The sequence below is a fragment of the Amblyraja radiata genome, chromosome 32, assembly GCF_010909765.2.
Source record: "Amblyraja radiata isolate CabotCenter1 chromosome 32, sAmbRad1.1.pri, whole genome shotgun sequence".
Taxonomy (NCBI): Eukaryota; Metazoa; Chordata; class Chondrichthyes; order Rajiformes; family Rajidae; genus Amblyraja; species Amblyraja radiata.
This window is the reverse complement of record NC_045987.1, coordinates 1,732,850-1,877,028: the sequence shown is the minus strand read 5'-3', so window position 1 is coordinate 1,877,028 and position 144,179 is coordinate 1,732,850. Positions and strand designations below refer to the sequence as shown.

General features: G+C 42.6%; 2 protein-coding genes across 4 annotated transcripts; both read right to left on the bottom strand.

The window, feature by feature from the left end:
- Positions 1–7,241: 7,241 nt before the first annotated feature.
- LOC116990800 (POU domain, class 5, transcription factor 3-like) lies at positions 7,242–23,056 on the bottom strand (the record flags this gene model as incomplete). 2 transcript variants are annotated; one of them, NM_001384180.1, is made up of 5 exons in its annotated part: positions 7,242–7,484; positions 8,913–9,077; positions 11,484–11,614; positions 19,238–19,349; positions 22,475–23,056. In NM_001384180.1, 5 exons carry the CDS (start codon positions 23,054–23,056, stop codon positions 7,251–7,253), a joined length of 1,224 nt encoding a protein of 407 aa, NP_001371109.1. In that variant the 3' UTR covers positions 7,242–7,250. The 2 variants fall into 2 exon arrangements, with proteins under 2 accessions (NP_001371109.1, XP_032904662.1); XM_033048771.1 differs by lacking the exon at positions 22,475–23,056 and having other exon boundaries at positions 19,238–19,361.
- Positions 23,057–32,747: 9,691 nt separating this feature from the next.
- npdc1 (neural proliferation, differentiation and control 1) lies at positions 32,748–132,945 on the bottom strand. Of its 2 annotated transcripts, XM_033049144.1 has the most exons (9): positions 132,703–132,945; positions 75,055–75,198; positions 48,199–48,303; positions 45,893–46,066; positions 42,300–42,366; positions 41,253–41,340; positions 40,498–40,577; positions 39,026–39,125; positions 32,748–37,790 (listed from the first exon to the last, which is right to left on the bottom strand). In XM_033049144.1, the coding sequence occupies exons 1-9, from the start codon at positions 132,797–132,799 to the stop codon at positions 37,719–37,721; spliced, it is 927 nt and encodes a 308-aa protein (XP_032905035.1). In that variant the 5' UTR covers positions 132,800–132,945; the 3' UTR covers positions 32,748–37,718. The 2 variants fall into 2 exon arrangements, with proteins under 2 accessions (XP_032905035.1, XP_032905036.1); XM_033049145.1 differs by lacking the exons at positions 75,055–75,198; positions 132,703–132,945 and adding an exon at positions 60,994–61,127 and having other exon boundaries at positions 33,781–37,790.
- Positions 132,946–144,179: the final 11,234 nt, after the last annotated feature.

Genomic DNA, 144,179 nt, shown 5'->3' with positions numbered 1-144,179 from the left:
CATTGAAGACAGACACAAAGTGCTGGAGTAACTCAGTGGGTCAGGCAGCATCTCTGGAGAGAAGGGATAGGTGACGTTTCAGGTCAGAACCTTCTTCAGATTGAGGAGGGGTTCTGGACCGAAACGTCACCTATTCCTTTTCTCCAGAGATGCTGCCTGTCTCACTGAGTTACTCCATCACTTTGTATTTAAAACAAGTTATGAATGTTGAGGTGTGGGTAGGTCATGTGATGCAGAATTAGACCATTCGGCCCATCAAGTCTACTCCACCATTCAATCATGGCTGATCTATCTCTCCCTCCTAACCCCATTTTCCTACCTTCTCCCCATAACCCCTGACACCCGCACTAATCAAGAATCTATCTATCAGTCTTAAAAATATCCACTGATTTGGTCTCCACAGCCTTCGGTGGCAAAGAATTCCACAGATTCACCACCCTCTGGCTAAAGAAATTCCCCCTCATCTCCTTCCTAAAGGAACGTCCTTCAATTCTGAGGCGATGACCTCTAGTCCTAGACTCTCCCACTAATGGAAATACAGTACCTGAAGAAGGGTCTCGACCCGAAAATGTCACCTATTCCTTCGCTCCATAGATGCTGCATCACCCGCTGAGTTTCCCCAGCTTTGTTGTCTACCAATGGAAATACACTATATCTCTAAACTGAAGAGGTTAGCTAAATAAGAGGACTTACATTACTGTTTACAAAAAATACAATTGACAATGAATGAACTGAACCAGAATCTCTTCTATGTGGATTTATGTGGAAGGATTATCCACTGACTCTTTAAAACTTAGACTGGGTTATTAAAGCCCTTCTTCAATTCAATTCAATTCAATTCAATTTATTGTCATTTGGACCCCTTGAGGTCCAAACGAAATGCCGTTTCTGCAGCCATACATTACAAACAAATAGCCATACATTACAAACAAATCAAGACTTGAATGCCACTGATATCTCTAATGTAGATGAAGCTCACGTCTACACTCTAGGTACATTGACCAAAGGTTACGCTGTTTTGGGTGTTGAGCGACCAAGACATTGGCTGTGACCTCTTGCTGATGCAAACACACCCTGAACAGAAAACACAAGGGTTTACTGCCCAGCAGGTTCATGACCTCAATGGCTTTTACTTCATGACTCCACCAAGATGATTACTGCATGCAGTTCCAACTCTGCACAAACCCTTTGTGTAGGAAGGAACTGCAAAAGCTGCCTTCACCACTGGCACATTGTTCTCTGTGGAGGCCAATTCACTGGATGTTTTGAAGAGAGAGTTAGATATACGTAGCTCTTGGGGCTAACGGACTCAAGGGATATGGGGAGAAAGCAGGAACGGGGTACTGATTGTGGATGATCAGCCATGATCATATTGAATGGCGGTGCTGGCTCGAAGGGCTGAATGGCCTACTCCTGCACCTATTTTCTATGTTTCTATGACAGCACCCATAGTCAGGATCGAACCTGGGTCTCTGGCACTGTAAGGCAGCAACTCTACCGCTGTGCCACCGTGCCACCCACATATATCCTATTCGCTACAATGAAACATACCATTGTGGAAAGACATTGGCAAAATAAAGTATCTGAACAGCTTAACAATAACCATAGCAAAAGGATTTGAGTATAGGAGCAGGGAGGTTCTACTGCAGTTGTACAGGGTCTTGGTGAGACCACACCTGGAGTATTGCGTACAGTTTTGGTCTCCAAATCTGAGGAAGGACATTATTGCCATAGAGGGAGTACAGAGAAGGTTCACCAGACTGATTCCTGGGATGTCAGGACTGTCTTATGAAGAAAGACTGGATAGACTTGGTTTATACTCTCTAGAATTTAGGAGATTGAGAGGGGATCTTATAGAAACTTACAAAATTCTTAAGGGGTTGGACAGGCTAGATGCAGGAAGATTGCTCCCGATGTTGGGGAAGTCCAGGACAAGGGGTCACAGCTTAAGGATAAGGGGGAAATCCTTTAAAACCGAGATGAGAAGAACTTTTTTCACACAGAGAGTGGTGAATCTCTGGAACTCTCTGCCACAGAGGGTAGTCGAGGCCAGTTCATTAGCTATATTTAAGAGGGAGTTAGATGTGGCCCTTGTGGCTAAGGGGATCAGAGGGTATGGAGAGAAGGCAGGTACGGGATACTGAGTTGGATGATCAGCCATGATCATATTGAATGGCGGTGCAGGCTCGAAGGGCCGAATGGCCTACTCCTGCACCTAATTTCTATGTTTCTATGTTTCTAACCCCCAGGATGTCCCACACACTCCGGACCTTCTTCATTCAATGTTCCATGTTTCTATGTTTCTATCTCTAAACGTCTATGAAGATGCCAGGCAACAGAGAGGTTACGTGGACTACATCAGTCATACGGAACTAACAGCAAAGTGTAGCACCTCCTTCCACTAAGACAATGTGATACACCCGCTTCTCCTTCTCACCCAACAAACGGCTAACGGAACCCTCTGGAGACTTTGTGCCCCACCCAAGGTTTCCGTGCGGTTCCCGGAGGTTTTTGTCAGTCTCCCTACCTGCTTCCACAACCTGCAACCTCCAGCAACCACCTGCAACCTCCGGGAACCGCACGGAAACCTTGGGTCTGAAGAAGGGGTTCGACCTGAAACGTTGCCTATTTCCTTCGCTCCATAGCTGCTGCTGCACCCGCTGAGTTTCTCCAGCATTTTTGTGTATAAACGGTTAACAATGACCTGTTTCCTTTATCATCATAACTTTTTTCTATATCTGGTATCTTTCATTCATTGCTCTTTATCTCTCCACATCATAGTCCATATCTCTCATTTCCCTCTCCCCTGACTCTCTGTCTGAAGAAAGGTCTCGACCCAAAACATCACCCATTCCTTCTCTCCAGAGATGCTGCCTGTCCCGCTGAGTTACTATGCCCCTGTCCCACTTAGGAAACCTGAACGGAAACCTCTGGAGACTTTGCGCCCCACCCAAGGTTTCCGTGCGGTTCCCGGAGGTTGCAGGTGGTTGCCGGAGGTTGCAGGTTGTGGAAGCAGGTAGGGAGACTGACAAAAACCTCCGGGAACCGCACGGAAACCTTGGGTGGGGCACAAAGTCTCCAGAGGTTTCCGTTCAGGTTTCCTAAGTGGGACAGAGGTCCAGCATTTTGTCTGTCTACACCAGAGCTTTAAACTGTGCAAGTGGCTCCACCCAGTGTGCAACCTGAGTAATTACAAAAGATACATGGACATCAAGCCTCCTCCATTTAACTGGTCAATCTGTGTAGGAAGGAACTGCAGATGCTGGTTTAAACAGAAGATAGACACAAAAAGCTGCAGTAACACAGCAGCCCAGGCAGCATCTCTGGAGAAGGAATGGGTGACGTTTCAGTTCGAGACCACCCAGGTTTGAAGAAGGGTCTCGACCTGAAACGTCACCCATCCTTTTTCTCCAGAGATGCTGCCTGTCCCACTGAGCTACTCCAGCATTCCGTGTCTACCTTGTATGTTTCATTGTTCCATTTTGGGACATATGACAATAAAACACTCATGACTCTTGAAGGCATCTAGAGTGCATTAATTGCAGCCCACAGCCACTACTTCCATTGATAGCGGCAGAGTTGCTGCCTCACAGGGCCAGAGACCCCGGTTCGATCCTGACTACGGGTGCTGTCTGTACGGAGTTTGTACGTTCTCCGCATAACCACGTGGGTTTACTCTGGGTGCTCCGGTTTCCTCCCACACTCCAAAGACCTACGGGTTTGTACATTAATTGACCTTGGTAAATTTGTAAACTGTTCCTAGTGTGTGTAGGATAGTGGTTGTGATCGCTGGTCGGCACGGACCTGGTGGGCCAAAGGGCATGTTTCCGTACTGTTTCTCTAAACTAAGGAATGTCTTTAATCAGAGGATGGTGAATCTGTGGAATTCTTTGCCACAGACGGCTGTGGAGGCCAAGACAATGGATATATTTAAGGCAGAGATAGATAGATTCTTGATTAGTACGGGTGTCGGGGTTTATGGGGAGAGGGCAGGAGAATGGGGTAAAGAGGGTGAGATAGATCAGCCGTGATTGAATGGTGGGGTAGACTCGATGGGCCAAATGGCCTAAATCCTAGAACTGAAGAACATGAACATTTGAAGTAACAAAAGGCAGAGGGTTTAAACAATTGAAACTTAGTGGATAAACGCTGCTTCCATTGCAGATATCATCTATATAAATACAATAGTATTCGCTTTATCATGTATCTGTACAATGTGAATGGCTCAATTCCAATAGAAACATAGAAAAATAGGTGCAGGAGTAGGCCATTCGGCCCTTCGAGTCAGCACCGCCATTCAATGTGATCATGGCTGATCATCCACAATCAGTACCCCGTTCCTGCCTTCTCCCCATATCCCTTGATTCCCTTAGCTCTAATCATCTTTCCGCTGACTGGCTATCATAAAACAAAAGCTTTTCACTGTACCTCGGTTCACGTGACAATAAACTAGACTAAACTAGTAGCAAACACACAAAATTGCTGGGGAAACTCAGCGGGTGCAGCAGCATCTATGGAGCGAAGGAAATAGGCGACGTTTCGGGCCGAAACGTTTACTTCCACATTTGAGGCTTTATCCACCATGTTTCCATTGTTAATATCAGCCAGAGGTCTGGCCCCACTGACTCCTGTACATCGGCGAGACCAAGCGCAGAAAACCTCCGCCCAGTCCGCCTAAACCTACCTGATCTCTGCCCTTGACTCATACTCGCAGCATGGTCGTCATGGCGTTGTAGCAGGCCGTGATGCTAGGCGTAGGTACTCGTGGCATCAAGTAGGTCGGGGCCTTTTTCTAGCATGGTGAAAAATGTCCACGAGTAAAAAAGGGCGTGAAGTAAGTCGTGAAAGTGGGACAGGCCCTTTACTCCCCCTTCCCATTCCCTCGCTGACCTTTCTGTCCTGGGCCTCCTCCACTGCCAGAGTGAAGCCCAGCGCAAATTGGAAGAACAGCACCTCACATTTCGCTTGGGCAGCTTACACCCCAGTGGTAAGAACATTGACCTTGCTAACTTCAGGTAGCCCGTGCCCTTCCTCTCTCTCCATCCCTCCCACCTTCACAGTTCTCCCACCAGTCTACATGTTATGTGTGTTTTGTTGTCACCTGCTTCTTGCTAACGGTGATCTGTTCAACATTTTCCTTGATCTGCATCCCCTTTGATGTCTCGTTTTCACACCTTACACTTCCTTATCTCTGTACCTCCCCCACCCCTGACTCTCAGTCTGAAGAAGGGTCTCGAAACGTCACCCATTCCTTCTCTCCAGAGATGTTGCCTGTCCCACTGAGTTACTCCAGCATTTTGTGTCTGTCTGCTATTAGACTGTTGGCCAGCAGAGGACGCACTTGAGTTGCTTCGGTGGCCGTGAATGACACATTGAACTCAAGAACAATTGAAATGATCCTTCAGACTGAAATTGGGTCCTAAATTGGGTGCATTTCCCTCCACGGATGCTGCCTGGCCCACTGCGTTCTTCCAGCCTTCAGTTTTAGGCTTTCGATAAAATAAAGAAACTGCAGAGACTGGTGCTGGAGTAACTCAGCAGGTCCCGCAGCATCTGGCAGAAGATTTACGAGGATGTTGCCAGGACTAGAGGGTGTGAGCTATAGGGAGAGGTTGAGCAGGCTGGGTCTCTATTCATTGGAGCACAGGAGGATGAGGAGCGATCTTATAGAGGTGAATAAAATCATGAGAGGAATAGATCGGGTAGATGCACAGAGTCTCTTGCCCAGAGTAGGGGAATCGAGGACCAGAGGATATGGGTTCAAGGTGAAAGGGAAAAGATTTCATGGGAATCTGAGGGGTAACTTGTTCACACAGAGGGTGGTGGGTGTATGGAACGGGCTGCCAGAGGAGGTAGTTCAGGCAGGGACTATCGCAACGTTTAAGAAGCAATTAGACAGGTACATGGATAGGACAGGTTTGGAGGGATATGGACTAAGCGCAGGCAGGTGGGACTAGTGTAGATGGGACATGTTGGCACGTTGGGATGAAGGGCCTATTTTCACACTGTATCACTACGATTCTACACTACAAACCTGCACATCTTTGGAGTGTGGGAGGAAACCGGAGCACCCGGAGAAAACCCACGGGGTCACAGGGAGAACGTACAAACTCCATACAGACAGCACCCGTAGTCAGGATCGAACCCGGGTCTCTGGCACTGTGAGGCAGCAACTCTACCACTGTGTCACCATGCTGCCCTATTTGTGGAATTCATTGCCACAAACATCTGTGGCAGCCAAGACAATGGGTGTTTTTAAAGCGGAGATTGACAGGTTCTTGACTAGAGAGGGCATCAGAGGTTATGGAGAGAAGGCAGGAGAATGAGGTTGAGAGGGAGAGGTAGATCAATCGTGATTGAATGGCGGAGCAGACTTGATGGGCCGAATGGCCTAATTCTGCTGCCATGTCTTATGGAACTGGTCCAAAGCCAACCCTGTAAGAGGGGTGTACTGTCAAGGCATCAGATGGACAACATTTCTTCAGCAACTCTGAACATTTCCAATGGATCTTGCCTCTACAGCCACACAGCTACTGTAGATTTTCTTTGGGAGATATTTTCATGGCCTGAGCGGCTGAACTTCATGAAGCAAAAAATATTACATGCAACATTAAAATATACAGATACATTTTCACAAACAATTTAGATGGAGAAACTGAAGGCAAAATATTCAATGCAAATATTTAGACAATTGCCATTAAATAATATTTTTATATAAAATGAAGCATGCTAACATCCAGAACGGAGACAGGGAGAGGAAAGATTGTACAACAAATTAAAAAAGTTGCCAGTATGGAACTTTAGCAGCAGATAAAACCTCCTCATTAACTTTTCTTGGACACAAGAGAGTTTAGGGACAACATTCAGGCAACAGAGATCAGCCATGATGGGATGGCAGACTAGACGATGGGCCGAATGGCCAAATTCTGCTCTTAGAAGGTGTGAACGTTCTACCACCAGGTAGCATTAGAGTCAATGTCCTTGTAAAGTTGATCCTCTAACTGTGCAGGAAGGAACTGCAGATGCTGGTTTAAGCCAAAGGTAGACACAAAGTGCTGGAGTAACTCAGCGGGACAGGCAGCATCTCTAGAAAAAGGAATGGGCGACGTTTCGGGTCGAGGCAACTTCTTCAGACTGAGGGTCTCCACGCTGAAGAAGGTTCTTGACCCAAATCGTCACCCATTCCTTCTCTCCAGGGATGCTGCCTGTCCCGCTGAGTTACTCCAGCACTTTGTGTCTATCTTGCTCCTCTAACTGCTGTGGTTCCCCATGGTCACGGCAGGGTGCAGAGGCTGAGGGAAGGGGGACATGTACATGTGTGGTGGCATCACGTACCCCTGGGGTACACAGGGGTCTGGCATGAGAGAGCCAGGAGACAGGCGGATTGGGCTCTCCTCGTTGATCTGCAGCTCATTCTCCTCCATACACGGGAGGGTCATCCTCTTCCCCTTCTGTCTTCGGTTGCAAAACCAAACTCTGATCACCTGCCGAAGAAAAATGGAGACACGTTTAGGTCTAATCAGGCCACTCATCATTGATTTGGCCGTAGATAGACAGGTAACAGCAGGACAGGCAGCATCTCTGGAGAGAAGGGCATATGGTTATAAGTGATAGGATGCAGAATTAGGCCATTCGGCCCATCAAGTCTACTCCGTCTTTCAACCGTGGCTGATCTATCTTTCCCTCCTAACCCCATTCACCTGCCTTTTCCCCATAACCCCTGACATGCATTGGATGATATTTCGGGTCAAGACCCTTCTTCAGACTGATGTCAGTGGGGGGGGGGGGGGGGGGGGGGGGGGGGGGGGGGGGAAGAGGCCGCTCAAAGAAACTCCACAATTATTGGTGCAGAACTTGTTGCAAGGACTGGCATAGTAAGTTGTTCTATATCTCTTCATATCACCGTCTACATCTCTGGTTTCCCTTTCCCCTGACTCTCAGTCTGATGAAGGGCCTCGACCCGAAACCTCACCCGTTCCTTCTCTCCAGAGATGCTGCCTGTTTTACGCTAAAGAGTTACTCCAGCTTTTTTTACTTTTATCCGTTTAAACCAGCACCTGCAGTTCCTTCGTACTCAAGAGGATAAACTCCCATTTCTTGAAGGGCCGAATGGCCTACTCCTGCACCTATTTTCTATGTTTCTGTTTCTTTTTAGGGACTTCCTTGATCCGTGAGGGTGCCACGGGTTATAGGGAGAAGGTGGAGAGGGAGAGATAGATCAGCCATGATTGAATAGCGAAGTAGACTTGATGGGCCGAATGGCCTAATTCTGCTCCTAGAACTTATGAACCTATTCGGTTCACATTGAAAAGCAACAAATAGATTTGTAGAGGTTCGCAATATAACTTTTTCTAAAATAAGCACCAAAGTATGTTTTCTGCTTCCAAATATCAAGATACGTTTCTGATCAGTTTTAGTACCAGCTCATAAGCTCATGTCATAGGACAGAATAAGGCCATTCGGCCCATCAAGTCTATTCCGCCATTCAATCATGGCAGATCTATCTCAACCCCATTCTCCTGCCTTCTCCCCATAACCCCTGACACCCGCACTAATCAAGAATCCATCAATCTCTTGCTTTAAAAAATACCCTTGATACGGGACGATCAGCCATGAACACAATGAATGGCGGTGCTGGCTCGAAGGGCTGAATGGCCTACTCCTGCACCTATTTTCTATGTTTCTATGTTTTAATAGTAGAAACATCCTCTTCACATCCACTCTATCCGGGCCTTTCACTATTCAGTAAGTTTCAATGAGGTCCCCCCCCCTCATCCTTTTAAACTCCAGCGAGTACAGGCCCAGTAGCATCAAACACTCATCATATATGAAGCCAATCATTGCTGGGATCGCTCTAGTGGTTCGCAACCTGACAAAGCCAACATTGGCAGTGTTAAAACAAAGCCATTCACCTCTTTGTCCAATCGGAGGTCTTCTGCGATCTGGGAGATTTCTTCACTGGTTGGCTTTGGGCTCTTCATGAAGTAGGTCTCCAGGTTATTCTTCACTCCATTCTCAATACTGGTTCTCCTCTTCCTCTTCCTGGACTGGTCGAGAACCTGCTCCACGTTACAGATCTAGGAGGGAGGGTGGGAGAGAGGAGGCTTCAGAACTCAAACACCAGTGGCTTCACAAGTCTAGTGTGTACCAAGAGTTAGCGATTTTTGTTTTAATCCTTCCCAACGCCAGGACTTTAGACTTTAAAGATACAATGCGCAGACAGGCTAATCAAGAATCTGTCAAATATATCCATTGACTTGGCCTCTACAGCCTTCTGTGGCAATGAGTTCCACAGATTCACCATCTTTGGCCCACCGAGTCTGCGCTGACCAGCGATCACCCGTACACTGGCACTATCCTACACACTAGGGACAATTTTCAATTTATTTTAACCGATGCCAATGAACCTACAGACTTGTACGTCTTTGGAGTGTGGGAGGAAACCGGAGCATCCGGAGAAAACCCACGCGGTCACGGGGAGAACGTACAAACTCCGGTTATCTCCCACACTCCAAAGACGTGCAGGTTTGTAGGTTAATTGACTTGGTATAAATGTAAATTGTCCCTAGTGTGTGTAGGATAGTGTTAATGTGCGGGGATTGCTGGTTGGCACGGACCCGGTGGGCCGAAGGGCCTGTTTTCGTGCTGTATCTCTAAACTAAATCACAATTTCCATTCAGTTTACATTTTATATTTGTTGTATTTAAGTTTCTGGAATTCCATGATGCTTTAGGGTTAGGGTTAGGGTTAAGGTTAGGGTTAGGGTCAGGGTTAGGGTGTCATTAGCCATCCTGGGAAGATTTGTAGTTTCATTATCATCTGTCGTCTGTTGGACCGGAGGAACGGATAATCCAGGAAGGCTCTGGATCCAAAGGTGGCGGAAAATCAGGTGCTCAAGATGTATACAATCATGAGAGGAGTAGATCGGGTTGATACACAGTCTCTTGCCCAGAGTGGGGGAATCAAAGCCCAGAGGTTTAAGGTGAAAGGGAAAAGATTTAATAGGAATCTGAGGGGTAACTTTTTCACTCAAAGAGTGGTGGGTTTATGGAACAAGCTGCCAGAGGATGTAGTTGAGGCTGTGACTGTCCCAACGTTTAAGAAACAGTTAGACAGGTCCATGGATAGGACAGGTTTGGATGGACCAAAGGCGGGAGGGTGGGACTAGAGTAGCTGGGACATGTTGACCGGTGTGGGCAAGTTGGGCCGAAGGGCCTGTTTTCATGCTCTATGACTGTCTCTGTGTCCATGTGTCTCTGTGTCCCTGTGTCCCTGTGTCTCTGTGTCTCTGTGTCCCTGTGTCTCTGTGACTCTGTGTCTCTGTGACTCTGTGTCTCTGTGACTCTGTGTCCCTGTGACTCTGTGTCTCTGTGTCTCTGTGTCCCTGTGACACTGTGTCTCTGTGTCTCTGTGTCCCTGTGACTCTGTGACTGTGTGTCCCTGTGACTCTGTGTCTCTGTGACTCTGTGTCCCTGTGACTCTGTGTCTCTGTGTCCCTGTGTCCCTGTGTCCCTGTGACTCTGTGTCTCTGTGACTCTGTGTCCCTGTGACTCTGTGTCTCTGTGTCCCTGTGTCTCTGTGACCCTGTGACTCTGTGTCTCTGTGTCCCTGTGTCTCTGTGACCCTGTGACTGTGTGTCTCTGTGTCTCTGTGACTCTGTGTCCCTGTGACTCTGTGTCCCTGTGTCTCTGTGTCTCTGTGTCCCTGTGTCTCTGTGTCTCTGTGACTCTGTGTCTCTGTGTCTCTGTGACTCTGTGTCTCTGTGACTCTGTGTCCCTGTGACTCTGTGACTCTGTGACTGTGTGTCCCTGTGACTCTGTGTCTCTGTGTCTCTGTGACTCTGTGTCTCTGTGACTCTGTGTCTCTGTAACTCTGTGTCCCTGTGACTGTGTGTCCCTGTGACTGTGTGACTCTGTGTCCCTGTGACTGTGTGTCCCTGTGACTGTGTGACTCTGTGTCTCTGTGTCTCTGTGACTCTGTGTCTCTGTGACTCTGTGTCCCTGTGTCCCTGTGACTGTGTGTCTGTGTCTCTGTGTCCCTGTGACTGTGTGTCCCTGTGACTGTGTGACTCTGTGTCCCTGTGACTCTGTGTCCCTGTGACTCTGTGACTCTGTGTCCCTGTGACTCTGTGTCCCTGTGACTCTGTGTCTCTGTGACTCTGTGACTCTGTGTCCCTGTGACTCTGTGTCCCTGTGACTCTGTGACTCTGTGTCCCTGTGACTCTGTGACTGTGTGTCTCTGTGTCTCTGTGACTGTGTGACTCTGTGTCTCTGTGACTCTGTGTCCCTGTGTCCCTGTGACTGTGTGACTCTGTGTCCCTGTGTCTCTGTGACTCTGTGACTCTGGGTCTCTGTGTCTCTGTGACTCTGTGACTCTGTGTCTCTGTGAGTCTGTGTCTCTGTGACTCTGTGACTCTGTGACTCTGTGTCTCTGTGACTGTGTCTCTGTGACTCTGTGACTCTATGAGCTGCTTCATTGAATACCTCATGAATGCCACCATCACTCTCAGCATCATTGAGCCAGCGCTGAAGAATGGGCTTCAGTTTGCACATGTTTTTGAAACTCAGCTGCAAGGCTTCGAACCGGCAGATGGTGGTCTGGCTGAACATCTTGCCTGGGACAGAGGAGGGAAGAGAATCTCAATCAGCAATGCACAAAACGAGACCATCCAATAACAAGCCCATCCACCCTCACCCCCTCACGAGTGAGGGCATCATCTATGATGGGAGAGGAGAGCCCCCCGTTCCATAAAGAATGAGGACATCTCGGATGTTCTAGTATGGAACACCTCATTTTGGGCGCAGATGCGGCGTAGACGGAGGAATTGGGAGTAGGGGACATCTCAATGAAATTCCTTTCATATTTGTCTTTCCTTAAATCCAACTTACCACGCTTTTGTGGATCCTGTGACCTTTCATTGAGCCTAAAACAGTACAAACAGGAGTAGCTCAGCGGGTCAGGCAGCATCTCTGGAGAAAAGGAATGGGTGACGTTTCAGGTCGAGACCCTTCTTCAGACATCTCGATCCAAAACGAGACCCATTCCTTTTCTCCAGAGATGCTGCCTGTCCCGCTGAGTTACTCCAGCACTTTATAGACAATAGGTGCAGGAGTAGGCCATTACGTCCTTCGAGCCAGCACCACCATTCAATGGTATCATGGCTGCTCATCCCCAATCAGTACCCCGTTCCTGCCTTCTCCGCATATCCCCTGACCGCTATTTTTAACCCTATCCAGCTCTCTCTTGAAAGCATCCAGAGAACTGGCCTCCACCACCCTCTGAGGCAGAGAATTCCACAGACTCACCACTCTCTGCGAGAAAAGGTGTTTCCTCGTCTCCATTCTAAATGGCTTACTCCTTATTCTTAAAGTGTGGCCCCTGGTTCTAGACTCCCCCAACATCGGGAACATGTTTCCTTTCCTGCCTCTAGCGTGTCCAAACCCTTAACAATCTTATATGTTTCAATAAGATTCCCTCTCATCCTTCTAAACTCCAGAGTGTACAAGCCCAGCTGCTTCATTCTCTAAACATATGACAGTCCCGCCATCCCGAGAATTAACCTTGTAAACCTACGCTGCACTCCCTCAATAGCAAGAATGTCCTTCCTCAAATTAGGTTTCGGCTCGAAACGTTGCCTATTTCCTTCGCTCCATTGATGCTGCTGCACCCGCTGAGTTTTTTCAGCATTTTTGTCTACCTTCGATTTTCCAGCATCTGCAGTTCCTTCTTCTACAATTTACCTTCTCCTTCAAAACGTTTGAACAATAATTCACCCACCGTCAAGTCAGCTCCTCCGAACAATGGCACATTAACAGTCTTTGTCCAGGGGTAACACACACACAGGGACCAGAGATTAGGAGCATGATAAGGAAATGTTGGTAGACAAAAATGCTGGATGTTGGACTTGATTTTCTTTTGTGAAAAACGCCTGACTACAATCTAGGATCTAACAAGTTAGAACCACATCTTTCACAAGGTGTTAGACCATTTACTATTCCTCCCTTGAGGTTATCGTTTCCGACACCTCGCCGCCCTCAATGGTAAATGTCCGTGTCATTTTGTCACCAACCGGCTCCAGTTTAGTTTAGAGATACAGCGCGGAAACAGGCCCTTCGGCCCACCGGGTCCGCGCCGACCAGCGATCCCCGCACACTAACACTATCCTACACACACCGGGGACAATTTTCAACTGAAGCCAATTAACCCACAAACCTGGAGTGTGGGAGGAAATCGGAGCACCTGGAGAAAACCCACGCAGGTCACGGGGAGAACGTACAAACTCCATACAGACAGCACACCAGGATGGAACCTGGGTCTCTAGTGCTGTGAGGCAGCAACTCTACCGCTGCGCCACTGTGCCACCCTATTTTAACTATATACATTCCCCTTGCATTCAACCTGCCAGAATACAGGTTTTACACCCCCCCCCCCCCCACCTTAAGCTACTCCACCTTAAACTCATCCACGTGTGGGTTTTTGTACAGCACTCTTCACTGGACTCGTGAGCCATGTCAGAACTCACCAGAATTGAGACTGCACAAGCCGCCACCGTCGATACCAACGGGCCACCACCATGTATATATATATATATGTATCACCAGCACAGATCCCCATGGAACTCCACTGGTCACAGGCCTCCAGCCTGAATATCTCCCGCCCTCCACAACCCTTCCGTGAATAAACCAGTTCTGAATCCGTACGACCACGTCGTTGTGAATCCCATCTATATCTTCACCTGCTGGATCAGCTTAACATGAGGGACCTTATCTAAAACCTCACTGAAACATGCATACAACATCCACTAATCAACCTTCATCAATCGCCTTCATAGAAATCTCCTCGAAAAACTCAAAATCAAGTTAGTGAGACACAACGCACCATGTACACACACAAAATGCTGGAGTAACTCAGTGGGACAGGACAGGCAGCATCTCTGGAGAGAAGAATGGGTGACGTTTCGGGGTTGAGGCCCTTCTTCAGACCAAAAACGTCACCCATTCCTTCTCTCCCGAGATGCTGCCTGTCCCGCTGGGTTACTCCAGCTTTTTGTGTCTATTTTCGGTTTAAACCAGCATCTGTTGCAGTTCCGTTCCTCCACATGTACAGAGCCATGCTGGATATCCCTAATTAGCCCAATCTCCGCAAGAGTCAAGAGCATTTTATTATTATGAATGGAACATTGAAATTCTTACTTTGGGCAGCACAACAGGTACAGCATGTAAACATATTGCTCTAGAAAACCAATAACTAAACAAGCATAAAAAGTTCAGCCAACATTCAATCATGGCTGATCTATCTCTCCCTCTCAACCCCATTCTCCTGCCTTCTCCCTGTAACCCCTGACACCGGCACTAATCAAGAATCTATCAATACGTTCTCCCCGTGACCGCGTGGGCTTTCTCCGGGTGCTCCGGTTTCCTCCCACCCTCCAAAGACGTGCAGGTTTGTAGGTTAATGGGCCCTCTGTAAGTTGCCCTCTAGTGTGTAGGGAGTGGATGAGAAAGTGGGAACGGGTGATCAATGGTCGGATCGGACTCGGTGGGCCGAATGGCCTTTCCCCCCGCAGTATCTCTAAACCAATACTAAAATCAATGGACCACCGAAGATAGACACAAAGTGCTGGAGTAACTCAGTGGGACAGGCAGCATCTCTGGTGAAAAGGAATGGGTGAGGCTTTGGGTCGAGATCCTTCTTCAAATCCGCAGGAAGGAACTGCAGATGCAGGTTTAAACCAAAGATAGACACGCTGGAAAAGCTGGAGTAACTCAGCGGGTCAGGCAGCAGCATCTGGCAGAATGAATGGTTTTGGCTTTGTTAATCTTACTGCCTGCACGAGGTCTTCAAGCTCCCCATTAACCCTGGAGACAAGAGGATCTATAATGGGAACAGTTGGTGTGAATGGCCATGTAATCACACCCTGCCTGCCTATGGTGCCGACATCCTAGATCCACCACTGTTTGTGGAGGAGGGGGTGATTAGCATGACAAGAGGCACACATTGGAGACTGAATGTGCGCATGCATCTTACCACATACTCAAAACCTGCCACCAAGTTTACTTCACCTACCACGCAGGTCAGCACGGAGTCGGTCTGAAGAAGGGTTTCGGCCCGAAACGTTACCTATCTCCTTCGCTCCATAGATGCTGCTGCTCCCGCTGAGTTTCTCCAGCATTTTTGTGTACCTACCAAGTTTACTCCAGCAACCAACGTACCTGCAGAAAACACCTCGACAAGAGCTGGGTATAAAGGTGTTTAAGAAGGAACTGCAGATGCTGGAAATTCGAAGGTAGACAAAAATGCTGGAGAAACTCAGCGGGTGCAGCAGCATCTATGGAGCGAAGGAAATAGGCAACGTTTCGGGCCGAAACCCTTTGGGTTTCGACCCGAAACGTTGCCTATTTCCTTTGGGTTTCGGCCCGAAACGTCACCTATTCCTTCGCTCCATAGATGCTGCCTCACCCGCTGAGTTTCTCCAGCACTTTTGTCTACCCTGGGTATAAAGGTGTTAAGCGGATTAAACAGGTTTTACAATAGGAAGGAGATTGGAGAGAGACTAGGCGGCACGCTGGCGCAGCGGGTAGAGCTGCTGCCTCACAGCGCCAGAGACCCGGGTTCGATCCCGACTACGGGTGCTGTCTGTACCGAATTTGTACTTTCTCCCCATGACCTGCGTGGGTTTTCTCCGGGTGCTCCGGTTTCCTCCCACACTCCAAAGACGTACAAGTTTGTAGATTAATTGGCTTGGTATAATTGTAAATTGTCTCTAATGTGTGTAGGATAGTTTTAGCTTAGTTTAGAGATACAGCACGGAATGTGTCAATGTACGGGGATGGCGGGTCAGTACGGAGTCAGTGGGCCGAAGGGCCAGTTTCCACACTGTATCTCTAACTAGACCAAACTAAACTAAACTCAAGCAGTCAGGCAGCATCTGTTGAGGGAAAAGCAACATCTGTTTCTGCACAGGTAGACAAAAGTGCTGGAGAAACTCAGCGGGTGCAGCAGCATCTATGGAGCAGAGGAAATAGGCAGCAATAGGCAAAACGTTGCCTATTTCCTTCGCTCCATAGATGCTGCTGCACCCGCTGAATTTCTCAAGCACTTTTGTCTACCATCTGTTTCTGCACCTCCTCCCTGACTTCCATCCAGGGACCCAAATAGCCATCGACATCAGACAGAGGAAACAATCCACTACAGATGATGCTTAAGTTTACTTTAGTGATACAACATGGAAACATGTCCTTCGGCCCACCGAGTCCCCACCAACCAGCAAACCCCACCAACTATCACTATTCTACACATACTAAGGGCAATTTTTTGTTTACAATATTACTGAAGTCATTTAACCTCCAAACCTGTATTGTTTTTGTGGTCTGTAGGGCGTGGTTCCACGCTGTATCTCAAAACTAAACTAGTTCACAAAGGGGTCAAAAATAGGGCCAGGGGCACAATGAAACGGTGGCGCAGCGGTAGAGTTGCTGCCTTACAGCACTGGCGGCTCTGAAGACCCAGGTTCGATTCCGACTACGGGCGCTGTCTGTAAGGAGTTTGTACGTTCTCCCCGTGACCTGCGTGGGTTTTCTCCGAGATCTTCAGTTTCCTCCCACTCTCCAAATACGTACAGGGTTTGGAGGTTAATTGGCTTGGTGTAAATGTAAAAATGTGTGTAGGATAGTGTTAGTGTGCGGGGATCGCTGGTCGGAGCGGACTCGTGGGCTGAAGAGCCTGTTTCCACGCTGCATCTCTGAACTAAACCTAAACTAAACTAAAAGCAAGTGTGTAGTTAGCAATGGAGTAAAACAAAGGGCCGCATCAGTGGGGGAGGATGTAGGGCAGATGTCTAAACAGTGGTGACAATAGACCAGGTCCTCATCGTGTAGTCAGTGAATGCCACAACTATCAATTAGACACACGTTAGCATGGCCTCACAACTCACTGCTCTGCCTGAACAGAAATGCCAATGACTTTCCCCTGCGCCATTCCTTCTCTCCAGAGATGCTGCCTGTCCCGTTGAGTTACTCTAGCATTTTGTGTAGACATTATACAATGTTTATGACAAGTGTCGCACCCCGGCCACTCCCTCTTCTCCCCTCTCCCATCGGGCAAAAGGTACAGAAGTGTGAAACCGTACACCTCAAGATTCAGGGACAGTTTCTTCCCAGCTGTTATCATCCTACCACAACCAGAGAGCGGTCCTGAACTACTATCTACCTCATTGATGACCCTCGGACTATCTTTGATTGGACTTTGTTGGTTCTACCTTGCACTAAACGTTATTCCCTTATCATGTATCTGTACACTGTGGACGGCTCGATTGTAATCATGTATTGTCTTTCCACTGACTGGTTAGCACGCAACAAAAGCTTTTCACTGTACCTCGGTACATGTGACAATAAACTAAAACTACTATGTTGCGGTGAATAGCAGAGCAGGTCAGTGGGGTGAGATGGTCTACATCAATGCAAGTGGAATATTTGTGTTCATACAATATCTGAAGGGAAAATAACCCAGGACATTTCATTTCTGGAAGTCTGAACAGTCAAAGTGGTCAACACAAAAATAAGGGTGTAAGGATTTAAGTGGGTTCTCAGGTGGGTACAAAGTGAAGGGGACTGCGTCGTTAAACCACATGGTGGTCATGTGAACAAGGGAGCAGGAGACAACAGGGCGAGTTGTTCTTCTGCAGTTGTATAGGGCTCTGGTGAGACCACATCTGGAGTATTGTGTACAGTTTTGGTCTCCTAATTTGAGGAAGGACATCCTTGTGATTGAGGCAGTGCAGCGTAGGTTCACGAGATTGATCCCTGGGATGGCGGGACTGTCATATGAGGAAAGATTGAAAAGACTAGGCTGGAGTTTAGAAGGATGAGGGGGGGGGCTCTTATAGAAATATATAAAATTATAAAAGGACTGGCCAAGCTAGATGCAGGAAAAATGTTCCCAATGTTGGGCAAGTCCAGAACCAGGGGCCACAGTTTTAGGATAAAGGGGAGGTCATTTAAGACTGAGGTGAGAAGAAACTTTTTCACCCAGAGAGTTGTGAATTGATGTAATTCCCTGCCACAGAGGGCAGTGGAGGCCAAGTCACTGGATGGATTTAAGAGAGTTAGATAGAGCTCTAGGGGCTAGTGGAGTCAAGGGATATGGGGAGAAGGCAGGCACGGGTTATTGATAGGGGACGATCAGCCATGATCACAATGAATGGCGGTGCTGGCTCGAAGGGCCGAAGGGCCTCCTCCTGCACCTATTTTCTATGTTTCTATGAGACTGAGTTATATATGGAGAGGGTCAGATGGTGAAGACAGCACTGGAATGGCAACTCGGAAGAATTGTCCAGGGTTGGGTCCAGCCAGCCAGTCCAAAGCACATTGAAATGAAAAAAACACAAGGAAAGGGAAGTGACTGCAAGATATGGAGTTAGATATCTTTGCAAAGATAGCGAAAGGCTGTTAGATTAGGACTGAGATGAGGAAAAACTGTTTCACCCAGAGAGTTGTGAATCTGTGGAATTCTCTGCCACAGAAGGCAGTGGAGGCCGATTCACTGGATGCCTTCAATAGAGAGTTAGATTTAGGGCTAACGGAATCAAGGGATATGGTTAGAAGGCAGGAATGGGGTACTGATTCTGATTAAATCAGCCATGATCATGTTGAATGGTGGTGCTGGCTCGAAGGGCCGAATGGCCTACTTCTGCACCTATTTTCTACGTTTCTATGTTTATATGAAAGCATGTAAAGAGTTCTAAAACAGACACATCTCATAAGACATGGGAGCAGAATTAAGCCGAGTCCTAGCCTGCTCAACCTCTCCCATAAACCTAACTCTCCACATTAACTCTAGTTTCAACCAATCAAGCTCCCAAATAAAATTTGGGGGGGTACAAGAATATACGGGACATTTCAAGATCAGCTTCGGACTTTGCTTAACTGCTGTTCCATGATACATTTTAATGGTGAAGTACACAGTTCACTCTTAGATAGACACAAAAAGCTGGACTAACTCAGCGGGACAGGCGGCATCTCTGGAGAAAAGGAATAGGTGATGTTTCAGGTCGAGACCCTTCTTCAGACTCACCCTTTTCCTTCTCTCCAGAGATGCTGCCTGTCCCGCTGAGTTACTCCAGCGTCTGCAGTTCCTTCCTACACAGTACACTCTTAAGTGGATTACAGAATTAAATGGCTTAAAGGTCGATTAAACGCAATCCTTTCAAAACAAAAGGGGAATCATTAAACTTTCCTACCATAGAGGTTCCCCAAAGCCAATCCCACGTCAGCCTGTGTGAAGCCAAGTGTGATCCTCTTGTGTTTCAGCTCTTTGGCAAATTGTTCCATTTTCTCCTTGGTCGGATATTCCTTAACGCGGGGAGAGAGAAAAGGGTGAAAAAATCAACAGGGCAAATGCTGGAAATCGGAAATAAATTCAGAAAAACGCTGAAAATATCAGGGTTTTGCGGCATTTCTGACAAAAACAACATTTCAAAATAAGAAGGAACTGCAGATGCTGGTTTACACCGAAGATAGACACAAAATGCTGGAGTAACTCAGCGGGACAAAGGCAGCATCTCTGGAGAGAAGGAACGGGTGATGTTTCTGATTGAGACCCCTCTTCAGAAATTAGTTTCACCACAATTTTTTCCCAAACCATTTATATATATATATATATATATTTTTTTTTTAAACTCTTTAAAAACAATTTGAAAGTTATCCTGCGCAAACATGGAACCAACATGACTTTGTTATCTAAAATAAAACATTACTGGTGTCTGGGAACACCAAAGAGCTCCAGAACAAATTAGTTTAAAACATGACATTAATTGGTTTAAAACATCAACAATAGCCAATGTCAGACATCTAACACCATCAAAATAATGATTACACTAATCTTTAACCAGAAATTGCAAAGTCTACATTCAATTGGATACATTAAGGTAGCCAATGCAGAAACCAATAGCCCTTTTTTTTACAGTGAAGTACTCACTGGAGTTTAGAATGATGAGGGGAGACCTCATTGAAACTTACCGAATAGTGAAAGACTTGGACAGAGTGAATGTGGAGAGGATGTTTCCACTAGTGGGAGAGTCTAGGACCAGAGGGCACAGCCTCAGAATTAAAGGTCGTTCTTTTAGGAAGGAAATGAGAAGGGATTTCTTTAGTCAGAGGGGGGTGAATCTGTGGAATTCATTGCAGCAGACGGCTGTGGAGGCCAAGTCAATGGATATTTTTAAGGCAGAGATAGATAGATTCCTGATTAGTATGGGTGTCAGGGGTTATGGGGAGAAGGCAGGAGAATGGGGTTAGGAGGGAGAGATAGATCAGCCATGATTAAATGGAGGAGTAAACTTGATGGGCCGAATGGCCCAATTCTGTTCCTATCACATATGACCTTACGAAATGCCGCATATATATTAGATACAGTCCCTTGTGCCCTGGTTCAGATTGAGGCCGACACCATTATCCTGGCCCTTCATCCCTCCAGTATCTAGAAGCCCATCATACCAGTTCTGAATACAACCAATGACCAAGTCTCCCCAACTCCCTGGGATAGATGATTCCAAAGATTCACCAGAGACTCATTCAAGTCTGAAACATAGAAACATAAAAACATAGAAAATAGGTGCAGGAGTAGGCCATTCAGCCCTTCGAGCCTGCACCGCCATTCGATTTGATCATGGCTGATCATCCAATTCAGTATCCCATCCCTGCCTTCTCTCCATACCCCCTGATCCCTTTAGCCACAAGGGCCACATCTAACTTCCTCTTAAATATAGCCAATGAACTGGCCTCAACTACCTTCTGTGGCAGAGAATTCCACAGATTCACCACTCTCTGTGTAAAAAATGATTTTCTCATCTCGGTCCTAAAAGACTTCCCTCTTATCCTTAAACTGTGACCCCTAGTTCTGGATTTCCCCAACATCGGGAATAATCTTCCTGCATCTAGCCTGTCCAACCCCTTAAGAATTTTGTAAGTTTCTGTAAGATCCCCCCTCAATCTTCTAAATTCTAGCGAGTACAAGCCGAGTCTATCCAGTCTTTCTTCATATGAAAGTCCTGCCATCCCAGGAATCAGTCTGGTGAACCTTCTCTGTACTCCCTCTATGGCAAGAATGTCTTTCATCAGATTAGGAGACCAAAACTGTACTCAATACTCCAGGTGTGGTCTCACCAAGACCCTGTACAACTGCAGTAGAACCTCCCTGCTCTTATACTCAAATCCTTTTGCTGAAGAAGAGTCTCGACCCAAAACGCACCTATTCCATCTCTCCAGTGATACTGCCTGACCTGCTGAGTTACTCCAGCATTTTGTGTCTATCTTCTCTTTCTAGAGAGTTGGGGGTGCATTATTGTCACGTGTCCCGAAACGGAACAATGAAATTCCTACTTGCAGCAGCACAACCAATACCTAAACATATGGAGTTTGCTCTTCATTTCATCTCCGGAACAGTACACAGGGAAATGCAGATGCTGGTGTACAACAAAAAATGACACAAAGTGCTGGAGTAACTAGGCAGGTCTGAATAGGAGTCCTGACCCAACAAGTCACCTCTGTATGTTCTCCAGAGATGTGGATTGGGTGTAGGGCCAAATGCAGGCAGGTGGGACTCTAGTGTAGATGGGACATGCTGGTCAGTGTGGGCATGTTGGGCTGAAGGGCCTGTTTCCACGCTGTATCACTCTAAACGAGGAATAGCAGATGCTGGTTAATATGCAAAAGGACACAAACCGCTAGAATACTAACTCAAAAATAGACACAAAAAGCTGGAGTAACTCAGCGGGACAGGCAGCATCTCTGGAGAGAAGGAATGGGTGACGTTTCAGACTCTGAACAAGGGTCTCGAACCAAAGCGTCACCTATTCCTTCTCTCCAGAGATGCTGCCTGTCCCGCTGAGTTACTCTAGCACGTCAGTCATAGAGTGATACAGCGTGAAAACAGGCCCTTTGGCCCAACATGCCCACACTGGCCAACATGTCCCATCTACACTAGTCCCACCTGCCCGCGTTTGGTCCCTCCAAACCTGTCCTATCCAGGTACCTGTCTAACTGTTTCTTAAGGTAGACAACAGTGCTGGAGAAACTCAGCGGGTGCAGCAGCATCTGTTGAGCGAAGGAAATAGGCAACGCTTCGGGCCGAAACCCTTCTTCAGACTTGCCTAACTGTTTCTTAATCCTTGGGATAGTCCCAGCCTCAACGACCTCCTCTGGCAGCTTGTTCCATACACCCACTCTGGTTTTCTGTGGAAAAAGATACCCCTCAGATTCCGATTAAATCTTTTCCTCTTCACCTTGAACCTATGTCCTCTGGTCTTCAATGCCCCTACTCTGGGCAAGAGACTCTGTGCATCTACCCGATCTATTCCCCTGATGATTTTCCACCCACCCACCAGCCTTGTGTACTCTACAAGGGAGGAGAAGGTCTGTACGACACGATACAGTATTGATCCCAGGAGGGATATTGATCAAGGCTATTGGCCACCTACCTCCTCGCTGTCGCTAGACTGTCCCTCCTCGCTGGTGTTGCCGGTGGAGCCGGCGATGGATTGCGTTGCCGGGTTGGAGTCGCTGAGCTGCGAGGGGCTGGGGAACATGTGTGGCGGCGAGGGGAAGCTGCTGTAGCCGGGGCACGGCTGTCCGGAGCCGCTGGCCGGAGAGCTGGAGCCGGGGACGGGCGGCCAGAAGCCGGGGCCGCACCAACGGTGGGGGTAGGAGGGGTGGGGAGGCGAGCTGAAGCCATCCTTCTCCACCTTGATGTGGGCCGAGTGGCCGGGGTGGGGGTGACCCTGCGGCCAGTGGGCAGCTGAGGGAGGCTCGGCCACGGGGGGCTGGTGCCAGTAGCCGGGGTGCGATAGTGCCGCCGAATCACACCCGCCGTACTCGCTCTTCCGTGGGCCCAGGGGGAACAGGTACTGGCCCCCGATGCTGCTGTACCCCGGCTTGTACATCTGGCTGCTCAGGTCCTGCACAACCCCGCTGGAGAAAGCAGGCAGCGCCGCGCTCTCTGGAGACTGGTTCACCCTATGTGTCACTGGGGGGCCCTGGCCTGGACTCACTGGCCCCGACATCCCAGCCTGGCCCTGATCTCACTCACTCAGTCTCCCACTCACTCTCACTCACTCCCTCTCACTCACTCACTCAGTCTCTCACTCACCCTCACCCTCACTCTCTCACTCACTCACTCAGTCTCCCTCTCACTCACTCAGTCTCCCACTCACTCTCACTCTCTCCCTCTCACTCTCACTCTCACTCTCTCCCACTCACTCTCACCCTCTCACTCACTCTCTCCCCCTCACTTTCTCACTCTCACTCTCACTCTCTCCCACTCACTCTCTCCCTCTCACTCAGTCTCCCACTCACTCTCACTCTCTCACTCTCTCCCACTCACTCTCTCCCCCACTCACTCACTCTATCACCCAAGCTCTCTCCCTATCTATCTCTCTCTCACTCTCCCTCGCTCCCCCTCACTCTCTCTCTCCCACTCAGTCACTCCCTCTCTCTTACCCACTCTCTCTCACTCTCCCTCTCTCCCACGCCCTCTCCCTCACTCTCTCGCTCACTCTCCCTCTCTCCCACTCACTCACTCTCTCCCTGTCTCTCTCTGTCTCTCCCTATCTCTCACACTCACTCACTCGCCCCAATAACACTAAGGTCCATGCTGAATGTAGTCAGGCCACCAGCAGCCACACGACCTGATCCAGGAGCGCTTTGGTTGAGCAAGCTGATTGGGTCGATGGATGAGATGGGACCCGTCTTATTGTTGCGTGGGGGGTGGGGGTGGGGGTGGGGGAGGGGGGAGGCCGAGGTGTAAATGAACTTGATGGCCACTGGCTTCATCTCGCCTTCTGATTCACTGCCTCCCCTCAACAACCGAGCGACAGCACTTTGTGTCTCTGGGCCATTGGGCTGCGGCAGGCAAACAGATTCAACAGCTGGCTGGAAGGACACAGAGTGCTGGAGTAACTCAGCGGGTCAGGCAGCATCTGTGGAGAACATGGAGAGGTGATGTTTCAAGTCGGGACCCTTCGTCAGACGAGTTACTCCAGCATTTTGTGTCTGGAGAAGGGTCCCGACCCGAAACGTCACCTATCCATGTTCTCCATAGATGCTGCCTGACCCGCTGAGTTTCTCCAGCACTTTTGTCTACCTTCGATTTTCCAGCATCTGCAGTTCCTTCTTGAACGAGTTACTCCAGCACTCTGTGTCTTTTTGTGCAACAACCAGCAACTGCAGTTCCTTCTTTCTATAATAAATCTGGACGCAAGAAACTACTGCAGATGTTGGTTTACAAAAAAAAAGACAGAGTGCTGGAGTAACTCAGCGGATCAGGCAGCATCTGTGGAGAACATGGATAGGTGACGTTTCACAGAGTGCTGGAGTAACTCAGCGGACCGGGCAGCATCTGTGGAGAACATGGAGAGGTGACGTTTCGGGTCGAGATCCTTCGGTCTTTTTAAAAATAAATGAGCCAAATTTGAAGGATTCGATTGTCCTCCTCTCCCCTCCGCCTCGGCATTGACAAGCGCCAAGAAGCTGGAGCTGCAGGGAGTTTAGGGGGGGAACTGCAGATGCTGGTTTACACTGAAGATACACACAAAGTGCTGGAGTAACTCAGCGGGACAGGCAGCATCTGTGGAGAGAAGGAATGGGTGACGCAGACTGGATGTACTGTAGTGACCTAACACATCCCCCATGTCACCTATCCAAGATCTTATAGGAATTAAACTTTTATCACCATCCAGTGTTGACATAGTCTGATCTGAACCACCTCGATGACTGAAGAAGGGTCTCGACCCGAAACATCACCCATTCCTTCTCTCCAGAGACGCTGCCAGTCACGCTGAGTTACTCCAGCATTTTGTGTCTATCTTCAGCTGGACAGGCAGCGTCTCTGGAGAGAAGGGATGGGAGAGGGACGCGCTGAGTTGTTCCAGCTTTCTGTGTCTATTCGGTTTGAACCTGCACCTGCAGTTCCTTCCTACTACACACACACACACACACACACACACACACACATATATATACACACACACACACACATATATATACACACACACATATATATATATACACACACACACACACATATATATATATATACACACACACACATATATATATACACACACACACACATATATATATATACACACACACATATATATATACACACACACACATATATATATATATATACACACACACACATATATATATACACACACGCACACACACACATATATATATACACGCACACGCACACACATATATACACACACACACACACACATATATACACACACACACACACACATATATATATATACACACACACACACACACGCGTACAGGGTCCACCTCGCCCACCCCTCCACGAGGGCCAAGGAGTTTTCTTTAGAAACGGCAAACAGATGATGATAGTATTGTGGCGGTTAATTTATGGGCCACATGTCAGCGCGAACAGTGGGACAGAAAGCTGCCGCGTCTGCCAACACAATGAATGAAAGTCGCCGCTGGACCATTGTCTGCGCGGCCGCTAATCCCCGTCACTGCAGCAGTGGAATGAAATGGAACACCCGGTGGTTCACTTCCGAAGAGAAGCCCCCCCACACCCACCTGCCCCACCCCCACCCCCACTCTCACCCCCCACTCCCACCCCCACCCCGCACCCCCACCTCCCCATCCCCACCCCCACTCTCACGCCCACTCTCACCCCCACCCACCCCCACTCCCACCCCCACCCCGCACCCCCACCTCACACCCACCCCCACTCTCACCCCCACCCCCCCTACTCCACCCCCACCCCGCACCCCCCCCATCCCCACCCCCACTCTCACCCCCACTCCCACCCCCACCCCGCACCCCCACCTCACACCCACCCCCACTCTCACCCCCACTCTCACCCCCACCCCCCCACTCCCACCCCCACCCACCCCCACATCCCCACCTCACACCCACCTTCCCACCCCACCCCCACCTCCCCATCCCCACCCCCACTTCCACCCCCACCCCCACTCTCACCCCCCACTCCCACACCCCACAAAACAAGTCGAAACAAAACTGCAAAACTAGGATAAGACCTGTTGCCTCAAAGTGTAGGAAGGAACTGCAGATGCCGGTTTAAACTGAAGATAGACACAAAATGCTGGAGTAACTCAGCGGGACAAGCAGCATCTATGGAGAGAAGGGATGGGTGACATTTCAGATCGAGTCTGAAGAAGGGTCTCGACCCAAAACCTCACCTCTTCCTTCTCTCCAGAGATGCTGCCTGTCCCGCTGAGTTACTCCAGCTTTTTTGTGTCCATCTTCAACTTGAACTTTGTCTTTTAGTGATGTATTTTAGTGATGAGGCTGCATTACTAGAGAAAATGCAGAATATTGGGTCACAGTGGTTAACCCTATAAACAACTGTACGTGTAGGAAGGAACTGCAGATGCTGGTTTAAACTGAAGATAGACACAAAATGCTGGAGTAACTCAGCGGGACAGGCAGCATCTATGGAGAGAAGGAATGGGTGACGTTTCTTCAGGAGAAAGGTCTCGACCGGAAAATGCCACCTGTTCCTTTTCTCCAGATATGCTGCCTGCGTTTTACGCACGCTTTGATAGGGAGAATACTGATGTGCCTTCCCGAGCCCCCATTCGCTGTGATGGTATTTTGGTCACAGTCACAGAGGCCGATGTCAGAAGATCCTTCAGGGGGGTGAACCCTCGAAAAGCACCTGGACCTGATGCTATACCCGGTCGTGTTTTAAAAACCTCTGCGGACCAACTGGCTGGAGTTTTTACGGACATTTTCAACCTCTCACTTCTGAGGTCTGAGGTCCCCACCTGCTTTAAAAGGGCATCAATAATACCGGTGCCCAAGAAGAGCAAGTTGACGTGCCTCAATGACTATCGACCAGTGGCACTAACGCCGGTGGTGATGAAGTGCTTTGAGAGGCTGATCATGGAGCAAATCAACTCGTACCTCGACAAAAACCTGGACCCACTGCAGTTCGCGTACCGCCACAACAGATTAACGGTGGATGCGATCTCGCTGGCTCTCCACTCCGCTCTGGACCACTTGGGCAACAAAAACTCATATGTCAGGCTGTTATTCATTGACCACAGCTCGGCATTTAATACAATCATCCCCTCCAAGCTGGTTACCAAACTCGCAGAACTGGGTCTCTGCGCATCCCTCTGCAATTGACTTCCTCATCCACAGACCACAGTCTGTTCGTATTGGTGGAAATGTGTCATCCTCGATAACAATCAGCACGGGAGCACCTCAAGGTTGCGTGCTCAGCCCCCTGCTGTACTCACTCTATACTCATGACTGTGTAGCCATAGTGCGAACTGCATCATCAAGTTCGCTGATGACACCACTGTTGTGGGACGTATCGTTGATGGGGACGAGTCAGAGTATAGATGTGAGATTGACCGACTGACCAAATGGTGCCAGCACAATAACCTGGCTCTCAACACCAGCAAAACCAAGGAGCTGATTGTGGACTTCGGAAGGGTAGGATGGGGACCCATATATACATAATACACATAAAACAAACAATAATAGCAATAGCAAAAAGACAAACCCAATGCCCCTAAGTCTATGTAGTTCAGAGCTAATGTGAAGTTTGTAGTGTTTCATACCCTGATGGCTATTACCATTGAACCAGAACCCAGATCTAGAAAGTTGCCAATTGCAAGTTAGTTATTGGTATTTTATCTCCTAGACATTAAACCATTTCTTTTGTCGATCGTCTCGTGTATACAGACAAAAATCCCCAAAATAAACGACTAGGTTTCCAAGCGGGCAGTTATCTCTCAACCAAGAACACTCAGTAAAACAGGTTATCTCATTACTATTTGTGGGTCAGGCTACATGGAGATGGGACGCTGTGATTGCCGACAGTATAGTGATGACCACACTCCCAAAGTATTTAGTTGTTTTGTGATCAGCTTTTTTGTCGTCTGTGGTAGTAACGGCTCGATTGTAATCACGTATTGTCTTTCCCATGGCTGGTTAGCACGCAACAAAAGCTTTTTACTGTACCTCGGTACACGTGACAATAAACTAAACTAAACTGAACTCAATATTACTTTAGACTTTAGTCTTTTAGTCTTTAGAGATACAGCGCGGAAACAGGCCCACCGAGGCCTTATCAACCAGCGCACTCCATACCTTGCACTAAACGTTATTCCCTTATCATGTATCTATACACTGTAAATGGCTCGATTGTAATCACGTATTGTCTTTCCCCTGGCTGTTTAGCACGCAACAAAAGCTTTTTACTGTACCTCGGTACACATGACAATAAACTAAACTACTCACCTCCATCCAGGGACCTAAACATCTCCCCCCCCCCTGTCTTGCATTCAGTGCTCCTGGTGTGGCCTCCTTTACGTTGGTGAGTCCAAGCGTAGGCGGCCAGTTTGCAGAGCGCCTGTTCTATGTCCATGACAGCCATCCTGAGCTCCCAGTTACAAATCGTTTCAATTCCCACCCCTATTCCCACTACGACCTGTCCACCCCCAGCCTTCTCCCCTCCTCTTCTCTCTCCCTTCCTCCTTTTCCCAAACCTCTCTCTCCTTCTCTCATTCCCTTACATATTTCTCCCTCCCACATTCCCCATCTCAAAAGGTTCACTGGTAGACATTTATGCAACAGCCCAGATAAACTATTATTGTAAATTTACAAATGCGGGCATCACCATGTTTCTAAAGCCCAACATCTCGCCCTCTCACATCTCTTTCTCACCTTCTCCGTCTCTCTCCATCGACTCCTTTAAGTCTAGACTTAAAACCTATTTCTACTCACAAGCGTTTCTTGAGGTCCACTGAGGGAGCGCTGTATGGATGTATTTATGTCTGTATTGTTAGATCTATGTACCACTGTATGTAGCACATTAGTATCTGCACTGATGTAAAGCACTTTGGTCAACGAGAGTTGTTTTTAAATGTGCTATAGAAATAAACTTGACTTGACTTGATTCTCAATGTCTGAGGAAAGGTCCCAACGTCACAGAACAACTCCTTGACCAGAAACTTATTTTTATGTCTAGAAAGGAACTGTAGATGCTGGTTTCAGATTAATTCATTGTCACGTGTACCGAGGGGCTGTGAAAAGCTTTTGTTGCGTGCTAACCAGTCAGCAGAAAGACAAAGCATGATTATAATCGAGCCCTTCACTGTGTACAGATACATGATAAAGGAACAACGTTTAGTGCAAGGTAAAGCCAGCAAAGTCTGAGCGAAGATAGTCCCGAGGATCCCCAGTGAGGTAGATAGTAGTTCAGGACTGCTCTCTGGTTGTGGTGGGATGATTCAGTTGCCTGATAACAGCTGGGATGAAACTGTCCCTGAATCTGGAGGTAGACAAAATGCTGGAGAAACTCAGCGGGTGAGGCAGCATCTACGGAGCGAAGGAAATAGGCAACGTTTCGGGTCGAGACCCTTCTTCAGATTCTGGAGATGTGTGTTTGCACACTTCTATGCCTTTTGCCTGATGGGAGAGGGGAGAAGAGGGAGAGGCCAGGGTGCGACTGGTCATTGATTATGCTGCTGGCCTTGCCGAGGCAGCGTGAGGTGTAAATTAAGTTTACTGAAGGTAGACACGAAGTGCTGGAGTAACTCAGCGGGTCAGGCAGCATCTCTGGAGAGAAAGGACCAGGTTCTGACCCGAAACATCGCCTATTCCTTTTCTCCAGAGATGCTACCTGCCTCGTTGAGTTGCTCCAGCACTTTGTGTCATTTTTATGTGGCTTGCTTAATGAATGTAAATTCCCTAACAAACAGGATCATCTCTGACAGCTTATTCTTCTAATGAGGGTATTATGTGGGACACCAGTGTTACTTGAAATATCCAGTGTGCATTCAGTACATATTCATTGGTGGCTGCAATTTAGCTCACTGCAATATGCAGGAAAACTGCCTGCAAATTCCACTCTTGTGAGACCTGTTCACACAACAATCTTCCCATCCAGCCATCAGGTGATTAAACAAGACAGCGGCCAAATAAACTCTGAATGACATCGATTAGGGGGCTTTGGTTTTGTCTTTTTGCACTACTTTTGCTTGTGTGTTTTTTATATGTATATATGTGTGTGTATATGTAACAAATTCACTATTCAACTCTTGACTTATACTTACAAACACGTGTGTGTGTGTGTGTGTGTGTGTGTGTGTGTGTGTGTGTGTGTGTGTGTGTGTGTGTGTACGTACGTATGTATATACTTACACACTGGTATTTTTTTCTCGTTTACAGAGTACTATGTTCACATAGAAGGATCCTGAAGAAGGGTCTCGACCCAAAATGTCACCTATTCCTTCGCTCCATAGATGCTGCCTCACCTGCTGAGTTTCTCCAGCACTTTTGTCTACCAGAGTATTAAATTGTCATTTGCACCAAAACCAGAATAGTGATTCAAACTCAATCCGAAGACAAGGGTGCCACAACTTGTCTCAGTTGTCAACACTTGGCGAGATTTTGTCCACAGGTTTCTGGAGGCATTTTCTGAGCTGGACACCTGACATGAGCCACAAGTACCCGTCAATAGACGAACCATTCATGCCTGTAAACGTGAATGTCCAGTCAAAAGTCAACACAGCGGGGAGGCTTCAGTTTAAGACCTGCCTCAACACAATGACTGAATCTGATGCCTTGTTATATCGGTTCCCTGTAGGGATCACATTCATCCTAAATTAAGAAGGTCCTGAGTGTGTGGGACATCCTGGGGGTTATTGTTAAGCTGTTCAGATACTTTATTTTGCCAATGTCATTCCACAATGGTATCTTTTATTCTAGCGAATAGGATATATGTGGGCGGCACAGTGGCTGCCTTACAGTGCCAGAGACCCAGGTTCGATCCTGACTGCGGGTCCTGTAATAGAAACATAGAAAATAGGTGCAGGAGTAGGCCATTCGGCCCATCGAGCCAGCACCTCCATTAAATATGATCATGGCTGATCATCCAAAATCAGTACCCCGTTCCTGCTTTCTCTCATATCCCTTGATTCCGTTAGCACTAGTGTGTCGCCACGTGTTCGCCAGGAGTAGTCTCCTCAGTCGCGCAAAGAGTCGTAACGTCTTTCTGGTTGCCGCTAAATTTTCAACATGTTGAAACATTTTCGGCGACAATGGGTTTGCCGCCAACGAGCGTAGCTTGACTTCTCCTGACGTAGGTGCTGTTGCAGTAGTCGCCAAGATGACAAGATGACTATGACAGTCGCCGGCAGTTGCCTAAATACTCACCAAGTGGGACAGGCCCATTACTCTAGCATTGTGTGTCTACCTTCTGTAATCTTCTATGTCTTGTCTACGTAATTCCTATCTAAATGCCACTGAGCAGTGATAGTGCCTGACTCCACCACATCTTCAGGCAGTGAATTTCAGGTAATAACTATTGTGTAAGAACACTTCCTTCAAGCTGACACATTCCCAGTCTTACAGAAACCTTCCCTCACCCGTGCCAGATTTTCCACACCATCTTCCCTCTGTGCTTGGTCATTGACACCATTCACACCTCCCCTGGACCCAGCCTTTGTGTTTAAACTTGTCCCATTACCACCCTCCTTTCGCCTTGCATCTCTGCACCTATTGTTATTAATCTCCTCACCCATCTCTTTTGTTTTCACTCTGACTCTTTACAAGACTCGTGTCGGAAGGAACTGCAAATGCTGGTTTAAACCGAACGCTGGAATAACTCGGCGGGACAGGCAGCATCTCTGGAGAGAAGGAATGGGTGGCGTTTCGGGTCGAGACCCTTCTTTAGACTGAAGTCTCGACCCTAAACGTCACTCATTCCTCTCCAGAGATGCCCAATCAGTTCCACTAAGTTACTTAAAAGATTTAACAGGGATCTGAGGGGTAAACCTTTCACACAAAGGGTGGTGGGTGTATGGAACAAGCTGCTCGAGGAGGTAGTTGAGGCTGGGACTATCCCCACGTTTAAGAAACAGTTAGACTGATACATGGATAGGACAGGTTTAGAGGGATATGGACCAAATGCAGGCAGGTGGGACTAGTGCAGCTGGGACATGTTGGCCGGTGTGGACAAGTTGGGCCGAAGGGCCTGTTTCCACACTGAATCACTATGATTACAGCATTCTGTGTCTATCTTCTTTACACAACCTGCTATTGGTTGTTGGAGGCAGGGAGAGGGCGTATTCAACGAACAGAGTGCATCAGAGCACACAGGGAGAGAGGGCTTGGGGAAGATTCATCTGAAAGTCTTGTAACTTTGTCAGTGCCAGAAATATGGTGACTCCTGCGTGCTGCCCAGGTGTGGCGTGCCTACAGGATATGATTATTCCGGGTTGCTTGCAAAAGGAAGCATTTCACCGTACCTAAGTGACCTGTGGCTATCAAACTGTACAACGCCTCCCCCTTCTGTCATGGGGTAGGCTGACTTACCCCCCTCCCCCCCGACGCAGGATCGGAGGCAACGGCTGCAAGGGGCCTTTGTGGCCGGCTGTAGCTGGGACTGTAAAATGGCACCTCCCACATATTGACTCAGTGGGCTGCTCTACCTTCTGTATCAACTGGGGTGATTGTGCTCATGTACGGAGAGAGTTTTGCTGCGCTGTATGCAAAAATATATTTCACAGTACCTGGTACACGTGCCGATGAAGAAACCATTGCACTTTGGTAATATCAGGCCTGGCGGTCCACCATTGTCTAATCAGACACCACAAATTAACAAGGTTAAAGACCCTGAGAGAAGAACAGATTATTTTTTAATAATCACCACACACAAAACAGGACTGAAAACAAAACAGCATTTCAACAAATCAATTTATTTTCACAGAAAAATACATTATACGATATGCAAGAACAGATATTGGAAAAGATGGTGACTAGTTTGGCAGAAACTGATTATACTGGAAAACAATAAATGTTGACATTTAGTGGAATAGCACGAGACACATCCAGAGCAGAACACTGGGATGCTGCAGCTCACCACAGCTCCAGCAGCCAAATGACAGAATGATTGAAGAAACCAAGAGGGTGAATACAGAACATCTGATCCAAAGCAAATGCCAGTCACCTGCTCTCTGGATGCACTTCATTCTGTGCAGTTTGCTGTAGAGTTCATAACTTAAATCATTCCTCACTTAACCACTACTAACCAAGCCTCCTCCACAAATGAAATATTAACATCGGCCAGCACAGTAAATTGCATATGCACTTTAAAATGAAAGCATATTTCTTCTCACGAGATAGATAGTGGGATGGAAACTTGTGACCGTAACAATTGAAACATCGGCGTTAAAATTAATCAAAGGAGCTGGCTAACAATTAACGTGTAGGAAGGAACTGCAGATGCTGGTTTACACCAAAGATAGACACAAAATGGCTCGATTGTAATCAAGTATTGTCTTTCCGCTGACTGGTTAGCACACAACAAAAGCTTTTCACTGTACCTCGGTACACGTGACAATAAACTAAACTCAAAAGCTGGAGTAACTCAGCGGGTCAGGCAGCATCTCTGGAGAAAAGGTCGACGTTTCGGGTCGAGACTGGAGACCACTTCTTCAGAAACTGAAGATTTGAAGAAGGGTCTTGATCCGAAAAGTCGCCTATTCCTTCTCTCCGGAGATGCTGCCTGGCCCACTGAGTTTCTCCAGCACTTTGTGTCTATCTTTGGCTTACAATTAACTCCCCTTCACATGGCAAGCAGTAATTTCCAGGTAGTTTTAATGTTTATCCAGTTGGTTACTGTTTCTGCAAGATGGTTGTTTGATTTAATTGTTTCTAACAGGTTACTAACAGATCCCTGTGCTGTACTATTCCATGTTCTAGGTTCTAACCCTCATTGGCAAGATTTGGGAAACTAAAGCTGCTGCTTTTTATTTTTGCACGTAGTGTTTCAAATACTAAAGTAAACCACCACATGAAGACATATAAGGTACTGATTTGTGCATTAGAGATTTCCTGGTCAAGAAATTCAACCAGTAGATTTTTACATGTTTTGGTTACATTCAAGTCTGTCAACACCATCTGAAAATTAAAGTGAAGTTTAATTAAATCTGCAACAGAAGGGGATTAGAACTCATTTAGTGTAGGGACTGCAGATGCTGGTTTAAATCAGAGATAGACACAAAAAGCTGGAGTAACTCAGCATCTCTGAAGAGAAGGAATAGGTGACTATTGTGAAGAAACATCCTTTTCTTCAGGGATACCGTCTGACCCGCTGAGTTACTTCAGCTTTTTGTGCCCATCTTCGGTTAGAACTAACTTTGTAGCCGTTTAAAAGGGTAGGCACCAGGACGATGGGCAGAACGATCTCCCCTTGTACTGTATGAATTCACACACAGTCGAGTGTGGGCATTAAAACTAAAATGTTAACCACTTTTCCATCTTAGATGCGGATTTAGTTTAGTTTAGTTTTAGAGATACAGCGCAGAATCACGAGCCCTGCATTTTTTTCAATTTTGCTAAAGATGGTTGCCCAGTAGTTGCCGGGCCTCAATCACCTGCTGACACCAGGGGGCGCAACAGGTGGAGCTGCTGCCTGACGGCGCCAGAGACCCAGGTTCAATCCTGACTTTGGGTGCTGGCTGTGTGGAGTTTGCACATAGTTCTCCCTGTGACCGCGTGGGTTTCCTCCGGGTGTTCCGGTTTCCTCCCACGACCCAAAGACGTGCAGGATTGTGGGGTTATTGATCTCTGAGGATTTACTGTAGTGCGCAGGGCGTGGGTTGAGAAGATGGGATAACATAGAATTAGCGTGAACGGGTGATCAATGGCCAGCGTGGACTCGGTGGGCTGAAGAGACAGTATCCATGCTGTATCTCTAAACCAGTTAAACAGGCAGTTCAGGAGGAAGCTGATTCTAATCTGATTTGAACCTCGGGTAACTTCTACATTATATTCTATATTTGTGTGTAGGATCAATCCGAATAAAGAATACTTTACAAACCATATCCCCAAATTAACTGTGTCATTTCACTTATCATTAAACCATCAAGTGTAAAGTGGAGCATGAGAATCATTTTTCTTCAATACAAAGGCTTTGAACAACTTCACCAGTTGGCCTGTAAACAAAATATCACCTAGTTTTAACTAGGTTTCAGTTTCAATAAATTTCCACATAAACAATTTCATTTCTATTAAAATTTGTTTCATTCAACTTACACGATGTAGATATTCCCTTCATTTTTTGTTGTGAAAATTACCCCCTACATTTACATTCAATTATATTACAATCACACAACGTATTCGTACAGAGGCATTTATATGGTTATCATACAAAGTTCGTATTTTCCCAGTTTGAGACAGAGAAGCCCCTGCCTTTGATGCTGCTCAACTGAGGTACAACATGTGCCCATTTCAGCCGCACTAGCTTTCCAGCTTGAACCTATCAGTAGGAGGAATGGTTAAGAGGGAACTGCCGATGCAGGAAAATCGAAGGTAGACAAAAATGCTGGAGAAACTCAGCGGGTGAGGCAGCATCTATGGAGCGAAGGAAATAGGCGACGAAACGTCTATACCTAGTAGGAAGAATGGGGTTTTTAAAAGGGGGGGAGGTCTCCATAGCCTCAACAAAATTAGCTTAAAAAACCAAATTATTGAGCAAACTGCTTGCTTGATGATAGTGTCAGAAGCCAGTCGAGGTTTTTTAATACTTATTTCCAGGACGCTAGCAAGACCGTATTTATTGCCCATTGCTGGTTGGTGGCTGATCTGGCTCTTTCATGAACACGTGGTTTTTTTAGGCTACATCCAAGGCTGACACAAAAAGCTGGAGCAACTCAGCGGGACAGGCAGCATCTCTGGAGAAAAGGAATAGGTGACGTTTCGGGTCGAGACCCTTCTTCAGACTGAGAGTCGGGGGGGAGAGAGAGTCTAAAGATATAGACAGGTCTTAGGACAAATGAATGGAAGATATGCAAAAAGCAACAAAAATCAAGGAAAGGTGGAGCCCACAATGGTCCATTGTTGGCTTGAGATAGGCGATAACGAGTTGTACAGGGTGGAACTCAACAGGACGACTGTAAAACTAGTATGATGACTAGGGTAGGATAGGGACGGTGAGAGAGGGGATGCAAGGGTGAAAGTTAGAGAAATCAAAGTTCATACCGCTGGGGTGCAAGGTGCCCAAGCAAAATATGAGGTGCTGTTCCTCCAATATACGTTTGGCCTCACTCAGACTATTGAACATCAACCATAGTGGACAGAGTGGGTAGACGTGACTGGCAGAGTTTTCAAAACAGCTTATCATTCTTTTCTCTGCTCTAACACCACAAGCTATCAGCTTGATCACATTTTAATGCCGCAAGTACGACCATAACCACTGTCAGATGGATCAATTTGTTTTTCACAAGTTGTCAAAGGGTGAAGAATGGAACTCCGTTGCTTTTCATTAAACCAAGGACTGATTGTGTAAGTATCAGCGTTTATGTTCACTGCCAGTAATTCAGCTCACAGGCAAACAATCAAAATTATTTCTCTTTGTGGTGAAGGAAATGTAGCACTTTAATAAACGCGGAGCGTTGGGTAAGAGAAAGATGCAAGGCTGGCAAACAATAGCGACATTGTAGTATACTTCCAGCAAGTCTACTTGGGAGGCAGTAAAGAATCGACCGTACACATAGTGCATGCAAGATGAGGAGGCAGGGCTATCTATTGTGTTGAATCCAAGTCTCCTGTTTCAGCACCCCTCACTAAATATGAATCAACTTGCACCCTCAAAACTTTTGAATAATACCTTCAGTTTTGATGTACGGCGGGAGAATTCAGGTGGAAAGATCTTCAAGGTGAATGTTAATTTGTGTGGGGCATTGATAATTACCCCATTCAATTACCTCACTTAAAGTTAGGGACAGTTGAAAAACAGCTAATTCTGATAGAATCACACTCACTGATGGATTGCAGCAACAGAGAATTAATGGCATTTGAGCAATTAGACTACTTCTGTGAACACACCCGACATTAGTTACAAATTAAATATCCACGTCATAAATTCTAGGAGCAGAATTAAGCCATTCAGCCCATCGAGTTGATGCTGCCATTCATTCGTGGCTGATCTGTCTTCCCTTGTCAACCCCATAACCCCTGACACCCATACTAATCAAGCTCCCTTTAATAATCCCGAGAGAAGCCTTTACAACAGGGTGAGTGCTGTACAAATGCACAGTAATCACCTTATCAAAGCGGATATACTGTTCCTTGCACTTTCAGTCCTTATTTTTACTGATCAGTTGGAGAATATCACCGCACTTCACCACAGCCAGGAGGGTGCGGAACAACTACTGCTACATTGGCTGCTTTGTTAACTGACTACCAGTCTGTCTACTGCACAAGAGCTGCAGAAGAGCTATCTAACTCTAAAACCATTGAACAGGAACAGTGGTCACAGATCAGCTCGTCAATATGGATCCTCCCATCACTCTCCAATCCTTCATAAATTACAAGCCTTTTCAGAAGAAAGATGATTCCGGGGATGAAAGTCTCCCATGAACTGCTCAAGGAATGTAAAGATGAGCATTTAGGTGGGTTTTTTGGTGCAGCAGCAGCAGCAGCAGCAGCACAGGACTAAAAGTTAAGGAGGCAGCAAGCATACAGACTTTACTATACCACCAGGATGGGGGTTGCGACTTGGGGCTGTGGTTGAATTTCCCCCACAGTCAGAAACAGATCAATGGAGATGCAGACAGTCCTTTGGTGCACAGTTGAACGATCTCTTGAGATGTAGATAACTCTCCCCTCTTGAAGTGTGTATAGTCCAAAGAGATAGCAGACAATCTAACTACTGGTCGGTGGATGGTGTAGAGATGAATCATCAAAAAGTGGATTCTTCACCTCCATCTCTCCTGTCTGTGGCGAGCAAAAAAAAGAAAGGCAGATATTGTGACACAGCAGGAAGATGTGGAGGAAATGGGTATTCTGTTTAACACTGCCTGCCTGGTGCCATTGCCATTCAGTCTCCCCAGCCTACCTGAAACGTTTCCCTTTCAGAATGCAAGCAAGGGAGCGAGCTGTGAATGGGTTTGTTGCTGATTCACAAGCACTGCCGCTCAGAAAACACTGCATGTTAATAGGCTTATAAAGATGTAATAATATGGCTAATATCTGTTCTCTTTGCCTAGCTGTGAGGAGCATTAACATAAGAAAAGGCCGCTGGACCTCCCTCCTCTGCTTTGTCCTTGCAGCACTTTATTCACAACAAGCAGCAATAACAGTGTCAATGGCAGGAGCGGCAGTAAAACTTGGTCAGTATTTTTCCTGCCGCAGTTTGGTTTCTTGTTAAAGATTCCAGCATCTGCAGTTTCTTGTGGCTCCATTGGAGGCTTGTAAACTGTGGATTACTAGTGCGATGTGTCAGAGGCTCATAAAGTTATACAGTGTGGAAACTGGCCCTTCGGCCCAACTTGCCCAACAGCGCCAGAGACCCAGGTTCCATCCTGACTACGGATGCTTATCTGTACGTTCTCCCTCTGACCAGCGTGGATTCTCTCTGAGATCTTCGGTTCCCTTCCACACTCCAAAGACAAATGGGTTTGTAGGTTAATTTGCTTGGTAAATGAATATAAAATTGTCCCTAGTGTGTGTAGGGTAGTGTTAATGTGTAGGGATGGCAGGTCGGTGCGGACACGGTGGGCCGAAGGGCCTGTTTCCACTCTGCATCTCTAAACTATCTCCAAACTAAAAACCAAAGGAGGGGACAATTTATCTCTCCCTCTTCTCCCCATAACCCGACACCCATACTAATCAAGGCCGTACTAATCTATCAATTTCTGCATAACAAGTCCTGACTGATCTATCAATCTCCACCTTAAAAATGTCCATTGACTTGACCTCCACAGCTGTTTGAGGCACAGATTCACAAAGAGCCAGCACGGACAATTGGTGGAAAGCCTAACGTCTGCAGTATAACTGTTCAATGATTACTCTGTGTAGGAAGGAACTGCAGATGCTGGTTTACACCAAAGAGAGACACCAAATGCTGGAGTAACCCGGCGGGACAGGCACCATCTCTGGAGGAAAGGAATAGGTAACGTTTCGGGTCAAGACTCTTCTTCAGACTACATTCACATTACTTTGGTACTTACAGGAGCCAGTCCTGGGCATTCATATACTGTGAAATCACCATCTTCATTTTCTCCTTCCGATTCTGTTGCTGAATCCGGTACTTTGGATTCATCTTTATTTCTGCATAGCAAAAGTGCAATTGTGAAGGAAGGACAATATCCAACATTTGGAATAGTGCATCAGCCCTTCCCCAATCCAAAATGTACAGCAGAGGTCCTGGCAAAATTATTTAGCTTGCTAACATTGTAATATCAAAGTTACACAAATATGGTTTAAAGTGAGAAAACCCTGGGTAAGTCAGCATTTTGAAGCATGTTGGGCTTTAATGATGTAGAGATCCCTATCAAATATACACAAATGGAATTTCTTTCCTGAACTTCCTCATAGTGATAGGAGCAGAATTGGGCCATTTGGCCCATCAACTATTCTCTCATTCACTTATGGCTGATATTTATCTCTCCCTCTTCTCCCCATAACCCGACACCCATACTATTCAAGGCCGTACTAATCTATCAATTTCTGCATAACAAGTCCAGACTGATCTATCAATCTCCACCTTAAAAATATCCATTGACTTGGCCTCCACAGCTGTTTGAGGCACAGATTCACAAATTCACCACCCTCTGACTAAAGAAATTCCTCCTCATCTCCTTTATAAAGATACATCCTTTTATTCTGAGGCTATGGCATCTGATCCTAGACTCTCCCACTAGTGTAAACATCCTCTCCGCACCCACTCTATCCAGGCCTTTCATTATTCGGTAAGTTTCAATGAAGTCCTCCCTCATCTTTCTAAACTGCAGCGTGTACAGGCCCAGTGCCGTCAAACACTCATCATATGTTAACCCAATCGTTCCAGGGGTCGTTCTTGTAAACCTCCTCTGGATGCACTCCAACGCCAGCACATCCTTCCTCAGATACGGGGCCCAAAACTGCTCACAATATTCCAAATGCGGACTGACCAGCGCCTTAAAGCCTCAGCATTACATCCCTCTCTTCTATTTACGCACCAACTCCAGTCCATTAGTTTTTTCAATGCTGTTTCTCGGTTGTCAATGGTGCAATTCATGAATAAAACGCATCGGCTGATCTCAATTTTAAGTAGCATGGATGAATGATTTGGAACAGCCTCAATGTTCTTAACCAAGAGCATCCTGTGGTCAACAAGGTCACTGATGACTGTAGGGAGGAACTGCAGATGCTGGCTCACACAGAAGGTTGACATAAAGTGCTGGAGTAACTCTGCGGGCCAGGCAGCATCTCTGGAGAAAAAGGATGGGTGATGTTTCGTGTATGAAGGAGGATCCCGACAAGAAACGTCACACATCCTTTTTCTCCAGAGATGGTGCCTGACCCACTGAGTTACTCCAGCACCTTGAACTGTCTATCTAATGTCATTGATGAATGGAACTGCAATTCCCAATCCATTTTAATTTTTTTGTTTGATTGTATGAGATTCACTACCACTAAATGAATTACTCAAAATACTCACTTTTCCATTGATAGCATCTGCTGCTTCTGATGTTGGTAGTGGTACATCTGAGCACTCTGTGCCAGTTTATTGTCTCCATTCTAAACAAAGAGATACATTCATAAAGAAGGTACATATAATATTTTGAGTATCCGTTGCAAGAATCTCTAAAGTAATGTGTAGGAAGGAACTGCAGATGTTGGAGTAAATCGAAGATAGACACAAAAAGCTGAGGTAACTGAGCGGGACAGGCAGCATCTCTGGAGAGAAGGAATGGGTGACGTTTCGGGTTGAGACCCTTCTTTAGGCTGACCCGCTGAGTTACTCCAGTATTTTGTGTCATCCTTCGATTTACACCAGCATCTGCAGTTCTTTCCTACACAGATAAGTGAGAACGTTGAATAAAAAAATAATTATGAATTTTAAGATTAGGGTCTGGGAGAAGTGAAGAAAAAATAAAAAAGAGAGAGAGAGGCATTCAAGTGATGGGTTTAACGACACTACACCACTTGCATTGTTTATTTGCATGGGTATTGGGTAAAGAAATGCTTATTGAAAGGGTTGAACCTAAAACAGTGAAAGAAACTGTTCATGGTACTCTATTGTGCCATGTCAATTCTGGTTAGTGTTTTTCACAGAACTAATCACTTTTGGGTGCAATAAAAACAGGAATATTTATGATCTCGGGCAGCATCAGGTGAGGTGAGAAATAGGACAGACATTTTAGATTAATGAGCACTCAAGTTTCAGTTCAGGTATAGACTCCTTGAACTCACCACAGATTTCTCAATTTGGGCGTTGGATCCAGTTATGCCGTAACCTACATAATCTGTTTTCTGACTTAACTTTGCTTCCTTTTGTAACCTAGAATTAAAAAACAAATCATATAATAAGCACATCCTGTGAATGAGATAAAGAAATTCCATTTTATTCAAACTGGGTTATATTTTGCGATGTAAAATTAGAAAAGGGCAGCGTGGTGGTGCAGCGGTAGACTTGCTGCATCAGAGCCAGAGACCCTGACTACGGGTGATGTCTGTACGGAGTTTGTACGTTCTTTTTGTGACTGCGTGGGTTTTCGCCAGCATCTCTGGTTTCCTCCCACACTCTAAACGTACAGGTTTGTAGGTTAATTGGCTTGGCGGAATTGTAAATTGTCCCTAGTGTGTGTAGGATAGTGTAAGTGTGCGGGGATCGCTGGTCGGCGTGAACACGGTGGGCTGAAGGGCCTGTTTCTGCCCTGATTCTCTAAACCAAACTAATTATGTTCATGTGATGGGAGCAGAATTAGGCCATTTGGCCCATCAAGTCTACTCTGCCATTCAGTCGTGGGGTGATCTATCACTCCCTCCTAACCCCATTCTCCTGCCTTCTCCCCATAACCCCCAACACCTGTACTATTTAGGCAGGGAATAGGTGGATACAGACCACAGTGTAGGCAAATGGAATTTGGTTATTCTAGAATAAAGAAGGGGCGCGAAGCTACACTGTTCCATGTTCCACACTGAACATTCTATCACCGTATCTGTCATTATATTGTCAAGGTTATAGAGTCAAAGAATATTCCATCTTCAGCTTTTTACTACTCTATTATGTTACATCATGTTAAGATCAGTTCCCAGTTGCCCTCGTTTCAAGAAAACAAAAAGTCACATTCCTCCTTCACGTTTTATCGTTTAGCACTTCAAGATCTTCAAAGCCTATCCTTTATTTATTTTTTACTTGGAGGAAAGCTTGAAGCCTACAACAGAGTAACAACATCCCATTTTATTCTGAATGTAAGATTCTTTATTAATCCCTTTAAGCAGTTTGAGAAGACTCACCTGTACCAGCAGACGCCAGCAATGATTAATCCTGAAACACCGGCCACTGTGCATACAATGATCAAAGCTGAGGAATAAATAACAGGTCAATGTTAATTACTTTCTACATACCTCATAATAACTTCTACTTTGAATGAAATTGCACTTTATTAAAACTAGACTGATATCACCTTCACTTTTAACAAACTCCCTCAGGAACTTAAATCATTGGGATACAACACCAGCAAGTTAAGTAAATCTACTGTGAGGGAATGAACTGCAAATGCTGGTTTACACTGAAGATAGTCTCAAAATGCTGGAGTAACTCAGCGGGACAGGCAGCATCTCTGGAGAGGAGGAATGGGTGACGTTTGGGGTCGAGACCCTTCTGCAGACTGCTGCAGGACTCTTGTCGGAGAGAGGAGCAGAACCTCTTCAAAGTAGGCATACCTGAGGAGATTTCACAGTGGAACAGATATAGTGTGTAGAAAGGAACTGCAGATGCTGATTTAAACTGAAGATATGTACAAAATGCTGGAGTAACTCAGTGGGACAGGCAGCATCTCTGGATAGAAGGAATGAGCGACATTTCGAATGGAGACCCTTCTTCAGACAATCTGTCCAAAACAAATCTACTTTTGCTCCAAAGCAGCTGCGTGCAAGGGTAAGCAGCAAGCTCTGTGGTGGGGTATGGTCATCCGTTGCTGCGTTTGGTTACAGCGAGTGAGGAATTAAGTTGCACCCCGGCCACTCCCTCCTCTTCCCTCTCCCATCAGGCAAAGGGTATAGAAGTATGAAAACACACACCTCCAGATTCAGAAGATAGACAAAAATGCTGGAGGAACTCAACAGGCGAGGCAGCATCTATGGAGGGAAGGAATAGGCAACGATTTGGGTCGAGACCCGAAATGTCATCTATTCCTCTCCATAGATGCTGCCTCACCTGCTGAGTTCACCAGCATTTTTGTCTACCTTCGATTTTTCCAGCATCTGCAGTTCTTTCTTAAACACCTCCAGATTCCGGGACAGTTTCTTCCCAGCTGAACCATCCTATTAATAACTAGAGAGCAGTCCTGAGCTACTATCTACCTCATTGGAGACCCTTGGACTAGCTTTGATCGGACTTCACTGGTTTTATCTTGCACTAAACGTTATTCACATTATTCCCTTTATCTGTACACTGTGGATGGCTCGATTGTAATTATGTATTGTCTTTCACTGACTGGTTAGCACGCAACAAAAGCTTTTCACTGTACCTCGGTACACGTGACATTAAACTAAACTAAAAATCTTCAAAAGACCCAGTGTGCTGGAGTAACTCAGCGGGTCAGACATCTGGAGAACGTGGATAGGTCCATGTTCTCCAAGTTCAAGTGAGTTTATTGTCATGTGTCCCTGTATAGGACAATGAAATTCTTGCTTTGCTTAAGCACACAGAAAATAGTAGGCATTTACTACAAAACAGATAAATGTGTCCATATACCATGATATAAATATATACACACATGAATAAATAAACTGGTAAAGTGCAAATAACAGAAAGTGGTTATTAATAATCAGAGTTTTGTCCGAGCCAGGTTTAATAGCCTGATGGCTGTGGGGAAGTAGCTATTCCTGAACCTGGTTGTTGCAGTCTTCAGGCTCCTGTACCTTCTACCTGAAGGTAGCAGGGAGATGAGTGTGTGGCCAGGATGGTGTGGGTCTTTGATGATACTGCCAGCCTTTTTGAGGCAGCGACTGCGATAAATCCCCTCGATGGAAGGAAGGTCAGAGCTGATGATGGACTGGGCAGTGTTTACTACTTTTTGTAGTCTTTTCCTCTCCAGGGCGCTCAAATTGCCGAACCAAGCCACGATGCAACCGGTCAGTATGCTCTCTACTGTGCACCTGTAGAAGTTAGAGAGAGTCTTCCTAGACAATCCGACTCTCCGTAATCTTCTCAGGAAGTAGAGGCGCTGATGAGCTTTTTTGATAATTGCGTTAGTGTTCTTGGACCAGGAAAGATCTTCAGAGATGTGCACGCCCAGAAATTTGAAGCTCTTGACCCTTTCAATCATCGACCCGTTGATATAAATGCGGCTGTGGGTCCCCCTCCTACTCCTTCCAAAGTCCACAATCAGTTCCTTGGTTTTGCTGGTGTTGAGGGCCAGGTTATTGCGCTGGCACCATATGGACAGTTGCTCGATCTCTCTTCTATATTCTGACTCATCCCCATCAGTGATACGCCCCACAATAGTGGTGTCGTCAGCGAACTTGATGATGGAGCTCCAGAGATGCAGCCTCATCTGCTGAGCATCCTCCAGCACTTTTTGTCCTTTTTTGTAAACCACTATCTGCAGTTCCTTGTTTCTCAATTAAAGTCTTAAATTGTGATTGGCAATTTTAACTTGCAGAAGCCACACTGAATTATGTGCATTGTCTATATTGACTTTCCCTGCACTAATAAGGGCATGAACTGGGAAACACAAAGTTTTCATTTCAAGAATAGTCATGCCGTTTAATTTAGGAGCTAGTTGATGCAGTCAATCGGCAATTAGACGGTACTTCACAATTCAATGGCCTGTGATTAATAGGAGCCTGAAATACATGATGATTGCCTAATTAAACTAAGGATGCGTGATCATTAGGTTTGCACTTTGATGCTAATGAAACTGTCTACAAAGCATGTTTAAAATTTATAGTGGATAATCCCACTCCAGATGTTGGCATATGAAGTCCAAATGATTTATTTACAGTAAGTGTGCTGGCAGATTCATACAAACAAAAATCGCTAAACATTTTCCTGATGGATTTTCTTTACCAAAACTCTCAGTGCTATTAAATTCACTGAACCCATGAGGGTAGAGTTCTATTTGTGCCACAAAATGTCTAAACTAAGACCACAATTCAACTAACCACCAAGATCAGAGTCAGCATGGCTAGTTCTGCAGCCTCACAATTCATAGATGGTGAAGCAATCAGATCAGAAGAATATGCGGACTCGAGTCATGCAGCCCATCACAGATAAAGAACGTTGTTGATTACCGTGACACCTATTTACTTTTAGATTTATTTTTTATTTACTTTTAGAGATACATTGCCCAAACAGGCCCTTCGGCCCACCGAGTCCACACTGACCAGCGATTCCCACACATTAACATTACCCTACACACGCTAGGGACAATTTTTACATTTACACCAAGCCAATTAACCGACAAACCTGTATGTCTTTGGGATATGGGAGGAAACCGAAGATCTCGGAGAAAACCCACGCAGGTCACGGGGAGAACGTACAAACTCCGTACAGACATCGCCCGTAGCCAGGGTGGAACCTGGGTGTCAGGCGCTGTAAGGCAGTCGCTCTACCGCTGCGCCATCTTGTCACACCGTGCCGACTATTCTCGTCTTGTACTACCAAGAATTGCTAACCCTAGTGAATCTAACTAGGGCTAGTGAAACCATGATTGAACTTTGCAAAACAGGTGCTTTCAATCCCTGAAGTCATTCCAAATGGTTTGGAAAAGAATAGCTGCACAAGCTGCATTATAATTGTTTACCAGCAATTTGTGAATAAATCTACAAACACCCACACAACCTAAAAAATCCACTTCCTCTGAAATGCAATGGATACTTACTGAGCAGGACAGCATCAGCGGCAGGAACCGGTGATTTCTTTGGATGACTCTTTACGGCTGCCACTTTAGTAGATCTATGTTGCGGTGTGCTTGTAGTCACAAGGTTGCCAGATTGTTGGCCTGCACGAATTACCCTCGATTCATCTTGCACTTGAGCAGCTTCCAAACTGTTAACTGTTAACACAAAGTATTGCATCGGAAACTTATATTTGACAAGGGATCAATTTCGTTTTTTAAAGGAGATAGAGACACACAATACTGGAGTAACTCAGCGGGACAGGCAGCATCTCTGGAGAGAAGGAATGGGTGACCTTTCGGGTTGAGACACATCTTCAGACTCATTTGTTTAGTTTTAGATTTACAGTGCCAAAACAGGCCCTTCAGCCCACCGAGTCCACACTAGTAGATGAGGGAGTGGGAGCTTGGAAAACAGAAGTCATTGAAGAGACGAAGAGCGTGTGGGGTGTCGTGGACCCAGGTCGGGAGGGATTGGACCAAGTGGAGTCGAGGTATGTTGAGATGATTTCAGTGGGAATTTGAAGAGATGGCAGTGCAAAGAAGTAAAGTCCTGCTCCAACAATATCAGGGGATGTGGGAGATGGAATGCTATCTGCTGCTCTCCCCATTCCTGCAGTAATGAAGGATTGAGGAAGGCAAAGTAATTCATAATTTACACCCACATATCATGAAGGCAGCAATTATCTTGATGTATTTAAGGTGGTCAAATATTTATTCCTTGCCAATTCAGGACACAGAGTGCTGGAGTAACACAGCGGGTCAGGCAGCATCTCTGGAGAACATGGATAGGTGACGTTTCGTGTCGGGACCCTTCTTCGGTGACTGCAGTGCACAAAGTGCTGGAGTAACTTAGTGGGTCAGGCAGCCTCGACCCAAACGTCACCTATCCATGTTCTCCAGAGATGCTGCCTGACCCGCTGAGTATCTAACATTTGACCATACAACAGAGCCCATGATTATCTTCACACAAGACTCCCATTCTTTCCTCTCTGTTGTTTTGCTCTTAAATCCCTTCCTCTTTCACTATCACTCTACACCTTTTACTTCTCCCCCCTTGCTTCCTCCCTTCCTTTTACATCCCTCCTCAATTCTCTCTAGTGTATTCTCTCCCCCTCATCCTCCCCTTATTTATCCATCATAGAGCAGCCAATTTTTTAAAAATAAAAAAGGCATTTCCCCCCCCAAAAATAAACTTTATTCAGAATAAAAAACAAGAACAATGCAAAAACTCTTCTGGCATTCTCAACGGCTATACATAAATTTATTGACGTTAAAATTGGTGATGTTTACAAAAATATAATTTGTAAAGGCACCCTTGTCACTCACGTGGCCATAACCCTAACCCTTGTATGAGGGGAGTCCCACCATTGACCTTGCCCCCCAATGTCCAGCAGTGGAAAGACCCTAGACTGTGTTCCTCCCCCACAGACCCTTGGCGTTGGCTGCACCAAGCCTCAGTGAGTCCGGCAGCATCTCAGGAGAAAAAGGATGGGTGAAATTTCAGGACGGGACTCTTATCCAGACATAGGTGATGTGTCGAATCCCGACCCAAAATATCACCTATCCATTTACTCCACAGATGTTGCCTGACCCGCTGAGCCACTCCAGCACGTTGTGTCTTTCAATGGAGGACATTAGGAATTAGATTAAAGTTTCAATAAACAAAAGAGCAAGTGACCAGAGGAGGTTACCGTGAATACCCTACAACATGTTAAGCAGGTTTATGTGCAGAATAGGACACGAGTAGCCAAAACCAGGGTAAACAAAAAAAGTACCCAAACCTTCCTTCATCCACACGTGGTAGACAAAAATGCTGGAGAAACTCAGCGGGTGAGGCAGCATCTATGGAGCGAAGGAAATAGGCGGCATTTCTGGTCTGAAGAAGGGTCTCGACCCGAAACGTCGCCTATTTCCTTTGCTCCATAGATGCTGCCTCACCCGCTGAGTTTCTCCAGCATTTTTGGCCTCCTTTGATTTTCCAGCATTTACAGTTCCTTCTTAAACATTTCACCCACACTTGCGTATTTCCAACACAGACAACAATACGTGTTTCTGCATTCACAGGTCTGAGCGAACAATGCTGCAATTGTCACAACAGATCAAAGTGCCACCATTTTACAGCAGGTAATGGTGACCAGCAGAGAAGCTGCTTATTGCAATGGTGCAAACATAGGGACAAAACCCAGCAGGGGGCTTCAACAAAGGACACAATGGGTCTCAAAACCATTTCTTTCACATTTAGGATTTGGTCTTAAGCCCTCTGATGTGCTGAGTGAAAGTGCACTTACCCACTGCATTTGAGTGTGATGCTTGTAGACTATTAACTCTTTTGGCCAGAATCGATGCTATGTGATCAATATCACTACCAAAATCTTCCGCTCCATGTCGCATCTCTGCAGGGTAAAAGAGAAAAAAAAAAATCTGAATAGGGCAGCAACCTGCAAGTAGTTTTAATGAGTTAAAAGTAAAGATAACAGAAATGGATCTTTGAAAAATATCAGATTACATTGAGGGCCCAATCCAATTAAATTGTACAAACTACTTATCCTTAACATCCAGTGCAAACTTATTTAAATAGTTAATTAAAAATAAGATAAAATGTCCTACTATTTAAAATACATGGTAAATTATTAACGTGTTCATTTTTGATGTTAGCTGTATTTAATGCCACTGACACAAGGCATGGAGGTGCATGAATGCATACTGCACTGATTTTCACTACAGCAAAGTTTAGTTTAGTTTAGAGAGCCAGCATCACCATTCAATATGATCATGGCTGATCATCCAAAATCAGTACCCCATTCCTGCTTTCTCCCCATATCCCTTGATTCCATTAACCCTAAGAGCTAAATCTAAAGGGCCTGTCCCACTGTACGAGGTAATTCAAGAGCTCTCCCAAGTTTAAAAAAATCAAACTCGTGGGAAGCACGTAGAATGTACGTAGCTGGTAAGTCGGAGCTCGGGCCGTCTCTTAGCGGCTCGTAACGCTAACGGCAGGTACTCGGGAAACGCGTGAAGATTTTTCAACATGTTGAAAAATATCCACGAGAGCCCCGAGTATCTACGAACTTAATTCTCCGAGTTCGAATCAGGGGAAACTCGGGAGAACTCTTGAATTAGCTCGTACAGTGGGACAGGCCCTTAACTCTTTCTTGAAAATTTCCAGTGAATTGGCCTCCACTGCTGGTGTTCTTAAATAAAACTGTCAACACCACATACCATAACCCCCAACAACTGTGAGCAGTTGCATGGGAAGGCAGCAGGGAATCTGGTAATCACATATCACACTCTCTCCCGACAGGAGCAAACAGGCTCAGTTCTAAGCAGGAGGGCCTGACTGACCTAGGCAGCAGGAGCTGGTACAATTGTAAAGTAGCTGCTTGCACAGTGTCAGGTTGCAAACACTCAATGGGTCTGAAAGAAGACAGATGAGATTGATGACAAATTGCTTACTTCTTAATAAGCAGCTGGCAGCCGACCCACCTCCCGGGTTCCTCCTTCACCCACCCACCCCCACAGTTCACAATGGTCAGCAGCCTATACAGCAGCATTTCTTAGGATTTGTTTCTGGATGGTACTGGCCTGGGGTGGAGCAGCAAGGCGATGAGTTTGGATTGATTTAATCACTCAGAAAACATACAATGCCTGAGATAATGTCTGCACTTTCCTGTTCGGCTGAACTGCATACTATTCAGTTTTTCTTATCAGGTCTTTATCATCCTACCCCGGGCATTTTAACGACTTTAATGCCTTGTTGACACTGAGCCTCGGTGCCGAATGCAGGGCCTGTGCTAGCCACTTGCAAGAGTGACCATAACTGGCCATGACTGAGCATTGCAACTGGAGGCAAACCAGCAGAGCCAACTGCAGGCATCACACAAAGATCACACAGGGCGGCATGGAAGCACAGCGGTAGAGTTGCTGCCTTACAGCACCAGAGACCCGGGTTCAATCCTGACTGTGGGCGCTGTCTGTAAGGAGTTCGTACATTTTCCCCAAGTCTCTTGCTCAAGGTAGGGGAAAGGAGAATCAGAGGGCACTGGTTTAAGATGAGGGGTAGGAAGATTTTATAGGAATTTGAGGGGTAACCTTTTCACACGGGGTGGTGGGTATATGGAACGAGATGCCGGAGGAGGTAGATGAAGCAGGGACTGTCGGAATGTTTAGGAAGCAATTAGATAGGATTAGAGGGATATGGGGCAAACGCAGGCAAGTGGGACGAGTTTCGATGGGGCATGTTGGTCAGTGTGGGCAAGTTGGGCCGAAGGGTCTGTTTCCACGCTGTGTAAATATGCCTCTATAAATGCGCAGAAGATTCTCATTCAACTGCAGCTTTTTTCCCTCTCGGCCATGCCGAGTTGAATTCTGCTCTGCCATGGAAAGTGAACAAAGAAACAAAGATTTCTGGAGCAGGCCTACAGAAATATGCTGACGGCTACTCACTGCAGTAAACACATCATGTCCAATCTAACTTATTATTCCAGATCTCATATATCTTGGACAATACAACTCACCCCCTCCATGACACACTGGTCAACCTGAGCACCACCTTTGGCACCAGATTGGTTCCACCGAGATGCAGCACAGAACGCCACAGGAGACCCATCTTCCCCGTGGCCCCCTTCTGCCGTGGGGTAAACTGACTCCCCCTCCACCCCCCCCAATATTTGTACATCCCAAACCCTGCACTTTCCGCTCGTCACTTTAATTTAATGTTTCATGGATCTTGTGGTGTTTTATGACTGTTGGCAGACCAATTTCCCTCCTGGGATAAATAAAGTTCTATCGTAACGTATTTGCAAAGTGAAGCACATTTCACCGGGAGTGTTGGTAAATACCACATGTGTATTATTGGAAGATCATCACCCTCTCTATTTTACATATTAAGACCTGGAAATGGGACTGGTTGGCACTTGTTTTTCCCGAGCACAAATCAGCCAGAAATTCCAATAAACTGTAGTAAATTGCTCCAGTCAAAATTTACAGGTGAAATCAGAACAAGCATGTCTGACGTTATTCACTTTAGCAAGCCTGACATTGCTCCTGCAATGAATGTAGGCATAAAACATCAGGCTTTGCACAAATCCTCATCAAAATAAATGAGTGCAACCTATGACCAGGTTTTGCTGCATTGATCACTACTCGATTTTCTTGGCATTTTGCTGAGGTGGGAAGCTTTACTGGTCAATCTGATTATATTTTTGATGGTGACTCGATTGGATATTAACACAAAGCACAATTTTCAAATCATGACACGAAAAGAGAGGATGAAATTCAAATTTGGTTTAATTTTAGTATCTCGACGGTTTGAGAAGAGATATTGTATTTGTGGTTGTGATTGAGGGAGAGCACAGGACAACTCCACGGATGTCTCGGAATAGTGCCTAGGAAATCTAAGATCAAAGCACACAAAATGCTGGCATATCTAGCGGGTCGGGCAGCATCTCCGGAGAACTTGGATAGGCCACGTTTCGGGATTAGAAAGGTCCTGGCCCGATACGCAACCTATCCATGTTCTCCAGAGGTGCCGCATGAGCCGCTGAGTTACTCCAGCACTGTGAAATGTCACCTATCCATGTTCTCCAGAGGTGCTGCCTGACCCGCTGAGTTACTCCAGCACTCTGTGAAACGTCAGCTATCCATGATGTCCAGAGATGCTGCCTGACCCGCTGACAGCACCTTGTGTCCTTCTCATGAACCAGCACCTCCAGACTCTTGTTTCTTCAACCTGATGCAGTTTTGTTTAATGCCTCACGTGGGAAGATGTATTGATGTCATTCTCATCTATTTATCCTTTCCCCCTCCCCCCCCCCCCACCCCCCCCCCCCCCCCCCCCCCCCCCCCCCCCCCCCCCCCCCCCCCCACCCCACGCAATTCAAAAAAAAAATCTGATCGAGGTCAGAAAGGATGCAGCCTTTTTGACAATACAGATGAAAATCTGTGTTTGAAAGACCTGGGAACAATAGAGAGCTTCTGGCTTTATTCTGCTAATTGCCTTTGAAGACTCTGCCTAAGGTACAGCTTTGATCTTCCTGCGCTCTTTTGCAAAAGTAGCATCATGCTTGAAGCTAGATTTGTTAAAACAAATTCACTTTTTTAATTTATTAAAGCACATGTAGGTGGTACGTGGCAGTTCTTATATTTTATTCTGCCGTTGCATATATAACCTTCACCATAGGATGGCAGCAAATACCCACTTTTCTGTGAGTTTTCCACGTTTATTATCATCGAGTCTCCTTAAATAAAAAGAGAAACTATCAATGGATTCCTGTTGGAAACCCAAGGTTTTCTATCACAGACCAGGGGAACTAACAATCTAACAGGAAAAGCAGTTTAACACTCCAGCAAGATTGTTCGGAAAATACAAACCTTAGAGACAGTAAAGTTATCAAGTTTGTACAACATTTTCATTGTTGAGCTTCATTTACCTTGCCTCTTTCTTGTTAGGCTTTCCGAATCACACTTAAATTCAGATCTATACTCCGAGCATCAGAACTGTTTCTCATGAGGCGCTCCCAACATCAGTAAATCGTTGGATGATACAAACTGAGGTGCCAGAAGTTATGGGGAGAAGGCAGGAGAATGGGGTTAGGAGGGAGAGATAGATCAGCCATGATTGAATGGTAGGAGTAGACTTGATGGGCCAAATGGCCTAATTCTGTCACATGATCTCAATATGACACTATGCTTTGGGTGAATGTAGAAACAAGGAACTGCGGATGTTGTTTTTACAACAAAAAAAACATAAGGTACACTTCTTCTGAAGGATCCAGACCCAAAACATCATCTAATCATCTTCTCCAGAGATGCTGCCTGACCGGCTGAGTTACTCCAGCGCCTTGTCTCTTTTCTTCTGAGGGTGAATGTGTTGATATTATAACACTGACTGCTGCTTGCTACAAAAGGATTTAGCAACCGGGAAAATCTCTGACATGGCCCCAGCAACCACCTCCTTTATCCACTTAAGCCCACTAAGACATTAAATACTTTCCCCGATTTAATGATGCTCCACCAAACACAACCCAGCAGTATTTTCGGTTATCCTTAAGGATACGGACTTGTAGGGCCGAGATGGCCTGTTTCCGTGCTGTAATTGTTATATTGTTGCTAATTGGAAGCTACTTTCCAGGAACAAGCTCCAGAAGCGGTAATCTTTGCTCACAAACTGATCCTTGTGTTTGAAATGCAGCCATGATGAATCATGCATTGCACTCTTGTGGGGGCCCCATAGCAGAAGCGTGCACATCCACGTCAGCGATGGCTCCCACTAATTGTCGCCGGAAGCCTGCGTCCTTTTCAGGACAGACGATGACAGCAAGGTCAACATTTGTAACAAGATGGACACGAAAAGAAGACGATGACTCTTGTGGGAATATTTAATATTGAAAAAGCAACTAATAGTTGGGAATCCCATCAGATCTGAATAGTCTTTCATGTGGATATTGAGACGGCTTCATTATAAGGCAACCCCAGGCTGCATTTGAGGAGTTTAGTTTTCTGTTGATCTGGCCACATTTGGATGTGTATCAAACCTCACAGACTTGCTGTTGTGCTTCTATTGGCAAAGAACAGGCAAAGATGACGATGTTTTTACCAAGTTCTTGACTGCCAGTGTAAACAGTGGACATCTCCAATCCTTTTCACATCTGTACAGATATTTCTATGAATATTATGACACAATCTGTTCTGAGAAACGTATATTATTGATCATCTTATATGCAAATTTAGATTTACTAAATCAATTACATTTCTTTAGAAATCCAAAAGGTAACATAGAATTTTCTAATGCATGTAATAGCCAATAAATTGTCCAGATTCAGGGATAGTTTCTTCCTTAGTTTCTTCCCAGCTGTCCTCGGGCAACTGAACCATCCTACTTTGAGCAGTCCCGAGCTACTATCTACCGCATTGGAGAACCTAGGACTATCTCTAATCGGACTTTACTGGACATTATCTTGCGCTAAATCTTATTCATGTTATTCCCTTTATCATGTATCTGTACACTGTGGACGGCTCGATTGAAACATAGAAAATAGGTGCAGGGGTAGGCCATTCGGCCCTTCGAGCCTGCACCGCCATTCAATATGATCATGGCTGATCACCCAACTCAGTATCCTGTACCTGCTTTCTCTCCATACCCCCTGATCCCTTTAGCCACATTATAATCATGTATTGTCTTTCCACTGACTGGATAAGATGCAACAAAAGCTTTTCATTGTACATCAGTACATGTGACACTAAATTAAACTTAAAAAGGTCAATGTAATGCAGATATCTGCAAATTCTAAACTACATTTTTATGTATTTACACATTACTTAAAAATCCAAATATATTGTTAATAAAAGCTGTTAAAACCAAAATGTTTCCTAATGCTGGAGTGACTTTTCCCCCTGCTATCTGTCCGGCTTATAGTATGAGGCAGTAGGTTTTTATTTGAACAATTAAATAATCCCTTTTCAAAGTCAGAGTGAATGAAAAGCATAAAAGCCCAGATCTCTTGGATGTGTTTGTGTGCTGCCTATTCAACAGCGCACTCTAATGCTCAGTCTGAGTATTACCACAAATAAAGTCAACGGCAAATCAGAGAACCAAAGTGATTGATGTTCACCATTTAGAAACAAAATGTGGCAACATCTGTCCACTTGCAGAGTGTATGAAGTAGTCATTGACATTAATTTTACAACATTATATTGCAACTTGCAAATATCTTGACAGGAACCAATGTTGGAAAGAGGAGAAATATGGAGATCACTAGTATTATAGAAGGTATAAACGTCACCTATTCCTTCGCTCCATAGATGCTGCCTCACCTGCTGAGTTTCTCCAGCACTTTTGTCTACCTTCGATTTTTCCAGCATCTGCAGTTCTTTCTGAAACACTGGTATTATAGAGATCACAAGTATATTTTCCAAGAATAATGTTGAATGCCGAATTGTCGTAAGTGGATGCAAGACCCTATCAACAGTTGAGGCAGATAGAAAAGCTAGTTTTTCTGCTGAAGTCTGAGTTAATATCTCCTTTCAGAGCCAACTAAAGCAGATTAAAAGCTCATTCTCTGTAATAATTTACTGAATGTAAATCTTCTACAATGTCTGCTGATGCAAAACACTTTGGGATGGCCCTGGGTGAGAAATGCACTCAAGATTTTACAAGAATATGTGCAGTCAGAGTGGTAGTATCGGAAATAAACTGGTCATAACAAAAATCAGAAATAGAGGCGTTAAAAGAAAAAGCATCTAGAGGAACAACGATTCAGCATGCAGGGCATCGGCAACCGTTTAATTCAGCCAAGGTTCACGGCATTCAAGTTCTTCCAGGAGGGGAAGCCCAATGGGACCTGAATACAATTACTACTAATGCACATCTATAATAAAAGCTGTTTACAATCTGGCACGCTGAGAGCACAGAGGCCACAGGCATGTTAACTTTCCTTCCCTTATCCTGATAACGCAATCAAGGATGCACATTTCTGATGGCATACGAGTCTCTTGCAGAATCAAGAAAACGTGTTTTGATAAATGAAAAGACAGAGTGTCGAAATCGCCATGCTGTGACACTTATCTCAAATACTCCAAATATGAACGCACTTAGGACCAATTTCACTGGTCAGCGTTGACAGCGGTTATCTACAATGGCTAAAGCCACAGAGTCAGGGAGCGATACAGCATGGAACTGCTTTGGACCTTTGGCCAAACATGCCCACACATGCCAACATGCCCCAGCTACACTAGTCCCACTTTATTTCTAGCCATTTGCACCGTCAGAACATTAAACAAAGATAATTTAGAAATCACACATTGCATTGCCCTGGTCATGAAGCTGTTATATTTATTGTGTAAAACTCCTGTGTTGCTGCCATTTTACATCAACCATCAAGTTCAGAATTTCCAACTCCCCAGTGTTGCTCATGTCAAATGCTTTGAGTTGGTCATGCTCATGTGAGTCCCAAATGCTAACTTTGTGCTCAGTCAACTCTCTACATCCATCAAAGGTAGAACTTTCAGTGTTAAACTGGCCGTTTGATTCATGGATGTTGGGAAAGGCATGAATGACAAAAATGCCTGCAGCGTCAGATGTTGGGCTTTAGATATTTATTTACTTTCAACTAGGGGAGTTGAAACAATGCTGCATACAACAATACTGTCATTTTAAAATCTTGTCTAATAATTACCATTTTGCAATGGCGATTCTAATATGACACTGCAGCATTGGAGACACAAGGGACTACAGATGCTGATTTACAAAACAAGAACACAACGTGCTGGGGTGACACAGCGGATCAAGCAACATCCCTGGAAAACATGGACCTGCCTACGTTCTCCAAAGATGCTGCCTGACCTGCTGAGTTACTCCAGCATTTTGTACATTTTTTTGTAAACCAACTTCTGCAGTAACCTGTTTCTCAATTAAAATCTTAACTACTTGCGGGGCCGAGACACTTGGGTGACGGTGGAACAAGAACGGCAGGCATTTCTGGAAATAATACAGAAATACGACCTGAAGCCTCACCCATTCCTTCTCTCCGGAGATGCTGCCTGTCCCGCTGAATTACTCCAGCATCTCACATCAGGAGAACCTGTGGACAGATAGATCAGTCCTGGCAGTCTGTCCCAAGTTCAATGGTTCAATGGTTCAATGGTGATTTATTTGTCAGATGCAACTGCACAGTGAAATTCTTTTATCATATTTACACATGCGGGCACCGCCATTTACAAAGTCCGGTCGGTCCGCATGCTTGGTCTACTAGAGCAGTTCCCGATCCAGGTAAACCCCAGGCTGCTGCAGTGCTTTCCTCTGTCATTTTTGACCGGCTCAGCCCACGATCGGATGTCCCTCTCCTCGCCCGGCCATCTTTATGTCCCGGGAGCAACTCCTGCACCCAACCTTGAAGGCGCTGGAGGCATTACCCGGTTCACCCTACCCGCCCTTGCTCCTCACGCCCGACCTTTCAGTCCTGAGCCTTAACCCATTGCCAGAGTGGGCCTACATGCAAACTGGGGGAACAGCCCCTCATATACTGCGTGGGCAGCTTACAACCCAAAGGAATGAACATTGCCTAAGGTTACTCTTCTGTGCTTCTGCCACTCAAACTTACACTGCCACTCTGACTGTTTGATTAATTTCCAACTGTTAACAAATCAGCAGCATATAACACTCATTGTAAAGTGTCTCCACCAGCAGAAAATAGAAACATAGGTGCAGGAGTAGGCCATTCAGCCCTTCGAGCCAGCACTGCCATTCAATGTGATCATGACATCATCTAAAATCAGTACCCCGTTCCTGCTTTTCCCCATATCCCTTGATTCCTTTAGAGCTAAGAGCTAAGAGCTAAATATAACTCGTGCTTGAAAACATCCAGTGAATTGGCTTCCACGGCCATCTGGTGGCAGGGAATTCCACAGATTCACAACTCTCTGGGTGAAGACGTTTTTCTCCATCTCCGTCCTAAAGGGCCTACCTCTTATTCTTAAACTGTGGCCCCTGGTTATGGACTCCCCCAACATCGGGAACATGTTTCCTGCCTCTAGCGTGTCCAAACCCTTAGCAATCTTATATGTTTCAATAAGATCCCCTCTCAGCCTTCTAAACTCCAGAGTATACAAGCCCAGCCGCTCCATTCTCTCAGCATATGACAGTCCAGCCATCCCAGGAATTAACCTTGTAAACCTACGCTGCACTCCCTCAATAGCAAGAATGTCCTTCCTCAAATTAGGGGACTAAAACTGCACACAATACTCCAGGTGTGGTCTCACTAGGGCCCTGTACAACTGCAGAAGGACCTCTTTGCTCCTATACTCGACTCCTCTTGTTATAAAGGCCAACATGCCATTCACTTTCTTCACTGACTGCTGTACCTGCATGCTTACTTTCATAGACTGATGAACAAGGACCCCCAGATCCCATTGTACTTCCCCTTTTCCCAACTTGACCCCATTTAGATAGTAATATGCCTTCCTGTTTTTGATACCAAAGTGGATAACCTCACATTTATCCACATTAAACTTCATCTGCCATGCACTAAATGTTATTCCCTTGTCCTGTATTCATGCACTGTGGGTGGCTCGATGGTCATCATTGGTTAGTACTCAACAAAAGCTTTTCACTGTACCTTGGTACATGTGACAATAAACTGAACTGAACAATTTGAGATAAAGAGTAATGTTTGCTCTCATGGAGCTAATGAAAAATAAATGATTTTTTCAACATATTTCTGAACGCACATGCAGATGGCGTAGCTTCCCATTGTGGAAAATGACAGTATGGTCATAAGGTCATAAGTGATAGGAGCAGAATTAGACCATTTGGCCCATCAAGTCTACTCTGCCATTCACTCATGGCTGATCTTTTTTTCCCTCCTAACCCATTCTCCTGCCTTTTCCCTATAACCTCTGAACGTGTACTAATCAAGAATCTATCAATCACTGCCTTGAAACGTACTGAATAGTGAAAGGAGTGGATGTTTCCACTAGTGGGAGAGTCAAGGACTAATAGCCTCAGAATCAACAAACTTTCCTTTAGGAAAGAGACGAGGAGGAATTTCTTTAGTCAGACGGTGGTGAATCTGTGGAAATCTTTGCCACAGAAGGCTGTGGGGACCAAGTAAATGGATATTTTTAAGGCAGAGATAGATTCTTGATTAGTACAGGTGTCAGGGTTTTATAGGGAGAAAGCAGGAGAATGGGGTTAGGAGGGAGAGATAGATCAGCCATGATTGAATAGCGGAGTAGGCTTGATGGGCCGAATGGCCTAATACTGCTCCTATCTGCCCTCCCCCCACCCCCCTCCAGCGAGTACAGGCCCAGTGCTGTCAAATGCTCATCATAGGTTAACCCATTCATTTCAGGGATCATTCTTGTAAATCTCCTCTGGACCCTCTCGAGGGCCAGCACATCTTTCCTCAGATGTGATGCTCAGATATGGACTATTTTCTAGGAACACAACCTGTATATCGTACAGAGGGGGTATTGCACTTGACAAGAATAAGCATGTTGCGTAACAGAGAATCTGGAAATTAAAAACAAACTATTCAGGTAGGTTTACAGAAAAATCTACAAAAACTGTTACATCTCAAGGTTAATGAACTAAAATCCCTTTCAACTGCCTGTATGCTATTATTTCATACTATGCTATTTGACAAATAAAACTGGATGAATAATGGTTTTGAAGACTTGAGGACATAATCCAAGGTGACAAGGGATGGAATTTAACAATGATTCTCTTCAATTCACATGTCATACAGATAGGTAACTGAGATGATGGCTCTTCACATAGAGGAGCATTCCAGAGCTTACAGATAGATCTGCATCTAAATAGCATCTTGTACAATCTCACGATATCCAACAGCATTTTGCGTCCAAATACGTGGCCATTGCAAAGTTAAAAATTGGTTTCTTCACGTGTACAAAGATAGAGTGAAATACTTTGGAAGAATGTTTCTGTGAAGCAGGCATGGAGTAGATGGGTTGAATGGCCTGTTTCTAAGACGCATTTCTATGATTCATATCCTCTGTGACACTACAGAATGTCAGGAGGATAAGAATTGATTATAGTGCTCCACTAGACTTTATTGTCTTCCATCACAGTGAGGGATGTGGTGGATCTTTATGTTCATTTTAATGTTGTTGTGTGTCTTGTTGCTTACTTTGGTATGACAGTGGCAAAATCAAATTATTTGTACGTTGCAAATACTTGGCTAATAAATTAATGATGATTATTTCAAAAGCCGACTGGTCCACACTTACACATCTAAACAAATACCATTGAATATTCTGTAATTGTGAGTCTATAATGAAAAGATAAGAGCATGCAAAAACTGGCAAACCTATTCTCTAAATATTACACCGCACTAAATAAATCTAAGACCTTAATCAAATTGAAAGACACTGGTGCAAAAACGAGCTGAGTAAAGGAAAAACAAGAAGATACACACAAAATGTTGGAGTAACTCAGCGGGACAGGCAGCATCTCTGGAGAGAAGGAATGGGTGACGTTTCGGGTTGAGACCATTCAGTGTCTGAAGAAGGGTCTCGACCCGAAACGCCACCTATTCCTTCTCTCCAAGATGCTGCCTGTCCCGCTGAGTTACTCCAGCTTTTTATGCTCATCTTCAGTTTAAACCAGCATCTGCAGTTCCTTCCTGCACAAAGGAAAAACATGGTTTGACGTCACATGAAGCTCTCAAGCGGATTAGTTTTTTGATTTATTCGCAAGCAACAACATCTAAGCTCATGGATCAATTATTTTGGTTAATCGTTTAACTTCTTGCATTATGCCTTGAATTAACCAAGCCACAGAACAGTGATGAGCATCCCTCACCTGTAGCTTAAAGATCCAAAACCATTTCATTCAATGCAGTCCAGTTCTAGGTCAATGAACATGGTTTAGTAACTTGCAGCAAAATTAAATACCAACTGGTCTGCAGGTTTCCCCTCAATAACTGATACAAATCTGGCATCAGGATCAAATGTGCACTCTTTTTAAAATATCATTCATCGTTCTTCCATTCTGATCATTTATGAGGTCAAATACACATCGAGATCCTGGAGCCAATTAAACATTTTCATTCATTCATTCCTTTTGATGAATTTAATTTCATTTGACAACCTCAAATACCAAACAAAAATGGATTCAAAAAATCACTCGTTATTAACTGGAAAAGGGCAATGTTTTTCTGGATGCAGATACAACTCAAATTCTTTCAGGAATATATCATCTTATTATTGCTATTTTTATTCTAACCTTCCCTCATCTGCAAGTTAAAAGGTAAATAAATACTCAGTGATGTCACTGGCATAAAACTGGATTGGATGAAACTGCTGCCTTTGTACCAGCAGCACTGCAGGCAGCATTGAAGATGTTGCTGTGGACACAGAAAGAGCTATTCCACAGATTCTATCAATATCCTAAATGGAAAGGATCAAATTCACTATAACGGACAATGTAATTCTACAAATTGCCAGTGAAAAAAATAATGTTTAATCTGAATACAGCATCACCGCTCATTCATTCCAAATCTAAATGAGGAAACAATCAGTTTTCTATAAATGCAGTCTCACATAAAAGGGTTAAAACCCACCCTTACCTCTCCAGTGTCCGTGGTCTCTCTTCAAAGGAGTGCTGATACTCAGCGTAATCAATGCAAAAAGGCACTTTGGAAATAAAATTCTCTGTACATTCATTCTTGCAGACAAAGTAGAAATGTGAAAGACAAAATAAACTGTGGCCGTAGGCTGGTTTCCTTCTTGTCGCGGAGAAAGACGAGGTATTGCAGGATAAAAGGCACTGGGTGCTGCCCTGCAGTCAGCCCGTGTTGAATCTGAGAGCCTTCAGCAATGTGGGATGAATGAACACCAGCCCGTTCTCCACTAGCCAATAGCAGAAACGCAACCACAAATTCGTAGAAAATGTGTAATAGCCGTGACATAGAAGAGAATGTGGAAAATGACAGCCAGTGATAACTCAGCATAGCGCTGAAACACATTCTGTCCGGTATTCATTTGCAGCTTCAGATTTGTTTCAGATGAGCGTCTTAAGAAAGTGTTTTAAATAAAACTGCCCCACTGTACACAGAACAAAGGCTCTAGGACTTTCATGTATTTTAGAGATACATTTCCACTTAATATGATGGAATGTTAAAAAATTGATCTCACGGGTCTGATCATATATATCTGTGGACACCGTGGGAAGCTAGAGAAGAAATGACTGGCCTCATGGCCGAGATGTACGAATCATCATTAGACATGGAAGAGGCGTTGGGAGACTGGATGGTGGCTTATGTTGTGGCTCTAATTAAGAAGGGCTGCACGGAGAAGCCTGGGAACTATAGATTACTGAGCCTAACATCTGTGGCAGGCAAATTACTGGAGTGTATTCTGAAGGACACACACATATTTACACACATATACATTTCTATACACATATACACACAAACACACACACATACACATTCCTACACACACACACACACACACACACATTTCCATAGACACAGACACACACAGACACAGACACAGACACACACACATATACATCTCTATACACACACACATATACATTCCTACACACACACACACACATGTACACTCAGTGGCAGGCTTCTCTGGAAGGCAAGATCGCACGGGAGAGCTAGCCAACTGAATACAAATTCCAGGGAGAGCTAGCCAACTGAATACAAAATTGGCCGAGGGTGATGGTGGAAGGTTATTTTCTGACTGGAGGCCTGTGACTAGTGGTGTGCCCATGGATCGGTGCTGGGCCCATTGTTTGTGGTTTACATTAATGATTTGGATGAGAATGTAGAAGGCATGATTGGTAATTTTGAGGATGACACTAAAGTGGATGATGTTGTAGATAGCGAAGATGGTCGTCAAAAATTACAGAAGGATCTTGCTCCATTGGCTGAGGGATGGTTAATGGAGTTTAATGCAGATAAGTGCGAGGTGTTACATTTTGAGAAGTCAAACCAGGGCAGGACATCCACAGTGAATGGCAGGGCCCCATTGAATGTTGTAGAACAGAAGGATCTAGGAGTGCAGGTACATACTTTGAAAGTGGCGTCGCAGGTAGATAGGGTGGTGAAGAAAGCTCTTGGTAAATGGCCTCCAACAGTCAGGATATAGAGTGGAAAGGTTGGGATGTTATGCTGTGACATTGGTGAGGTTGCATTTAGAGTAAAGTTTTCAGTTTTGGTCACCTGTTACAGGAAGGGTGTTGTTGAGCTGGAAAGAATGGAGAGAAGATTTACAAGTTTGTATAAGGAAGCAGTCCATTGCTGCATGCAGCAGCAGCATCTAAACAACATTTGGGCATGGGCTGACAAGTGCCAAGTAACATTCATGTGACAAAAATGCCAGGCATGACCATCACAAACAAGAGCAAAGTCTGACCACTTATCCTTGACATTCATTGACATTGGCAAATCCCCGTCAGAAATGTGAATGGAATTCTCTTTAATTGTCTTGGAAGATTCGAAAGCTTGCTACCTTTGAAGAATGATATCACGGTGCTGCATGGAAACAGGCCCATTGGGCATCAAGCATCAATCTAAATCAATTCCATTTTATTTCCCCCATATCACCACTTTGGAACCCAGAGCACAGGAAACTCAAGCAGTGACAGGGAGAATGTGAAAAGCAAACGGGCGGATCACACCAAGGCCGGTTGGGATGCAGAGTGGGTCAGGATTGAACCTTGGCTAAACTAGTATATCTCCTGCCTTCTTTTGCAGAACCAATCGCATTTAGTTTGATGTTTCTGTGTCAGAAAGCAATGCTTTCTTAGACAATACAGCTCACCCCCTCCAAGACACACTGGTCAACCTGAGGAGCACAGACTGGTTCCACCAAGATGCAGCACAGAAATCCACAGGAGATAGTCTACTGTGACTATCAAACTGTACAACTCCTCCCGCCTCTGTCGTGGGGTAGACTGACTCCCCTCCCCTCCCCAATCCTTTCCACACGTCACTTTAATTTCATGCTTCATGTATTTAGTGTTTTATGACAGTTGGCAGCTCAATTTCCCTCCTGGAATAAATAAAGTTCTATCCTATCGTATTGTTTCACAGCCAACAATGGTCCATTGTGGGCTTTGTGGCCATTGGTGCCGGCTTGGATTTATTCTGTACCTGTTCATACCTCTAGTTTCCCTCTACCCTGATTCTCAGTCTGACCCAAAACGTCACCTATTCCTTTTCTCAAGAGACGGTGCCTGACCCACTGAGTTATTCCAATGCTTTGTGTCCATCTTCAATGCGTAACAGTTGCAGTTCCTACATTTGCTCTTTAAATGTAAGCTATTGTTTGTGGGGTGGGAGATTGCAACCTTCACGTGGCCCGCCCTGTTTTGACGAATGCAATCAAACTGGCGTGCACAATCAAATAAGATCCAATAGACCAAGTTGTCCGACAACTTTAGGCTGTGCACGCCACATGCAAGAAGCAGCAGCTATTGTTTATCCATCGTCTTGGCTTGCAATGAAGCTTTCATGTGCTCATACGTTAAGCACAGACTTTAGACTTTGATTTCCTTACATTCTGGTGCAAATGCAGCAGGACAGTGCCCGACAGTTGGTTAAATGAAACAACAATAATTATCCCAACTTCCTGGTGTGTTTCGATCGCCGATATCCAAAGTTTCTTAACATATGTAAAGAACAATACTGACTGCCAAACAACGTCTGGGTTTACACAGAGTTGGTCGCTCTGAATTGATTTAAATAATCTGAAGTTATGAGATAGGGAACCAAATATTTATAGGAAGGCTGGGACAGTGCAGCGAAGTACAAAATAATCAAAGAACAATATGACTAAATAAAGGGCCTGGTGAACCACAATAACCTAATGCTGGCATTGTAGACAATATGGTCAATATTTACAGCCACAGAAATAATAATCTAATTAATGGGCAATACTAGCAATTGATTAGAAAGTTGACTACAGATGAGATGACTTCAGACCATTTTTGTTTGCAGAGATGTTTACATTAATTGTTCATTTGGAAAATATGGAAAAGATCTGTGTCCTTCAATGAATAATGTTATGTTGCCTTTAAGGGCCTTGAGACAGGATTAGCTCATTGGCGCCTTATACTTGATCTTTTTCCTCACCCCCTTAACTAAATACAGTACTGATATTACTTTTAAAGAAGAATTTTTTGTTAATATTCAATTAACTTCTAACCTTTAATGCTAATTTCTTGCCGCAGCTATTTTGTTTGCAGGCCAAAGACAAAAGAGCAGCCAGCCTCATCTTGAAGAACAGTTTGAAGACGTCCTCAGCTGCGATTTTGTCACTGATGCAAGTGTCCTTGATTCCAGCCACAATAAAGTTGCCCTGCTCTTACTCCTAATCAAGAACGGAACTGACTATCAAAACATGGAGGGGACGGGGGACACAATTTTTTGGCGGCCACGTGCGCATGCGCACACTCACACATACGCGCGCGCGAGGCTTCAGACGCTCAATCCACTGCTAAATCCAGCTCAACTGCCTGTCTCACCGGGTTAACTACAGCCCTGTATGGACTGACGGGATACCAGCGCTGCTTCTCCACGCTGGCCTAATTTCCCGCAAGCCCAGGCAGGGTAACCTGGCGGGGATGTCGCCCACCTCTCAAAACATGGGGGGGACGTGTCCCCTCTGGCCCCCCCCCCCCCGGGTTTTCCGCCCCTGCTCCTAATTGACTATAAATGAAAGGTCATCAGCAGCCTCTGGCACTGTAAGGCAGCAACTCTACCCCTGAGCCACCATATTAATTCTCAACCATCTCTCCAAGAGAGTTCTGGGAAAATCCACAACCAACTCCTTCTGTCCACGTCGTTCCCTGAGATTTTTGATGCAGGGATTATTCATGTTCAAGAAAAGAGCACTCAGATTGTCAACAATTAATGATTCTTCACATCCTAACCCTAACTACAGCTGAATCACTGCCATGGTTTAAAATATGTGCTAGAACACCCCCCCATTTCAAATATCGGCTCTTTAGCAGTGATAGGGGGTGGGTGATTGCAACCTTCACGTGGTCCGCCCTGTTTCGACGAATGCAATCACTCTGGTGTGCACAATCAAATAAGATCAAATAGAACAAGTTGTCCTACAACTTTAGGCTGTGCACGCCATACACAAGAAGAAGAAGCAGTGATAGACAGAAAATAAATAGAGGCTCAGTCAGTTCTTTCCTCCTACACCACTTGCTGCTGTTTTTGAAAAGGTCATAGAATCAGCATCATAAAGTAGCCTGAGTTAGTAAAGCCTGAAAATGAGGCCGGCTGTGATGTCTGGTTGTTAAGCACGTTTTTGGCCATGTGATGAAAGGCAACAAATCTAATGTAATACACCTTCTATTATCCAGTTTGGAAATTTAAAAGGGCAAGTCCAGAAGGATTTAAATATTTGATGAGTGGATTAGAATTTCCAGGATAAGCAAGGCGCTCAATTAAAACAAAATGTTACCAGCATACAATAGAGCATGGAAAGTAATAGTGTTAATGTTTCAGGTTGCAGATCTTTCATCACAACTGAGAAAGCGATAAAACTATTTAAAGACAAGTATGCAGCGACTAAAGGTGGCATATAACGATGCCATGAGAACACTACTAAGGCAACCTAGATGGTGTAGTGCCAGTAATATGTTTGTGGCTGCAGGAGTCAGTACTTTAGAAGCTATCCTAAGACACCACATGTATAAATTCATTTGCAGGATAAATGACTCTAAAAATGTGCTTATTGTGGCCTTGACAAACATAAGGGTTAGCACTACACGCTACGAATCCCAGCTGTGGAGACACTGGTATCGTTGTCTCGTTGTAGGACATTGATCATCTTTTAATCTGGATTTTTAACTTAAGTATTGTGGGTTTTTGTTAAATATATAAATTATGATGTTTTTATGTGATATACCATGATTTTATATATATTTATGATATTTGATATGCAATGCATTTTAATGTAATGTTGCCCCTTGTCTGGACCTTGAGTCCGTAATAAAGATTATTATTATTATTATTATTAAACTAGTTTTAAGTTACAGAGGAGGAGAGGAAAGAAGCGGATAGGCAAGGGAGATTTATCCAGGTGACCCTTGGCCTAATTTGGCCTAACAATTGTGAGCACAAAGGGAGCATAGCAGGAGGGATGGGAATGTCTCCTGTGTGACATTGGCGTTGAGAATTATTGTGGAGGTTGTATTGCTGCCTATCCGAGCTGATTGTTCACAAGTTCATAGGTTCTCGGAGCAGAATAAGGCCATTTGGCCCATCAAGTCTACTCCACCATTCAACCATGGCTGATCTATCTTTTCCCTCTCAACCCCATTCTCCTGCCTTCAGCCCATAACCCCTGACACCCGTACTAATTGTGGTTTATGGATCAGAATATCGATGATCCAGTGACGGAGGGGTGCTGACTCCGGGAATTTGGATGTGATTATGGTGTTGAGGAAAGAGCTATAGTCAATGTATAGATGTCTGAAGTTATTGCAGAACTTGCCAGAAGAGTCCCCAAAATAGCTTTGTGCCAACACACTAAACAAAGTGCTATCCTTCATGTTTAAGCAGTGTGTTGTTGGAACAGGAAAGGAGGCAGATTGGTAGTGGGATGGAAAATTAACCTGACTGCATATGGAAGCTGAAGGTCACCCTTGTGACTGAACAGAATTCAAGATTTCTGCAGAATGATTACCCAAGCTATATGCCGGGATTAATTCATGGGACTGTATAACTCAGAACAGAAGGGGGAAACAGGAATAACAGCAATAAAATGTACATGTCAGGTTAGAGGATTCAAGTTCTTCAAATTAATGAAGCATACACTCAAAATGCTAATCAGCCATTTCTCTTTCACATATCTGCGTTCATGCTACATAATTTGAGCCTTTTCTGTCATGTATTCAGATTGATCCCATCACTAAACATTTTACTTGACTACCAAAGGGAAGTTTAAAGTAACTCTGCATTGTCTAATGGATGGGAAGGTGTCACATTCCTCCGTTTGCATCTGATTGGTATAGGAGAGTGAAGAATACTGGATGACCAATCCCTCATTCACTACTCTGTCCCATTTTGGAGCTCCAACCCAATGAGACGTTCCAACCCACCAAATCTATTATGGAGAAACATGGTAACAATGCAAGAAGGAGTGGAAATTGGAGGGGATGGTGAAATCAAAGATGACACTGATAGCTGAGACAAAGTGGGGCAGAACGAGTCTTGTATGGTCCATGAACTTAGTAAAGTTGCTGCTGCTTTGGTACAAATTCAGTGGGTAGATTCTGAACCATAGAATTTCATTTTTGGGAACACCGACTTTTCCAATGTTATCGCAACATCTGATTGCTTGTGCAATGAATTCAACATGCTGTCTTAGTCATCATTCCAAACACACTTTGCTCTATGGAGCTTTTTTTTTAAATTACAGATTCTCCTAGAAAAGCCCCTGTTTCATTCACTTTTATAAGAGTGCTTCTCTCCAGCAACCACCAGGTTCTTGAACACCACACAATACTAACCACTACCTCAGCAACTATGAACTTCTGCGGACTATCTATTTGGTTGCACTGCGGACTTTGCTTTTGCGCTATTATGGACTAGTTACCTAGTTTTAATGATTATTAATTTATTATATTACAAACCATTGTACATTTGTATAATGGCGTTAATTGACCTGTAAAGCTGCAGCAAGCAAGAATTTCATTGTTCCGTCTCCTGTCCATATGACAATTCAAATCTCATAACTTATGTTTTTTTTAATATGCAAATCATCTAGAAAACCATTTAATAACCATTTAGCGCTGAAATCCAATCATTGCAAATGTAATTTTAATTTGCAAAGCAATAAAATAATGTGATTTAATTCCTAGGTCAATTGTGCTTGAACCTCAGGTGAGGTAATAAAGTAAAACGATGGTTGGAGTAGGCCTACGGTCACAGTTACACAGGTAATTATATAGGTAATACTACCTTGAGTGGGAGAGGGAGAACTGAATAGCAAGCAAGGTAGTATTGCCTATCGAATATAATAACAGATGTTGCTTAACAACATGGACATCAATCATGGGTAACTCAGGATAAGGTGAAATCAAACAGTGGCATTCTCAGGCAATTTGGATCTACACGTTCTTAATATTTGCAGTTTTTTCACCAATTGTAAAAAAAAACAACAAAAAAAACAAAAAAAAACACATCTATTATTAGGTTTTAATGGTCACACTTTCAAACATGAATGAGTTGCATAGCAACACAAGTTATAACTTTCAATTCATTCCAGAATTGGGAAAATGTATTATATCTTGCTGTCTCAATGGTACAGAGGTGCTTTGATTGTCACTCATGCAAAGTGCAAACGCAGAGTGAACTGCTCTTCTTACAAACAGTCCAGTAGAGTATTGCCAAACGCAAGCTCATCCCTGATTAGCAAGTGTACAGGAATAATCCACTGATCCCGCATACAAGAGGCGCCATGTTATGGCATCATTTTCAAAGACCAGGCTGGGCTCTAGTTCTTGAGGCAAACCCCAGGCTGCTGCGGACCTCCAGCATTGCCTTCCTCAGAAGAAGGATCTCGACCCAAAACTTCACCTATTCCTTTCATCAAAGACTTAAATCAGTTGAGGAAAAGGGTGCTTGAAGATCGGGATGTAGAACCCCACATGAACTTCATGAGAATCAGTGATACCTGCCTTCTTTAGTTTTTTTAGTTCAGAGATATGACGCGGAAACAGGCCCTTCAACCCGCCGAGTCCGTGCTGACCAGCGATCACCGCATACTTTACACTATCCTACACACACTAGGGACAATTTACAATTTTACTAAAGCCTACCTGTTTGGATTGTGGGAGGAAACTGGATACAATTGTATACTTCCAAGAATTTGCCTACCTACAGAAAGCATTTCAAAGCATAAGTATGATACTATCAAGTCTGTCTTTACAAAATCCTCCCAAGTCCACTGAAAGAGTAAGCAAACCAATATCATGTCCTCTCCCGAAGTGATTTACCTTGCATTGAGGCTCTAATTTACCCTCGGGCCATGTCCTTCACATGCCAGAATCTATATTTAACTTTCTGGTGCCTTTCCCCACAGTGGAAATGTTTGATTCTGCAGTGAGGGGACGTTTGTGTTGAACTCTATAATGTGTTGTGTCCATTTTCTTTATTTTTTTGTTAACCTTTTCCTATGGTATGGAAACTTATTAGCTATTTTATGTAAAGCACTTTGGTGTCAATGCAAGTTGACTTAAAACGTGCTATATAAATAAAACTTACTTACTTACTTACTATATGGGAAAAGCCCTGAGGTCCATAGAAATGCATTTCAGTGAATCCATGGAATTCTCTACCCCAGAGCCTTGGAGGCTAGGTCAGTAGGGATATTTAAGGAGGAAGTAGATACATTTTTGAAAGATAGTGGTAAGTGAATCTGGCACAGATGAGGAGATGAGGCCCGAAGTAGATTAGCCACATCTTCCTGAATGGTAGGGCAGGCTTGAATGTTCAAGTGGCCTACCGCTGCTTTTGTGTGTTCAAAAGGATTCCAACCCGAGTCATGAAACTGGAACAGCTCCATCTAAGACCACAAGAAATTACAGCCAATTGTGGACGCAGCCCAGACCATCACACAAACCAACCTCCCTTCCATTGACTCCATTTATACCTCACGCTGCCTCGGCAAGGCCAGCAGCATTACTAAGGACGAGTTGCACCCTGGCCACTCCTTCTTCTCCCCTCTCCCATCAGGCAAAAGGTATAAGAGCGTGAAAATGCACACCTCCAGATTCAGGGACAGTCTCTTCCCAGTTATTATGAGGCAACTACCAGAGAGCCGTCTTGAACTACTATCTACCTCATTGGTGACCTTCAGACTATCTTTGCTTGGACTTTACCTTGCACTAAACGTTATTGTCATGTATCTATACACTGTAAATGGCTCGATTGTAATTGCCTATAGTCTTTCTGCTGACTGGTTAGCACACAACAAAAGCTTTTCACTGTACCTCAGTACACGTGACAATAAACTAAACTAAGGTTCAAGGACATTCTCAAATACTTTTTGGTGAGTAAATGCCAGGAGTCTCTTGCTGGCCAGAATAGAGGCACCACAATTAATATGAGCATTCCTGACCTCAAAATAAATCCACCCAGATTCCGGCTGCTCAATATTAACCAGTGATCCCTGATTATAAAGGTCAAGGCACAGATGCCGGATAAGGAAATGACTAATATTTCCACACTCTGTATTCTAGCTTAGCCTTGTTCCAAAATATAAACATACTTGTCTATATTTTATATTAACAATGGAGAAAGGCCGAGGATAACAAACCTCATTCAAGTGAACAAAGTGATAATATTTTCCTAACTGGAACTTCAATCACCATTCTCAAATCCATCACACTCCTTTCTAAAGCTGAAGTAAATAATTGAACAGCTGTAACCAAAACATATATATTTCACAATTACACTCAATACACCATAACATGCAATTACAAAGCTGGTTATTCAGATTACTAACATTGCAATCAGCCTGGCCTTCAACACCGAGAGGAGATATCTTTGGAACAGCTGCCTACTTTAGGCACAATCGCAGCTTGGCTCCAAGGGAACCTGCATTTATTGAGGAATAGCTCGACAATTGCCCGTGATCCCTGGATTTGACAAAAATTTACACTGAACATCTTCTCCAGATTATCACAGTGTCAAACTGCCCCTCATCAAATTCATTTCTTGCTGGTACACATATTTAATTAAATGTTTTTTTTTAAATAGATCATGGAATTGCGCATCCATTTAGGCTGTTGCTCAGTTACAAGTTTTCATGTTCGTCAGAATTATGTGGACTTTATTCATACTCGCAAGCTATAGATAAACACAAAACGCTGGAGTAACTCAGCGGACAGGCAGCATCTCTGGAGAGAAGGAATGGATGACGTTTCTTCAGAGGATAGGACTCGACCCAAAATGTCACCCATTCCTTCTATCCAGAGATGCTGCCTGTCCCGCTCGGTTACTCCAGCATTTTTGTGTCTATCTTCAGTGTAAACCAGCATCTGCAGTTCCTTCAATGGTCCTTTATGGTACAGTGAAAATTGAGTTACCATGCAGTCATACCAGAAAAAAGCAACAAGACACACAACTACATAAAAGTTAATATAAACATCCACCACAGTAGCTCCCTCACATTCCTCACTGTGATGGAAGGCAATAAAGTCTTAGGATCTGAGAGACTGGATTTCTGGAAGCATGGGGTGCGAGAGCGGGGCAAGGAGGATGGAAAAGCAAAGACTGCAGTAAGTGGGTGGGGTTGCAGAGGGAAAAAGAAAAAGTATTAGACAAGCAAAGAGAGCAAAAATAAGTAAAGAAAAGGGTCAGCAAGAATAAATGGGGTGGGGGGAAGGTGAAAGAAAAGCGAGTGAGTGAAACCGACTGAACTACAGCCAGACAAATAAAATGTTTAAAAAGACGAAAAAATGTTTTACGCGTCAGAGGACTAGTGATTCAGACTTAAGAAATTATGATGTTGGGATCTTGGGGCTCTTAGGGCTAGCGGAATCAAGGGAGATGGGGAGTAGGCAGGAACGGGGTACTGATTATGGATGATCAGCCATGATCACACTGAATGTCGGTGCTGGCTCAAAGGGCCGAATGGCCTACTCCTGCACCTGTTGCCTGTGATCAATTTTTAAAAATTTTTTTTTATAAAAGCAAGAGTACAGTAACATGGAAACCAAATAAATTCCATTCTAATTTACAGAATCGAGATACATAATAAAAGACGAAAGAAGATGTGATGAAGATCCAGTTAAATTGTGGATTAACAAGATCAACAATCCTTCAAGAAACGAACACATCTTGTTTTCTCCAGGTTTTTTTTTTAAACGGTGCAGTTGACTAGAGAGGATGCAGTAAGTAAAGGCGACAGGATGAGTTATAGATGGAGATCACCGCTACGCCAATAAATCATCGCAACTGCTGAATTTCCACCCACGCACAATTTGACGTGGAAATCCTGAAATCGCTGTCAGCAATTTAGCCCCTCTCCACATTGTTTACAGCATTCTCCAAAGGAACCAAGAGAAATAAATCTCTTGAGAGGAAATTAATGTATGTTGTTAACACACTGGTCCTTCTGTAAAATAGCCTGAAAATCCTGCAACCTCATCCAACAGTTTCCAATGGGTTATTTTACAAATATACACACACACACACACACACAGACACACGGCTGTTGGCAGACCAATTTCCCTCTCGGATAAATGAAGGTATATCTTATATCGTATTGTATCGTGAATATATCATATATTAAGAATATATCATGCATTTTGAATTTTTTCCCCCCAACATTTTTGACTCATTCAAGTTTTACTTGTCAATCTTCATTCAATCAATTTTTATTTACTCTGCCTTCCTGGTTTGCTGACCATTAGAGTTTTCCCTATGCAGATGGCTGCTCAGTCAGCAAGATAACAAGTCGGATCCTGGACCTCCGGGATCCCTCGAACTGACAAACTAGGGACACTTTCGCACAGAGATCTCTCTAGCCTGGCGTTCTCAAGGCTACCAGATAGTGCCATTGCTTTACAGCTGACCAGAAATTCCAGCCATTAAATGTGTTGAAAAATAACATGTGCAGGATTATAAATGTCTCTCATTCTTCCCGCTTTTGAAATATCTTATCCCTCAGTCCATATGTTGAGGTGCCACAGCTGTAGACTTTAAACAGAAATAGCTTTTAAAATATTTTGTAATAGCTTATATTTGCCTGTTGCCTGGGTTTCCTGGGTTTCAACAACTAAGTTACAGAGATAGGTTGAATAAGTTAGGTCTTTATCCTCTGGAGCGCAGAAGGTAAAGGGGGGACTTGATAGAGGTCTTTAAAATGATGAGAGGGATAGACAGAGTTGATGTGATCAAGCTTTTCCCTTTGAGAATAGGGAAGATTCAAACAAGAGGACATGACTTCAGAATTAAGGGACAGAAGTTTAGGGGTAACATGAGGGGGAACTTCTTTACTCAGAGAGTGGTAGCGGTGTGGAATGAGCTTCCAGTGGAAGTGGTGGAGGCAGGTTCGTTGGTATCATTTAAAAATAAATTGGATAGGCATATGGATGAGAAGGGAATGGAGGGTTATGGTATGAATACAGGCAGGTGGGACTAAGGGAAAAAGGTTGTTCGGCACGGACTTGTAGGGCCGAGATGGCCTGTTTCCGTGCTGTAATTGTTATATGGTTATATGGTTATTATATATAACCTATATTATACATAGCACATATTTCATATAGCAGATATTTTATATAATGTATAGTTTATATAACATATATTTTATAGCATATGTGTGTGTGTGTGCGTGTGTGTGTGTGTGTGTGTGTGTGTGTGTACGTGTGTACGTGTGTGTGTGTGTGTGTGTGTGTACGTGTGTACGTGTGTGTGTGTGTGTGTGTGTGTGTGTGCACGTGTGTGTGTGTGCGTGTGTGTGTGCGCGTGCGTGTGCATATAATATATATTCGTTGTTTTATAATTATAGTTATTTTAATAGCTTTAAACAAAGTGCCTGAAGATGGGTTTGACCCGAAACATCACCTGTCCTCTTTCTCCAGACCTGCTGAGTTACTACAGCACTTTGTGCCTATCTTCTTTAAAAAATGCAATCCTTTTTACTTTCAGGAACAGACAATAGACAATAGGTGCAGGACTAGGCCATTCGGCCCTTTGAGCCAGCACCGCCATTCAAAGTGATCATGGCTGATCATCCCCAATCAGTACCCCGTTCCTGCCTTCTCCCCATATCCCCCGACTCCACTGACTGAGCCTATCTAGCTCCCTCTTGAAAGCATCCAGAGAACCCGCCTCCACCGCCCTCTGAGGCAGAGAATTCCACAGACTCACAACTCCCTGTGAGAAAAAGTGTTTCCTCGTCTCCGTTCTAAATGGCTTACTCCTTATTCTGAAGGAATAAGCTTATAGGAAGAATTTATTTGATGAGGCACAAGAGTTAAAAAAATAAATCATACAGGATCAATTGGGCCTTATAACAGACACGCTTAAGAGTTTTCATAATGTAGGTATTTGCAGGCAAAGGCGGCATTGATTGACTAATTACAACCACTTTGAGACAGAGACTTTAAGATTTTGCCTTCCACCACAGTGAGGAGGTGTTTGGTGAACTCACTGTGGTGGATGTTAAATTTGTGTTGATTGTGTGTTTTTGCCATTTTTTAAATTATATGTATGACTGCAGGGAAACAAAATTTCGTTCAGACCGAAAGGTCTGAATGACAATAAACCGAATCTAATCTAATCTAATCTAATCTAAATGCTACAACTGAATAGTTTACGAGGCCCATTGCAATAGGAGCAGAAAGGTGCCTTGTGATTGCATCTGGGCCAGGCTGGACAAGGGTGACAGGTTTACCTTCTAATAGATCATTCCATGGAGATATTCAGAACCACACAATGTAAGGATGAAGTAATTCCAGCAATCTATTAAAGCATTATATATAATAAAGCAAGCCAGTTTTACTGAAACAGATTGAACACACCTCCTCAAAGCCTACAAACTCAGCACCTTTAGCTTATTCCTTTGCCCAAAGCCTACAGGGAGATGCAAAGGACTCTATACTGTGAAAGTCAGAATTCAAACTTTTTATTACATACCATTCTGTGCAGAGGGGTTCGGTACACAGTTTCCTTTCTCATCTTCAATGAAGACAGGGAGACATGACCCACAGACATTGGAGCCAGGTGTGCAGGATGCTCTTCGTTTAATCGCACAGTCCAGTAGTTTGGGACATTGTCCAGCTGAAGAGTAAAGACAAGGAAGTCAGAACATCGTACCCAAGTTTCTGAACATCTTACATAAGTCAGCAATGACAAAGGAATTTGTTCATTGCATCAATATATCATCAATTTCCGACTTTGTCCCATTCAAACTGATTTCTTCTTCTGAAGTTAACGACAGAGGAACGTTAAAGTAGCAGGAGTAGCCATTTCGTTCATGTTTAAATTAGTGATAACAAAGTGATAAAAATGGTGCAATGAGCAAGAGGACTGGGGCGGGAGAGGGATGGAGAGAGCGAGGGAATGCAAGGGTTACTTGAAGTTAAGAGAAATCAAACCTGATACCACTGGGCTGTCAGCTGCCCAAGTGAAATATGAGGTGGTGTTCCTCCAGTTTGCTTGTGGTCTCACACTGACAGTGGAGGAGGCCCAGGACAGAGAGGTCAGCGTGGGGGATCGGAATGGGAAGTTAAAATTATTGGCAACAAGGAGATCGCTAGGCCAGGGCATAGGTGTTCACATGCCCCTGATGTTTTGTGTACTTGCTCAGACGCCATGGACTTCAACAATCAGGCCTGTGTTTAATGAAAGATACAATATGGTAACTTTGCTTCAAAGGCCATTGATGTTCTCTTTCTTTCCCAATGCTACATATAAATAATCCAGGTTATGGACTCATCTTCCGGGTTATGCTCAAATCCACAGCCTTCTGATAGGAGAGGAGAGTAGCTACTAAGGCAATATTGATGGACTTAGTTCAAGAAAAACAAGCAGTGGATATTGGTTTCCATCCACTTTTCAGGGCACAGAACAAAATTCAGCCAATAATGAATAAAGATACGACAAACAAAGATATTTTAAATCCTTTTTCATCACTAATGATTCACCCACTTTGTTATTTACTATATTTTTATTTTATTTCAGGATACAGCTTTTCTTTCAAATTGTAATCACATCTCCCATCTCTGCTGGGTGTGACATTCTAAAGATCCAAAATGAAATCAGTTTGTACAATGCCAGCCTTACTTTCAGGGTTGGTACATATTTCCAGCCCTGCAGAAAGAATAGTCAAATCAGTTTTATTTTAACCTGTTGTTTTTAAACCAAAAATCAATGTTTTATGGTTGAAAGAGAAACTAAATTTGGCAATGAAACGATTCAAACTAATAGGAACAAAACCAATCCTATTTTTAACATCTTGATCTCTTAAACTAAGACTGAGTGGCTAAGTTTTAATGTATGATGAGTGTTTGGCAGCTCTGGGCCTGTACTAGCTGGACTTTAGAAGGATGAGGGGGTACCTCATTCAAACCCACCTGGATAGAGTGGATGTGGAGAGGATGTTTCCACTAGTGGGAGAGCCTAAGACAATAGGGCACTGCCTCAGAATAAACGGTCGTACTTTTAGAAAGGAGTGGAGGAAATTCCTTAGCCAGAGGGTGGTGAATCTGTGGAAATCATTCATGACTGTGGAGGTCAAGTCTTTGGATGTTTTTAAAGCGGAGATTGACAGGCACCCGATTAGTACAGGTGTCAAAGGTTACAGAAAGAAGTGGGAAGAATGGGGTTGAGAGGAAAATATAGAACAGCCATGATTAAATGCTGTGATGACTCGATGGGCCGAATGAAATAATTCTGCTCCTGTGACGAATGAACTTTCACCATAGGTCTCTGCTTTAATGAGTTTTGTGTTCATTGTAATCACCATTAAGCCCATCATATTAATCTGAAAGGATCAAATCCATAGTAAACAAAAGCAGTGTAAACATTGAACAAGGTACACAAAATTGCTGGGGAAACTCAGCGGGTGCAGCAGCATCTATGGAGCGAAGGAAATAGGCGACGTTTCGGGCCGAAACCCTTCTTCAGATAGTTTCGGCCCGAAACGTCACCTATTTCCTTCGCTCCATAGATGCTGCTGCACCCGCTGAGTTTCCCCAGCAATTTTGTGTACCTTCGATATTCCAGCATCTGCAGTTCCCTTTTAAACATTGAACAATTTAGGCAGCTACTTCCTGCAGAGTGGAAGGGAGGCACTTGATTCTCAAAATCTTTGAAGGGTAACCCCACTTTCATGTCTCTAGATGCTGCCTGAAAATATCAGTCACGAAAACAAAACAAAACTGGAAGCAGAATGAGACTGCTATGATAGTTTCCAGTATGTTCAGTTTTTGTATCTGATTTTTAATTTGTAAGTATTTTTAAAACAATGCTGTGAAACTGTAAAAACTGAAAAAAATATCAATCATGGGAACAAAACAAAACTGATCGTGAATGTCCTGGAAGCAGAATGAGACTGCTATGATTCAGAAAACAAATGAAGAAACTGCAGTGTTTACCATTGAAAGTAATGGCTATGATGACTCATGTTCTACTGTGAATGTGATAAGCTTCAAATGCCAGCAAAATAGTTACTGAGGAATTACAAAGCCACCTTGAAAAATCTATTTTAATGAGATATTCCCACAGCAACAGCTCGTTGCTGATGGATCACAGACTTGCATTGCAAAGCCACTACATCTTCATCAACAAAGATAGACACAAAATGCTGGAGTAATTCAGCGGGTCAGGCAGCATCTCTAGATAGTAGAATGGGTGACGTTTCGGGTCGGGACGCTTCTTCAGTCCTTCTTCTTGAGACTGAAGAAGGGTCTCAACCCGAAAAGTCACCCATTTCTTCTTTCCAGAGATGCTGCCTGCCCCGCTGAGTTATTCCAACATTTTGTGTCTATCTTTGGTGTAAACCAGCATCTGCAGTTCTTTCCTACACATTTCATGTTCATCAACATTCTCTTGCAGCCTCTTAAAGCCCCTGTCCCACTTAGAAGACCTAAACAGCAACCTCTGGTGACCTTGCCCGCCACCCTCCTACCACCTCCCACGCAAACCTTCCTCGGCTATGAAGAAAGCCGGCTTCGACTAGACCTGCGACTAAAAAATGATCAATTTTTAAAACAGCAACCTATTTTTAGTCGAGGCCGGTTTTAAACATGATGAAAAAAAATAGCAGCGACCTAGGTGAAGCCTCGACCACGCGGAAACCACTTTTGACCATTAGGGAGAGTGACCAAAACCTCCGGTGACCTCATGGAAACCTTGGGTGGCGGGCAAGGTTACCAGAGGTTGCTGTTTAGGTCTCCTAAGTGGGACAGGGGCTTAACTCTCAAAGGACAATTGATTTGCCTTACTTTCTAGTTAGAATATATAATCAAATGTATTTCCAGAGAAATAATAGTCTAGACCAGTGGTTCTCATTCTTTGTCAACTGCAACCAAAAACTGATCAAACAAATGGCCCATATTTTAAGCTAGCATGATAAAGGATTTGATAATTCTATCACATTCATTTGAGTTTTCAAAACACTTTATTTTGGTTTTGCAACTTAATAATCACAAAACTACAGCTTTCAATAAAAATCTAATTAAACCATTCAAAACAATTTAGAGCATGGAATACAATTCAAATTAAATTGTCCAACACAAAATTAAAGCATCAAATAAAAATCAAATTTAATTATTGATTACAAAATTAAACCATCAAACACTAATCATATAGAACTTAATTAAAACATTCAATACAAACTAAATAAAAGCCTTGAATAGAAATCAAATTAAAATGTGTTACACAATTAGTGACTTCCTTGGTGTTTAATTTAGTTTTTCTAGTTTAGCTTAGAGATCCAGCATGGATACAACGAGTCCCCATTGAAAAGCCATCTCCTCACATTAACACCATCCTACACTAGGGACAATTTACACATATCAAGTCAATTAACCTACAATCCTGTACGTCTTTGGAGTGTGTAAGGAAACCAAAGTTCTTGGAGAAAACTCACGCAGGTCATGGGGAGAACGTACAAACTCCGTAGCCAGGATCAAACCCAGGTCTCTGACGCTGCAAGGCAGCAACTCTACCATTGCGCCACCATGCCGCCTGTTGAGCCAGTGGCTGAATTTCAGCCAATGCACTGATTACTGGAAGAATATTCATACAAAGAGACCAGTGCAAATCATGGGAGAGGGTTAAGTAGATTTATTTAATTTCTGTATTTGCAAGTGCCGACAATCCTGCTTCTCAGTTATATGTGGCTAGAAGTGAAAGCAAGGCTTTGTTTGTTTCAGCAGAGAGAAATCTTGAAGTTCTAATCAAAACTACACCAAACTATACCAAATCTCCCTCAAAACGTAACTAGCTTGGAGGTCAAGCAATTCTTCATGAAACTTAGAAATGTTCTCAATCGACTTCAGTTGCATTAACTTCAATTGGATTTCGATTCCAACTGCTCTGTGCCACCTCACTATTCTCAAGCGTTTCCGGAATATCACGACTCGGCTCTATTTACAATTTTTGCAGATATTCCTGAAACATTGACTGAATCAAACAGCACAAGGTGCCATAAGGAAAAAGTAGCATAATCTCCTCTGATTCTTCCACAAAGAGATTAAGTGCAGAAAAAGTAGAAAGTTGTCTTTTTGTTCCATGGTTCTGATCCTTTACCCAAGTTTCTGTTGAATTATGAAATCTTCTCACCAATTTCAATCACGGTTCTTGCATCTCCTTGTTGAGCTCCTCCAAAAAATATCCTCCAAATTAGTAAACTGAACCAGCCATGTTGAACTCAGAAATTTATCAGCCAATTTATCACTCTTTTCTTGCAAGAAAAATTGCAATCTCGGTTCTCAGATTGATAGCTCGCTCAAGAACTTTTCCCATGAGATGGCTAGGGGATCGCTGAGTATTGCAGCAGATCTTGGTACTCAGAACCCATTTCTCCAATATGGAGCATTTTAACTTGACAAAGTTCACAGCTTGATGACTTCTAACAGGAGGGCATGGAGCTGTGGCTGCATTTTCCAAGGTAGCTTGATCATCCAATAGGCAGAGAATGATAATGATATTTAGATTTTCTTTAATGACATAAATGCAAAAGCCCAGTTGACTTCCCATCAGTGCTGTTGCTCCAGCAGTGTAACAAGCATAACAGTTCAACCACATCAGGCCACGCTCCATTAAGAAGATGCTGGTCAGCTGAAAAATATCTTGCCCATTTAGTTGCCATCAGTTTGTTGCAAAATAAGAATTTTTGCCTGAAATGTCACTATTTCAATTAAACGATCAAACACCAAACGTTCAAGAAAGTCTACAATATCCATGGACTCATCAATTTGTACTCCCTTTTTTTTTTGCATCATCATCAACTAGACAATGCGATCTAAGGCTACTGGTTTTTCCAAATCCACTCCAATACTGAGACTTCTTGGTGTGAGCAATTTTCCAGGCAACTTCAAAGGATGCCTCGATTGTCCTTTTCAGGGAGACAGCAACAGTACTGCGAGACACATTTACAAGAGTTTTTAGAAAAATATATAATTTGCTCCTACCAGTCTACCCACCTTTCCCTTGCCTGATGAAACTTGCACAAAGTCTAAAAGACTGCACGACAACCGTTTAAACAACTTTTGCCAGAATTTGCACCAATTAAAAAAAATGTGGACCCCTTCACGTCCAGTTTCAATCCTTTGCGTCACAATTATGGGTTGAGGCCTGAGGTTGGGAACCAGTGCTCTAAACATGAAGTAAAGTAGCATATTCTGTTCTTAAACAAAGGGAAATGTGGAAGAACGATATAAGGTTGCACGGCATTCTTCACTGGAGTTACTGTGATAATTGTGAGTGAAACTGAGTCATAAAGTCGTACGGCGTGGAAACGACTCAACTAGTCCATGCCGACTAACATGCCCCATCTAAAGTAGTCTGGCTGAGTTTGGCCCATATATCCCTCTAAATCTGCCCCATCGATGCTTCTTAAACCTGCGATAGTGTAAATGTAAATAAGTGAAATGTTTAAGAGTCAAGCAAGTTGGTGGGTCTGGAGTTATAGATATGCTGGAAGAGGCAAGGACTGATAGTAACAGAAGATTGAATTCCCCAAAGGAAGTGAGTAAATCCGATATGAATCTACATACTGTCATCTGGGACAGGTTACAAATTAGAATGATGCAATCAGCCAAAAAGCCAATCCATTTCAATGTTCCATTAGCTTTAATATCATAAATATTACAAAGCTCACAAATCCACAAAATACCATTTGGCACATCTTAATATAGCCATCCAGAGCACATTTAGAGATGTTGGGATTTAAATCAATACGCATTATGTCTGTTGTTTACTAATATTGTTTTAATAATAATTCTGATCTCAGTGTTTCAAGCAAAGAAAAATGACTTGGTGGCACCTCTCGTGATCGAGAAAGGTTTTACTAAAATCAGCATCATTGTGCGTATTCTTTTACTTTGTGAATTAAAGAGAGATGTTACTCAAGAATTTCCTCTATCATGCTTCCACCATCAACTGTTCCTAGGCCAGGTGGCAGAGATCAACCATGATTGAATGGTGGAGTAGACTCAATGGGCCGAATGGCCTAATTCTACTCCTATAACGTGTGAACTTGTGGCCCACACAAAAGTCAAGTGTTGCTAATTGGTTTCAATAACATACCTCAACCTCAAATTCACTGGGTTTACCTCTCCCCTGCATTTTTTCTTTGATAAAACCAGCCTGAGGAATCTGCCAATGTAGTCAATTGGGGGCACGAAGACAGAGATTTGGATCCACTGATGTTTGTTTGAAGCCATCCAATTCATTGAAACAATTTACTTTTACATTTAGAAGTATAGAAGTTGGGAGGTCATGTTGCTGTTATACAAGATGTTGGTGAGACCACATTTAATTCCACTTTGGGCACCATGTTATAGGAAAGATGCTGTCAAGCTGGAAAGGATGCAGAGAAGATTTACGAGGATATTTCCAGGACTCGAGGACCTGAGCTATAGGAAGAGGTTGGACAGGCTAAGACTATTCCTTGAAGTGCAGGAGGAATAAGGGGTGATCTTATAAAGGTGTATAATATCATTGGGAAATAGGTAGGGTGAATGCAGAGTCTCTTGACCAGAATAGGGGAATCGAGAACCACAGGACATAGGGTTGGCATGATGGGGAAAAGGTTTAATAGGAACCTGAGGAGCACATTTCTTATACAAGCGGTGGTGGGTGTATGGAACGAGCTGCCGGTGGAGGTGGTTGAGGCAGGTACTATCACAATGTTTAAGATACATTTATTCAGGTGCATGGATAGGACAGGTTTAGAGGGATACGGGCCAAACGAAGGCAAGTGGGACTAGTGTAGCTGAGACATGTTGGTCAGTGTGGGCAAGTTGGACCAAAAGGCCTGTTTCCAGGCAACTTTGGTCATTTAATGTAGTATATCTTTATATTATCATTTTTAACTATATTTTGGTGGTGGAAATAAATGTCTTTTATGCCTTTTTTTGGTCAATGCCTTTTTCGTGCCTTTTTTATAATTTTATTATGCCCTTTTGCCTGCCTATTTCGGAGTTTTTTAGTGCCTAAACATCCTGGCTCTATTAATAACAGATTGAAAGACTAAGCCTTTCTTCAAAGAGATCCGAGTAAATGCAAGACTAGATGACAAGGATTTTTGTAACTTGCTCAATGCGCAGAACATTCTCAATTGCTCTTGAATATACAAAAGAAGATTCATCTTTTTTATTCATTTATTGGTTGAGAGTGTCACTGGCACAGCCAGCATTTATTACCCATCACCATCTGCCTTCTTAACTATTTTGACCAGTGTTTCCGGTCAGAAACTCCCAGTTTGTGAACTTAAACCCCTGTGGCGAGGAAAGAATGGCAACATCTAAGTCAGGATGGTTTGCAACTTGATAGAGAAGCTGCAAATGTGGTGTTATATGAATTACCTTTGTCCTTCTTGATGTAGATCATGTTTGGGAGGTACTTTTGAAGTGGCCTCAGCAGTCAGTGCATTTTGTGCATGTGGCGTTGTACATGTGCTGCCATCCGTGGCAGGGAATGTTGCAGGAATCGAGTGCTTAGAGTAGTGCATTTTGTGGACTACTTTGTTCTTGACGGTTTTGAGATGTGACTTTTATTGGGCCTTCACTCATCAAGGCAAGCTGATAATATTATGTCACACTCCTGCCTTGTGCTTTTTAAATGCTGGAAAGACTTTGAGCTCACTGCAGAATGAGCAGCCTCTGGCCTGCTTTCGTAGCCACAGTATTCATGTGGCTGGTCCCTGTTGAGTTTGGTCAGTTTGTGATCCTGAGGATACTGATTAGATTAGATTAGATTAGATTAGATTATTTAATGACCACACAGTCAAACTGGTGGAATTCAGGTTCAGTACAGGATGTTACAAGGTAGGCTGATTCCCGTCAAACATAACATAAAACACAACATCATACAATATACAGTACATGCATGGGGAGGATATGTGCTGTTGTCATAGTGTGTTCAGAATTCGGATTGCGTGTGGGTAAGAACTGTTTTTAAATCGAGATGTCTTGGCGGGCAGTGAGCTGTAGCGCCTTCCTGATGGCAGCAGGTGGAAGATGTGGTGAGCTGGGTGGGAGGGATCAGAGATGATTTTCTTCACCCTTGACACGGACCGTTTGTGATGGAGTGATTCTATTGATGGAAGGGGAGTGCTGATGATTTTGGATGCTTTGTTAACTATGCGCTGTAATTTATTACAGGAGTGAGTGTCTAAACTGCTGAACCAGACTGTAATGATGGGAGACTTAAGGTAATGCTATTGAATGTAAAGGCTAGGTGGTTACATATTCTCTCTCTTTCTCACTATGTTCACATGACTTTCTTTACATCAGTGTTAAAGTTTTTTGTAGATTATGCCCTTTACGCAACGGGGAGGCTTTTGTCACTGAAACACAAATTAAGTGCAGGAGATGACATTGCATTACCCTTATCTATTTTGTGTCCGTTTTTACACGCATGCTCAACTTTATGCAATATACAGATACAATTTGCTCGTGCTTGTAGATTCAGAAGGTATTAAAACACAAAAACCTCATCTCATTTACTGCTGGAGGCAAGTGTGCTGACGTTTCAGTAACAGCATGTCACAGTCTGGAAGACTGCATTTAACAGAGAGCATTGGTGCTGAATGATTTAATGTCAACAATTCGCAAACATGGCTACAGTACTGAACCTTAATAGCTGTTAATCTGTTCACAGGAATAAAATACAGGCAACAAACATAGATTGAATCAAATGTGTCAGACACCTTATGCCGTGTAATTGAAGAGTTTTACTCTTTACTGTGAATAGAACAGCGCTGTGTGTAGCACCAGCACTATTTAGGATACCCTCAAAACAAATGATCAAATCAATCAAAAACAATTGTGGCACACGTTAATGCACATCCCAGCCAGAAAGCACAAAAACTGGATCAAGTTATATTCAATATTCCAAGAGTTTGGTTGAGCCTGGAGTAAACGATGGGCCAAATGGCCTTATTCTGCTCCTAGAACTTATGGGTGCTTGTTAAAAAAGAACATCTTCTCAATGCTACATACTGGCCAGGAGTCTTCATTTGTGCACAAGCTTAAAAGCTACACCAACAGGAATTATTTACATGCTAGGTGCTCAATATGTCATGCCAATATAGTGTTCCTATATGGGATGAACAGGGCAAAAAAATCACCTGCTGAAACTTCAGTAGCTTCCCCAAGGTGCAGTTTGCATTAATCTCTTTTGTTTTTAAGACATTTGGTTCAATGTCTTAAACAAAAACTCAGATCCTCAAACAGGGGTTCCTCACTTCTGGAAGTGGACTTGGACTGCTTGAAGAATCATCCCTTCAATACATCACACTAACCATCACATCGCAATCTGTTCATTACACTGCGATGCCCATTGCACTCAGCTGCACGCCTACCAAAGTTGACCAACAGGCCAAAAAAACAAGCGCTTTTGATCACGATCAAAACATGCGGAATGGAATTCTCTCAAGTCTATTTTATGTTTGGTTCACAATGTTTCAAGCATCTATCCATCAATAGTTATAAAGATGTTGTGCAAAGACATTTACACAAGCGACAGAGATTAATTACTTGATATTTTGTTTAAATACAGGTGGAACTGCAATGCAGCATTTACAGGAATATTGTGGGTCATCTGTTGACAGCCTATCCCCAGCTTACAATCGCCCGACTTATTGTAACCCCATATGAACAAGTTCCCATAAATGTTATAAATTCAAACAAGAACCTGTTTTGAAAAATAAACGTGTTTCTATGTAACAGTTTACACAGTAATCAATTCCCGCTTTCTCTTATGGACACGGGCTGGCAATTTCACTGCCACCACTTGTGAGAATCAATTGTTTCCATTGATATTTGTACAGAGGTACTCTATTAAACAATGTAACAGCCACTGATCAAGCCCTTTGAAACTAGCCATTGGGGAGAACTGGGTGGGAGTGCAGGTGTGACACAGGGGTGGGAATGGACGGTGGTGGGGGGACAAAAAGAGGGGGACTGTGGAGGAGAAAGAAAGGGGACCGTGCGGGGTGGGGGGGGGAAGGGGGGGTTAGTCTGAAGAAGGGTCTCAACCCAAAATGTCACCCATTCCTTCTCTCCAGAGATGCTCCCTGTCCCGCTGAGTTACTCCAGCATTTTGTGTCTCTCTTCACAGATGTTTTCGGACCTGCTGAATATTTACAGCATTTTCTGTTTTTATATTAAGTTGCCGGGATTTGCAGTGTTTTGCTTTTGGCTTTTCCATTCGGGGTTTTAGACCAGTCCATCTCATTGGTGACTGTCGGACTATCTTTGATCGGACTTTACTAACTTTAACTTGCACTAAACGCCATTTCTCTACATTGTAAATGGCTCGAATGTGATCATGTATTGTCTTTCCGCTGACTGGTTAGCACGCAATAAACACTTTTCACTGTACCTCAGTACATGTGACAATAAACTAAACCGATAAATGAACTTTCAAAACCTCAATTACATTGTAAAATTCTTGAAATTTATAAAATTAACCACCAAGATGTTTAAAAACCTCACTCTGGTAATATACTCATCTTGGGTATTTAAAAAAAAGATCAGTCTATCAGATAAATATACAAATTTAAAAATCTTGATTGGTGCGATCGTATAATTTGTCAAAATATCCAAATACCCTAGGCTGGCCCTCAGCTTAACCAATGGAATTAATGAAGGGTCTGAAGAAGGGTCTCGACCCAAAACATCACCCAGTCCTTTTCTCCAGGGATGCTGCCTGACACGCTGAGTTACTCCAGCTTTTTTGTCCATCTTCGAATTAATTATAAATCTCTTTTGGCAATGAGTTACTGTGACTGTCAGAAAAAAAGTATATTCATTGCATTGTGCATGGAAGATCTAGATTTGAAAAATAATTAGCCTCAAATGACCTAAAGATCTATTCTTACAGAGTACGCAAGCATTGACCTTATACGCAACAGATTAAGTTAACCAGTTAACCGAAGACAACTTACGCCCAAGACCACCCGTGACAGGACATATACAGAAGCCAACACCTTCAGAGAACACTATCTGCAATATGCTTCATATTTAGAGTCAAAGTTGGAAGTTTAAAGCAAAGAAAGCAGACACATGGACCCATTTGTCCCACATCACGTGTGGCACTTCAAAATAATTTGGCCCTATTAGGTGGTAAGATAAAGATTCACGTCCCATGATTTATCATCATCAACTGATGTGCAATCTGTGCATTTATTAACTGATCACAGTGATCATCCACTATGACTGAAAATACAGCTATTTAATGCACTGATAAGAGCTATCTTTTCCTTAGGGAATACGCAGAGAAGCTCATCAGGCAAAAATAAGTTTACTTGTTGTCAGTAAAATTTACCCTGTTCTATAAAGCCAGAGCAGTAAGAAACTTTATGTAGAAGCAGTAGAAAAGGTTATGCCGGCTACTAAAATAATTGTCGTTTCTTGGTGTTTCAGGCAAGGTGTTGGAGATCTTACTTTACTTTCAAAAAGACATTAAGCTTTGATTAATCAATGCTGACAAATGCAGAGAACCTGTCTCCATAACAACAGCCCACAAGCTGAAACTAATGTGTTACTAATGGACTGAACGCCATTTGACAGCTGGGGTATTAAAAATTCTTTGAAGCTTATGAAATGTTTATGAATTAATGCAAATAGCAGCAAATTTGTCTGTTCAGTGCCAACATCAATTTTACAGGCTGCAACATCAACCAACCTAACGTGGCCAGTAGAATTAACACCAAACAATCGCACAAAGGGGAAGGTGAAGTGCTATCAAAATGTGGTCCCAAAATGTACCTACAAAATGATTGCTTGCTACAAAAAAAACCCACATTTTAAAATAATTTGCTTTTGATTTAATACCCGACCAAAGGACACAGTAGAATCTATTCAGTTTGCTACCCCCATTATTTATATTAGAAACTAGACCAAGTGCTGACCCGTTGTATCCCGTTCCCCCAATGCAATATTTCACCAAACCGCGTATGTGGGGGGCTGACCCGCACTGTGCAGGCGCGACTGCTGCGTTCATAGTTGTGCTGTTGACGGCAGAGATTAAGTTAAAGTTAATAAAGTGAAGAGAGGACCCGTAATGATGTGAAGTGTAAATGTTCCAACTAATAATCTGAGTACAGCTGGGAATACTACAGATACATTACTGTATAAACTCCGTTCATGGGCACCTTCTCTGACTCTTCCCACGCTTGCTGTGTTGCCTGAATGAAAATTAGCTCTGTCGTGGACCCTTGTCTTGTGGGAACAGGAAGGAATTGATGGTTAACAAGCTGCTCTGGCAAGTTTGTATGAGGAAGGTTGTGGCGCAGCTTTGAGGATCTTGGGGCCAGGTCAATTTTGATGGTATTAAAGGTTGACTGCGGGATGCTGTTTGCAGAAAAAGGGGCGTCTGGCAAATGGGAGGCCATGAGATAGTGAGAGTTGAGAGACATTGAAGCCCTGGTCAAGAAAATGTAGCTATATGTCAGATATAGGGTGATTTCACGAAAGGTCACTGGGCCATAGGTCTTCACGCACGGAGCCGCAAAATCCAACTGGGGTACATACGTCACTTCCGGTACATGTTATCGATGCTAGAAACGCATACTTTCAAACCTGTTAAAAACCGCGAAAACGGTTAGTTTTTGCGCTGTAAATAACTGTGCAAGTCGGGGTGACCGTGAGACACAGCTATCCTACTTTAGACTTCCAAAGATTAAGAAAAATGAAGGTAAAGAGAGAGCTGAAAGGAAAATAACAGCGGAAGTTGTTGGCCGTGCAGATATAAAGATAGAAAATATCGGGAATTATCGCATTTGCTCACTGCATTTCATCAAAACTAAGGCATTATTGATGTTTTGATGAAATGCAATGAGCAAACGCGATAATTCCCGATATTTTCTATCTTTATATCTGAGTCCATATTAGATGAGGGGAAGTGCTGGAGGTCTTAAAACACATTAAAGGTAGATAAGTACCCAGGGCCTAATCATATGTATTCTGAGACATTGTGGGAAACTAGGAAAGAAATTGAAGATCCCCTGGGAGAGATATGTGTGTTATTGATAGCTAGTGGTGAGATCTCACAAGTCTGGAAGGTGGTTAATGTTGAACCTCTATTTTGAGAAAGGCTGCAAGGAAAAGCCTGGGAACTCAGAGCAGTTAGCCTTACATCAAGGAAGGGGAAATTATTGGAGGTGATTTCCGAAATAAAGGATCTACATGAATTCGGAAAGGCAGGGGTTGATGAGGGATCGTCAGCATGTGTGGGAAATATGAATTTTGTTGAAGTGGTGACCAAGAGATTGCTGAGGGCTGTGCAGTAGCCCATCTACATGGACATTAGCAAGGCCTTTGACAAGGTACCACAAGGTTAGACCTCACCTTACATCCCCCAGGATTCTCCAATACAGAACATTTTCTCAGGGTCAGAGATGGTGTTCAGCAATACTTAAGATTCATTGGCAATCAGCAATTTATTTGCCGCTCATTCAACAAGACATTATCATGAGATTTGTTATTCAAAGTTGACATAAGCGTGAATTACTTGACAGGTTAGGCAGAATCCATAAAGAGAGGAATAGAGTTAATGTTGCAGGCGAATGAGCTTGCGTTCTCACAGAATATCACCAAACTGAAACCTCAGTTTCTTCATAACTGGTGAGGATTCTCGTAGCTTCCATTTTTATTTCTTAAAAAGGTGGCATATGCATCAAGTAACCAGTTGTCACTGGGAAGACTGCAACAGCAGGATCACTGGCAGCAATTTCCAGATGTTTATTAGAAACATGGAAACATATGTTTTTAACATATGTTTAAACAATTTCCTTTTTTTTACCATGATAAACATTAACAATCGCACTGTCATTTTTATTGAAAATACTGGATCAAGACAACCTTTGTGTAGTGGATGGCAGGATTACAATGTTCCCACCATTGTTTTAAACATAAATTAGCTGCAAGTTTCAGACAGACAACTGCCACGAGTGTCTGAGGAATAAAGGTGTGTGTGTGTGTGTGTGTGTGTGTGTGTGTGTGTGTTTTCTTGCTGATCTGATACCCAACACACAAGCTCACACAAGCCATGCCAACAACAAAGTAAATCTAATAAACATTCATTCTGATGGCCTGGGAGACAAAGTTAAGAAAACCTACGTTGGCCAGTTTGCCCACGTGAAAAAATAAGATTTCATTGTTGCAGCTGGGACCTTCAACGGGATCACATTTTGAGAGCCAAAGTTAAAGCATGGCAATATTATAACAGCTCATTTTGGACTTTAATTGAACTATATCAGTAGTGATGCCTCAATTTAGAGAGCAAACCAAACATTGCCGATTTGTATTTAGTTCCAGTTTAATGCCTATAACATCCAGTTCCAAAATGTTACGGCAACAACTGTGATAGCATGTGTTCTTAATTATCAGGCACTAAATTACAATAAGCACAGTCTGATTTAATATTATAATTCCTTTCGCGCTCAGTTTTCAATGGATTTAGTTAAGATGTATTTTAAGATGGAGACACAGGACTGAGCTTCCATTTAATAATGGAGGATTTAAAAGATTAGCATTTGATAAACTTAAGCAGTTAGTTTTAATCCTGTTTTACACAATATCTGTGTGCTTATAAAACAGCAGAGTTTAGTAAATGGAATTTCCTTCCCTGCATAATACTCAATCCAAGTTATTACTGTAAAACCAGCACGTAGTTCTTAAATCTGCGAAAGAAGACGTCAATGATGAATCATACAATAACTAATCTATCTTACTTTTCAAAGAACACTTTGTCCACAGCACTGCAGGCAGCTTTCTCAGTAGTCTGAGAAAAGCAGATAAATCTTCCATTTCAATTTATCTGCCTTGCATGTAAGGCCAAGCTAACAATTGAAACCACTTCCGAGGACCATTCAAAGGAAGCATATTTTGTCTGTCATTCGCACACACAAAAAAGTTACCCTTTCACACCTTCTTCAAAGGCAAGCATTTCCTATTTTCCAAAGACAGGAAGTTGAATGTCCTTCCTCCCCTTCCACCCCAAGTAACCTTTGCACTTTCCAGTTAAAATACTCAAGATTCAAGGATAAACATCAATGAATGAAGACACAGCAGGAATAATCCAAATGATCTTACACCCTTTGAGCATATATCAGGTCTTTAATCAAGTTCACTAAATTGCACTTGGCGCTGGTTGATTTTGAAAGATTCTTGTCCACCAGTACTTTCTGTACACTGGCTGGTCCTCAGACACCAGGTAGGAAGGAGAGGGGCATGAGCCCCACATCTGATAAAGGTTTACTTTTATCTACCTTGATGGTTATGTGTTCAAACAACTAACAATTACCGTTATGGTCTTCCTTAATAAAAGATTCTTACATTTTCACCAAAACACATACAAATACAATTTATTTACTCTTGTTCCCCCTTTTGTTCACTCTGACAATCAAAAAAAATAAATCACAACCATTACCATGGACATACAAACTTTGGAGTTTGAACTGGCCACAGACTTTAAAGGGTAACAAACAAGCCTCTCAATACATTAATATGAACAACTCTAACAGCAAATAAACTTCTAGCATCAGGTCTGAATATTTTAGAGTATTATAGCCAGAACTACAATCAATCCCACAATACGGCCACCTTGATGTGATTGAAAATATTAGTGAAGGTGAATCTCAACATGTGGCATAAACTTGGAGTTGATAAAAACAACTGTGGTACAGAGTGAAGACTAAAATCAGATAGCTTTCAACCTTGTGATGGATGAGGGTCGAGAGGATAAAAAAGGTACATCTTTCCATTGAACTAGATAGCTGATTCAATAACTTATTAGATAAACTAAGAAGGAAATCTAGTATTCCTGTTCACCGGAATTAGCAGATGTAGGCCCAAAATCTTTCTCATGCAGCTCCAGAGAATGAAGCAAGTCAGATGCTCTTGTGGGTTAGGTAGCTCCAAGTTGAAACATACTAATAGTCAGTATTTTTACTCGTTATATAATCATTCCTTCCCAATTATTACCAAAGTCTTGGGCCTAGACACATTTTATAAAAATCAATGCAAAAGAATCTCCCTCCTCTCACCCCACCCCTCTTAGACTCCCTTGGAGATTTTTGTTTTACAAAAAAATGTGCCAGCAATAAATAATGATGCGGAATGGATGTTTTGCTTCCAGAATGCTGCACGAGGCTCTCTGTTCGTGCGTACAGGCTGCTGCCCAAGCATATTTGTCAGCATGGTAGACATAAAATGCTGGAGTAACTCAGCGGGACAGGCAGCATCTCTGGAGAGAAGGAATGGGTGACGTTTTGGGTCAAGACCCTTCTTCAGACTGGGGCATGATGCATTGACAGTGATGAGAAGTGAAGAGTAAAATCAGGTCAGAAATGAGGAGAGAAACCAAAGCACAATTGATTGAAAGAAAGATGATGTTTTTGAGCAAAGGAATAATGAGGTCTAAAATAATCTGCTCGGCAAAGTCATAACTTTTCTGGTAACTAGCAATTAGTGAGATTTTATAGTACCGGTGCACAAAATTAAAATGTCCAGGCCCAGACGTTTGATCGATTTTGTACTTTTTGCAGCGATACGTGAACCAAGATCAACAGCATCCAGAGTAAATCTTATTAACAATCGCTTCTAGGTGAAATCATTCCAATTACTAAAACAGACTGCTCTCCCCGTCTATCAATTCCGTCTTGCAGCATCAGACAGGCATCTATTGAGAATAACATTTTCTGCACAGCACCTTGCTGAAGTCTCAGGGAAAAGAAACCAAAAGACAACACGAGAGAGGCAGTGAGCGCAAAAGAGCATCTGATCCACATCCTACCATGCATTGCTTATGGTGGCCTTAGCCGGCACCCTGGTACAGAATCTTACTATTAGCTTACATCTCAGTGATAAATACTCGATTATGTGTAAATCATGGACCTCTCTCTCAACCATGGCAAACATAGCAGTTGCTGTTTATCTGATGGTCATGGAGAATGTGCCTTTCTTCACTATTTGCTGTGCAGCAGGGGGACAAAGAAACATTTCTTGTTAGACCCTTCATTAGACATCTTCAAGCTAAGATTTTTTCCCCCCCACAAATGCAGTTTGACCTGTTAAGTGTTTATAGCATGTTCTGTTTTTATGCTAAGTTTCCATTTTTTTCTATCTCCCCTGGAGTTAAGTATAGTTTGGTTCAATCGGGAAACACACTGGTCACTGTTTGACACTTCCTTCGGGATTGTAATGTTTTGACCAATTTCACCTGTATTTTTGAAACTTAATGGTGGAACTTGACTTGACTTGGAGGAAGTGGTAGGAATTTGCCACTGGGTATTCATTTAATGACATTTTAGCCCAGCATAAAAGGAGAAATGTATTTCGTAATCACTGGCATCAACTACTGGAACAAAAGGTACACAAAAATGCTGGAGAAACTCAGCGGGTGCAGCAGCATCTATGGAGCGAAGGAAATAGGCAACGTTTCGGCCCGAAACCCTTTGGGTTTCGACCCGAAACGTTGTCTATTTCCTTTGGGGTTCGGCCCGAAACGTTGCCTATTTCCTTCGCTGCTGCACCCATTGAGTTTCTCCAGCATTTTTGTGTACCTTCGATTTTCCAGCATCTGCAGTTCCTTCTTAAACTACTGGAACAATGTAGGTGCCACCAACAAATTCCAAATGAATTAATATAAGAAGGATGCCAAAGTGTGGTAGAGATACCATTATCAATGCTGGCCAAACATTTGAATAAGAATCCATGTGACTGATCATGTTTCTCACTAGTAATTTAAAAAACAAATAAGCAACCACCACGTGATTGTATTGTATTGTATTGTATTTTATATTATTTTATTTAATATATTATTTGCATTCATCTTTAATCCATTTATTTGTGTGAAAGCAAAAATGGCAAGACTAAGAAAATGTGTATTTAATTTTTTGAAAATAAAAAGTTGGTAACCTTTCTGTTTAATAAATGGCAGGAGATATTAAGCAAATTCTTAAGTGTATTCTTATCGCAGAGTACAGCTAAAGCAAATGCTGGCAAAAATGGTGTTGCCACAGCAACACCTATGGCTGGTCAGCAATTTCTACTGGTCAACATTGAGCTATAAATTATTGAAGAATTGCATTCCACTAAATGTCTACCTTTACTCCCATTCTCTTCTATCAGAACTTTAGCACATCTGGGTATTGCTTTTTGGAATGCTATGTCTACCTCTCACAGTATTATGAGGACTAGAAAGCAAATACAAAGTGTCACCACTCCTGTTCGGTCACATTCATATCGGTTGAACATATTTAAATGCATAATTCCTCCCATCACATGGAACGAGCCCTAAAGATTATAGCTTTGCTTAGCAAACATGCACACCCCAAAGGGTGGGTCCAGTAGAATCTCAGGCTGAAAATTCATCCAGCGCTCATTAATGATTCAGCTTCCAGATCTTGCTTCGATGGCATGCTTGTGCCAGTGGTATTAACCAAAGGAGCACAAGAATGATCCCAGGAATGAGTGGGTTAACATATGATCAGCGTTTGACAGAACTGGGCCTGTACTGCTGGAGTATAGAAGGATGAGGGGGTCCTCATTGAAACTTACAGTATAGTGAAATGCTTGGATAGAGTGGATGTGGAGAGGATGTTTCCACTAGTGGGAGAGTCTAGGACGAGAGGTCAGAGCCTCAGAATTAAAGGAGTTTCCTTTAAGAAGATGAGGAGGAAATTCTTTAGACAGAAGGTGGTGAATCTGTGGAATTCCTTGTCACAGAAGACTGTGGAGGTCAAGTCAATGGATATTTTTAAGGCAGAGATATATTCTTGATTAGTACGGGTGTCAGGGGTTACGGGGAGAAGGCAGGAGAATGGAGTTAGGAGGGAGAGATAGATCAGGCATGATTGAATAGCGGAGTAGACTTGATGGGCCGAATGGCCTAATTCAGCTCCTATCACTTATGACTAGCAAATTCCAGATCATGAGAACAATCATCAATTTCATCAAGGCTGTTGAACTTCCAAATGTGAATTTGGGAGCAAGGAAAATATAAGCTTTAAATTTATAAACAAATTGCTTTCTGAATAATTTCTCCCAACCTATCATGTCGACAAACACAACCCCACCAATTCAACACAAAATTTAAAAGAAATCAACTAGTTAAAATTCAGGAAAACATTCAGTGCAACTGGAGCACTTTGATTTGTTTGCACACAGTGCAAGTAGTCCTATTCTCACATCCACCTGTCCAATCTTCATCCATCCAGAAAGTTGACAACTACTTGCTTCAACCACTAATACTGGAGGCAACACTCTGCATTTTTAACAACGTTTAAGTTTGAATCATACTAAATGGCACTGGAAATGTGCCAAGTCGCGTGTACCGTCCCAGTGTCATCTACTATTACTATTCTTGTATTTATGTATGATTTTGTGCTTCTGTATGGGGAGATTTTTACTGAACTGTAGACAAAAAAGGAATTTAATTGTCCCAAAGTTAATGAAGGTACCATTGAACCATTTTAAAGATTTTCTCTCTCTATAGATGCAGCCTGACCTTTTAAGTATTTTCAGCTTTTTACAGATTTTGCTTGGGATGGGATTTTTCTGTGTTAATGCCGATAAATTTCCCAAAGATACCCGCTAATTGCCATTTGTTTCTCTGCCACAGAAAATGGCTGTACATTTCTTACATTACTTTATGGGTGCTTCACTGTTGAATTGCTTCAAGGTATTATAAAGTTGAGCAATGTATTGGATAAATGTTAGTGGTTTTTTAATCATGACAATAGACCCCTTTGTAGGAGGGGATCCTACTTTTGCAACAAAAAAAATATGGTAACAGGTGACATTAAATAATTCTGAAGACAAAAGGAGAATAATAATTTTCTCTGGGAAAATACAATGACAGCTGGAATTCAGTGTTAGTAGCCAGGATGCAGAACATATAATGAAAGAGCAGGATTTAGTGTGGAACAGATAAAGTTTGTGAGATGCTGCAAAGAAAGAATTGGAAAAATAATGAATAAATCTTTAGAAGTAGCGAAGGTTTAAGCAGTATTAAATGTTGGATACTAGCATGGAGATTGGGGCTCACCTCTGAATAAAGGGGATTATCAATACACTCTGTATCAACAATCCAGAAACATACACTAATGCAAGGTGATAAATACTAAACTAATGGTATTTAAAAGTCAAAGGTCATCTCTAAGGTCCAAATGCAACCATGGCCCCATCTTCCCTCTTAGATGGACATCAAATATTCCATGGATGAGGTGAAGCAGGGACATTTACTGCAGTATCTCGCTAAACACATTTTTTGCATTGACCATAAAATCATTGCTAACCCAAAATGTCACCTATCCATGTTCCCCAAAGATACTGCCTGACCTGTTGAGTTACTCCAGTAATTTGTGCAGTTTTGTAAACGACCACCTGTAATTCCTTGTTTCTCCTTTCAATAAAGGTCAGTTAATGCATAACATTATGCATTTGCAAATGCATAATGCATTTCGTTGTCTCTGTACTGTACACTGACAATGACAATTAAAATTGAATCTGAATCTGATTTCATCAGTAGCAACAGAAATATTCTTAAAGGGTTGCTATATTAGTGATAAATGAGGGATGATTGTTTGTCTACATAAATGGTGACTTCTATCTTTGGGGACCTTCTGCAATCAGTAACATGGTGACTTCAAGTCCAAACTATTTCCTTACAAAACTGGAATAATTTTGTACCTCAAAGCAAAAACTCAGCACTGAAAAGAATGACATGTCAAAGGAAGAGAATCAATTACAAACAGTACGCTCGACAATGAAAAGATTTTTAATCAAATCCGTAATAAAAATGAGGCCCAATAAAGAAATGCTATTTTGGTGCATTTCCCATCAGAAATCGATTCAGTGAAGATTTTCAAATTGGTTTCGTCAGCTCCCTTTTGAACCCTGCATAAAACCAACCACAATGCTTAGTAGGAATAACCAGATCAAGTATTTCTTTTGTGACATTGCCAGGCTTAACAACACAGCATTTGATAAGGTGAATATAACATTTTTAAATAAAAGATGAGAATTAGCTGTCTAATGCTGCTCTGCATCATAAGAGCTGGAAAGCATCAGGTTTAATTTCCAGATCGTATGAATTATTGGTACATCATCTAGTCCCAGGTGACAGTTTTGACTGAAAACTAAACCAGCAAGCATCCGCTCTCATTAGCTTAGTGCTGCACAAGACATGAAATCTAACGCACCATTGCCACCTCCCTTACATTAGCAAACACATTTCTTAGCCTGTCGAAATTATAAAATTTATAAACAGCCATTCCGAGCACAGCATGTGTTGCTGATACTGAATCATCCGATTACAACGAGTCTGATTAGCGACTCCCCGTCAAGCCCACACAAAATCATTTCTTCTTAGAAATTCATGTTAGAAACATAGAAATTAGGTGCAGGAGTAGGCCATTCGGCCCTTCGAGCCTGCACCGCCATTCAATATGATCATGGCTGATCATCCAACTCAGTATCCCGTACCTGCCTTCTCTCCATACCCTCTGATCCCCTTAGCCACCAGGGCCACATCTAACTCCCTCTTAAATATAGCCAATGAACTGGCCTTGACAGCCCTCTGTGGCAGGGAGTTCCAGAGATTCACCACTCTCTGTGTGAAAAAAGTTCTTCTCATCTCGGTTTTAAAGGATTTCCCCCTTATCCTTAAGCTGTGACCCCTTGTCCTGGACTTCCCCAACATCGGGAGCAATCTTCCTGCATCTAGCCTGTCCAACCCCTTAAGAATTTTGTAAGTTTCTATAAGATCCCCTCTCAATCTCCTAAATTCTAGAGAGTATAAACCAAGTCTATCCAGTCTTTCTTCATAAGACAGTCCTGACATCCCAGGAATCAGTCTGGTGAACCTTCTCTGCACTCCCTCTATGGCAATAATGTCCTTCCTCAGATTTGGAGACCAAAACTGTACGCAATACTCCAGGTGTGGTCTCACCAAGACCCTGTACAACTGCAGTAGAACCTCCCTGCTCCTATACTCAAATCCTTTTGCTATGAAAGCTAACATACCATTCGCTTTCTTCACTGCCTGCTGCACCTGCATGCCCACTTTCAATGACTGGTGTACCATGACACCCAGGTCTCGCTGCATCTCCCCTTTTCCTAGTCGGCCACCATTTAGATAATAGTCTGAGTTACTGCAACAATCATTCACTTCAAATAATTGTTAAAGTACTCATTAACAAAATAGGGACCTTTACTCTTACAGCTTGCATTTATAGGTGAGCATGGACTTAAAATGGAAAATTTAGATTTGTTTGCAAACATAAAAAGACAAATCAGTAATGGCTGTCGATACATTTGCCACGGCACAAGGACCATAGAAGGAGCCAAGAGCTTAAAATGTCCTGGGAACTCTCAGACCACTCTCGTTTAACTTTTGTTTTAAAATTAGAAGGAATGTCTATGAATAAATCGTTCTGGAGGTTTAACTCGCAAATTTTAAAAGACCCACAAGGGAGTATATATCTAAAAAAACAGATGGACCTATTTTTTGAGATAAATGATACACCAGATATATCCCCCACGCTATTATGGGAATCCTTCAAAGCATTTATTAGAGGAGTCATTATTTCATTTCAAGCTTTTCAAAATAAAAAGAATAAGAATGAACAAAGACATTTAGAAGAACAAATAAAACAATTAGATACAGATAATGCTAAAGATCCAACTATGGATAAACATAATAAAATTCTACTATTGAAATTCAAGCTAAACAAATTGTTGTCAGAGAAAGTTATAACACTATTTCAAATTACTAAGCAAGAACATTTTGAATTTGGGGACAAACCCCACAAACTTTTAGCACGCCAATTGAAAAAACGGGAAAAAGAGAATGCAATACTAAAGATTAAATCAGATAGAGGGGAATTATTAACACTACCCAAGGATATCAATAAAAGATTTGCTCAATTTTACCAGAATCTATATACATCTAAAACGTCAATAGACAATAATAAAGTCTCAGAATTTCTGGATAATTGTAATCTCCCTCAATTAGAACTGAGGGAACAAGAGGAACTGGGAGCACAAATTACTTCTAAGGAGATAGAAGACACAATAAACACACTTAAGAATGGAAAAACACCTGGACCAGACGGATTCAGTAACGAATTCCATAAATCCTTTTACGACATAGTTACTCCACGCCTACAGAAAATGTATACATATGCTTTTAAAGAGCAAAGATTACCTGAAACATTAGCAGAATCAACGATCACACTAATACTTAAAAAAGATAAAAATATAGAAGAACCAGGATCATATAGAGCTATTGCTCTGTTAAATACGGATCAAAAAATAATAGCGAAAACACTAGCTAGAAGACTAAGCAGGTATGTTAGTAGATTAATAAATGAGGATCAAACAGGATTTATACCTAAGAGACACTCATTCAATAATTTGAGACGCTTGCTTAACATAATGCATTCACATAAATCTCATGACCAAGAGTTATCTATCATTTCACTGGACGCAGAAAAAGCGTTTGATCAAGTAGTATGGGATTATATGATTAAAGTATTGCAAAAATTCCAAATGGGAGAGAATTTCATCGCATGGATAAAATTATTATATAACAAACCCACGGCTAGAATACTAACTAATAATATACTATCCACGAAATTTGAATTATCAAGGGGTAATAGACAAGGATGTTCATTATCACCGCTGTTATTTGCTTTGGTAATTGAACCCCTTGCTGAAAAAATAAGAACACACACGGATATTTATGGTTATAATACAAAACACTCAAATAACATAATATCTTTATACGCCGATGATGTGCTATTGTACATCACAAAACCACAAATTAGTATACCAAACATATTAAATTTAATTGAGGACTTTGGATCCTTCTTAGGATATAGAATAAACTGGAACAAAAGTGAAATTATGTCGATAAAACCAAAAGACTCAACACACCTCCGGAAATTTCCCTTTAAAATAGCCACAGAAAAATTCAAATATTTGGGAATTGAAATTATTAGAAACTACCATGATATGTTTAAAGCCAATTATAATCCCTTACTTAAGAAACTAAATAATTTGATTAAATTCTGGAAAACACTTCCAATGTCCCTAATAGGCAGAATAAACGCTATAAAAATGATCTTTCTACCACAAATCCTATACCTATTTCAATCAATACCTATATATCTCCCAAAAAAGTTTTTCAAAAAATTGGATTCAGACATTACAAATTTTATATGGGATTATAAATCCCATAGAATACAAAGAGCACACCTTAATAAACGAAAAGAGCTGGGTGGTCTAGCGCTCCCCAACTTTATGTATTATAATTGGGCAGTAAATATTAAAAATATGATTCACCTGCTGGACAATTCTGCCCAGCAGGTGGACTGGATTGTAATGGAAAGAGAGGACTGCTCTCCGTGTAATATAGGAGCGACTCTCCTCTCACCAATACATCCGAGTAACAAAAATTATAATAAAAATCCAATTATACATAGCACAATTAGAACATGGAAACAAATAAAACAGAACCTAAAATTAAGAAACCTATCTCTTTTAATACCAATAGTTAACAATCCATCGTTTAAACCATCAATTATAGACAAATCATTTATACAATGGGAAAGAATGGGAATCAAAACGCTCGGAGATCTGTATGAATTGGGAAAATTACTATCATTTCAACAACTACAACTGAAATATAATTTGAAAAATAATCAATATTTTAAATATCTTCAAATTTGTGATTATCTGAAAAAATACACAAAAGACTATCATAATATGCCTTACAGACTTACTGGATGAAGCAATGAAGACAAAGGCGGAATCAGCTAATTTAATATCGTACTTATATAACATCATCTTAAACATAGAAATACCCACAACTGATGGAATTAGAAGAGACTGGGAACAAGAATTAGCTATAAAAATTTCAAAAGAGAGCTGGGATAATCACTTACTACATGTGCATAAATGTTCGATCAACGTACGACATACTCTCATTCAATTCAAAACATTACATAGACTATATTATTCAAAAACTAAAATAAATAAATTCTTCCCTAATGTCTCACCCATCTGTGATAAATGTCTGTGTCCAGAAGCTACCATAGCGCATTCTTTCGTTTTTTGTACAAAAATACAAAAATTCTGGAATGAAATATTTGACATCTTTACAAAATTAATTAAAATAAAACTGGTACCAAAACCAGAATGGATTATTTTTGGGATATCGGAAGGTTACCCTGAACTAAACGCGTTTCAGAAGAATTTACTCAATTATGGGCTAATAATGGGAAAAAAGCTTATACTTAAATTCTGGAAAAATGCGCCCACACCAACAATAAAAATGTGGATATCAGATATGTTTGAAACACTACATCTGGAAGAGATGAGATTCCTCTTAGCAGGCAAAGCAGACCAATTCCAAAAGACGTGGTGTACGTTTTTGGAACTATTACAAGCATGAGGTGCAATAGTTATTTTAAAAATAAATAAATAAATAAATAAATAGATAGATAAATAGATGGTGCCAGGATCTGGCAACAAAAACAACAACAAAAACAGACTTGGTTGGTAGTTCCCTTTCTGCGGAGTTTAATGTTATAATAGAGCGATTGTTTCTCCTTTCTTTTTCCTTCTTTTCTAGGGTCTACTTTCTTTCTTTCTTTACTTCCTTCTCTAACTTCTTTTCTAAGGGGCTTTCTTTTCTCAACACTCTCTTGCACCTTCACAACTCTTGTGCACTTTCCTTACTTTCTTTACTTCTATCTTTTTCTTAAAGCTTAAAAAATGAAGCGGTACAAAAAATGTATTAAGACATATGTGTTGTGTATTATTGTAACTTACCGTACTTCTAATAAAAAAAATATAAAAATAAATAAAATAAAAAAATAAAAAAATAAATAAAGATGTCCTGGGAACTAATCCAGTTGGCCTGTCTTACTGGAGGCCACAGGGCTATCTTCCAACAAGAGCAGGGAAACGAGCACGAGAACAAAAATCATCAAACCCCATGCACCTAGAGCAGTTTACATTAACACGCTTGTAGTTCAGTAATGATACTTGCAAAAGAGGGAGAAAATAAAAGGAGGAGTTGTTACTCTCACCAAGGGAAGATATGGTAACACATTGGGAACATTCAAAAAAGAGATTATATGCATTTAAAGCATGTGCTGGAATGGAAGGAGAGGATGTCTGATTTTCTGAGGGAACAGAAGGGCAAATGCAGAAATTAAACAGACAGTCGAGGTCTCCATCACATACGGTGGAGGACAATCAGTGAACCACTGGGGTGGGAGATTGCAACCTTCACGTGGTCCACCGTTTCGACCCGATGTGCGCAAAAAGGTCAAATAGAAGAAGTTGACCTCCAACTTTAGGCTGTGCACACCATACGCAAGAAGAAGAAGTGAGCCACTGTTACAGGTGTTCAAGAAGGAACTGCAGATGCTGGAAGATCGAAGGTACACAAAAATCCTGGAGAAACTCAGCGGGTGCAGCAGCATCTATGGAGCGAAGGAAATAGGTGACGTTTCGGCCCGAAACGTCACCGATTTCCTTCACTCCATAGATGCTGCTGCACCCGCTGAGTTTCTCCAGCATTTTTGTGTGCCACTGTTACAGGTAGCTGCATTATCCAAAAAGGTCAAAGAAAGAACAGAATGAAGCCCTTGCAGGACTCAGCAATGGAAAGGTAGTTAAGGTGTCTCGGGGAGTCAATGTACTCACAGTGACTACTTCTACATTGTGTACACAAGCAAAGAATCTCACTGCCTAGTCGCATGTGACAATAAAGTCTCTTCTTATCGAGTCCACACACAAGATTAGAAGTTGTTCAGTCGGAGCTGAACACACTTCTCGGCATCTGCATACAATGGTGTCTGTCTTGTTGCTTCTTGTGCTTCTTGTGCGTGGTGGTGGAAAGATTGGTGGAAACAGGGCCGCGACGTGAACGCTCTTTCCTTGACCTCGACAATAAAGTATTCCTATTCCTAGTGAAATGAAGATGTAGTCAAAGAAGAGAAAAGCTGGACCATATGCTGGGAAGAGTAGGGTAGAAAGTAGCAGCCATTTTTAAAATGTTTTCTAATTTGGAGTGAACAGAAAATGATACCAAGGCTGGACATATTTTTAAACTTCAGAATTTAACATCATTGATGTATTTGTTGCTGAATAAAGTCTATCCTTGTTATTACAGACCTCAATAACGGATATTGGTTATAGTGGGCAGAGCGTCTCCACAGTAAGCAGACACCACTGTTTCTTTAAGATCTCAGGCTGCTCGTTAAGGGCCTATCCCACTTCGGCGATTTTTTGGGCGAATACAGGCGACTGCTGCAAAATTTTCAACATGTTGTAAATTATTCTGCGACAATTTTTGCTGTAGAGGGTTGACGTAGGTGTTGTCGTAGGTGCTGTCGTAGCTTGTCGCCCAGGGGTATTCAATTAAAACTAGTCCCTGGCAGTTGCCCAAGTGGGGCAGGCCCTTTATGCAGAAGAGGCAATGGAGATTGACAAACAATTGCTTCAATCCACACGTGCAATTATACTCTTAAATGCTTGTTTAATGATACTCTATTAAACAATGTAACAAGCAGCCTTTAGTATTTTTAGCTTCAGTAACCAAACTACATTTTTATCAGCTCTACATTCTGCACTGACACATCTGGAGCGTCCTGGCTCATATGTGAGGATGTTATTTGTAGATTTTAGTTCTGCATTTAATACGATCATCCCCAGCAGAATGGTGGACAAACTGTCTGATCTGGGTATTAATGCAATAACATGCGGATGGATTAGGGACTTTCTAACAGATCGCCCACAGACTGTCAGGATGGGGTCCAGTTACTCCCCGGTCCTGACGCTCAGCACAGGAGCGCCACAAGGTTGTGTGCCGAGTCCCATTTTGTACACAATATACACTTATGATTGTATACCAACACACAGTACAAATAGGATCATTAAGTTTGCGGACGACACGACTGTGGTGGGACTGATAGGCAACAACGACGAGTCTGCCTACAGGGATGAAGTCCAAAAACTGACTGTCTGGTGTACCAAAAACAACCTGGTACTCAATCCATCGAAGACGAAAGAGCTGGTCGTTGACTTCAGGAGGAAGAGGAGAGAGGAACCTGCTCCTTTATACATCAAAGGAGACATGGTGGAGAGAGTCACTGGCTTTAAGTTCCTGGGAATAAACATCTCCCAGGACCTTAAATGGCAAATGAACACCGTCACTCTCGTGAAGAAGTCACATCAGCGGCTGTATTTCCTGAGGTCTCTGCGGAGAGCAAACGTCTCACAGCCGCTGCTGTTGTCCTTCTACCGATGCGCCGTGGAGAGTATCCTCTCCTATGGAATCCTGGTGTGGTTTGCTAGCTGTACTGTGGCTGAGAGGAGGGTGTTGCAGGGAATTATAAAAACTGCGCAGAACATTACAAATGCCCAACTGCCCTCCTTGGATGACATATATAGGGCCCGATGCTTGCGCCAGGCCACAAATATCAAGCAGGACACATCCCACCCTGCCAACCACCTTTTTACTCTGCTACCCTCTGGGAGGCGATTCAGGACTCTGAAGGCTCGCACCGGTAGACTAAAGAATAGTTTCTACCCATGTGCGATAAAAGAGCTAAATTCCAACAGAGAATGCTGGGGAAGCAAAATGTAATTCTAAGAAATGCCGCCAAATTCTTTTAAATTCTTTTAAAACACCTATTTATTTTTACTAATAAGTGTACATATGTGTCAATGGTTGTCGTGTTTGTATTGTTTTTAACCGGAGGAGATGTAATGGAATTTCGTTGCACAGTATTGTGCAATGACAATAAACGTATTCATTCATTCATTCATCATTCATTAAAAGGAACTATATATTTGAAAACAACTCATTGTTTTACGTAGTGACCGCTAGGTAGATGGAGCAAATCCCTTACTCGGTTATTGCCCCCCCCCCATAACAAGGTATATCGGATGTAATTAATCCATTACAACATGATGCCACAATAAATTCATGTTGACAAAACAGGTACAACAATTATGTAACTTAGGAATTATGAAATATCTACCCAGATATCTCCTTTGGGCAAAGATTTAAGTTCAAAACAGTCAATGCTTCTTTCAAACAGGCTGCTGAACAGAAACCATAACAAATGGATAATATAGCAAGAAATGCTATAGGGAGGAATTATAGAGGTGGGCAACACTGAAAAACTTTCGCACTAGTTTCCACACTGAGTATAATCTATACAATTAAAACTCTCATCTTAACCACTTCCTGTTTGCATTGTTGTTTGATTTTAGAAAAAACGTTACCACATATGGCTGTGATTTTTCTTGCCATCTTACTCAGAGTCCATACTAGCGCTCCAGAATGCCCCCACCCCCACTCCCACTGGCCAGCAATATTGGAATTGGTGGAGAGGTGGAATATTGCGTTGGTGGACCAGCCCTCCCGTGTGAACATGGGACCCAACAGGTCCTACTTAGTCTAGTAAACATCATAAATTCCTGGGTTTCATCTCCATCCTGTATGAACTCATTCATCAGCATCTCCCCTGTATTCAGCAAAACAAACCAGTCCTTTTGAAGAAGGGTCTCGACCCAAAATGCACCTGTTCCTTTTCTCCAGAGTTGCTGCCTGACCTGCTGAGTTACTCCAGCTTTTTGTGTTTGTCTTCCTTTTAAACAAAAAGGTTTCTGCTGGAAACCCCTAAACATGGAGGCAAAAATTACTTGGCTATGACATTCAACTGTGAAAATGAATACAATCCTGCCTCTCCCACAAAACTGGAGGAATTTTAATTGCAGATGCTGGAATCCAAGACAAAAAAGTGGAAATACTGGAAAAACTCGACCAGTCAAGCAGCATCTGTGGAAAGAGAAACCAGGATCTCTCACCTGAAACATTAACTGTTATCTCTTTCCAGAGATGCTGCTTGAATCATCGATTTCTTCCAGCATTTATGGGGGTTTTTGTCTCCAATAAGTGTTATTTGGAGTGGTAATGGAGTCCACGCTACTCAACTGTAACTAGTGCTGCTGGAATAAAAGTAGACTGTTCAGATTCTTGAGATCATTTTGTTAAGTTAGGTCAAATGTGATCTGCACCTCAACTCCATTTGCCTTCCTTAACTACAAAATCTATCTCTACTTTTAGCAAAGATGGAAAGGATGACAAAGTTAACAATTCACGCGTCCCGTGTTGTTTCATTCCTGAGCGAAGATGCATTCCACAGAGGCTGAATAATCTGCAGGTTATTGTTGTAAAAGGTGGAGTCACCATGAACTGAGGTACAGGGTGTGGAACACTATTGAACAATGAATGCGCAGATTATTTACGTCTTGTTTTATTAATCATTGGCAGTGTTGTAATAAGTCTGTATTTACACAGCTAGATCTTTGTGGAAATAAAAACAGACCTTTGGAGGAACTCAGCAGGTCAAGAACATCAGCAGAGGGAATTGGACAGACATAGACAGTTCGGGTCGGGACCCTTCTTCAGAAGGCCATGAAACGTTGTCCATCCATTTCTCCTTACTGCGACTTCTTACCGACTAAATTCCGAAAGCAGTCCCTGTTTTGCTCAATATTTCAACAGTTGCAGCATTTTGTTCCTGCAGATCATTGTGAAATGTTTAATCCAGCTTACTTGACTTGTCTGAAGATGTTACAGATTGTATTTCCAAAGACTTATGTATAGGAAGAATTTCGAGGCATATGGGCCAAATGCAGGCCAATGCTAATCTGTCATGAAAAGGTTAGCCTGAAAAGGGCTTGTTTCCATGCTGCATAGTCCTATGCTTCTATGAATCTGTTTTCCTGGACACTGAAAACAAATGTTTTTATTTCACTCCTAATTGATATTTTTTGGCAGTTGAAACTGCTTTCATCACATGTATTTTTCTCTACTGTTTCTTAGTCTCATGTGACCATTGCTCAGAGAACAGTGACTAGGTGTAGACAGGTGAAACAACACTAGTCTTCCTCTCTTTTGGAACAGGGAGCATTCCAAGATGGTGCCCAACCCAGGTGACTATTTGCATGCTAGCCACAGAAGCAGATCTACAAACACATATTACAATCGCTCCACGCTTTTCAAATCTTTATTCCTACAGTAACATATCTTATTCCCTTATCTGTACACTGTAAATGGCTTGATTATAATCATGTGTTGTCTTTCTCCTGACTGATTAGCACGCAACAAAAACCTTTCACTGCACCTCAGTACATGACAATAAACTAAACTGACTGGTCATAGAGTCATACAGTGTAGAAACAGGCCCTTCAGCCCAACATGCCCACACGTGGTTAGTGCTTTCTCATAGCAACACAGTTAAATGCAGAACTTGGATGAAAGCTATTGGGGCACAGAGCTCATACTCTACTCTTAAAGGACTGATCTTTGAAAAACATTGGAAAAAGAAAATCACTCTTCACTTTTTATATTAGACTAGTAATGGTACAGCACTATTATGTACTCGCGCTGAGTGAAAAGCAACACTAGAGATCTCCAATTAATAAATAACTTCCATTAAAGCAGCTAATTATAGAGAATTTTAACTGCTGGAAAACCACTTTTGTGATTTACCAAAATAGCTCCATATATTAATATCAGTCCCTTTGGTTACACTAAAAGGGTCTCACTCCTTTTGCTTTGATGACATTGATGAACTGCCATAGTTATTCAATGAATAAATTAATACAGCAAAGTATTGGTGCTGGGCAGGATGGTTGGCAGCCAGAGCTGACCATTAAACCTCCACCATCAATAACAAATGATCTCATACACCAATGTTTGTTTAAATGCAGCTTTCAGGATCTGGGCGTTGCTAGCAAGAGCATTCTTTATTGCCCAATGCTAGTTTCCCTTGAACTGAATGGCACGCGAATCTACTCAAACGGGTATTTAAGAGCCAATCACAATGTTCAAGAAAAATGATGATGGATTCTTCAGCAATTCTGGAATGTCTTCTGGATAAATCAACCTCAGTTTCATACCCCTTACTAAATGCATGTACTAATTGACTTTTCCTTATTTGATTTGCAAGTTAATGCATTTGCTCAATGCTGATGGGATTAATCATTACAACATCCATTTAGAAAGGCATCATTAATGTATTCAAACCTGGTAATGTTTAACAGGAAGGTACACAAAATTGCTGGGGAAACTCAGCGGGTGCAGCAGCATCTATGGAGCGAAGGAAATAGGCGACGTTTCGGGCCGAAACCCTTCTTCAATGTTTAACAGGAGCTCAGTAAAACAAAGTTTGGTACAAAGCCCCACAGGAACATTGGCCTGAATCTTACAGGGAGCTTTGGTGCTCCAATACATAACTCTCAGCAACTTTGGGATGTTAATACATTCACATAGTAATGAAAACACTGAAGTCCTGAATTTGATATCAGTATTTCATTGCTGTTTGGTTGTCCACATTTCAAAACATGAACATTGGATACCTGCATTAAGGAGGCAATTAAACACACCTGAGCAATTACAAACGCCTGTGAAGCCATGTGTCCCAAACATTATGGTGCCCTGAAATGGGGGGACAATGTATAAACACATCTCTAATTTCTACATGATGAAACCAAAATGTATAAAAATACCCCTTAATAGAATCTGACAATGTGCACTTTAACCACATTTGATTTTTTTTCTATTACAAATCGCAAATTGTGGAGTACAGAGGCAAATAAATAAATGATGGGTCTTTGTCCCAAACATTATGGAGGACATTGTGTTTGTTAATATAGAATCTTATCTTCAAACATCTAAAGATGCATATAGTTTCAGTATAGCTCGGTTGGGTTTCTTACTTGTTGGTTCTTGATTAGTAAGGGTGTCTTGATTAGTACGGGTGTCAGGCGTTATGGGGGGAAGGCAGGATAATAGGATTGAGAGGGAAAGACCGTTCAGCCATGACTGAATTGCAGAGTAAATTTGATGGGCCGAATGGCATAATTCTGCTCCTATAACTTAGGGACCATTGGGATTACACTGTACACTTTGTAACGTTGTCAGCACTCTCTACGTGGCGACTATATACACAATTTGCTCATGGTGTGCAAAACAAAGAATATTCACTGTGACATGTAGCATGTGATAATGAAGTATAATTCAATAAACTATCATTCATTCAGACACACTGCCAAGCTCACAAGGGGAAGCATGACATCCTGACCTCTAATTTGTTTTTTTGGCTCATATTTCAAAAGACAAGTTAAAAAAACAATCAAAAATAGACACAAAATGCTGGAATAATTCAGAGGAACAAGCAGCATCTCTGGAGAGGTGGAATGGGTGACGTTTTCGGGTCGAGACCTATCTTCAGACTGATGTCAGGGGAGTGGGTGGTACAGAGATAAAATGTAGTCGGAGAATGTTACAAATGTTTTTAATTCTGCCGGTAACCTTATTGCCCACAACTGCTACAACTAATAAAGATTTAAAGCTATTCAAAATCACATGTTGCCGATTAACAAACTCGTCTATTTTTCTTAGTTCGTCCCTGTGGTTAATGATTACTTCCTCTCATTCCTGTTCTCCAAGTTCTAAAATGGCTTAAAATTGTGTGGGGAATTCACAAAGTCTACTGTAGCTGAGAGTTTGATGGGATATCTTGCTGTGTGTTCTTCCATACCTTTATTTGGCCTCGCATTGGTCCTGTCAAGCAGCTGTGCCTGGTTATTTGTCTAATATTACTCTTAGTTTGAGAAGCCCAGGTACACCAAAAGAGTAGGTGAGAATGTTACATTCTGGTCAAGATTATGAGGGGAAACCCAGATGAGTGTTGTGTACAAGAAGGAACTGCAGATGCTGGAAAATCGAAGATACACAAAAATGCTGGAGAAACTCAGCGGGTGCAGCAGCATCTATGGAGCAAAGGAAATAGGTGACGTTTCGGGCCGAAACCCTTCTTCAGACTGAAGAAGATGCTGCTGCACCCGCTGAGTTTCTCCAGCATTTTTGTGTACCTTTGAGTGTTGTGTACTCCTGGAATTGTTTGCCACGGTGAACCTCAGGGCGCTAATTTTGGTTAGACATACAAATTGTTTAGTTTAGATTAGTTTGGAGATAAAGCATGTAAACAGGCCCTTCGGCCCAACGAGTCCATGCTGATCATTGATCATCCATTTACACTAGTTCGATATTATCCCACTCTCTTATCCACTCCCCACATGAGGAGCAATTTACAGAAGCCAATTAACCTACAAACCCACACATCTTTGGAATGTTGGCGGAAACCGGAGCACTGGGAGGAAACCCCCGTGGTCACGGAGAATGTGCAAATTCCACACAGACAGAACCAGAGGTCAGGATCGAACTCGGTCTCCGGCGCTGTGAGGCAGCAGCTCTACCAGCATATTGTAGAATGCACATTGAAGTTAAAGTTGATCACGCTAAATTAGAACCTTGACACAAAGTTGAATAACATAGTCACTGATGAAATATAGATTGTTATTGCAAGGGAAGCTGGAATTTTTAAACCAGTGATTTCAGAGCACTGGATTTACGAATGATCACAAACTGGTGGTCTAACTCTAAATCATGGGACCGGCACAGAAGAAGGGGAGGTCCGTCATGAAATAAAAGGGAAATAAGTGGAGGGATGGGATTGTCAGATTGTTATGGCTGGGAGAGACTCACGGATAAATAGCCTCCTATTTCTTAAAAAAAGAGAGATTGCAACTGTGTCAAAATCATGGAATATTATAGACCAAGAACTGGAGTTTGGGGATTTAAATAACCAAATGGACTATGAAATCAGAAGTTTAATTTTAATTTATGAAAACGAATATTCTATTAAAACACAGCTTGCCCCAAGCTTATTGTTTACATGGGCTTACAAAGTCCAAATTACCAAGGTAAAGATCAACTACAGTATATAAACATTTAACAGAACTGAGAAATAATCCATATTTAGCTCCAGTCTTAGATATTGCAAGCTGTTCCAAACAGTCTACCAGGCAGAGGTCAAAGCTGCCTTTTATCAGTGTGATTTTCGGGAAAGGCTTATTGTTTTGCCTTTGAACAGGAAATAAATTAGAATTTGAGAAACGATTTTGTTTGCATCATGTTCCACCCACTTACTGCCGGAATGAATCATAACATATTATGTCTCACAGACGAGGGAACAGTGTCTGCCAACCAGAACGATGGAATTACGAGTGGAGATAAAGATGCACAAGGGTAAAATGAGTATTTTCAAAAGTGGAAAATGAAAGGTTCTTGATTAGTAAGGGAATGAAAGATTATGGGGAGAAGGCAGGAGAATAGGATTGAGAGGAAAAGATGAAATCGCCATGAGGGAATAGCAGAATAGACTCAGTGGGCCAAATGGCCTAATTATGCTCCTGTGACATGAACTTATGAAATGAAACTTGGGTCGGGCTATCATTACTCATGTGGTCATGCATGGTATTCCAGTTTCACACTAAAACTTAATGTTGTACCTTGAAGATAGACACAAAATGCTAGAGTAACTAGGCGGAACGGGCAGCATCTCTGGAGAGGAATGGGTGAAGTTTCGGGTCGCGACCAGACTAAAGAAGGGTCTGACCCTAAACATCACCCATTCTAATAAGAGCTCCTAATTTTTGTTTGCACGTTCATTGGGGTTCCTTGCTTTTCTACACATGTTGAAATATTTGTTACTGAAATAATTGGACACAGAATAGTTTGGATAACCTTTAGTAATTTCAGGATAGGCCCCAAGGAGAATGACTATATTTTAAAAGGTGTATCCCATTCAGAAAAAAATAGAAATCTGCTCATTTTTGTAAGAACAATAAACATAAAATTAAAATTAAACAAACAGATTTACTTCTCATAAATTCTATAAATAAAATTAATTATATATCATATGCTTATTACAAATTAACAATAGATTGTGACATTTCCTTAACCACAATAATATGTTACAGGCTACTATCAGATCACTGCTTTATGTACTCTGGACAAATGCAACAGAACATACAGTGCATTCAGAAAGTATTCAGACCCCTTCACTTTTTCCACATTTTTTTACGTAACAGCCTTATTTTAAAATGGATTAAATTCATTAATTTTATCATCAATCTACACACAATACCCCAGAATGAAGAAGCGAAACTAGAGCCCACTAGTGGTAAATTAAATTGATTGGACATGATTTAATTAAGATACAGCATGGAAACAGGCCCTTTGGCCCTCTAAGTCCATGCTGATCTTTGATCACCCATACATTAGTTCTGTCCTACATGCAAGGGACAATTTTACAAAAGCCAATTAACCTACAAACCTGTAGGCCTTTGGGATGTGTGAGAAAAGTGGAGCACCCAGAGAAAACCCACGCGGTCACAGGGCGAATGTACAAACTCTGTACAGACGGCACCCGTAGTCAGGATTGATCCTGGGACTCTGGCGCTGTAAAGCAGCTACTCTACCACCGTGCCACTATTGAGAAATTTATCAATTCCCTTCAGTTTCTAGCAATGGAAAAGAAACTGCGATGATGCCATTTTTCTGTCACGATACATTGTAATGGTGGATTTTTCATAAGAAAGAGGAAGGATTGTTGTACATTATGGAAAGGATCCAGGCCAGCTTTCTTTCTATTTTCTAAAATTGAACAATGGTGTTAATAGAATCATACCTCCTCAATAATTAAAATGTCATTTATACGGATCAAGTGCTCAATAAATATTCTGGAAAGTTTTGGCTTATCTTAAAATGGGTGTCCTCTCAATACATCTACTAGTGAGAACAACGAGTTGGTGGGGTCCGCCAAGAAAACAACGTGACTAATGGGGACTACTTTGTAATTTTGTCCACACCTTATAGATGACGACTCTTTTGCATATTTTGTGTTGGGTATGCAAAAAAAATAATTCACTGTGACATGTCACTTGTGATAATAAAGTATCTATCAATCTATCAAGATGGCAGATCCACAATTATTAACATTTACTATTGATATGCCTCATCAGATCATAATTTCACAAATTTGGTGAAACAAATCCTTGCTTTCAAAGTCTTTCTTCATACAAAGAACTGCTTGGCCATGGTAATATCCCAGTCAATCTACACTAGATTTTTTCAATTATTTCCTGTGACCAGTGTTTAAAATTACACACCGTATTCCAACTGAGTCCCTATATTTTACATGGATTCAAAACTAACTATTCTCTTTTCTTTTTCAAAGTCTTTAGGTAAAAATAACATTGATTTTCCAGTCTGAAGAAGGGTTTCGGCCCGAAACGTTACCTATCTCCTTCGCTCCATGAATGCTGCTGCACCCGCTGAGTTTCTCCTGCATTTTTGTGTACCTATTGATTTTCTTTACCTTTTTTACATTTTATTTTGTTGCTGTATCACATTATAAAATTTGAGACCATTCGGATAGCGAATACAGACATTTCTGGGCAACAAAAGAGAGTTTCAAGACAGTGGGAAACTTAGCCAGTAGTATCTGTGATAGCTTACGACATACGAAATTGCTGAATGCAGTATAACCATGCTAAGACCAGCATATGTACATGTGGAATTTTCCATTAAAATCACTGCAAGCAATAATCTAAGTGCTGCATTAATGAAGGGCATTACAAGGTTGCTTTAAAATTCAGGACACTGCATGATTAAAAAAATGTTACACTCTGCGTGCAAGACTAGAATTATTCAGAAGAAAATAAATTATAAAATAAAAATGTAAAATATCCATGCAAAACATCAAAACACTGAAATAGTTATACAAGCACTCCAGCTTTAATAGACCTGCCCCCTTTTTAAAACCGATTAAGTCTGATTAATATAGATGACCTCGGCACTTGGCACCTCCAAGCCCCTCCTCCCACTGGCATGATACTGCAATTTTCACCCAAAATATGCTTATACCAATGTTCTAGTTATAGGGGAAAGGAAATTATAGAGATGCTGGAAATTGTGAACAGGTTGCTATTAAAATTATTCTCAGATTGGGTGGAAACGCCACCCATTCCTTTTATCCAGAGATGTTGCCTATCACGCTGAGTTACTCCAGCATTTTGTGTCCAACTATGGAATATGGGAATGCCAGGTGGAATCATAGGCAGTGAAGAACTGATCTTCAGCAAATTAATCCGAGTTGAGGGGGAGAGCATAATGTGTCTGTAAAGGAAAATACAAGTGCGTTACTGGTCCAATCAAAGTTTTAACATTAGAATACTTATGCAGTATAAAATGTCATGGCCACATTTTGGCTAATTGAGCGAATGTACTCGTTTGCCGGCACAGATATTAAGAATGATTTCCAACCACGTAACCAGAGTTCAATTTTTTTTTAAACTGGAGCAAGGTCATTCTTGCCCATAAATTAAGTAACTAAGCAACACTTGTCTGTGTCTTCAAAATGACAGATTCCAGAAGGAAGAGATGCGGGCCCATTCCAATCTTCAGAATGCAACTGATATTCATCAGAAAACATTGAACATTTGCTGGCATTGAGTACAGAAAACAAACTAATTGGATTTTCTCATTTTCTCTTCATAAATAGCAGCAAAAGTTATAATAATACTGAGCGTAGAAGAAGCACACCATGATTATTACTGACCACTGGGATGTGGTCAAGTATGGTGCAAAGAATTTACTATCACAATTGTTCAGCAGCTTGAATGTATAATACATATAAATTATATATGATTAGCCTGCAAGTAACAAGATATGTCTAGAAATTATTAGCCAGGACCTGCTTATACCACAACACTGCAGTGGTTGTGGCTTCTGCAGGTCTTAAGTGCAATTGGCCCTATTGTCTTACTGTTTCCTCTTCAAGGTTCTCCCCCTCACCCCGCCTCTCCCTGCCCCTTGGGATCTCTGATCTCCATCTAAGACTCAACAGTTTCTGCAGCAGAAAAGAAAGATTCTTTGATCGTGTTCTTGGATTGGAGCAATGAACTGCTCTGCAACAATGAAACCAATACATGGCTACACACTTAACTATAGAAGATGTAGGTTAAAAAAAAGTCAAAATGCTGGAGTAACTCAGCAGGTCAGCCAGCATCTCTAGAGAACATGGATAGGTGATGTTTGGAGTTGGAACCCCTTTTCAGATGTCAGTACAGTGTAACTCAAGGAAACTAGTTTGGTGGAATATATTGATAACCCCCCCCCCACCCCCCAAAATTATTTGATTACTAACAGCAGGAAGAATCCATTTTCATGAGTAGTTAGTCAATTTCCTGAAATTGTCACCATTTTTTCCATGTTCCACGTAAATGGCAACAAGTAAAACATTATGCACTAAGTAAATCTTCACACCCTGACTTTCTAATTACATTTAATAGCATATCACTCTATAGGCTTTCAAGATGAAAGAGGGAGAAGTTAGAGAAAGGAACCAACCAAGGCCTGACCTAGTTTTGTGACCACTTGACAAATTAATAAGCTGGCTCATTCATAGATTGTTTTTTTTAACATTATATCCGTCTAATTCGCAGAAGCTTCTGCTCAAGGAATTAAATGCAGTGCAGAATGTGATGACTTTGTAATGGATCTAATTTGGGGGAAAATGTAGATAAGTTAACCCAGATAAAATGAAAACTCCTGCGGAAGCAATATCGTTATACCAAAACATGCCAAGAAACCCATTAAAGATTTCAGAGAGTTCCAAAATTACACATTCTATTGACTTTTCGAAACGTGAAGGCACTGGGAAAAAGCTTATAGTTTTTGCTGAATTTATATTTGTAAAAGAATACTGCAGCTTGCAGAGCGAACATGAAAGACCTTGACAATATGAAGCATGCCTTTCTTGTTAACAGGGTGGTGGACATTTATCCTAGGGCATTGCAAATTATTGGACTGTGCATGGAGCTGGAAAACATCGGTTTTAATATCTGGCATTATTTCAGCTTGGTCAGAATGATATGAAAGCATGCACAGTTCTGGTAAGATTCCATAACCTGCTAGTTTTTTTATATAAATAGTCAGCTCAGTTTGCTTCTCATCGTATCCGTAGAGGAGTTCAAAGAAATTATGTCCAGAGTCGACTAAAGAAAGGCAATACATTTCCAAAGGTAGACACAAAATGTTAGAGTAACTCAGCGGGTCAGGCAGCATCTACAGAGATAAAGGATATAGAGCAGATCACAGGAAAAATGCCCAGACATGAACATTGTGCAGGTAGACACAAAATACTGGAGAAACTCAGCAGGTGAGGTAGCATCTACGGAGAGAAGGAGTTTGGCGACGCTCGTTTCTTCTCTCCATAGATGCTGCCTCACCCGCTGAGTTTCTCCAGCATTTTGTGTCTACCTTTGATTTTACCAGCATCTGCAGTTCCTTCTTACACCTGAACATTATGCAACTGTCAATGAACATCCAGTGATGAGATATGGAATATGTTTCCAGTATCTCAGCGCAGGTATAAATTGTTGGGGAAGATCTGGCTGGGGTAGGTTGAGAGAGGACCTGTGCCTTCGTGATGATTAGTGTAGACACAAGAGACTGCACAAGCTAGTATCTTGAGCTAAAAGCAAAATGCTGGAGGAATTCAGCATGTCACACAGCATCCATGGAGGGAATGGTCAGATGATGTTTTGGGGTAAGACCCTTTTTCAGACAGGAAATGTGTAGTGTATTTGGTCTAAGGCCCATCTTTTCACACACAATGCAGATAATCTTGACGGTTTTACCAGGACCTAACAGAATTTCAACAAGATATCTTTGCTAAATTTCAATGAAACCACGTGAGTAAACTCTTCCCCATCTTTTCTCGTATTGTTACCTCCTTCATAAGCCGTGATGGCTATGATTGGACACAATGTTCCAGCAGGGAGACGTTTAGCACTATAGATTTTAGTTATTGCCTTGCATTTAGAAGATAGAAAGTTATTTTTAATGATAATAATGGCCCCATAGCAGAAGCGTCCACATCACAGGGCTGGAAACTGGAAATATCCTGAGCTAATTCTGCTACCATCATCATTTAAAGCGACAAGTGATGGCTTCCACTGATTGTCGCCGGAAGCTTGCGTTCTTTTCAGGACGGACGATGACAGCGAGGTCAACATTTGTAGCAAGATGGACACATAAAGAAGAAGAATAATAAGAATTTATTGGGCGCTATTTTCTCTGGTGAAGAAATTAAAAGCATTTAATTCTACAATTAGGGCTCGGCCAATTAGTAGTGAAGTGAAGAAGAATTTTCTACAAATAAAAACCATTGCAGAAATCTGAACATCCACCCCAAAATATTCATTTTTGGATCAATGGAATTTTACACAGCTGAAATCAACATAATTTCTTCTTACAAAGATATCCTTTGATCTATGATCATTTTTTCCTATTGACAAGCCTCCTGTAGAGGTCATGGAACAAATTTAAAAGGTAGCGCAAGATAAGGCAAAGTGCTTTTTTACTGGCAGGTCTAGCGTTGAGGTAGACTAACAGCATACAGTTTGATAAGGTGAGCTTAGCATTTAACGGAATAGAACAGCATTTCCCTATCATTCAGAACTTAACTGTTTATGAACTCTTCTTAGATACAGAGCAGCTTTACTGCACAGCAACGAACTGCAGATACTGGTTTATGCTGTGGATTGACACAAAACGCTGGAGTAACTGAGCAGGTCAGGCTGCATCTTTGACGAAAAGGAATAGGTGATATTTTGGGTCAGAACACTTCTTCAGGCTGAAAGATAGAGAAGCGGTCTGAAAAAGGGTTCCGACATGAAACGTCACCTATTCCTTTTCTCCAAGGATGTTACCTGACCTGCTCAGTTACTCCAGCATTTTATGTCTGGTTTTGCTGTACAACTCCAGTCACCATGTCACAAAATTTCAGAATAGACAAAGTCTGCCAATATCTTCCGAATAATCTCAAAAATGCAAATTTTTATTGTTGCTCTGAATCGATTGCATCATAATTTGATTTGGCTACAGCTTTGACTAAGACGGCAAGAATTTGCAGAATGCGTTGGATTTGGTCCAATTCATCACAGAGACCAGCCTCGATTGCATCTACACTTTATGCTGCCTCAATAACGCAGCCAATATAATCTAGGTTATTTCCATTCCGTTCATCCCCTTTTCTCCTCTTTCCTGTTGGGCAGAAGATCCAAAAACTTAAAAGCATGTACCATCAGCTTCTGGAACAGCTTCTGCCCTGCTGTCATCAGACTACTGAATAGTTGTCCCATAAACTAGGATGTAGTCCCAACCTTCCAATTTATCTCATTGTAAACCTTTGACCTTTTCCCAGTAAATGTAAAGCCACAATGCTGCAACACTATTCTACTCTTTGCATTCTCTTTGCACTTCCTGCTGTACTTATGTATGACTTAATTTTACTTGTATTTAGTATGATTTGACTGGATAGCATGCAAACAATAGCATTTCACTTTACCTCAGTACATGTAACAATAATAAAATATACCTATACATGTGCAAAGTTCACAGTCTCTGGGTATATGTGGAAAAGTTATTGGTCATTATCTTCTTCATGAACTGCTACTGTTTACAAAGTAAAGTCATGGCTGGAATTCTTCAAGTAGCAAGTTACTCAATTTTGACCCAAATACTATGAAGGAATCATGATGCATTTTAAATCTTGGGTTGCTGGATTAAACAAAGGGGAACTTTTTCTGAAGAAGGGTCTCGATCCAAAACGTCACCCATTCCTTCTTTCCAGAGATGCTGCCTGTCCCGTTAAGTTATTCCAGCTTTTTGTGTCTATCTTCGGGAACGTTTTCTCTGCCTTCTCAGGTGGTGGAGTGTGAAAGTTTAAGATCTTATTCCCAAAAGCAGCTTTGTCAAGCTGCTGCAGTGCATCTTGCAAAAAGGACAAATTATGAGATGACAGAACAGAAGGCGGCTCAAAAAACAGCAGTAGAAAGGGGTGTTCCTCTGTATTATCTCAGGGCTTTAGTCCAATTATATTGCCACCAGCACTCGGATCTACATGGCTCAGCTGCTCATCAGGTAACTTTACCAATTTTATACATTACCCCTGCATTACAGCAAGTCCTGTATATGATGACTTCAAAAGATCTTCCCTGTCTGAAACATCAAAGCTAGATACTTTCATTAAAGAAACTATAATCCACAAAATGCGACTGGCAGAGTAACTTTACATTGGCAAATCTAGATTGACATTCCAGTCTCATTATCAATTTTTTCTTATCCTTTTCCTGTTTTTATAACCTCCCTTGTAATCTTTTTTTGTAATAACTCTTTTGTAACCTTCCTTGTCCTACCCCTTTTCAAAACAATATGATCAATCCTTAAGTCAACTATCCTATCTTTTTGATTCTAAAGTACATCTGCCTTCCCACAAGCTATACTCTTCTAATGCATGTCCGATATGTTGAAATAAAGATCACATATCATTAAATAATAATCAAAAGTAAAACAGCGCTCATTTCCTTTACTTCCCATGCGTCAAATTGTTATCTTTTATAGATTCATGGCTCTTCAACACTTTCCCAATTAATGCTTTTTAATTTTGTTTTGAATGCCAATCGTTTTCAGAACCGTGGGGCCAGATGCCCACATGAACATACACGTGCATTGTGCATTTGAATCCCTAATGAAGTCATGCCTCAAAGTAAACATATCCTCACCTCCGTAATAAAGTGTCTCAAGAGTGCCCCAGGTTTTCCTTATTGCCTTGCAAATCTAGATCATACATATGGAGATGCAGTGACCTAGTTTTGCACACATTTATCAGCGACAAAGCTAAGGCACTCCCCAAGTCATCTCATGCAGTTGGGAAAAGGAATGAGAATTTCTCCACGACAACCTAATTTTATGGATAGGAAGGAAAGTGAACTGGCTCACGATATAATTATCCCAAGGTTTCAGAAATGCATATTTAAAAAAAGTTAATTTTATTATTCAAATATTTTAAAATTATGTTCATCTTTATAATTTTTTTCATTACAATCAATAATCTGAAGCAATTTCACATGCTTTTATCTTGATTATTTTTTACATAATCGTTAAAACCTAATAACGTTACATCAAACGTATTTCAGCTAATTTGGTATCGTGCTATAATGACTGTGATTAATCGCAGAATGACTCACAATTTAAACATTTACTTTCTTCAAAAACTTCAAGGCAGCATTCAATTAAAAATTGCATCAAATCCTCAAGATTGCTTTAGCCTGAATGCAAAAGGAGTTTTAATTTAACCCCACTGCACAATCAGCATATGCGGGCCATTGGAGCTTCTTACCACAGCTGAATGAATTTTAACATCCGCCAGAGGGGAATGGCCTAAGAAAACAGGAAGCCCAAGACAAAAAATGAAATAATTGCCTTGACTCCAAAATTATGTTTGCCGAGAAGAAAAATAAAAAGCAACTATGTTGTATTGCTTAAATTTCTTACAATCTCTTCAGTAATTCTTATTTTCCAGGTTTTTCCAAGCTGATTTTATCTACTACCTCAGGATTTCCATTTAGCATTCAATGCAACATTCTATGAAACAGTATATAAAGAAACATCAAAGTAAAAGGGCATGCATTTATCGAGAACCTTTTTGACCTCGTTATCCTGAAGTGCTTTTGAGCCAATGACATACCGCAAAAGTATAGCCCTTTACAACATAGAAATATGGCAGATCACCTGCAAAATGGCACTGACCTGAAGTTGTTTCACAATAAATCAGCCTGACTAGAAAGAAAGGACTGGGTCAACAGGTGGCAATTTGGGGATTAGACAGTTCAAGGGCCTGTCCCACTTTCACGACCAAATTCACAACCTTTTTTACTCGTGGACATTTTTCATCATGTTGAAAAAACGCCCAGACCTACTTGATGCCACGAGTACCTACGCCTAGCATCACGACCTGCTACGACCTACCTACGATCTCCTACAACCTACCTACGACCATGACTCGTGACGGCCATGCTGCGAGTATGAGTCAAGGGCAAACTTGGCAGAGGTTGTGAATTAGGTCGTGAAAGCGGGGAAGGCCCTTTAGTGGGGAGGGAAAACAAGCATTGAAGAGTAGGTAAACATGGTAGTCTTAGGACTAGGGCCTAAGGATCAGGAGTGATATCCTGGGGGTATGGTAAGAGGAAATTTGTAGACAAGCATGCCAAAACCATTGTTTATCTACCCTTTTTCTTTAAAATCTTTCCATTCATTGTGTATTCCCTCAAGTCACCTCCTCCAAATTTATTAAAATCTGCCACTTAATCCGCCAGATTAAGGCAAAATATTTGCTTTAAACAACCCAAGAAGCAACAATATCTGCTCAGTCCTGAGCTAAGTGATCTTGGTGAAGACAGAAGCACTTGGATGCACAAGCAAGAGTAAACAGCCTGCTTCTGTGACCCATGTGCACATGTACATTTTAACATGACAGATTTACATATAATGGCTTCCAAAGGCAAGTGTCTACTAATACTCCCTGCCGAGGTTCCAATAATATAGTTCATGCAATGATATCCCAATGCATGCTGTGGAACAGAACATTAAAAGAAGATTTCTTAACTGCCAAAGAAAATGTGCTAAGTATTGAAAGCATTTGTTAAACCTGTTTAATGCTAGGGCATGGATGAATAGTTTTGACAAGAAAATAGGTGATGTGTTAATTCAGATTTATACATGCTCCGTTGACTTACTTTGCCTTATACCTATCAAATAAAAAGTAAATTAGATGGCGAGATGAGAACACAGTAATTAACAATAGATCACCACTAACAAGGCAATTAACACAATTCCCATCAATGTATACCATGACTAAAGCACAGAGTTTCTTGCAAACACTTTGATCAGTTCTGCAATTCGTAAGTACACAAGGAGAATTAGCCCATTCGCCCCATTAAGCCAACTCCGCCATTCAATCATGGCTGATCGATCTATCTTTCCCTCTCAACCCAATTCGCCTGCCTTCTCCCCAATAAACCCTGACTCCCTTGCTAATCAAGATAGGGTAACAGGACCAAACTCAGGTGATTACTTAATTCTAGCCATAGTTGTGCACCAAACATTGCTTTGAAGCATACATGTTTCGTTTTAATCAATCCATTTTTCAGGGCAAGAAAAATGAAGCTTGCAGTCCAGGGCACTAGCTAGTTATCACTATTTGGATATGACATCTGTGATGTTAATGATTCTCAAAAACTCTCTCTTTGCAGAGTTGTTCAATTAACTTTGAATATATTGAATATGTCTGGAATGAGCTGCCAAAGGCAGGATTATTAACAACAATTAAGATGTATCAGGACAATTACTTGAATGAGCAAGGCATAGAGCAATATGAAATGAATGCAGTCAAGTGGGATGAGTATAGATAGGCATGATGGCTGCATAGATGCGATGGGCCATAGAGCCTATTGCTCTGCTGTAAAATTCTGAGTCTAGTTCTAGATTTCTCAGCAAGGTTAAGCATTCTCTCTACACTCAAGTATTTTTGTAAGAGTTTTAAACGGTAGAGAATGAAGACCCAGCCTACCCAAAGCCATCCTAGGAACTTAACCCGGAAAATGTTCACTGCATTCCCTCCTGAGCGCGTACATCATTTCATGATAAAGAGACTAAAATTGTAAATAATGCTCCAGGTTTGGTCTCATCCGGGCCCTAGACAATCTTATTTGCAGTTGTATTGTAATATTATCTTTTATTTGATCAATATATAAACCCCCAGTAACATTTCCAGACATCTTTTTCATGTTCTGAGGAAAAAAATAAATTTTCACTGATCAATGCATCATTTTGACAGGTTAGTCCGACTGGGGAACTACTTTGGTTTGCCTTAACTTTGGATTCTTATAATCAGGAGAGATAGAACATTTATTTCATTGTTGTCGATTGGATTTCAACCTAATTCTCAGAGATGAAAGGTTGGTGCATTACTGAGTTTATCATATGACCCCCACAATACCCAAGGTAAACAGCTTATTTAATCTACATAATTCTGCAATTATACAGCTGCAATTAAAAAAGGCTTGTCATATGACTATAATGAGCTGGATCGAGTTCAAACATGAGCAGTGTTCCGTGCCATCTGTCCTTTGTTGTTCAGCACATCATTATTATCATCGTCATCATCTCTACTCTAACATAGAAATCAGAAAAACACTGCAAGTCAAATGCTAACATCTCCGCTTTCCTGTCGCACTACTGGTCTCGTCACTGTTCCTGTTCTGACTGCGCCGAGGAGCCAAAATGTTGTTCACGATCCCCTTTCAGCTTTACATCAGCAAAGGGACAACCTCATTAATCTAAATGGAGTCACCAGCTTTCTTTGAAAACTTCTGTTCACGTTAATGAACATCTTTCCCTTTCAATACTATAAAGGAACCTTAGTATATAATTTGATCTCCACAAACCACTCCTCTTCTCGTGGCACTTTCTCATGCTACTGCAGGGGTTGTTAACCAGCTTGTTAACCTCAACCCACCACCGGGAGTGAATCTTCAATGAAGTTATGATTCACATGCACTTCCACCTGTGCTCATGACATAGTCTCTACTGTAATGGGGAAACCAATGGAGTATTGAAAATTGTCATATCTACTGGGACCAGAACAATTCAATTCTCACTTGCTGTAGCTTATACAGGCTTACCAAAGCAATAAACATATATATAAAAGAGGATTTCAGCACAGGGAGATATTGAATTGACTTGCTTTCTCTGGGATGTCAGAGCTGGAGGGGAGACCTGATTGAAGTATACAAAATTCTGAGGGGCATAGACAGGGTAGACAGTCAGAATAATTTTCCCAGGGTGGAAATGTCCAGTGCTAGAGGTCTTGGCTATAAGGTGAGAGGGAAAAGGTTTAATGGAGATGCCACACACATGATACAGCAATTTACCTAGCTACTGACATCATGGTGACATAACAGGTTATCAACTCATGCCTCTAAAATGAGAGAGAACCATGCTTCCCAAATATCTCTGCCTGCGGTTATTGTTGTACAAGTGGAATCAGGAATTTATTCTACGATTATTTCAGTCTGATAAATTATGAGCAAACATTAAATGCTCCCATATTATACAGATCAGTTATTTGTGACCTCCTACCGGACATGAAAGCCTTGCCTCAAAGCTAAAATTCTCTTCCGGATGTTTAAGTCTTTGTGTAGCCATGTGCATCCATATTGATGTGACCTCATTTAGAACACAACTCATAATTAGTTTTATTTTGATTCTGTGGCCAATGTCACCTGACCACACCTCTAAAATACAGTGGATTATTTATCTATAGGTGTTTCAGTGTAAACTTTCATACAAAAAGTCACATATTTCTTTAACCATATCCACTTTCCAAATATTTCCTCACAGCTAACCACAGGAAAGACACAGGTAACAAAAAACATTATCTCCATCCTGGGGCCTTATTTCGGATATTATTCCTTCTTCCTCAGATTGAACCAGAGAGTTACAGCCTCAAACAATTAGTCCTTTAGGCTTGACACCCTTCTATCCCTACCAACTTTGTTTGTAAATTGATTTGTGATTTTCAGATGCATTTGGAGACAAGATTATTTATTTTACAAATTTAACAAGATTAAAAAACAGAAATCATACTGTCAAGTTGCGAGAGAAATATATAAAGGGTCTGGCTTCCAAGTGAAATTCAATATGTGCATAACAACAGCCCGAAAAGGCCAATTGGCAACTCCAGTACTAAAGGCAAACATTACATCATCTACAAGAGATTTTAAAGCACAGGCTAACATGCTGGGAAGGACCTCTCTACCGCTTTCACTGCTTAAATGGTCAAAGGAATTCCAACAATTATGATATATTGCAAATGCAGGAACAAAGATAAAATTGAAATATTGTAACTGCTGGAAGAAAGTAAAATGGAAAAATACAGCAGGTATGTTTCCATCTAAGAAATAGGTACAGTGCAATCTCTTTTCTACTCAATGCTATCTGGAACATGAGGTCATATGTGATAGGAGTAGAATTTGGCCAGTCAGCCTAGCACGTCGACTCCTCCATTCAAACATGGCTGATCTATCTCTCCCTCCTAACCCTATCCTCCTGCCTTCTCCCCACATCCCCTGACACCCATACTAATCAAGAATGTATCTATCTCTGCCTTTAAAATATCCACTGACTTGGCCTCCACAGCCTTCTGTGGCAAAGAATTCCAGAGGTTCACCACCCTCAAACTAAAATGGTAATTAGGTTGGTTTTATCTTAACTTCTACATCACCTACTCTACATTTCAAAAATTCTCTGCTCTTTCAAAACAAATAAATAGCAAGTATAATATTTCCAGTAAACTACGCAAAATTTCAAACTTCCAGTGGGAAATTAGGCGAGATCTTTTGAAAGATTAGTTTAGCAGCCTAAGTATCCCATTTTACAATCCCTGTATGTTCCAAACATTTCTCAGCCAATAAAAGTTTTAAAAAAGTGACAATTTATATACAGCAAGGTACCACAAACGGCAATAAAATAAAATAAACACTTTGGCAGAATCCTGCAACCCACCCTCTTCCCTCCCCCTCTCCTTTCCTCCATTGTGCCACACCTATGTCTCCCTCCATTTCCTTCCCGCTACTTTCCTCCCTCTGGCTTTTATTTTTTTTTTTTATTTTATTTTTTTTTTATTAGAAGTACAGTAAATTACAGTAATACACATCACATATATCTTATTACATTTGTTGTACCACTTCGTTTTTCGAGCTTTAAAAAAGGTAGAAATAAAAGAAGTAAGGAAAGTGAGCAAGAATCGTGAAGGTGCAGGAAAGTGTTGGGAAAAGAAAGCCCCTTAGGGAAGAAGTTAGAGAAGGAAGTAAAGAAAGGAAATAAGATCCTAGAAAGAAATGAAAAAAAAAGGAAAAACAATCGCTCTATTGTAACACAAAACTCCGCAAAAAAGGATATACCAACCGTGTTTTAAAAAAAATAAATTATTTTATACCCCCCGTTACCAGATCCTGGTACCATTTATATTTTAAATTACTATTGCACCTTATGCTTGTAATAGTTCCGTAAATGCAGACCACGTCCCTCTGGCTTTTCAATTCGCAACTCTTCAATCCTGTCGTAAACCAATGTGACCATGTCCTTCCTATTTCTAAGTTCCATCATCTTATCTCATTGGGCAATCCAAGGATAGCCCACGCACTGCCATGAGGTTTCCCTAATCAATTTACTTTTCCTGTGTTACCGAAGGTAGACACAAAATGCTGGAGTAACTCAGCAGGACAGGCAGCATCTCTGGATAGAAGGAATGGGTGACATTTTGGGTTGAAACCCTACTTCAGACTGAGACTTGAGGGAGAAACGGAGATATGCACAGGTAAGGGGTGATAATGAGATCAAAGGGGACAAAGATCAAGGAAAATTTAGTTATATTATGCCTTAAGTATCTGGACCCGAGCTACTGGACCTACCTCCCCCCAACCATGCTTCTACTATGGCTATAATATCCCAGAACCACAAGAGGGACTGTCATTTTTGAGGATAAGATGCCAATCAGCTACCATTAGCTGGGTGCGAAGCCATAACAAGGTCAAATGTCGTTGAAATACTTTCTGGTTCAAAAAGCCATTAAAGTGCACTCTCAAGAAGCAAAGTGGTAGAGTAACATTGTGGTTACCAGAGCAGCAGCCAGCATTTCAGCCTATTGATCCAGAAACGAGAGTCTGAATTCACACAATAGCTGTTGGCACTTCTAATTAAATAAATATAGATTTGTTAAAAGCTAGTCTTAGAAACAGTAATCAATTATAAATACCTTCATTAATAGGTTTCAGAAAAGGAAGGTTACTGTTCCTATACATTCTAGCTCCAGACTCACCCTATTGTGGGTGGTTTTTCAATGTCACCTCTGTTCAGAAGCAATTAAAGGAGGACAGCAAGTGGTGGGATTGCCAATGGCTTCCACATACAGGTCATTTGCTACAATGAAAGCAAAAGAAAGTTCAGATCCTGGAACCCTGAGGAAAAAAAGACTGCTGGTAGAACTCAGCGGGTGAGGCAGCATCTGTGGAGGGAAATGGACAGATGACATGTTGGGTTAGGATCATTCTTCAGAACAAAGGACTCCAATAAAAAACTCTATCTGTCCATTTATCACCATGGATGCTGCCTGACCCAGAGTTCCACCAGCAGTTAGTTCTGATATGAGTGAATTGGATATGGTGCTACTGATGAATCAGGGAATGCAAACCAAATTGGTTATAACAGGATTTAGACCAGAAACTAAAAAGTCACTTAAGAGTTACGTTGGAACTAGGCAAGCAGGAAAAAAGCTGGGTTTTTTTTGCAAAAAGCACAACTGTTTACATTAACCACGCTATAGTATTCAGACACCATTGTTCAAGAAATGAGTGCCAGCTTCATTGCAACAGGCCATTGGAAATTACCAATCATTTGTTTCAATTGATACATGTGCAATGATAACATATTTAAAAAAATTAACATACAGACTTTAGTACTTTTAGCTGGTAGTAACAAAATAAACCTATAACTATTAAAAAAGACCTTCAATTTTGAAAATCCTGCAGGAAAACTAACTTTCTTGGTGCCATCGCCCGGTGGGGAATCGCCTCAGCGCAGCGGGAGAAGAGGAGGGAAGAGACAGTAACCCTAAGATTTTTGCCTCCACCAGTGAGGAGGTGCTTGGAGGATACACTGTGGTGGATGTTAATTTGTGTTTATTGTTGTTTTTTATTGTATGTATGACTGCAGGCACGAAATTTCATTCAGACCATAAGGTCTGAATGACAATAAAGGTATTCAATTCAATTCAATCTGAAATTCTCTAGCTTCCAACACACATTTTTGAACTAATACAAAAAATGTTAATGCAGTTTTCTATAACACAAGGTTTCTTAGAAACACAACTTTCACACTGTAGCAGAACCACCTGAACTGCACTGTGAACAGGTAACCCGAGTCATCTCATCTCAAGATGGGGGATAATGGAAAATAAATTCAAATACTTAGTTGCTTTGTGGTTAAATATTTTGTAAGTCACGAAACTTATTCTTAAGAGTAAGCTATAATCAAAACTAAAATAACTGGCTCAATGAGCATAACAGGACATTTAAATTGCAGAGAGAGACCGATCACGCCAGTTTGCAATGAGTCCTGTGATTATTATGAAAATAAATCAACCGTGGTCAAAATAAATACCACTACATAACCATCTATTAAAAGTGAAGAATCTATATTGCTTGTCCATCTACATTTAATGTCATGAAATATCATGCGCAGATTTTTAACTCAAATATTCTTTCACCTCAATGTTCATTCATGCAAGTAAATACCCATGGAATTGGTTATTTTACAACACAGAGAATAATCACTCAATGGGGAAAAAGCCATGATCATATTGAATGACGGTGTTGGCTCGAAGGGCTGAATGACCTACTCCTGCACCTATTTTTCTATGTTTCTATGTCAATGTCCTTATTTCAATGTCCGTATACAATGCAACGAAGGAGCTGTTTTTCTGCGACAGGACATTAAGCCAAGTTAATTGATAAACAGTTCATCTGCACTACTGAAAATCAGTAGAAGCAAGATTAGCCCCTTACACCAACTCCGTCATTCTGTAAAATCATGACTGTTCTTTTATCTCAGCTCACTTTCTTATACTAATCCCATGTGCCTTTATATCCTTAATATCCAAATGTCAATTCATAGATGAAATATCTAGACAGTGAAATCAGACTATTCCTGCAAATAATAAGCAAAAACAGATACTATTGGGTGAGATATAAAACTGCATCATTAGTAGAATCCAGACACCATTACTACTGACAACATACAGAGGACAAAGAAATCATGGAAGTAATTATAAAATCTCTAGTTTAGTGGAGATGGAGGAAGGATAATTGACTAAATGGTTTATGTATGGAATAATGACTGACACTCAAGAATGGTTTCTAGGCAATAATCTAACCGAAGGATAAAATTGGAATATTCACAAGATAGAGATGAGATCACTTCCAAAGGCCAATCAGTAAAGATATAAGCTTGGGTCTGACAATATAAAGCATGACTGAAAGGAGTCTTATATATAAAAACAAACAGCGGTAGGAATACAGGAGATTTATAGCAAGAATTGTGGCAAGTAAAAAGAACAGATGAGTCAAAGGAGTCCTTCCAAAATCCTAGATAGCTTTCCTCCCTCAGATATCGTGTCTAAATAAATTATCAGGTCGTGACTTGCTGCTTACTACTCACCAACTGCAGTCATATTTGTCAAACTAACAAGCTAAAATGCAGGCCATCTACTCTATGCAAAATGGCTTGTGACCAGCTGAAAATGTGAAAGTCGGCATGTTAGTTTAAAAAAATAAATAATTCCATCTGCAATTGCTTTCTCCCAAACGTATTCGTTTAATGCATTCTCCCAATCGTTTAATGCATTCCTTCCAAGTCACTATATAGAATTTAAAACAATGTCCAATATATTGTTTTTTCGGGACTTGCTTGCACCTCCATCTTCTTAAATAATCAGAGATGTCCTCATTCTTTAGCAAACGGCTGTTCCCCTCTTCCATTATATACAAGGCCCTCACATGAATTCACAACAGCTGAACATCAAACATTTGTATGTTAAATCAAAATATTTGTTAAATAGCCTGTGTTATGGAGAAGCATAATTTCATATAGGACACAAGTTCCAGCCAATGTTATTCTATAAAGGTTGCATTCTTAATTTAAACAGATCAGTATGTATAAATATAACAAACAACATATATTAATCAGATTTTTGAAAATACAATAGTTCACTAAATCATTTTCTGGACTCCAAACATTTTATATGACAATGCCAGACAATAATCATACTGTTATTAATTCCCACCTTTTATAATAAATAGTTATTTAAATATAGATGGAATTAAAAACAAATTTTTATCTTAAATTTATAAAAACCGAGTCAAGGATTTATATTAATTGCTAAATTACACATTTAAAACTAGTACTGCAGGTAGAATGTGGAAAAAAATAAAGTCTTGTCTAAATACAAAAGTACAAGCAAATGTTTTAAATAACTCGGCTGATAATCCATTACTTGCAAAAGATGCTGGAGTCAATTATAAAAGATGAAATAGCGGCACATCTGGATAGCAGAAACAGGATCTGTCTGAGTCAGCATGGATTTAAGAAGGGGAAATCATGCTAGACTAATCTTCTGGAATTTTTTGAGGATGTAACTAGGAAAATGGACTGGGGAGAGCCAGTGGATGTAGTGTACCTGGACTTTCAGAAAGCATTTGATAAGGTCCCACATAGGAGATTAGTTGGCAAAATTAGAGCACATGGTATTGGGGGTAGGGTACTGACATGTATGGAAAATTGATTGGCAGACAAGAAACAAAGAGTAGGGATTAACGGGTCCCTTTCAGAATGGCAGGCAGTGACTAGTGAGGTACCACAAGGCTCGGTGCTGGGACCGCAGCTACTTACAATATACATTAATGAATCAGATGAAGGGATTAAAAGTAACATTGGCAAATTTGCAGATGACACAAAGCTGGGTGGCAGTGTGAACTGTGAGGAGGATGCTATGAGAATGCAGGGTGACTTGGACAGGTTGGGTGAGTGGGCAGATGCATGGCAGATGCAGTTTAATGTGGATAAATGTGAGGTTATCCACTTTGGTGGCAAACACAGGAAGGCAGATTACTATCTAAATGGTGTCAAGTTGGGAAAAGGGGGAGTACAACGAGATCTTGGGGTCCTTGTTCATCAGTCACTGAAAGTAAGCATGCAGGTGCAGCAGGCAATGAAGAAAGCATGTTGGCCTTCATAACATGAGGAGTATAGAAGCAAAGAGGTCCTTCTGCAGTTGTACAGAGCCCTATTGAGACCACACCTGGAGTATTTTGTGCCGCTTTGGTCTCCAAATTTGAGGAAGGACATTCTTGCTATTGAGGGAGTGCACGAGGTGATGGCGGGACTGTCATATGTTGATAGAATGGAGCAGCTGGGCTTGTATACTCCAGCATTTAGAAGGATGAGAGGGTACTTTATTGAAACATACAAGATTATTAAGGGTTTAGACACGCTAGAGGCAGGAAACATGTTCCCGGTGTTGTGGGAGTCCAGAACCAGGGGCCACAGTTTAAGAATAAGGGGTAAGCCATTTAGAACGGAGATGAGGAAAACCATTTTCACACAGAGGGTTGTGATTCTGTGGAATTCTCTGCCTCAGAAAACTGTTGAAGCCAATTCACTGGATGCTTTCAAGAGAGAGTTAGAGCTCTTAAAGATAGCAGAGTCAGGGAATATGAGGAGAAGGCAGGAACGGGGTACTGATAGTGGATGATCAGCCATGATCACAGTGAATGGCGGTGCTGGCTCGAAGGGCCGAATGGCCTACTCCTGCACCTGTTGTCTAAATGTATCCCAACACTCTCGCCTCCATACATTTTTACATTGATTTTCTTAACCTGTTAAAATGCAACTTTCATTCCTCTCCAAAATGTCCATTATCTAAACTCCACTTAAACTATATATCAAGAGCAAAAGTAAAATTGTGCTCCATAGTAAAATAAAAATCATGAAGTATTAACCTTGAAGCTTCATTAAATAAAGAGCCTGTTCTAACTTTTGTTTCAGACAGATTTCTCGATGCTCACTTTTACAATTTACTCCAAATATTTTATAATAAAACAACTCTTTTATTGACTGAGGTTTCATCAAATATTAATTGTATTAATGCTGTACACAATCTGGGTTTGTCCTGATCGGTAAACGTTCTTGCATTAAACCCTATAAGTACACGTTTTTGATTACTCCTCACATTTTCCACATTGCAGATGCATTAAATATCGTTCCGTAGTGACCTTCACGACTTCATTTTAAGTTCTTGATAAAGGAATTTATAAATTATACTCTTTTAATATCGCCCCCGAGTAAATATTGATTGACATACAAGTTCCATTAAATTTTAACTTTATCACGAGGAACTGCAGGTGCTGGTTGGCAAAAACAAAAGACATAATCTGATGGAGTAACTCAGCGGTTTGCCTGACTTCATTGAGTTACTTCCATATATCGTGTCTTTACATTTTAACTTGATCTGCTTCAGTGTTTGAAATAAGATTTAACGTATGCTTATAATTAATAATCTATCCATCCCTGAACCATTCTGCCCACACATACCAACTGTTCAGTATAGTTCATATATATGAACTATATATATGTGTTTACGTGTGTGTGTGTAGATATATACACATACACACAGAACATTTTGCTCTCACATATGTATGTGCATGTATACATAAACATACATATACAGAAGAAAAGGAACACCGATTCCTTTTCTCCAGAGATGCTGCCTGACCCGCTGTGTTACTCCAGCATCTTGTGTCTATCTTCACACACACTAATGTAGAACGGTTCAAAGTTGGCTGAAGGGAAGGTGACGAGGAAGCATAATGGCCCAGTTACTGTGTGAAGCCGCCGAAGTCAGCGGCCCAGACCCACAAGCACAGGACCACAGATACTGACCCACAGACCGGCGACACAAAATGCTGGAGTAACTCAGCGGTACAGGCAGCATCTCTGGAGAGAAGGAACTGGTGACCTTTCGGGTCGAGACGCTTCTTCGTCTGCTCCACAGACACAGACCCACACACACTGACATACACAGATAGGCACAGACCCACACAGATACAGACACAGCCACACACACACAGCCACACACATAATCCCACACGGATAGACACACAGAGACAGATACAGATACACACACGGACGCAGACACACACATAGACACAGACAGATACAGATAAATTCACACAGACCCACACACAGACACACACACAGACCCATACACACACACACATACATACAGACCCACACACATACATACATAGACACATACATACAGACACATACAGAGACATACACAGACACATACAGACAGACACACACATACACAGACAGACAGACCCACACAGACACATACACAGACCCACACACATACATACACAGACACACATACATACAGACACACAGACACACACACATACATACACAGACACACACAGATACATACACACACGCATACAGACCCACACACATACATACACAGACACATACAGACACATACACAGACACATACAGACACATACAGACACACACACCCACACAGACACAGACACACACACACACCGACACCCCCACAGAGAGACCGCTCACCTGTCGGCCGCAGCTGCAGCACCAACGCTGCGAGCAGGACGACGACCCTCAGCGAGCGGCCGCTGGGCCCCAGTGCATCTCTCCACGGTACTCCCATCCTCACCGCGTGGGCATGGTGCAGGTTGCGGGCGGGCGGCGAGTGAAGGAGCTCAGTGTTGTGTGCGCCTAGTCTATCCCGGTGCGACGTGGATCCGCTCTCGCACCTTCACCACCACTGGCGCCGCGTCGCTACGCAACCGGGCCAGGCCCCTCACGCCGGCCACGCACCCGCGTCACCGCCGCCGCACGTCATCGCGTCAGGTCGCGGTGGTGGTGAAGGCCTTGGCCGATGGATGGCGCCTGTCCCAAGCTCAGGTTGGAGAGAACTGCAGGTGCTGGTTTAAATCAACTGTACATGCACCGTGCTGGAGTAACTCAGCGGGTCAGGCAGCATCTCTGGACAGAAGGAATGGGCTGAGTGCAATCAATGGTGGTGCAAGGATATAGATGTGGTTTACCAAACCTTGACCTATCTTAACCCAAGAAGTGGAATCAATGGTAGCACAAGGAAACATAGAAAATAGGTGCAGGAGTAGGCCATTCGGCCCTTCGAGCCTGCACCGCCATTCAATATGATCATGGCTGATCATCCAACTCAGTATCCCATCCCTGCCTTCTCTCCATACCCCCTGATCCCTTTAGCCACAAGGGCCACATCTAACACCCTCTTAAATATAGCCAATGAACTGTGGCCTCAACTACCTTCTGTGGCAGAGAATTCCACAGATTCAGTGAAAATTTTTTTTTCTCATCTCGGTCCTAAAAGATTTCCCCCTTATCCTTAAACTGTGACCCCTTGTTCTGGACTTCCCCAACATCAGGAACAATCTTCCTGCATCTAGCCTGTCCAACCCCTTAAGAATGTTGTAAGTTTCTGTGGTTTACCAAACCTTGACCTATCTTAACCCAAGAAGTGGAATCAATGGTAGCACAAGGAAATAGATGCTTGCTTACCAAACCTTGAGCTCTGTCAACCCAAGCTCAGGTATGGTGAGTACAATAAATGGTAGCACAAGAGACTTTAAGTACTAGCTTCCCAAACAATAGACAATAGGTGCAGGTGTAGGCCATTCAGCCCTTCAAGCCAGCACCGCCATTCAATATGATCATGGCTGATCATCCCCAATCAGTAACCCGTTCCTGCCTTCTCCCCATATCCCCTGACTCCGCTACTTTAAGAGCCATATCTAGCTCTCTCTCGAAAGCATCCAGAGAACCTGCCTCCACTGCCCTCCGAGGCAGAGAATTTCACACTCACCACTCTCTGTGAGAAAAGGTGTTTCCTCCAAACCTTGAGCTCATGCCAAGCTAAGGCAGGGTGACTGCAGAAGCTAGAAAAATCGAAGTCTCAACCCGAAACGTCACCTATTCCTTCGCTACATAGATGCTGCCTCACCCGCTGAGTTTCTCCAGCATTTTTGTCTACCTTCCAAGCTGGCGTAGGGTAAGTGCACAAAGAACTAGATGCTGGTTTACCAATCCTTGAACAATCCCAACCAAAACTAATGTAGGATGAGTGCAATTAATGGTGGCACAAGGAACTAAAAGTGAATTTACCAAACTTTGAGTTGGATCAACCCAAGCTTAGATAGGTTGGGTGTAATGAAAGTGACACATGGAATTAGATGCTGGTTTCCCAATGCGTGAGCAATCTCAACAACCCAAGCTTAGATAGGTTGGGTGCAATGAAAGTGACACAAGAAATTTAGATGCTGGTTTCCCAATGCTTGAGCTATCTCCACAACCCAAGCTGAGGTAGACTGAGACATTTTCAGTATCTATACATTCAATAATGTCATACTCAGTACTGTCTAATACGATAGAACTTTATTTATTCCAGGAGGGAAATTAATCCACCAACTGCCAAAAAAACACAAAATACATGAAACATGAAATCAAAGTGATGAGTGAAAAGGTTTGGGGGATGGGCAAAGATTGGGGAGGGCGAGGGGGGAGTCAGTCTACCCCATGACAGAAGAGGGAGGAGTTGTACAGTTTGATAACCACAGGGAAGATCTCCTGCGGCGTTCTGTGCTGCATCTTGGTGGAACCGGTCTGTTGCTGAAGGTGCTCCTCAGGTTGATCAGTGTGTCATGGAGGGGGTGAGCTGTATTGTCCAAGATGCTCCGCAGTTTGAGGAGCATCCTCCACTCCAAGACCATCTCTCATGAATCCAATTCCAACCCCAGGACAGAGCTAGCCTTACTGATGAGTTTGTTGATCCTATTGGCGTCCGCAGTCTTCGCCCTGCTGCCCCAGCACACAGCAGTGAAGAAGATGGCACTGGCTACCACCTATCTTTAAACAAAACACCCTTGCCACTTGTGACAGCCCTTCCCTTCTTTGAGGGGTGTCCCCAAATGACTCTGCCTCTCAATGTTCATCAGCAGAAGGACTCTGGGCTGTGGTCCTCCCCTACAGAGCCTTGGCGTTGGCAACACCAAGCTTCAGGGCATACATCTGCAGTGTACAAGGAGCCAGTCGGCAACATTCCCTGACGGATATCTTGCTCTGCTGGTAAACTGTCCATCGGGTGTGGTCAGCACAGAACACCCTACAGGCAGGGCAGGACCAGGACTCGAAACATCACATGGAAATGCGTTCCAGGTCACTACTACCCTCTGTATAAAAAATGGGCCCTGCAAATCTGCATTAAACTTTCCCCCTCTCACCTAATAGCTGCGCCCTCCCGTGTTGGACATTTCCACCCTGGGAAAAAGGTTTAATTTACGTTCGTTTTGCATTATGTGCCACTTTGCATACACGTAACCCCCGCGTAAAACGCCAGGTGCATGTAGATGCATAAAGATAAACGAGGTTTCTTGATTTTCAGGGCCATAGATTTTCCTTTCACACCTCCTTTCTTATGTAGCAGGACCACATTTGTCACCGAAGATAGACACAAAAAGCTGGAGTAACTCGAGACCCTTCATCAGCCTGAAGACCCGAAACGTCACCCATTCCTCCTCTCCAGAGATGCTGCCTGTCCCGCTGAGTTACTCCAGCTATTTGTGTCGATCTTCGGTTTAAACCAACATCAGTAGTTCCTTCCTCCACATTTACCATCTACTCATCAGTCTATTAAACACAACATCAAACGAACTCTGAACAATAACAGTCTATTATTACTATTGCACTTTATTTGTTTATTTATTGTGTATATATACGGTCTATGGTACATGAACTTCTATCTCCTGTTCTGTATTATGTTTACATATTCTGTTGTGCTGCAGCAAGCAAGAATTGCATTGTCCTATCTGAGACACATGACAATAAAACTCTCTTGACTCTTGACTCTAGTCTGCATGGTATTCACGCTCTCCGTGGCAATATCTTTCAAAATCCTTTGCATCTTTGCAGCACAAGATTTTGAAGGAGGGCTGAACTTGCATTCTCATTTCTTTCAGATTTTGAGCATGTGAAATTATTTGTTTTTTAATATATAATCTGGTAATAATCTAGTTGCCATTTGCTCCCAAGCCTGACATTTTGTTGTAAAGTTGATTGTTGTGCTGAGTTCTTATAGTCACATGTAGTTTCCAGTTGTATTGGGAGGATAGGTTTGGAAATCCTCACTATGTTAACTACTGCACCTCGAGGCCGCGTGACTCACGTCGCAGCGGCCCCTGCAGTCCGTCTGTCTTTTTATTATTTTTTGTCTCGTTTGAATGTAGTTTTTATTATTATTTTTTGTGTATGTGTGTGGGTATGTGTGGGGGGCGGGGGACGGGGGGGTGGGGTAAACTTTAAAAATCTATCCCCTGCATGGAGAACCCGACCTTTTCTCTGTCGGGTCTCCGTTGTCGTTGGGGCCTAGCACCGTGGAGCGGCCTCCAGCAGGAACGACCTGGGGCTCCAGTCGTGGAGCCTGCGGACCTACTCACCATCGCGGAGCTGGCCGAGTTCGGAGCGGGAGGAGCGGTGGTGGCGCGCTGCTGCGACCTGACCCCGGGGATTCGGAGGCTCCAACCGCAGGTCTGGCAGACAGGAACACCGGGAGCCCGCAGGTCCCTGCTGGGAGACCGCTTTTCGGGGCTTCCGCAACGGCGACTTCACCCGCCCGAGTTGTGGGGTTGAAGATTACCTGGAGCGGGGCCTTACATCATCGCCCCGCGCGGCTTGGAATGGCTGCGGGACTTTGCTAGCACCCGCCGGGGGCTCCAACAACAAGACCCGGAGCGCGGCCTTGCATCACCCGGCGCAGCGTAAATGGCCGCGGGACAATTACCATCGCCCGCCGGAGGCTTTGACTGACATCGGGAGGGGAATGGGGAGTGCAGGGGAGAAATAAGTCTTTGCCTTCCATCACAGTGAGGAGAAGATGCGCTGTGATGGATGTTTGTGTAAATTGTGTTGTGTCTTGGTTCTTTCTTGTGTGTATGACTGCAGAAACAACATTTTGTTTGAACCTCAATGGGGTTCAAATGACAAATAAATTGTATTGTATTGTATTGTATCCTCTGGATTCTTGACAACGTAAGAAAAAATAATTCCCTCTATGTTGTAGTAATCGAATGTCAGTAAGTATCTTAGAGCCCACATGTTATAATGAAAACATAGGCTTATATAATCATAGATATTGGTTACGCAGGCAAAGGTAGGCATGGTGGAGATTGCATAAGAAACCTGTAGTTCTGGTTTTACAGCATTTTGTCAACATTTGATATCACTGGGGAGGTTGTTATTCCCTGCTGAGAAATAAACATCACTGGCAAATTAACAGGGTAATTAGATTGATTGAAAGATACAGCATGGAAACAGGCCCTTCAGTCCACTGAGTCCATGCTGACCATCAGTCAAAGACCATCAAAGGCCCCGACCACGGGTGAACAGTGAGGAAGGTAGACAAAAGTGCTGGAGAAACTCAGCGGGTGCAGCAGCATCTATGGAACGAAGGAAATAGGCAACGTTTCGTCCCGAAACGTTGCCTATTTCCTTCGCTCCATAGATGCTGCTGCACCCGCTGAGTTTCTCCAGCACTTTTGTCTACCTTCGATTTTCCAGCATCTGCAGTTCCTTCTTGAACAATGAGGAAGATGACTGAACTTTATTGCCTTCCCTCACAGTGGGAAACGTTGATTCCGCTGGGTGGGGGATGTTCATGTTAAACTCTATCGTGTGTTGTGTTCTTTTTATTTGTATGGCCGTATGGCAACTCAAATCTCACTGTACCAATTGGTGCACGTGAGAACAAATGTGAACTTGAACTCGAACTTGAGTCACCCGTTCAGACTAGTTCCATATCATCCCTGTTTTGTATCCACCTCCTACACACTAGAGGCAGTTTACAGTAACCTACAAGCCTGCACGCCTTTGGGATGTTGGAGGAAACCGGAGCACCTGCAAGAAACCCACGTAGTTATAGGGAGAACGTACAAACTCCACACAGACAGCACCCGAGGTCAGGATCAAATCCAGGTCTTTGGTGCTAGATCTATCAGCAATGCCATTGAGCTGAATAATGGGTTAGTGAGGATGGGTGAGGATATCTTAGAGTCAGGTGCGCAGCGGTAGAGTTGCTGCCTCACAGCGCCAGGGACCCAGGTTCAATCCTGACTATGGGTGTACGGAGTTTGTACTTTCTCCCCGTGACCACATGGATTTTCCCAGGGTGCTCCGGTTTCCTCTCACACTCCAAAGACGCACAGGTTAGTAGGCTAATGAGTTTTAGTGAAGATTGTAAATTGTTCCTAGTGTGTAGGAAAGTGCTAGTGTGCAGGGATCGCTGGTCGGCGTGGGCTGAAATGCCTGTTTCCGCGCTGTGTCTCTAAACTAAGCAAGCACTGGAGATGGAAGGAATGCCGTGAAGCCGGTGAAGGATGTGGATGTGTCACCGAAAGTTTAGTGACGAATATAAACAACATTCGTGACTGCATCTTCCAATGCCATAACTTACCAAGTGCGCTCATGGGCTTGATCACTGCTTAACAACATTGCATCTCTATTATTCGCCTACCAACAAGATTCATACGTAACATTCCAGTGGTCCACCACACCCCTCCGATTAACATTGCTGCAATTTTCTGCTGCTCACCCACATCTCATTGTTCATGGTTACAGCCAGGTATTCAGTCCTGATATCATAACGCCCAAAATAATTTCTTGAGATTCAGTGGCAAAACTTATTTCTTGCCAGACAAGGAGGCATCTATAACAAATGCAATAGGTGTCATCCTGAGATACACTCCATGATGGATTCCCTCACTTCCCCAGGATGGAGAAGGTGCTAAGTATGATTGGAACCACCGTTCTTTAGACTTTGGAGATACAGCATGGAAACAGGCCCTTTGGCCCACCGAGTCCATGCCGACCAGCGATCACCCCGTACACTAGTTCTGTCCTGCACTCTAGAGACAATTTACAACATTACCAAACCCACAAACCTACAAACCTGCATATCTTTGGAGTGTGGGAGGAAACCGAAGATCTCAGAGAAATCCCATGAGGAGAACGTCCAGCATCTCTGGAGAAAAAGGATGGGTGATGTTTTGTGTTAGAACCCTTCTTCAGAATGCATCAACATGCTCCACCTCTCTTGTGAAGACAGTTACGTAGCATGCATTGAGTACGGCATCCTTGTCCACTGCATCAACATCTGAATTAACATCTTCATCCCGAACAAGCTCCCCAGCTGAGGAGGAACTTCTTTAGTCAGAGGGTAGTTAATCTGCAGAACTCATTGCCACAGAGGCCTGCGGAGGCCAAGTTAGTGGATATTTTTAAAACAGAGATAGACAAATTCTTGATTAGACCGGGTGTCAAGTGTTATGGGGAGAAGGCAGGAAAATGGGATTAGGCTGCAGAGATCAGCCAACATACCCTGCATCTTAAAGAACTGTTCATGTCTTCTTCTACGAATTGAAGACAAATGCCATTGTGTTGGTCTACGAATTCGACAATGGAGCTGTTTGTTCAACTCATCCTTATTTTTCAATATTCCCTGCATGTGTAGCCTTTGGTCAAAGGGTGGTGAATCTGTGGAAACCTTTGTCACGGATGGCTGTGGAGGCTAAGTCAATGGATATTTTCAAAGAACAGATAGATAGATTCTTAACTAGTGTGGGTGGCAGCGATTATGGGGAGAAGGTAGGAGAATGGGTTGGGAGGGAGAGATAGATCAACCATGATTGAATGGCGGAGTGGACTGGATGGGCCGAATGGCCTAATTCTACTCCTATAACTTGTGAAATTGTGAGTTACTCCAGCATGTTGAATCTGTCTTTGTTGTAAATCAGCATCTGCAGTTCCTTCCTACACCTTCATCTACCTTTGCTAGAATGGTGATTTTCTACGGCTAGAACCGTTTGATACTATCTGTAGTATTCTTCAATGTGTGAGATTAGTTTGTTGTCACGTGTACCGAGGTACAGTAAAAAGCTTTTGTTGCATGCTAAGCAGCTAGCTGAAAGACAATACATGATTACAATCGAGCCATACACACTGAACAGATACATGATAAGGGAATAACGTTTAGTGCAATGAAAAGCCAGTAAAGTCCGATCGAAGATAGTCCGAGGGTCACCAATGAGGTAGATAGTAGTTCAGGACTGCTCTCTGGTTGTGGTAGGATGGTTCAATTGCCTGATAACAGCTGGGAAGAAACAGTCCCTGAATCTGGAGGTGTGCGTTTTCATGCTTCAGAGCACTGTGGGCAGGGAAGCATTGTTTCAGCACGCTGGTCTGCTATATTAGATTTCATGTGTCACCTTGACCTTTACTTGTATGTATGTATGTTATGTTTGGGTTGTCTAGTTCACTCAATCGCTAAATTGTTACTTTATGGATTTTGTCAGTCATTGCTTTTCCATCGAGATTCATAAAAATGTTAGAACTTAAAAATAGAAATAGGAATCGGGCAATCAATCTCTTATGCCCAAGGTAGACACAAAATGCTGGGGTAACTCAGCGGGTCAGGCAGCATCTCTGGAGAGAAAGAATGGGTGATGTTTCGTGTTTAAGAAGGAACTGCAGATGCTGGAAAATTGAAGGTACACAAAAATGCTGGAGAAACTCAGCGGGTGCAGCAGCATCTATGGAGCGAAGGAAATAGGCTTCTTCAGACTGAAGAAGGATATCGGCCTGAAACGTTGCCTATTTCCTTCGCTCCATAGATGGTGATGTTTTGTGTGATGCGTGTATGTCTTTGGAGTGTAAGAAACAATTAGACAGGTACATGGATAGGACATGTTTGGAGGGATATGGGCCAAACGTGGGACTAGTGTAGATGAGGTATGTTGGTCGGTGTGGGCAACCAGTACACGCTGTATGACTGTGCGATTATATTAACAATGCCAAGGATCTGTGAATGAATAGAGTCATAGAGAGCCATAGATTGATGCAGTGTGGAAACAGTCCCTTTGGCCCAACTCGCCCACACCGGCCAACATGTCCCAGCTACACTTGTCCCACCTGCCAACATTTGGTCCATATCCTTCCAAACCTGTCCTATCCATGTACCTGTCTAACTGCTTCCTAAATGTTGGGATAGCCCCAGCCTCAACTACCTCCTCTGGCAGCTCGTTCCACACACTCACCACCCTTTGTCTGAAAAAGTTGCCCCTCAGATTCTTATTAAATCTTTTCCCCTTCACCTTAAACCTATGACCTCTGGTCCTCGATTCCCATACTCTGGGCAAGAGACTCTGTGCATCTACCCGATCTATTCCTCTCATGGTTTTATACACCTGTATAAGATCACCCCTCATCCTCCTGCGCTCCAAGGAATAGAATCTTAGCCTGCCAACCTCTCCCTATAGCTCAGACCCTCTAGTCCAAGCAACATCCTCGTAAAAATGAACTGCAATATTGCCAACCATCGAGACATGGGGAGTTTCACTAGTACACTGACATTAATGCTAAACGGGAAGATGAGAGGAACGGGCAAGAGATTAAGCACATCCCAATGAGGTTTAGATTGAATGTAAAGGATCATTAGGAATAGGGGTAGAATTAGCCCATTCGGCCCATCAAGTCTACATGGCTGATCTATCTCTCCCTCCTAACCCCATTCTCCTGCCTTCTCCCCATAACCTTTGACACTTGTACTAATCGAGATTATATCTCTGCCTTAAAAATATCCACTGACTTGGCCTCCACAGCCGTCTGTGGCAATGAATTCCACAGATTCACCACGCTCTAACTAAATAAATTTCGCCTCACCTCCTTCCGAAAAGAACGTCCTTTAATTCTGAGGCTGTAACCTCTAGTCCTGTACTCTCCCACTAGTGGAAACATCCTCTCCACATCCATTCCATCCAAGCCTTTCACTATTCTGTACGTTTCAATGAGGTCCCCCTCATTCTAAAATCCAGCAAGTACAGGCCCAGTGCCGACAAACGCTCATCATAGGTTAACCCACTCATTCCTGGGATCATTCTTGTAAACCTCCTCTTGACCCTCTCCAGAGCCAGCACATCCTTCCTCATATGTGGTGCCTACAATTGTTCACGATATTCCAAATGCAGCCTGACCAGCGCCTTATAGAAGCTCAACATTACATCCCTGTTTTTGTATAATAATAATAATAATAATAATAATATATTTTATTGTCATTGCACATAAGCGCAACGAGATTTGGAATGCAGCTTCCATCCGATGTCATAACATAAATAACTAATAAAATTTGGATTTAGATACCCCGAGATACAAGTCCTTGTGAAATAAATGCTAGCAATGAGTTTTGGTTTCAATTAGTGTTTGGATCGATTGTGGTCCCATCCGATCAAGTCCCACTATAATGGTGCACGCACAAAACTGCCTAGGGCAGATCTTCTCCTAATCTCTGCAATATCTACCCTCTCAGAATTCATGCTTATTGAGCAGGCGTGGCATGTGAGAATCACCAACACATTGTCAGTTTGCCAGATGAACAATAGGGACCTTTGCGTCTGCTAGCTGTAGCCACCCTCCCTGGTTATGTCTCTATTTTTAGAAATGTAATTCACAATAGAATCCACGGGACAATAGATATTTATTTAAATGAAGAATGTGTTTGGTACCAATTGAGGGTGGGGTGAGGGTGGGAGTAGTATAGAGATTGCAGTGTAGAAACAAACAAAGAGGGTGGCACGGTGGCTCAGCAGTAGAGTTGCTGCCTTACAGTGCAAGAGACCCAGGTTCAATCCTGACTACAGGTGCTGTCTGTACAGAGTTTGTACGTTCTCCCCGTGACAGCGTGGGTTTTCTCCGAGTGCCCAGGTTCCTCCCACACTCCAAAGACGTGCAGGTTTGTGGGTGAATTGGCTTCTGTAAATTGTAAATTGTCTCTAGTGTGTAGGACAGTATTAGTGTATGTGATTGCTGGTCAGCACAGCCTCAGTGGGCCGAAGAGTCTTATTTTCCACTCAGTATATTTAAAGGCTAAAGTCTGTATTAACTGCAGATGCTGGTTAATACACAAATGGACATAAAGTGCTGGAGTAACTCAATGGATAAGTCAGCATCCATGGATTGGTGACATTTTGGGTTGAGACCCTTCTTCAGACTCGCATTTTAGGTTGCGACTGTTCTTCATACTGCAGTGGTTGTGTTGGATACACCATCAGTTTCTTGGTGAATGTCAATGTGCCCAAGTTCAATATGAAAAATGGCCCACGGTTCACCTTGACACGCGTGGTAAGGTTGTGAAACTTACAATATTGCTCATATAGTGTGTGGCCCATCAATAGCTGAGCCGGTCCCATTTAAGTGCCTGTTTAATGCTTCCCCAAAGCCTGAAAGATGCTGGGAACAATATGATAAAGGCACCTGCACCAACATTATCCAAAATACCATGAGATGCACAAATGCCAGAGTCAATGAAGATAGACACAAAATGCTGGAGTAACTCAGCGGGTGCAGCAGCATTTATGGAACAAAGGAAATAGGCGACGTTTCGGGTTGAGAAGAAGGGTCTCGACCCAAAATGTTACCCATTCCTTCTATCCAAAGATGCTGCCTGTCCCGCTGAGTTACTCCAGCATTTTGTGTCTGTCTTCAGTGTAAACCAGCATCTGCAGTTCTTTCCTTCACATTTGGTCCACTGTTTGCTGTGGGTTAGGTGATAAGGACATGCAGATCGTGATAACCTACCCTACAGCCAACAATGCACCATTGTGGGCTTCACCTTTCCCTGAGCTAGATCGAGCTCTTAAAGATAGCAGAGCCAGGGGATATGGGGAGATGGCAGGAACGGGGTACTGATTGTGGATGATCAGCCATGATCACATTGAATGGCGGTGCTGGCTCGAAGGGCCGAATGGCCTACTCCTGCACCTGTTGATCTTTGTTACTTTTTTTCATGTTATCCGTTCATTTGTTCTATGTGCCATCTATATCTCCCGTATCCTTTTCCCCTGACCCTCAATCTGAAGAAGGGCCTCGACCTGAAACATCACCTATTCCTTTTTCTCCAGGGATGCTGCCTGTCCCGCTGAGTTACTCCAGCTTTTTGTGTCTGT

Excerpts from the sequence above, each read along its gene's own strand:
- npdc1 (XM_033049144.1), bottom strand. The coding sequence starts at position 132,799 with ATGGGAGTACCGTGGAGAGATGCACTGGGGCCCAGCGGCCGCTCGCTG. Across the intron at positions 75,199-132,702 it reads GCTGCAGCTGCGGCCGACAG|CTGGACAATGTCCCAAACTA; the intron begins GTGAGCGGTCTC and ends TTTACTCTTCAG. Across the intron at positions 46,067-48,198 it reads ATCACACTCAAATGCAGTGG|TTAACAGTTTGGAAGCTGCT; the intron begins GTAAGTGCACTT and ends TTGTGTTAACAG.